The 144179-nt window shown below is 40.1% G+C and overlaps 1 protein-coding gene and 1 long non-coding RNA gene across 6 annotated transcripts; one reads left to right on the top strand and one right to left on the bottom strand.

The window, feature by feature from the left end:
• The first annotated feature begins 10708 nt into the window (after positions 1–10708).
• Positions 10709–25903, top strand: Cldn1 (claudin 1). Its single transcript, NM_016674.4, has 4 exons — positions 10709–11144; positions 19314–19478; positions 21621–21705; positions 23348–25903. Exons 1-4 carry the CDS (start codon positions 10922–10924, stop codon positions 23508–23510), a joined length of 636 nt encoding a protein of 211 aa, NP_057883.1. The 5' UTR covers positions 10709–10921; the 3' UTR covers positions 23511–25903.
• Positions 25904–43318: 17415 nt separating this feature from the next.
• Gm41436 lies at positions 43319–130630 on the bottom strand. Of its 5 annotated transcripts, none has more exons than XR_875990.1 (5): positions 130509–130630; positions 98900–99059; positions 66130–66238; positions 57686–57823; positions 43319–43352 (listed from the first exon to the last, which is right to left on the bottom strand). It is a non-coding gene; the product is annotated as a predicted gene, 41436 (long non-coding RNA). The 5 variants fall into 5 exon arrangements; XR_875989.1 differs by having other exon boundaries at positions 66137–66238; XR_001782013.1 differs by lacking the exon at positions 98900–99059.
• Positions 130631–144179: the final 13549 nt, after the last annotated feature.

The following is a 144179-nucleotide window of genomic DNA, read 5'->3' as shown; positions in this document are numbered from 1 at the left end:
TCTGGTTAGGGTTATATGCTACAGTAGTAACATGGTTATGTGACCGAGTCTATCAATCAAAATAGAGAACTGTCCTTACCATGCCATTTAGCAACCCAACCTCCCTTTCTATTACAGCCCATAAAAGGAAACCTCAATCAGTAGTCAGAGCCCTGGAGTACCCTCGCTCATGTGGTCTGATGCTCTCTTGCAGTGGAGTCTAATCTTTTCTATTGCTTAGCATAAAATACAGTTTCCTTTTTGCTGCTGCAAATCTGTGAGGTTTTATTTCCAATCATTGCAGAAGAGGTCAAGAACCTGAAAACACCCAGCCCTGACACCAACCACTAGTAACATTCATAATACTATTATATTTACTTTTAGTGGAGAAACAGAGGAGTTCAGAATATAAATAATGTACCAAGATTACACAGCTAGGAAGACTCAGATCCAAAACTGATACCTTCTTGACCATTTGGCATTCAGACTTCCAGAGCTTTATTATGAGCCAACTTAATGACCATTAGCAATAGGATGAATACCAGCCAATTGGTTTGTGTTCCAGTTTTTCTATTATTGTGATAAAACACCGACCAAAATCAACTTGGGGGTGGGTGATGCATTATTTGGCTTCGACTTAATGATCACTATCCATCATTGAAGGGAGTCAGCACAGGAACTCAAGACAAGAACCTGGAGGCAGAAAGTGAAGCAGAGACACTTGATGCTGGTAATAGGGTAGCTCCACAGGGCTCACTCAGCTTGCTCTTTTGTGTACAGCCTGGGACTACTGTCTAGGAACACCACTTCTCATGTAGACTCTGCCATTCTACATCAATCATTAATCAAGAAAATGTCGACAGGCCTTTGTGATGGAAGTATTTTCTCAATCTTTTCCCAGATGACTCTAGCTTGCGACAAGTTGACAGAAAACCAGCCAGGTCTGTTAGTTCCTGTATTATAAAAATAGCATAGCTAACTTCATAATGTAATAAGTAGTTAACTTATTCCTTAGAACCAAAGTTCTAAAGAATAGAACCAACACAACACCTTTCAAAATGATGAAAGGGACTGATGTTTCTGCTTCTAAAATTTCAAAATAGAATTATTTTTTTAAATTTGTATTAGATATTTTCTTCATTTATATTTCAAATGCTATCCCAAAAGTCCCTTATACCCTCCCCCTGCCCTGCTTCCCTACCCACCCACTCCCACTTCTTGCCCATGGTGTTCCCCTGTACTGGGACATATAAAGTTTGTAAGTCCAAGGGGCTTCTCTTCCCAATGATGGCCCACTAGGCCATCTTCTCCTACATATGCAGCTAGAGACATGAGCTCTGTGGGTACTGGTTAGTTCATATTGTTGGTCCACCTATAGGGTTGTAGACCCCTTCAGCTCCTTGGGTACTTTCTCTAGCTCCTCCATTGGGGGCCCTGTGTTCCATCCTATAGATGACTGTGAGCATCCACTTCTGTATTTGCCAGGCACTGGCATAGCCTCACAGGAGACAGCTATATCAGGGTCCTTTCAACAAAATCTTGCTGGCACATGCAATAGTGTCTGCGTTTCGTAGCTGATTATGGGATGGATCCCCAGGTGGGGCAGTCTCTGGATGGTCCATCCTTTATCTTAGTTCCAAACTTTGTCTCTGTAACTCCTTCCATGGGTATTTTGTTCCCTATTCTAGGGAGGAATGAATTATCCACATGTTGGTCTTCCTTCTTCTTGATTCTCTTGTGTTTTGTAAATTGTATTCAGGATAGAATTCTTAATATAGCAGGAATTCAGCTAGAATTCCATAAAGGCTGGCCATATACTATACTCTCAAATTGGAAAACATTTACAGTTTGGGCTCCTTGGTTTTTCATATAATCTTGCATGTGGTCATATGTAAGGTTAAATGAGAGAAAGGGTGGGTCTCTTTCTTATAGTAGTCCATTAGTCCTGAACTAGACAGCTACATATGTTCCTGCATGACAATTGTATAATCCCACCAGGCTTTTTCCACTCTTGGTCTTTGTTTTGTGTTCTGCTTGGATTACTCAGTCCTGGCCTGTCTTAGTCAGGGTTTCTATTCCTGCACAAACATCATGACCAAGAAACAAGTTGGGGAGGAAAGGGTTTATTTGGCTTACACTTCCATGCTGCTGTTCATCACCAAAGGAAGTCAGGACTGGAACTCAAACAGGTCAGGGAGCAGGAGCTGATGCAGAGGCCATGGAGAGATGTTCTTTACTGGCTTGCCTCCCCTGGCTTGTTCAGCCTGCTCTCTTATAGAATCCAAGACTACCAGCCCAGAGATGGCACCACCCACAAGGGGCCTTTCCCCCTTGATCACTAATTGAGAAAATGCCTTACAGTTGGATCTCTTGGAGGCATTTCCTCAACTGAAGCTCCTTTCTCTGTGATATCTCCAGCTGTGTCAAGTTGACACAAAACTAGCCAGTACATGGCCTCTTCCTGCATGTCTCGTCTGGACCTCACTAGCATCCTAACAGGGATGCTCTGCCCACTGCCCAACTTTTCTCCAGTACCCTCCCTAGGCCATTCCCCACCCTTCCAATCAATTAGGTTGAAATACAAATCTTATCAGATTGTGCTGTTACTACTGACTTCTTATGAATTACATTTTATTGCTTTGTGTGTGTGTTGTGTGTGTACATGTTCATGTATGTATATGCTGTGCATGTCTCCATGTACATGCTGTAATATGCATGGAGAGGCCAGAGTACAACTTGTGGAATTGATTTTTTTTCTTTCTACCATGTCTCATTCCACACTGTGAGTCCCAATGCCAGGTTGTCAGGGTGATGGGATGGAATTCTACCTGCTGAGCCACATCCCTGGCACAAGTGAAGACCTTCTGCTCATTTCCTATTGTCTTTAAGAAAAAAATCAGTCCTAAAGTCTTCACTCAAGCAGCTGCTTGCGCATATACATTGATAGGAATGGACTTTGAAATCTGTTGTTCCTCCCTGGTCCTCCACACCGTATCTTATTGTCCCTTCTGATACAATGCATCAGCTTCACGGCAATGGATAAAATGATGTAAATAGGAAGAAAATATTATACAATGTATCTTCCCACTAAAGTTCTAGTTCTATAAGAGAAAGCATAGCTGAGACTGATGATCACGTGGGAAAACTCTGCCTCTGCTTTGCAGAAACTCCAACATGTCACGGCTGAAGGGAATCCAAAGCCATGCTTTTCTTGTAATGCCCTGTCCAAGGGTTACATGTAATTCCCCCATGTTGCTGCACAAATTACCCAGAATGTTTTTTATATGATCATTTGTGGCTCAAAATCACCACCCAAAGTTATATAAAAGATCACTCACCTCCAGCCATTGCTGGCTGACTGGCACACATTCTGATCTCCAGCATCCTTGCCTTTGATAGTGTTCAGATCCTCTCACCAAGGGCTCCTACATGATTCCACAGACTTTCCATTAAGTAAACTTTTCCCTCTATCTCCTTCTACCCAGAAAATACTTTCTCTAAATATGTTTGTGTATGTGTATGTATGTGTATGTGTGTGTCTAACATATATTTATGGACTGGAGAGATTGCCCAATGGTTAAGAGCACTTGCTCTTCAAGAGAATCCAACTTCAATTTCCAGGCCCCATATGGTAACTTATAACAACCACCCATAACTCTAGTTCCGGGAGATCCAATGCTTTCTTCTGACTTCTTCAGGCATCAGATATTCCTCATGTCAAGTACTCAGACATACATGCAAGAAAAATACACTCCTATACAATGCATTAATAATTCTAAAAATAAAAATAAAAATTTACCAAGGCAGTTGTTGTGCATGTCTTTAATCTTAGTACTCTGGAGGCAGAGGCAGAAGCAGGTAGATCTCTGAGAGTTTTTGACCAGCCCTATTCAATAGGCACATTCAAATTCCTGTCTCAAAACAAAATCTGTTCAACTTCTCTTGAAACTTAGTTATCCCCACCTCTTTGGACCAGCTACTTGATACAGTCACTGTATCATATAATACCTATTCCTGCACTGGCACCAAATGTCCACAGGGCTAAGAGAAGTCATGAGACCGAGAGAGGCAGGAGGAGTAGACCTTGTGGGACAACAGGGAATAGGAGAGCACACATCTCAATCTGCACAGCACTATCATTATTAGCACTATTCTAGATGAACCACACTCTACATTTTAGCACATTCTTTAAGAAGACATACATGCCGGCAAATTTGATGTGTTCCTTACACCTTTGTAAGTCTGCAATATGAGTACATTTTCCCTTACAAGGAAGGCAGTTCAAACATCCTTAGCTCTACATGGAGGCTCACAGCATAAACATTACAGATCACTGTCCAAGGTACAGGACGCAGAATTGCAGAGTTACTTGAAGCAACATTACGCATCTTAGAGGATGCTGTGCACCATCGAGATTTAGTTTGACAGGTGAGGAAAGAAAGCCCAGAGAAGAAGTAACCTGTTTAATAGGCTCACCACAGGGAAAACGCCACTCTGCACCCCAGACTGTCTTATTGTATAGACAAAGATATTAAAATGAATGATTCTTAACACACTGTTGACCTGTGGGGTTTTGCCCCCACAAAATGCAGAACTTCTTTGAGGGGAGGATTTATTTTCTTTCACTGATGATTTTCTAGTGTTTTGGAATCCTCATAATCAGGACCTGCCTGCCATTCTTCCTCCTTGGGTCAGTCACACATTACCACAGCCACCCAAAACTTAAAACAGTCCTGTTCTCCATTCTGATGAGATTGCTTTATTGTTTAGGGACTCAGTTTGTAACTGTAGAATCGTCATGGTGGAACTGGAGGATAATCTTTTGCCTTAGGTGTTGTAGAATAAGTTGTTCACCAGGTCAGCTGAGTTAAGATGCGAATTCTGTCCTTTAACAGCTTATTTGACACAAAGTACTTTACCTACCTGGGTTACAGCTTCCATATTGGTAATGACAGTTCCCCCACTTGGTGGCTTATTTATCTAAGTAGAATTCTTAGAACTTAGCTGTTGCGTACACACTAAGTACGGTGATGGTTAACTTTTTTGTTTTCAAGTGGTCAGGCTGTGATGTTGTCTTGTTTGATGACTACTTGCCTAGCTAGATATGGCTGTCAAAGGTTTGTTTACATATGATTAACTTTTAAGTCAGTAGACTGAGTGAGGCTTGTCACTCTTGCTGATGTGGTGAGGTTCATCCAACCAGCAAAGGAGAAGAATTCTCTTCTGAACGGCAAGATCGATGCTCCACACCCCCCCCACTCCCCACACCCCCTGCTCTCTCTGGCTCTCTGTTGCTCTCTCTCCCTGTCTTGTGCTCCCCCCTCCCTCTCTGTCCTCAATATACACAAATACACTCTATCACCACTACCACATATCTGCACCCCAGAGGCTCGATTTTCTGAAGTACATGGACTAATATAGATGGTCTTGCATTATGAGATGTGAATGAAATAACATACCAGAGATAACTGTGACTCCATGATCAAATTAATTAGATGTTACTGGCACCTTCTGTGATTAAAAGAACATTTTTTAATGTTCTTTTAATCACAGGAGATTAAAGAACAAAGTAAGGTACAAAGATTGCAGACTTCTACCAACATGCTTCAAGCTATGTGTTTGTGATTGAAATAGATACTGCAACTGGAATCCCAAATTTCTCCTCTCTATCTTGTTGATGAGAGATATCCTAGTCAGGAGTAGAGGGGAAAGCCTAAAGGAAAGTTTATGTTGTGGATGATAGTACAGAGTATAGATATTTGATCATGAAGGGCACAAGTATTTTATTGTGCCCCTTTTAATGTTCTCACTGATTATATTCACATTTCCCAGCTCACAAGAAGAATGCTTCAGATTCTTATCCTAGTCATGTGAAGTACATGGCACTCAGAAAGAAAAAAAATATGCAGTGCCTAGAGGCGATTAGAAATTTCATTTAACACCATAGTTCCATCTGTTTGCCCTTTCTGTTTCTGGATATAGGCTGGTATCTTCCTGATAGAGAACTGCAAAATGTCTTTTATCTATCTATCACCTAGCTATCATCTGCTATCTACCTATCCATCATCAATCTATGTGATGCATGTGAATTAACATAGATGTATCTGAAAATCACCAAACCCAATGTTTTAATGTGTTCTACCATTATCTATATATCATCTATCTATGCATGATGTATATGAATTTGTGTAGATGCATCTGAGAATTACAAAACCCTATGTTTCTATCTATCTATCTATCTATCTATCTATCTATCTATCTATTTATCTATCTATCTATCTGCTATCTATCAATCTCACACCTATCTAGTGTGTAACATGTATATTTGTGTAGGTGCATTTGTGCCATGGTCAGCACATGGAGATCAGAGGAAAATTGGTTGAAGCAGTTTTCTTCTATCCTGTGGGTCTAGGGAGTTAAGCTCAGGCCATTAGACTTGACAACAAACACCCTTATGCTGAGCCATCCCACAGGCCTCAGACCTACATACTTTGCCATAAAAAAGACTGTGCCATTAAGTGGGATTTTAACAGACTCAAGGCAGGAAAGGGTTTTTCTGAACAACCATGAGGATCATTTGCAAATGACAGGGAGAGACAGTGTAGTGAGTCTGATCTTTGTAAGTAATAAGAACTGCCATTTTCTATTAGTTTATCATACACTAGGCAATTAACATGGGTTAGCCTTTTCAATACCCATTTCAACCTTAGACTTGGATTCATTTAAAAGAGGACAAGAGTGTTATGTTAATTTCTCAAGTTCCTCTACAAGTAAGTGTACCAGGGTTCACAAAGTTGGTGCTTTAAAAACATTTTTTGAAATTCAAATATAATTACCTCACTGTTCCTTTCCTCCCCAGCTCTCTTTCATATACCTCCTCTCCCTTGTTTTCTCTCAAATTCATAACTTCTAGCCTCTTTTTTATTGTTGTAAAACACACACACACAAACACACACCACACACAGAGACACTTTTAGTCCTTAATGTATAAAGATAACAATTACTGAAAAACTACAGCTGATCAGAAGTTAGAGATGAACTGCTGTGTGGTGGACAGCCCCAACTGTTTCATCTACAAAATAACTTCTGAACCTAAGACTCAGGGAACATCACAAATGATGTGGCAGAAAGACTGTAAGAGCCAGGGGATTGGGGTATCTGCTGGGTGTGAGATTACATCTCATAGAATTGCCGGGAATGCTCCAGTTGGGTATTCAATACCATATGATCAACCTTGTAATTCTATATACACAAGTAACAATATCCCAAACGGCTGATGCTTTTTAGCTACAACCCTTCACTACCATCTCAAAAGCGATTAGCAGTTTCAAAGGATGTTTTAAGATATCTTTAGGTGTGGAACAATGGTTTGTAGAATTGGGAACCTTCATATCCTAACACTAGAATTCATGCTATATTTTCACATTTGAATATCTGCTCCCTGACACAGCAGATTGTTCGGTGGTGTGTCTATCTGTTCTGTATTTCCTTCCCAAATCATTTTAAAGGGAGTCATAAGCCTGAACAGAGGCCATCCCTAAGTTAAAGGTTTGCATCCCAAAGCGTTTGTCCTTTCAGCAACCAGAGAACATCACAGTGCCCCTTGCCTTCCTTTGTCAACATTCTCTTCTGCATCATTGGTCTCTTGCTTCTGTGTGTCTGTATGTGTGTGTGCGTCTGTCAGTGTGTGTCTGTCTATGTGTGTGTGTGTGTCTACATGTGTGTGCCAGACTACGTGTGTGTGTGTGTATGTGTCTGTCTGTGTGCACCAGAGTGTATGTGGTATGTGTATCTGTCTGTATCTGTGTGTGTCTGTGTGTGTGTTTGTCTGTCTGTCTGTCTATGTGTGTGTCTGTGTCTGAGTGTGTCTATGTGTATGTGGTATATGTGTCTGTGTGTGGTATGTGTCTCTGTGTGTGTGTGTGTGTGTCTGTATGTGTGTTTGTCTGTCTGTCTGTCTATGTGTGTGTCTATGTGTATGTGGTATATGTGTCTGTGTGTGGTATGTGTCTCTGTGTGTGTGTGTGTGTGTCTGTATGTGTGTTTTCTGCTGGTCCTCAGGCTCACTGAGTCCAAGCATCAATCATGTAAGTATGTGCAGTAGCCATAGGACTCTTTGATGTTAGCTTATACACCGCTCCCCCACCAGCACCACCACCAATTCTCCAAGCTGAGACTCATGACATTCCAGAAAGAGCCTCCGTTGGGGAGCAACAGAGACTAGGAAGGGACTATCATGATGCAGTATATCTCTCACTGCCTGGACCAAGACAAACAAAATAGGAGGTAGAGAAAAAAAATCTACCCGTGCTCAGTGTGCTTGGGGCTTCTAGAGAAATATTATAGAGGTCAGGTTCAAGACCAGGACTCTAGAGCAGAGTTGCCATGGGGGGTGTCAACACTGTATGTTACCAAATGTGACCCTTAGGTAAGCAAAGTGACCTCTTACCTTATTCCCTCACATAGAAATATGGGAACACTGAAGAGACTGAGCTTAGCCCCTGACAAGGTTGTACTGCTCACAAGTGTCCTCTGTAGGCAGGTGATGACTGAGAAGTCAATCCCTACTTTTATTGATTGCAAAACTGAGGCAGAAAAAGGGAAGAATCTACATGCAGTCACATGGCAGATTTACTTTCTTAGACTGCACTAGGACTTTGACCGCACCACTGGCAGCCTTTTCTAGAACCTTCTGGCTCATGTTATTGCCTTTATTACTTATGCTTTAGATATGAAAAGCTGATGTTTGTGGGTTGTTTTTCTTCTCAAATTAATGGATTTAGACTGAACTATTATCTCATCTGTTGCTCCTCTGAGGCTAGGGACAGAAAACTAGACGGGATTAGGATGTCGAGGTGAGCACAGAGCAGCAGAGTGGGAAAGCTCACCGCAGCCGCCCAAACACAGTTGTGGGAAGCAAAATAGTCAGCCTTGCACAGATCTGGATTCAAAACAAAACAAAACAAATCAGAAGCCATGCCTCTAATCCCCTGCCAACTGCGGCTTCGTAGAAATGGGTCCTCAGGCACAACTACATAGATGAATTCAAATCTTATTTTTTGAAAGGGGCGCTGAAAAACTGCAGCAGAAATGGATACGATCATATGATCTCACATAGTGCACGTCTTGAGGGAATTCTGTGTTCTAAGCATGATTGACATTTCATCTGCCTGAACAGACACTAGATACCAGGGGAATATTCCTCTGAACTCACAGAGTAGTACTGCCTGCAGGCTGAGGGCGTGAGGGCACAAGTCAGCCAGGGCCTGGCCTACCTACAGATCTTATTTAGAGATCTTTTATGTTTGGAAAACAGCTGGGAGCAGGAGCAGGACAATGAATACTTGTTCAAATCTTGCTATCTCCTGTCTGAGTTCTGTTGTCATCACTACTCCCTAAGTCCCTGACTACAGCAGATCTGAGTCTTTATCCTTAAGCATTGACAAAGCTGGTCTGAGAACAGTGAGCATGGGAGTGAGGGCAGTAAGGCTTTGTTTGTCGTTCTATTTTGTTTTTCACATAACTTTCTTGTGGCAAGCTTGTACTTTCCTTAGCATGCATGGAAGCATCCCTTGTTTTCACTCATGTGTTTATTTCTGCCCTCAATTCTCCTGTTTTTACTAAATCCATAGAAGCCTCTCTTTCCACCGTACTCACACCACAGACAAAATAACAGCTGAGAAAACATTTTAATTATTCTCAACCACAATGTGGGCTTCTGTGTAGCAACAAGCAAGGAAGCTGTACAGACCCAGAGAGGACAGCAAGAGGCAGCCTAGGTCAAAGCCTGGGGAGATTACTGCCAGCTCCAAAGCCAGAGACTAAGTTCTACTAGGATGCATCCAAGTGTCTCTCTTTCTCCTGGAAGAGAATGTGGAGGAACTTGCTGAATTCCATCTGATAAGTCTTTGCTGGTCAGGCATCTCAGATAAGGAGTTACTATGCTAAGCAAATTGCTTTAAGGAAAAAGTGTATGTGTATGTGTATGTGTATGTGTATGTGTATGTGTATGTGTGTATATGTGTGTCTGTGTGTTTGTGCCCGTGCATGCATGCATTGGGTGTGTCAGATAGTGGACTGCATTTTCAAAAGGAAAATAAAAACCCAAAAGACAATATATATATATATGCAGTGGAAAGCACACAGATCTAAGAGTGTACTAGAAACCTGCCCTGAGGCACTCTCCGGTTAGCTCTTCTCTAATCTATAAAGTTTCAACATCTCTGAGACCCATGGGAGAAATGGGAGAAATCTAATGGAATGACCTTAAGGAACAGAAGGGAGCAGAGGGCCCCTAAAAGAGAAGGAACTATCAGACAAGAGGTGCCCAAGGGTGAAGGGAATATAGAAATATCGAGTTAGACACATTTCCTGAATAAAATACTGGGAATATACTAAAAAATGAAAATAGGTTTCTAGTTCCCCCCAGTTTTTCCATCTTTATGTGTTGTTTTTGCATTTACACAGATGAGGTAACTTTTATTATTAGTTAATTACGGAGTGAAATGAAGAAAATGCCTATCAAGTGCTAGGAGAGACACGAAGGGAAGAGGTTAGGGATGCCTGATTCTCTTCAGATGGTCCCCAGGTAGCCCACGGGGCATCATCATCCACCACGGAGCTGGCCTGCGAGGACCTTTGTGGGGATTCGGCCACGAAACCACCAGGGGGCGCTGCATGCCGGGAGGGGCGGAGCTGCTTTAAATCACAGCGCCGGGCGGTTCAGCGTCTCAGAGAACTCTGCCACTTCTCACTTCCAGACTCCACCACCGCCTACCCGGACCAGAAGCCAGGAGCCTCGCCCCGCAGCTGCACAGAGAGCAAGGGTATAGGCACTAACTTGTTTGCAGAGACCCCATCACCTTCGGGAGCTCAGGTGCGCACCTTGCAAACTCCACTTTCTGCATCTGCCACTGAGCCCGCGGGAGCCTCGGAAAGAGCCATGGCCAACGCGGGGCTGCAGCTGCTGGGTTTCATCCTGGCTTCTCTGGGATGGATCGGCTCCATCGTCAGCACTGCCCTGCCCCAGTGGAAGATTTACTCCTATGCTGGGGACAACATCGTGACCGCTCAGGCCATCTACGAGGGACTGTGGATGTCCTGCGTTTCGCAAAGCACCGGGCAGATACAGTGCAAAGTCTTCGACTCCTTGCTGAATCTGAACAGTGAGTGCACCCTCATCCTCCAACTCCCCACTCCCTATCCTTGGACTCTCCCCCACCCTCTCTACCCCCACTCCCCAGCCTTGGAGCCCTTGTCCTCTGTAGTAGCTTCATTCAGCCCAGAGGCTACCCTCGAAATTGGTCAAGGCTTTTCAGCATGTGCTCTGTCCTGATAAAGCAGAAAGAACCCAAGCCCTAGGTTAAAGCCCTAGATTTGCCTCTAACTCTCTACTTGGCACCTTCTGCCCTTTTAGGTGTGATTTTTTTTTTGTCTCAAATTCTAATCAAGGTGGGTGGAGATTGGGAGAATGAAGACCACTGTGGAACTTAGGTTCTTGGGCCTCTTCTGCACATTCATTCTAATAGGGTTTGAACAAGAAAACGGCACACTTTGGGTAGGTTTACAAGCGTTAACTAGATGATTCTGAAATATCAAATAAGAAACTTTCTGAGTTGTCTCATGGCATTTCCAACGCACAGCTAAGGTTTACTCTTTGGGTCTTTTGGTTTTCTACCTTGAAGAACCTCTTGAGATCCCCCCCCCCCCGCCCCCAAAGGATGGACTAGGATTTGCAGGAGAGTCAACTTGTGCGGTACAAGTTTAGAATAAGAAGGACTGGTGGCATCTGGGGAGTGGGTCACTGAAGAGAGCTCTTCTGAATAAACTCAGCAGCATGGCAGCAAGAGCGAAGGCACAGAAGGAGGCAGCCTGGTTGAGGTCACCATGTGGGAAGAAGTCTGTGAGGAAAAAGAAAGGCTATTCCCATGTTTTTCCTTCCGCAATGGAATCTCTATGTATTGATGCATTGGTCCTATATGTAAAGTGAGAAAGGCATGCATAGACAGGAGTATCTCTACTGATTCTGGGGAGACGGGTGATAAGATGTATTCGCCTTCACTTTTAGCTAAAACTTTTTTCAGGGCTTTGTCAGAAAGCCATTCAATTCCTACAGGGCATGTTCTCTTCCTGGAGAAATCACATTGGTTGTCCTGCCCTTTACCTCACAGGAGGAAGAGTTCCCTTAGCCTTTGCCTAAACAAAGCTACTCCACAGTCCCCTGGGAATGCTGCTGTGAACAGTGCTGGCATTGTCCCTGACCTATGAGAGTGGAGCTCTTCCTCCTTCCCAACAAAAGCACTTCACTTTACAGTTATGAGACCTGCCACAAATCAGCTTGACACTGTGAGAACCTGTAGAATGTACTCAGCTGGCATGGTTTTGTCTCCACATCTGGACTCCTCTATTAAAAGTAATCTATACATTTGGAAAGCATGTCCTATTTATTACCCTCCCCGGATACACTCAGACTGTTGACGATTGGGAACTAGTCCAGTGGAAAGAAAATGGTGCCAGGCATTTTCAGAACCATATTGTAGACCTGGCAGGTGAGATCTGCTACAGCAAGTCCAGAGAGGGCTTCCTATCAATTTTATTCCTCTAATCCAAATTCTTTATTTTATCAGGTCTAAGTTTCCCAAATGCCTGGATAGAATGATGGTCCATGCAGCAAATATTCAGATCGCTCCTACCCAGAATAATTCATTAAATGGTTGATTGTAATTTATTCCTTTTAAATATACTTATTATATTTCCTAAAACGGTGATAAACACATTGACTATCCTTCCATCACAAGGAGTGTTTAGAAGTGGCTTGTTTGTTGATTTGTTTTAGCGGAAAACAGCTTCCATCTTCTGTTCTGGTTAAAGCTACAGTTTATTCAAGATGGAGCCCAGCAGCCTCTCCACAAACCAATTCCCAGAAGCGTGAGCCTTGACTCACACTTCTCTCCCAGCTGAGCAGTGATTCAGTAGGTGCCTTTGGACCAGGCCCAGAAAACTTGTCTCTGTTTCTCCACCTGAGCCATGGTGTTCACGCCTACCTGATGTAGAGATCTGGTTGGTGATTCACTGGCTGGTTTTGGTATAGTACCATGACGCCTAGAGATGAAAAGGCTTATCTGTGTGTGTATGTGTGTGTGTCTCATGAAGTTTACCTCTCACAAGATGCTTTGAGGTAAGAGGCACAGCTATGGGTTTCCTAATATTGTACTCGTGAACTTTGCCCCAGAGCCCACTTCACCAAAGTATAAGATAGAAGAGTTTCAGTGTTTTGTAACCAGACCTCAAGGGCTACTTCTGTCATATCTGGTATCAGTTGTGAAAGGCACATGACCTTTACACAATATGTACAGTGAGTGCAGTATTATCACGTCCCACGAGAACCACTGGAAATAGCATAAAGAGGCCATACTGTACAGAGCTTTTGCCGAACAGTTTATAGAAATATAACAATAACTTCCTGGAAAAACAATAGCTACACTGTGAATTATAGCCCATAATAGCCCAGAACATTGCCAAGCCCCTGCTTGTGATCATTTAGAGTGACGATCCTTGCAGCTGAAATTTGGGCATACAAAGTACAGGAGTAAATACAGTTATGGTAGACATTTCTTTGTCTAATTCACACATCTCTCTTGGTTTTGATTCCATTCCCAGCATTGTGGAAAGCCAGCTGCCTGTTCCATGTACTTAGCTAATTGCTTCTTCTTGCTTCACTTTAATAACCAGCACGGTCCAAAGACAGGGCTTTCCTAGGAGGCTGCGTGTTGGGAGGTGTGAAGGCAGAGATGTAAGCATTTTTGTGGATTGCAGTTGTGAAGATTCGAGCAGCAGACAAATGGGAGGTTATGCTAGACTCTCTTTAAGTCTCATCTAGCCCTGAACTGCTGTAATTTGTGTATAAGCTACCCCAGCCTGTTGAACTTGCTCTGCATGAATTCACATGTGTGTAGGTGTGCTTAATGAGTATTGGTGGTTGTGAGGTTTCCCAGCACTCTTGCCATGATGTCAAGCTCAGCGGGGGAGCAAAATCCCTGACGGGGTATCTGTGCAGCACAGGCGGAGAGGTGGGTAACCACTCAGGCTTCTCCAGACTCCTTTCTGCTGCTAAATAGACAACATCCAGAAACGCCATGGGTGTGCAGAGTGGAACAAAAGTTAAACAAGAGCCAAAGTCTGAAATGAAAACGTGTGGAGTTCTTGTCCCAGTTTGTCCTGTCCAGGGAGAGCTACTTGCTCTCCATGGGATTCACAATTTGTAACGTAGGGCAGAGTAGGAGGAGTAGAGGGATGGATCAAAGGTCCACTGGCCTATTTAGCAAACCTGAGCTTGGCCCTATTCTTACTTGTTGGAATGCAGCAAAGGTCATTGGTAAGGCTTGTGACAACTTTGGTTGTCGCCAACTTCAGTGACTGAAGGAAAGAAGTTAAGTGGCATAATACAGGTTTTCTAGGTTACAGTGATGATCGTCACAGAAAAGGTTATTTGAGGTAGAGAATGAGTGGGAGAGTTTAAGGGGAGGAAAGGGAAGTGGAGAAAAGATGTAGTTAGAGTTTAATAAAAAAATAGTGTCACAGAAACGGTAATATACATTTAATAATGAAGCAACATAAAAATGAATAGTATGTTTTTTAAAAGAGATAGCAAAACATCTCAGGATACCCTGAGTAATGGTGATCCCTCATCCTCCAAGACATCGTGGACTGCTGACAGACCCATAGACACCGAGTCACACTTAGCCCACCAGCTCCAGCACCTGTAAAATAGAAATGCAACAATGAAGGCACCCGTGAAACTTTGCACACCGGCTAAAGAGATCGCCTTAATCATTGGAAATGGCACAGCGGTGCTCTCTAACAGTCTGAACAAGCTCATCTAGCTGTGGAAGAGAAAGGGCATTTCTGCTGTGGCCACACAACGGGCACTTATTTTGTCCCCGAGACCTTTTAGCACATATTATAATAAAGAAGAACTGTGTGAAGGCAGAAATACCATCAAAATCTGGCTTGTTCATGGTATATATGACATAGGGTAGGAATGGGAATGGCCTGTAGTCTGGGGCATGCACAGTGCCAGGAATTTTATGGCGATTCTCCTGTTTGGAGAACATGTCTTTAAAGTTTGGAGCGGGGGAAAAAAATCCCCTACCTGTCTATACTTGTCTTTGCAAACTTTGATTAAAATAACTGTAGTAGAAGGATACTGTCTAACTCATTTCTTGTCTTATAAGTAGAGATCTTTGTAAGTATTTTTTTAATTATACTTTCATGTTGAGAGTGATGAGAACTCCTTAGGGGGTCTTTAAGCTGCAGATTTTCACTCTGCCTGAGCTTTATTAAAAGGCTGCCTTCCTGTTTACTGCTGGATAACTTTCAGAAACAATAATGTAACTTCTGCAGTATTTGCTAACTCCTTTCTCCACACACAGCTTTGGTTATAATGTTATAAAACTAGCTAAAAATTTAAAGACATGAGAAAAAAATGTAAGTGTTTCTAGGGGTGGTGCAAGAGTAAATAGACATATCTCTGCTCCAAATATTATTTTGTAGCATTTATGCTTCACTATCAATTTCTGTGCTCTGCCTTCCTCATTCTGCTGAGAAAGAACGAAGAGAAAACCCATCACAAGAGTTCATTGAATACACAACGTTTAAAACTGCTATCAGGTTAAGGGAAAATTGCAGCCCCCCCCCACACTTTTGCATATATTTCTAGCATTATGTAACACATTTAAGGCCAGGTTTATGTAGCAAAACTTTAGCATCAGGAGCCTCTCAAAGGAGGTGTTTGTCTGATAAGTATTATTTCAAAGATGTAGCTAAAAATATAAATAAATAAATAAATAAATAAATAAACAAACAAACAAACAAACCTAGTTAAACACAAGTATGTGCTTTTCCTCTCACATTATTGCCAGTTTTGAGGAGCAAGCATCCCTCTGGTGCAGGCTCACCAAGAACACATTGAATGACACAGAGGCAGGGTCAGCGAGTATGAGCAGTGCTTCCGACTGATACCACTCCAGTGCAGCCATCCAGCAGCTCAGGAGTAGACAGTCCATGACTCTGACTCGAATTGCTTCCACAAGATCTTTATTGGAAAAAACGAAGCTGGTCCAGATGAAAGCTCTGGTTTAGAACTAATCTTTACCGTAAAAGCATCACAAAGAGTAGTTTCTTAGTCTGACTTATTATCCATCATTACATGTGCTCAGCTAGTAAGTTTTCTCACTGTTTCAATTGGCCACCATTGTCTATGGTGTACAGGAAAGCTTGCATTATTTTGTACACTCCCTGCACATGTCATTATGGTTAGCCATTGTCCAATGTCTCCACTTGATGCCAGTCTAATATAAAGCAGAAGCTAATTCATAAACAGTGGCTTCCAGGTGTAAATGGAAAATGTTGCTTGTCAAAACAACATTCTTATTCTGTACTGCCTTACCATGTTTTGAAATAGAAATAAGGCTCCGAGTCTCTATGATTTTGAGGTTACAAAGTATATTGTCCATTGACTTCAGGTCTGTGTGTTAGACAAATGACACTGTTCTATAAGGAAATGAAGCATTGTAGTGTTGTTAGCAAGCATGTGACAGAACATCTGTTATTTCTCCTTAACTTTGAAAAAGTAATAACTAAGAAAGGAAAGACATGAAACACAAATGCCTTATTCATAATTTAAAGTTGAAAATATTGTGAATATTTGGTGATTGTCAGTGAGTAGAGATGACACATCCATAGGCTATACCTGGGAGCTCCTTTTTAAACCTGATTTATGAGTCTGGTGTTCAGAAGATTCCTGAAGGATGCCCTGTGTACCATGTTCAGACTTGTGTGTGGTGCTAGTGGCCTATGTTTTGACTTCATGAGTGGATTGGAATGACTATTATATAAACTAAGTCTAAGGGAAACTGTATAACAAGAACAACATCCAGAGAGATCAAAGACACCAACAGACGTCATTCATAGAGAGCCGATGAATGAATTGTAATAAAATAAAGAGAAGGTGTCTAAGACAGAAGAGGCTATATATATGTTTGTTAAGGGCTACCATATCATTAATGCTTTCTAATTATATTGTGTTCTCCACTAACAGTAAACTCAGGTCACTCTGCCTCAGAATGCTCCAATGACTTCTCATTACACTTGGAGTAGACTATGAACTCCTGACCCTGCCTACAAAGCTATAATGTATGTGTGTGTGTGTGTGTGTGTGTGTGTGTGTGTGTATAGTGTGTATATGTATTGTAATGTGTATATGTATATTTATGTACATATGTATTCCTATGTATATATGTATATGGGAATCAGTATGGGTATGTGTGTGTGTATATCTATATATCTATATATCTATATCCATATATATGTATATGTATGCCTCCTGCCAACCTAAATTTACTTTATTTCACTTCCTACCATTTGTCATTTATCTATTAGGTAGCCAGTTGGCCCATTTTACTCGGGATCCACGACTTTCTTAGGATGCTAGACTTTTTACTTAAAATACGAAGCATCCTTAGCAAACAGGCAAGAATGAATGGTCACACTCTCCTCCAGGCACATAGATCTCATCATTGCCTGCAGCATCTTTCCAAAATGGTTTCTATCTAAGCAAAACATCAAATCTGTTTTGTAAGAACATAATTATTTAGTTGTTTATTTTCCTAAGAAATAACATGTACTGTTCAAAATACTGTTGATAACTCAGAAGGAAGTGTACACCTTAACTGGGAGTCCTTGGGACTTTCCTCTTTAAACCACAGCATGGTTGGTGACTCCAAGGAAAGTTTTCTAATGGTCACATGAGCAGCTTCCGTTCCTAGTAAAGCCATGGGCCATGGAACATGGCTCTGATCCAGTAGTTCCTTCCTTACCCTGGAACCTTGTAATGAGTGTGCAAGAGAGGTGTGTCTATATATTCTTGTTGCACACTTATAAACAAAAGAGTATGCCAAAAGAGAGAGTGTACCATTTTAGTATTTTGATGAAAGAGTAAAAATTGCTTCCAAATATCATGGAATGCTGTGAAAATACATTTGATACTGCTTAGAAAGACGTTGTGTGATTCTGTCATGGACTGTAATAACAAGGATAGAAATGGTTGTAAGTTAAAATGTAGTGGCATTCCAGAGAAGTTTGTTTTGAATTGAGATTGGTAACTTAACTTCTCAATTTTGAACATGTGAGACTAACCCTGTGTACCTACTAAATATTGAGAAGACCATCATCTAGTCACTCCTGAAGACCAGGAAGGAGCAAATTGTTCTAACTCCCTGCATAGAGATGGTCACCCTTATATTTTACAAAATACAAGCATGGTTCCAAATAGTAGGTAATTTTCTCAAGATCCTAATAGCTTGCAGTGTAAATGTTTCCATACAAAAAAAACGTCCACTTCACTTATTAAGAGTGTGGTATAGTGATGTTCAGTTGAAAGGGGAAATTAATTTATAATTTAAACATCTTCTAAGTAGGGTTCCAGCACACACACACACACACACACACACACACACACACACACACACACTATTCTTTTACCATAATGTTGGCTTTTATTCCTTAGGAAACACACTGTCACAGTCTCTCAAATCTCATCCTGTCTCTGGTGATAATTTAACACAACACAGATAAGAAAGAGGCTTTTAGAAAATTTGCAGAAACCTTAGAAATGCGAGCTGGGGTTATCCCTAACATTATGTAGTATGCTTTTGTGGTTTTAAAAACTGGTACTATCTCCTATGAATCTACTGCTATGTTCCAAGTTATCTTCTTAAATTTTTGCCTTAACTTAAAAATCTAGAAAGTTGTACCCTTCCCCTACTCAACCTCGTGTAACTAGGGATACAATATTACTTATCTAGCCGTGGTCACCCCTGAAAACCTCATTTGCTTGTCCATAGTCACTTGTTTCTGAAGCCTAGAGAATGTAGTCTAAAACTAGTGACTAGTACTAAATATGTATTTTAAGCCAGAGTTACAAATGATGACCATTAAGGATAATATGTGTGACTGTTAGTTCAGACTCTAACTACCCAATGGTAATGGTTACATATTCAGCTCAGTGAGACCTATTCAACTGATTCATTAATAACTTTCCAGTTGATTTTGGACTTCATAACTAAAGTAGCAGCCATCCTTGACTCTCGGTTTGCATCCTCCTAGCAACCGTCCCAGTGGCTACGGCAGAAATGTCACTAGAGTTCATTTTCCTTTGGGCACCTTGTTCACTTTTATCCCTTCCCCCCTAAATACAATAACGTATCTCATCTCCCACCACTGTGCTGTGACTGCTCCAGGCATGGTTTTGACATGTCCTGAATCTTTCCCACCAGGTACTTTGCAGGCAACCCGAGCCTTGATGGTAATTGGCATCCTGCTGGGGCTGATCGCAATCTTTGTGTCCACCATTGGCATGAAGTGCATGAGGTGCCTGGAAGATGATGAGGTGCAGAAGATGTGGATGGCTGTCATTGGGGGCATAATATTTTTAATTTCAGGTAAGAGAGGCTCCTCCTTCTCCCTTGTCTACTTTTCACAAAAGAGTGTGGTTTGAAATCAAGGTTTCTAACTTTTAGCTTCTTTGGTTTATATTCTATTCACTGAATCTGAAACTTTAAAAAAATATTCTACCATCTGAAGACATGAGCCTTATATTCAGTTGGCTTTCATCTTCTCACTAAGAACCAGTGGGAATTTGACCTCTGTACACTTCTGTCAAGTACAACCATGAAGGGCTCAAGTACCTACTAGTCTCTTGGCCCAGTCTATTCAGATTCAGAAGATATTTTGATACTTAGCCAAAGAGTCTGAACCAATTTGATGTGATTCAGAAAATGCTATTTGGGTGTGATGGTTCATGGCTGTGATCCTAGCATAAGAAAGATGAGTACAGGGAAACGTGGAGTTCAAGGCCAGCCTCAAGAAAATAAACATAATATGTGAATGGTATTGGATTGGGAAAGATGGGATTGGACCTAGTGGAGAAAACTGGAAGGAGGTAACGTTGTAGATAGGCAGAGCTAATTTCACAACAAACACTATGTACCCATGGACCAGAGAAAAGATAATTTAGTATGAGTACGCTTGGAATATTAACAAGGTAGGCTATAAAGTTAGCTGAGCTAAGGAAGAAAACAGAACAGAAAGAAAGGGATTTGAAAGCTTCTGACAACGTAGGCTGGGTGTTGCAGGGAAGAAACATTACAAGGATTGCATCAAAGGCTGTAGTGTCACGCCACACCCATCCTCACGACTCTCACAAGTGCTATAGGCATGTATCTGGGGTGGCTTCAGAAGTCTGCTTAACCAGTTCAAGAGCATATGTATGATCAGTTTGCATGGTCAACTAGAATGATTTTTTGGTACCGTCAAGTACTATAAAAGAAGTTATTTGTTTTGGATTTGTCAGTTTTCCGAACAGTTATTATATAAATTGTGGTATTTTGAAATATATATATATATATATATATATATATATATATATATATATATATATATATATATATATACAATAAATTAGAATATATACAATAAATTATATATATGTATACAATAAATTAGAATGATTAATATATGTTTTTGTCAGATACTCTTTTTGGGGAATAATACTTTATATCCACTCTCCAGCATTTTTTTCTTTATTTCTTTTCTTTTCACTTTTTTGGGGAGGGTAGTTTTAAGATAGGGTTTCTCTGTGTAGCCCAGGACATCCTAAAACTCATTCTGTATTCCAGGTTTGCTTCAAACTAGCAGAGATCTGCCTGTCTCTGCCCTCCAAGTGCTGGGATTAAAAATGTGTCCCACCATTCCCTGGGTGCTTTCTAGCATTATTAAGGACTCCCTGGCCACTATATTGCACAAGAAACCTCTTGATCTTATCTTGCTTTCTACTTGAAAGTTTGCATGTTTTGACAAACATCTCTAAGGATAAAAATAAGTGTTGTAATTTAGACATCAGAGAGATGTTGAATGAGTGATGATGACCAATTCATTTCCTTTCATTACTGAATACAAAAATACCATGTACAGTTGAGTTCCATTGCACAAATCAACCCAGAGTGTCACCTTACTCAGCAGATGATCCCATTGTTAGGGGTTGCCTTAGACCTTGGGGAGGAGGAATCAGAATGCTCTACTCCCTGTGCTACTTAGCTATCTCTGGTTTTGCTACTTGACAAGAAAGTAAAACTTGATTTTGGGTTTTTCAAGAAGAATGCAGGAAGACTTTTATCTTACATTTTGTAAGCAGTTCTCTGCTGATATGAACATTTTGTTTTTCAAAAGTAATTTCATACACTAAACTACAGTACTGCAAACCATTGACAGAGATTTTGAATAAGATGGATCTATCCGACCCTTTCCGAGTACCAGTATTTGTGCCAGTGGCCTTGGACTATAAATAAATAAGATGTCATAAACAGCATAATCTAGACCCAACTTCAATCTAATATCTTTGTAATTCCTTGCAGAACGGTTGGCATAAATCATATCTAAGTCAAATTGATTTCCATAATAATAAAATAAAATGTCAGCACTGTCGATGAGATTCAATTCTTATAGAATACAATTAGGTTTAATAGTCTGTGTTTTTGTGCTCAGTGTTCCATAGTGATTAATGACCTTGCTTTGAATTTCTGTAGGTCTGGCGACATTAGTGGCCACAGCATGGTATGGAAACAGAATTGTTCAAGAATTCTATGACCCCTTGACCCCCATCAATGCCAGGTAATTCTAGTCATGCATAAAATAGTTCATTCTCTGAGAAAACAACCCTTTTTGTGTTCCGCAGACTCCTGCCAGGGCCTTAGTTTCTCAGATTTGCTTTCAAGAATTGTATGGAAATTCATGTCACACTTGCAAATAATTTAAATGACCTGTGACTCATGTTAAAATGAATTGGATAATTGCTTTAACAGCCGGTACTGATGAAAAAAATGCACTTCAAAGGAGAAATGTTCTAAACTGGATTCTAGCCAACAATTTATCACATCTTCTTTTATTTATTCCCCCAATATGAACAAAAATGCTAATGTGTTGGACATCTTTTTCCTGGACTATATCCCGATGTTTCCATATCTGCTACTTGTGATTTTTCAGAAATAAAATACAGGTTCATGAGTTACTGAAAAAACTTTTACCTCCATAGTGGTTAACAAACAATGCTACATTCCCCATAATTTCCATATGAAACCATGATGTATCTAGGACATTTAAAAGTCACTTTATAATTTTGTCTTCCTGTCTTAAAAAAAACAAAAAACAAAACAAAACAAAACAATTCTCTTCCATTATAACCATAAAATGGACTTGACAAAGGTCACCTTTCTTAACAGTTCAAGTTTTACAAGTTCAGGACCTGAGTCTGGGCTCTCAGGTAACAATGCTCTTTGATCAGCAACAGGACTTACTGTCTCATCGTCTTCCCATCTTTAAAGTTTAATAACTACATTCAAAGCTAGAATGTTAAGACATAATTACTGTTTGTGAGTGCTAGGTAGAGTGAATGAAAAATCCCAGTGTTTGCAGAGATAAGTGTGTGCCTTCTTATACAGTCACCCACATACAGAACATAGGCTGCAGTGGTTGCTGGAGTCTCGCCCGTCCTGTGAGATGTATAATGTAGAGACAGAAACGGCTGGAGGTCCAGTGGGCCACATTTGCTGCAGAGTAATAACATTAGGAGTGCTTGAGCAAGCATTTTATAAATTGCCAGGCTCTGTGGCCTTGTCATCATAGAATGGCACATGGCCCTGAACACCCTCCAGGGAAGCAAGTGGGACAATCTGCTTCCAAGAGAGGAAACTATAGCTGAGAGGCAAAGCTGCCAGTTCAGAACTGCAGCAGCTGAACTTGAGTCTGGACTCAAGCCTTGGGACTTGTACAGCCAGCCGTTTTCTCTGTTTGAGGTCCATAGTCAACCACAGACTCCTCATCCCAGGAAGGTGGGAGTCAGCCATGTGATATGCAGATGTCTGTCTTCCAAATGATAGATATTTTATTTTAACTAGGTTCGTGGATGGGTAACCATTCTTGTTACAGAAATGATTACTATTTGATGGTAGCTGACTTTGTAAGTGGCAGCCTAGGACTCTGGCCTGGTCCTCATTTCTCAAGTGCCTACACATCTTTTCCAAGCCTCCTTTGCTTGGAAAGGTCTTTGGAAATATTTGTGTAATTAAACTGGTATATTGCATGTCCTATTACCAATGTGCTGTTACAAATTATCGATAATTACAATGTAAACATTATTTTATGTATGTGCTCACAAACATCTGTAGCTAATGAAGAATTGTGGGGATATATATATATAATTTTTTTTCTCTTGCCAATGGTCCTCATAGCAGCCTGTTGCTGTCTTTTCTTTCAGGTATGAATTTGGCCAGGCCCTCTTTACTGGCTGGGCCGCTGCCTCCCTCTGCCTTCTGGGAGGTGTCCTACTTTCCTGCTCCTGTCCCCGGAAAACAACCTCTTACCCAACACCACGGCCTTATCCCAAGCCAACACCTTCTAGTGGGAAAGACTATGTGTGACAGAGGCAAAGGAAGAGATCTTCCTGGAGCAAATACAAAATGGACATTGAACCTAGGATTGACATTAACGCCTTAGACTGTTGATGATGGTTATCGGAACTGTGGTAGAACAGAAGGAAGCATATTTTTATACATCCCCATGGCTATGCAGGCCTTGGCTGTACCTTACCATCTTCCCTGAGCACAGGAGGGAAGGCTTTTGCCTGTGAACTGCTGCTTCCCTCTGAGAAATCACACTCAAACGGGGATAAGGTGCTCCTTGCATGTGTATAGATATGTACAGATACATAGTTTCTATTAAAAATAGACAAGTTACAAATCCCTTATTCTCCTCATACTGTACCAGCACACTTTAAATGACTCTACAATATATACAATTATGTTTTGATTAAATAAGCCTTTTTGATGTATTATTCCTTTTTCTCTATGAACATATGTGATCAGTCAAATATCACCCCTTTGATCAGCATTTAGTAACTTTGCCATAAGACCAGACTTCCTTATGAACTCAGACTGTGTTCTTTTTAACCCCATGTGTCTTCTTTACATCAAAATATTTAATTTTTTTACTCTGAAACACACTTTTTCAGACTGTTACTCTGAGGTTTGATTCTAACTCCCAAATCTAATAATGAATTTGGAGCCCACATTTTGAAGCGTAAAACCAGTAAGAATCCCATAGTCCTCCTGTTTCTGAGCTGTGGTGACCAACATTCTAGTCAGATGATGTTTTCCCGATGACCTTTCTGGACGGTCTTTGCACTTTGGTCTGGAGCTGTCTTGTTTGCTTTAAAAATATTTGTTTCCCTGAGTGGCTGTGCTGCTAACCCTGTTGTTGAAACAGTTTTATTGCCTGCATTTTTTAGGTACTTATTTTCCATCCCAGATCCTGCAAACTGTGCTTCTCCTCTCCCCCCACCCCAGCTGTCTAGTTTCCCCACATATAATTATCTGACAGTTTAGCTCTTTTCAGATAGGTGTGGTCTGTTTATCTACACAAACTGCTAGACTTGCCAGAGTGGTAATCTAGTGACAAATATTCCCTAGGTAGCCGTGAACAATTTACAATCTTTATACCTCGTTTTCCCATCTGTCAAATTGAGATAATTATACTTAAGCAGCTGGTAGAGGTAATGTGAGTATTAATTAGTTGATATGACTCTCATTCTTTGAACATGAAATATGCCTAAGTAGTGTTTTTCCTTGCTCAATTAGCAGTTTTGAAGACACTGAATAAGATCTATGCACATGCCTTCAACTGTTCTGTATCTCTCTTTGTCATGAGTTGATTTCCTCCCATCCAGCTGTGCATGGCCTCTTGTTGGTGCTGTTTTGTTTTGACCAGTGCTCTTAATATACTCTCATCCATAGGAAAGGCCCTTCAGCAGAGCAAGGTTTTGTAATACAAAGGGTGTTGCCATTGACATTGGTAGACCTGGATTTGCATCTTGGTGCTATCACTTAATTAGTGAGCTTGGGCAAAGGCACTTGGTTGCCCTACATGTATTGCTACATCTAGACAACGGGTTCATTAACTCTTGTCCTGCCTATGTTGCATGAGTCAAGAGGGGGCACAGGCTAACATGGTTTTATATTGGAAAACATGTTACTCTACAAATTAATGGCTTTTGTGTTTATTTTTTCAAACAACTGGAAAGAGAAAAATGTTAAGTGAGTTTCATTCCTTAAGAACTCTCTCAAATGAGGAGTTCCTAAAGCTTACTAAGTTAAACTGATCTTAAGTCTTTAAGGCTTTTGGTTGGGAGTCAGTGTTTCAGCCTATGGTCCAAACTGGCCAAGAGCCCCTATGTCACTCAAAGATCCTTCTTCCTCAACCTCCCAACTGTTAAGATGAGAGGCATGAACCCTTCCTACTGTTACACCCTAGTTTCAGTTGTTTGGCCTGGAACTTCTGTTGCTAAGCAAATGTAATGGTGAAAGTCTATGTATACTCTAAAAGCAAATGAAGTGCTCTTTGTGAAGTGATACTTTCAAAATTAAATGGAAGCTGACAGTTATAGGAGAGGTTAAGAATTATAATTCATGGTAAAACCACATGGATGAAGTTATAGACAGAATGGAGTCTTATGTGAATTTGTACTATGTAAGTTTTACTATATTTGTGTGTGTAAAGTAATCATGCAAAGATGTTTTGCCACAGAATCTGTGCTTAATATGTAATGTAAATGCATAGAAATGATACTTGCCAAACTACACAAATCTATATATTCTAAAATAATCCCATAGAAATCTTACATCAGAACTTACCTAGTTTTGATATTTTTATACCCTACTACCAAAGCTGGAAAGAGATCAGTTGATATCTGGGGGCTGCAATGGGAATTTGTACAAAGCACTACTCTTTTTCAATAAATTGTTTTTTAATTAATAAAGAAGAGCTTCCTGGCCTGTTTTCTAATCATGGAGATCAAGGCTGTTAATGTGTGCAAGAGAGGAATACATGAGATAGGGTCCTGCTTAGAGGTTACTGGAGAAGTTGGGGTTCCCTCTTGGGGGGGTCTTAGTCTCATTAGTAAAATAATCTAGAAGGAGATCTGGAAGAGCATTTTGTTTGTTTGTTTGTGAGGAAAACAATTAGCCAGACAAACTGCAAATCTTTACAGTTGCCAGGAAGAGAGAGGAGGAGAAGAAGTACTAAGCCTTTAAGGAAGCAGACAGGCTAAGTCAATGATGGAGGTCAGCAAGCAGTCACATGACCGATTAGCAGCTACACTGCCAAAGAGGATGGGGGCTTCAGGGAAAGAGTGCCAAATCCCAGAGTGCCCTAGAATGAGTCAGAAAAGTGGGCAGACCACACCAGTGCTATATGCTGCAGGCCCCGCAAGCTCCTACGTAGGGAAGGTGTTGCTGAGGCTAAGTACACACGCTCATTGAAGGAATAATTATTCCTCCCATCTCCATTGCATGCCCTTAAGTGAATCATCTTCCCTGAGGGGTGGTCTCTAGGCAAGGTGACAGCTAGTCTCAATTGGATTAACTTTTAAGGGAGGAGACAATGGGATGTAATGTTCTAATCTTTGGAGCAGATCTGAATGCCATATCTCCACCCTGGCCCAGAAATAGATTCTGGTCTTTTGCACAGGGAGCAAGAACTTTCCCTTAATGGACCTCAAAAAAGTTATGATACCCAGCCTTAATGGCCTCTAAGACTATAGCTTGTTCTAAATCTCAAGATCCTAAAAGCATTTAGGTTTTGAATAGGTTAATTTTCAGTTCCAAAGCTGTTCACCAGGAGGAACTAGCATCTGGACTGTGGTTTCAGTCACACCCTCATGTGTAGCCTCCAGGAAGAAGAGCTCATTTCAGAGAGATAATAGGAGCACAGTGCAGAAACCAAAGCTATGTGCTAACTAACATCTGTGGCCTGCAGCCCACACATTTCCACCTTCTGAGCAAGGACAAGGAATGAACTGCTTCTTGCAGTGTCTTTGCCCTAAACTATATTCGCCCTGAGCTTCCTTTCATACATTTGTGTTGCTCCTCTCCCAAAGCTATATATAATTCCCAAATGGGGCTTCTCTCTAAGACGATGACATAAGTGCCTGGAGATTGTATTTAATTCCTTCTTATCATCCAAAGAAAGGCAAGAGATGATGAATGAAGAGTAAAAGACATAGTCTGGAAATTTATTTATTTATTTGATAGATATCATGAAAGCTACCTCTTAGGAATGCAAGTGATAAGACTGTTCCCTTGTTATCTTAAAGTATCTGCGAATGAGAAGAGCTTCGTGGCCTCTCCCTGGGTAATTTGTATATAAATATGATCATGGGTGTAAGCAGACATTTCAATCTACTGGGCAGTCTCTGATGGTCCATGATGGAGAATGGAAAAAAAAAAACTTTCTTTATCAGTTTAAATTCCCCTTAAACTGAGCAAAAGCGCCAATGTCTTGCTTGCACAGAATTTAAGTTCCAAAAGGTGAGGTCCAGGCTAATGGACTTTGAAGAAATGAAATACCAAGAACTTGAGGGAAAAACAAGTTGCAAATCACCCCTGTAGATTCTTACCTTCAGGAGCCCATCCACATCTGGGGGGCCTTTGGCTTGCACAACTAATCCTTTCCTTTCCTTCCCTTCCCATAATTAATTTAGCATTCCAGCATACTCCCACATCAGCGGGAAACTCCCATGTTGTTTGGCCTCGTGTTAGTATCCTATTATGATCTCACTATGGATTTCACCTCCGATTCTATTTGCATGTGAAAGATTTCTCCTTTCTCATCCTTCTCAACTTCATTTTCACATGACCATTTAAAAAATTGTCTTATTTAGATGATTAGAAACTCTGAAAGAAGGCATTCTGGGACTCTAGGGTTACATGGGAATAACATGGTGAGATCAAACCTCCATACTGTGGCAGTCTGCACATCTCACTTCCAATGACAGTTTCCCAAGGAAGCCAATATTGGCATTTCAGAAACTAAATATAGATCCAATTAATTAATATTTACTGGACCCCTACTATGGGGCTAGTTCCATTAAATACAGGAACCTAAAGAATGTCTTAAATAAATTAGACCTGGCCCTGAGCTTGAGTATCGTGAACTGTGCCTAGTGAGACATGGGTTACACAGGTAGCTCTCATCCCACTCCTGATAGCCACGTGAAGTGTGGAAGTTCCTCACCTAGTGCTCCATACAGTCCCACAGCAGCTCTTCTCAATAAAAGCAATTCAGAGTCTCCTGAGAGCTTTCAGGACTTTCTAACTTCCAACACTTGATTTGATTCTTCAAATCAGTAGCCCAGAAGCTCTCAGGAATGAGTCCTATTTGAACTGGCCTGGACATTCCGAGGTAACGGCTGCCATGTGACAAGTGACTGCTCAGAATCTTAAATCCAATCTAATCTAGTCTTCTGTGTAAACACACAGGTAGGGACTTAGTAGTTTGCATTGCTACCTTTCATTTGTTCTCTAAGGTCACCTTTTAATTTTCTGGTGTTGGGCTTTGCTTGTGTTTGATGTAGGAGATTAAAGGATTAAAGGCCCACAGGACCATTTGCTGTATTTCTTTGTACACAGCCTCCTTCCTTGCTGGTCTCCATTATTTTTAAATTTATACCCACAGTCACTCATACAAAGCAAATACAGTACCGAGGATCAACTTCCTATTTAACAACAATGTGTACTCGAGTATAAGTACATATGGATCCTGCATGATTCTTATGTAGTTTGTTCAAGGAAGCCCTTAAACACTAGCCTTGCTTCATTGTTTTAAGTGCGTAGCATTTTTACTGTTTTAATTTACATACTTCATCATTTCTGTGAATTATTGCCTTAATCTTCCCCACATATACACACAAACATATAAACTCATACATACACATACATATACACACACATACATAGAGACAGACACATACAGACAGACAGACACACATAGACACAGAACACACTCTCACTGGGAAAAAGTTAAAGTTTGAAAACTATCATTTCTTACACGATCTAACTTACAGTGTATACTACTCCAACAAATACAGGGATGAGGGGTGTCTCTGAGTTCAATCGTGTCCTTTTCTCTTGCCTTGGGATTATAGTGCCAGATGTTCACTATCACACAAGTCCACTGAGTCTGTGAGTTCAAAGGTTTTGTCTCTAAATCCAAAGAATTAAATAGTCAGACCATAGAGGCTGAGTGTCAGAAAGGATTACAGATTTGTAGGTGGCAACTTAAGAAAGGGTGAAAAGGCAGAGACCCTGTGTAATGGAGCAGTTCCTGGGAAATGGGATGCTGTTGAACTGGTAATCCGGGGGCAGAAACTAGGGTCAGGTATGGGGAAGTGGTCTTTCCAGTTGGACTCCCCATGAGGTTTCCAGTTAAGGCACCACATCCTCATGAGCAGCCTCCAGCCAGGGTGTTTACTTAGGAGATGTGATAAGAAGGAACCACGCACCAGGACCTTCTTCTGCCATCCCTGCTGCACTCGGAGTCCTGCCCTACCTGACTAGTTTCTGTCTCCTAGTCTCATCACAAGGAGCCCCCACCCCCTTCATGGTGTTTGTCAGTTATTTTTCCTGTTTTCATTATGAACTATAGTCTATACAACTGGCCTCAGACTAATGGAGCTCCATCTACCTCTGTCCCCAAAGTGCTGAGATTAAAGGCAGCATTCCCACCACCACACCTAACCAGGATTTTAAAATGTATGTATGTATGTATGTATGTATGTATGTATGTATGTATGAATGAATGTATATATGTATGTGCATATTTGGGAGTTTGTTTTATGGTTTATACATGAAAGTGAAAAGATACTATATTAGACAGGGTTCTCGAGAGTCACAGAATGGATGGAATGCCTCTATTCATTAACAGAATCTATTGGAATAACTTATTATCTGCAGTCTAACCAGCTCAACCGTTGGTAGCTGTGAATGGGAAGTTTAAGAATCTAATAGCTGCTTAGTCCCACGAGGCTAGGTGTTTCAGATTGGCTTCTCTGACACCTGTAATCCTGAAGAGCTACACTCCAACAGATGTGCTGGCGAGTAAGTGCAAGCAACTGAACAAACCTTTCCTTTTCCATTGTCCTTATATAGGCCTCTAGCAGAAGGTATGGCCCAGATTAAAGGTGTGTACCACAATGCCTGGACCTAAGTTTTCCTAAGACAAACAAGGAATTCCAGTCATTGACTCGTAGGAAACAACATTCTAAGTAAGTAAGTAAATAAATAAATAAATAAATAAATAAATAAATAGACAGACAGACAGACAGACAAATGAATGAATGAATTAAACAGAAAGTCTGTTAGGAAATGCTTGTCTTTCCCAGTAAGCTTAAAACACAATGTGGAGACACTCACACTTCTTAGCTTTATTTTATTCATCTTCTAATACATAGTATATCAAAAGCCTGGGGATCCAATACATGCACATCAGAGCTCCAAAATTATGAATATGGCCACTCTCATACTTTCACTGTTGTCTTAGTCAGGGTTCTCTAAGTCACAGAACTTATGGAGTGTCTCTTTATGTTAAGGGAATTTATTGTAATGACTTATAGTTGGCACTCAAACTAACCTAATGGACAGCTGTGAATGAGAAGTCCAAGGAGCTAGTAATTGCTCCAATTCATGAGGCTGGTTGTTTAAGCTCGAAACATGAAGAAATATGTTCCAGCAGATGTTCTGGCAAGTAAGTGCAAGCAGATGAAGAAAGGTGAATCTTTCTTCTTCCAATATCCTTATGTAGGCCTTCAGTAGAGATGTGGCTCAGATAAAAGGTATGCATCACCAAACCTGGGTCTACAAGTTGCTTTGTCTCAGGCTGACCTCGAACTCAGATATCTGCTTGCCTCAGCCTCCTGGAGTTGGCTATCTTGCTTGGGCCTAATATTTTCATGGCCACTGTCCCTCAAAATCTCCATATCAGAATCCAGATAAGAAACTTGTCTTCCAACTTCAAGATCTGGATCACAAGTGTGCCCTCCATTTCTTGATTGTAGTTCATGCTAGATGTAATCAAGGTGACAACCAGGAATAGCCATCACAACAGTATACAAATTCCAAGCATTTGATTTTCATATCCACTGAATGTGACATACCCACTGGCCCCAGTACCCAGGAATTGAGCAAGAAACTCCTTTGTAGTTCTCTGGTGGCCTGTGATGATCCGGTAAACGCTGTTAGGTGATATGCAGTAGTGTACAGAGACAATGACTGGCCCGTATTCATCAATATGCATGTATTTAAAAGACATATGACTTGCAAAAATTTTCCAAGACAAAGTAAACATGTAACAAATTTGGGGGAGAAACAACCCAAATCTTTATTTAAAAAGCTATTTTCTTTCCCTAGTAAAGCTGTATCTTACGTAAGACCGAGAGGATTAAATCTGGTCTTTTCTTTGGAGGAAGACACTTTTCTTTTTTTCTAAGCTTATTCATCTACAGTGAGGTAGCAGTTTAGATTTTAAAAGACTAACTAACCCTGGGTACTGCATCTCAATCTCCTTAGTCTCCTAGGATTCCTGGCTAGAAATCAATGTTGTTTCTTAAACGCATACGCAGAGTTCAGAGGATAACCCGAGTCCATGCTCCAGCTAAGCAGCAGACTGGAAAAGCTAGGGCTCAGGCTCACAAGATCCAAGCTCAGATTGGAGTCCAGCAAGAATTCTGTGAATATGGGCTTTTTCCTGGTCCCAGTCTTAGTATTGAAGAGGAATGAGTATATCAGGCAAGATTCTTAAAGCTTTATCTGGCAGGCACGAAAACTAAAGCACACTTAAGAGTGTTTAGAATTTAGTCCTGCACATAATTGAAAACCTCAGGTTTCTAATATATTGCATCATTTGCTCTCATCCTCAGACTCTTCAGTACTCCTTAGGAGAAAAGCACCAAGTGTATGCAGCAAAAGTCTGTATGAGAGTGACCTTAGATCTTATAACTGAAGCTCCATCATGCCTGTATGGGGTCTCCCAGGCTTTCTGTGTATTATGTATTAGAAGATGATTTAAAGAATCCAGGTTCTTCCTTACCTTCAGAGATGACCTCATTTGAGTCTGTTCCTATTTTTGCTTTGTTTTGTTTTGTTTTGAGTAGGCCTTTCCCTCTCCCTCTCCCTCTCCCTCTCCCTCTCCCTCTCCCTCTCCCTCTCCCTCTTTCTCTCTTCCATCTCTCCCTCTCTCCCTCTCTCCCTCTCCCCTTCTCCCTCCCTCCCTCTCCCTCTCCCCCTCTCCCTCCTCCCCCCTCCTCCCTCTCCCCTCCCCCTCCTCCCTCCCCCCTCCCCTTCCCTCTCCCTCTTTGATGACTTATTTATTTTATTTTTTGCTCATTTGTGTTCTTCTTACATGCATGTCTCTGGGATGGCATCAGATCCCCTGGAACTGGAAGTACAGATAGCTGTGAGCTGCCATATAGGTGCTAGGAATTGAACCCTGGTCCTTCAGAAAAAGAACCATGCTCTTAACTGCTCAGCCACTCTTCAGCCCCTGCCTTTCTCTTTTAATCCAGTAACTTCTAAGCAAAGAACGATTACTTTCTTAATAGCTATCTTAATAAGAGATCTAGAATGTGATTTCATTAGTTCAACCTGGTTATATGTTTATACTAACATAATCAATACTCATTAACTTATTACTAATCATTATTTTATATCTACTAAGTGACAAAATTTGTCTAGACATGTTACAATAAGAACTAAAATTAAAAAATTGAAGTCCCTTGTTTATAAAATCTTCATTCTCATGGGACAATCAGGCCTTGGGACAATCACATACTCTTGCATGTGACTAAAAAATACTCTTTTTTTATGCTTATCATATTACACAGATAAAGAAAGCAGGGGGATGGAGTAGAGTGTACCAAAGGCATATTTTGTATGATCAGCCTTTGCTGATACACAAAGTTTGGGATTCTCTTGGGAGGAACAAGGCAAATTTAGGAGACTTGCTTGCTTCTCAGGGTGGATAGCAGCTGTCATAGGAGACAGGAAGAGATGTACAACCCAAGAATAGGGAGGGAAATACCAACAGATCTTATTTTAACTCAGTTGGAAATACAGAGACTAGGTATCAGCAGGGTATTGAAAGGATCACCTAAGCTAAATCTACAAAGGTTGCCATTGTTGTCACATAGACAAAAGGCTGTGGGAGCTAAGACTGAAAGGGTAAGGTCCCCTGAGAATTGTTCTAATGGCCCAGGTGAGGCATGTCATGATTCCACAGAGCTGCCAAAGAGAAATGGTCAGATTCGAAAGATTCTGAAGACAGAGTCAACAGCATCTGCTGATGGGGTAAATGTCCTTCAGAAAGAAGAACAAAAGTCAGATGACTCTAATTGCAATGAAGTAAAGGGGTAAAACTGTGTGATGATTCACGAGGACACTGTTCCCCTACCTGGCACATGGTAAAGATTTCTGTAGTTCTGCTAGGAATAAGAGATAGACTAATGCTCTTGGCTCAGAGCTGAGGGTGGGTGGTAGAGGTACAATCCCAACCACACTCACAAAAGTGAAGTAGGTAGGGTATCTCAGACAAACCACAGGGTGCTGCTATTGAAAGAGGAAGCAGACACTAGACACACAAGATTGCAGAAGTGGTCTAGCAAAACCTTTCTGAAGCTTCCCTTCAGTTCTGTAAGTACTGGTCTTCAGAGATAACTGAAACAAGGAGTCTGCCAATGTAGCCAGGTAGTACACTTGTGGGGTGGGATTAGCAAGACCAAGGTCACCCTCAGCTACATGGCAAATTCAACCAAATCTGGATTTTATGAGACCTTTTCTTTAAAAAATAAACAAATAAAAAAAACCCTGTGCAAGTTATTCACTCAATGTTTTAACCATCGGGCCTAGAAAGTATTTAAATGTAGTTATCTCCAGGTATAAAAACAAGCCTGACTTTCAATCAAACACTTTTTTGGGATTACTGTCCCTAGTTACAGAATTGCTGTTAAATATTAACAAGAGTGTGGAGGGAGAGTCAGGGAATGAGTTGAGAGTCTTCAGTTATTTTTTGTCAGTGACCAAATATCTCTATCTCTCTCTCTCTCTCTCTCTCTCTCTCTCTCTCTCTCTCTCTCTCTCTCTCTCTCTCTCTCCCTCCCTCCCTCCCTCCCTCCCTCCCTCTCTCAGCTGGCCTGTGGCATTCCTTGTTTTGGAGTGTGCTCAGCAGCTTATTCTGTCTGGAATTTCCTTTCTTATATCAATCTCTGCATCTGCAAGCTTTGTAAGATGTGATTCTAGCACCAGAAGCTCTTTGTTTGTTTCCCTTAATATTCCATACATAGCAGAGATTCCTTAAGGGGATTCACATGTGCTTGTCAAGGATCCAGTTCTTTAAATCTACTTCCTTTATTACAGCATGTTCAATGTCAGCATACACCCAAGTAAATCCTTTTATTTGTCTAGTTCTTAAAAAATTAAAGGCATGATTTTTAAATTTTTAACGTTTTTATTAATTCTTTGAGAATTTCATACAATGTATTTTGGTCCCATTCATTCCCCATAACTCTTTCCAGATCTATACCAACCATCCCTACTTTGTGTCCTTCTAAATTCTTTTAAACAACAACTACTTTTCCCCTCATTTAATTGCATTCAATTGTTTTCTGCTATATACTCCTGGGGTGTTGGCCCTGACCATGTTGGACCAGGAGCCACATCTTTAAAGAAAATTGACTCATTTTTCTTCAAAACAAACCATCAACTGCCCAGAGTCCCTCTGTTAGGAGTTGGGGCCCATGATCCCCTCCCATTCCATGTTTATAGGCTTGATCTTCTGTAACTCTCATACAAACAACTTGTCCTAGATCTTCTTTCTATTGCTGTGCTGAAACACCATAACCAAAAGGAAGTCATACAGAAAAGGATACACTTGTACAACATCACTGAAGGAAGCCAGGATTGGAACTCTACTAAAACAGAAATCTGCTGCAGTCAGGAACTGGTGCAGAGACCATGGAGGAGTGATGCTTACTGGCTTACTCTTTATTCCTTGTTCATTCTGTTTTCTCATAGAATTCAAAACCACTAGCCCAGGGATGACACTACCCACTATGGGCTGGACACACCCCCATTGATCACTAAATAAGAAAATACCCTTGAGTCTTGCCTGTTGCCTGATATTATGGAGGCATTTTCTCAACTGAGGCTCCCTTCTCTCAGATGACTCTAGCTTGAGTCAAGTTGACATAAAGCTATCTAGCATGCAACCATGAATGCTGTAAGTCCATGAAAACAATCGGTGGCCCTGCCATGACCAGAAAGCACCATTTGGCTCCAGCCCTCCCTTACCTCTTTCTGATCTTTCTGCTGTCTCTTCTGTGACATTCCCTGAACCTCGAGGGCGATGGCATGATATTAACATTCCACTTCTGGCTGATTACTCTGCTGATACTTATTCTATGCACATTGATCAGTTGGGAATTTCTCCATCAACTCTTATCTAATCCAGAAGGAACCTTTTCCAATGGGATCTCAGAGCTGTGCTAATCTATGAGGGATACAAATTTAGAGGGCATATTGACACTATGTCCATTTAGGAGAATAATAGTGGTAGGTTCACTCTGGGCATTGTCAGCTCTCCAACCATGTGTTCCTGACCAGATTTACAGTGCCAGGCAAATGTTAAGAGGACCTAATATCTGATCAGAAAGCCATGAATTTTTCACAGTAACATCTGTGTTGCTATTGTAACCCATATCTTAAGTGGGTTTCAATAGCAATCTTAAGTTGTAACTTGGATGTGTAAGATTATTGATGACCATCGCTCTTACAACAGCTTACATAGCATCTTTCATTATTGTGAAAGATAGCCAGCAGCAAGTACAAACTTTATTCCTCCAACATCAAGAGGACACGTTTAGAAGAAAATGAACAAGGAGAAATTGGTAACCCAGGGAACTACTATTCACATCTGAGATTTAGTTTCTTTTAGAGTAAAATTGGTTTACAAAGTCAGTTTCCATGGAGCTATTTATAACCCTTTGCTTTGATTTGCTCTGATCTGCATCCTTGCCTAACTATTTCCATGCCCAATACTCTCCTGTCTACTTTCTTATCATCTGTATTCTTCTATGTGTTCTCCATTAAGGTCCACCTCAGTGGCTTCCAATGAACATCCAAGTTAAACACATAGATATACCAGTTAAACACTAGGATATACACATTTAAGAGAGAGTGTGTAAAGTTTGTCTCTATTCAGCTAGGTTATCTCACTCAGGTTGATCTTTCCAGTCATCTATTCATTTACAAATTTTATACTTTTTACACATGAATAAAATTTATTTTTATGTATATGTATGTAGTATGTATGTATGTATGTATGTATGTATGTATGTATGTATGTATTTAGGAATGCACCACATTTTCATTGTCCATTCACCAGTTGATCAACATCTAGGCTGATTTTATGTCCTAGCCATTGTGATTAGAACTGTTACAGAAATATATATATATATATATATATATATATATATATATATATATATATATATGATGTAGGATACAGTATCCTTTTAGTGTGTGCCCAGGAACAATGCAGATGATCATATGTTGCCTCATTTATAGCTTTCTAAAGAACTTCCAGACTTATTTTCAAAGTGGCTGCCCAAGCTTACACACCCATCATTGATAGATAGGTGTTCCTGTTTCTCCAGATCCTCATAAGCATTTGTTGATCTCATGATGATAGTCATTCTGACTTGGATGAAAAGAGATCTCAGTGTAATTCTAGTGTACACTTTCCTGATGGCTAATGAGGTTGGACATTTTAAAAAGTGTTCTTAGACGTTTGTAATTTTTGTTTAGTGAACTTTCTCTTCAGATATATAGACATTTTTAAAAATCTTTTATTAGTTCTTTGTGAGTTTCACATCATACACCCCAGTCCCACTCATCTCCCATACCCTCATATCCTTCCTTTACCCTTGCAACTCCCCCCCCCCCACATAAAAATCACACAAAGGAAATTTTAAAAAAACAGAAAACATCCCATCATAGAAACAATAGTATGCCACAGTGTGCCCTACAGTATATCCCTCTGTCCAGACATCTTCACTTGCAAATGTTCATTGCAATGAGCCATTGGCTTGGTTCAAGAACTCTGGCTTCTTTGACACCATCAATATTGGATCCTCATCAGGACTCTTCCCAGTTATCCTGTTGTTGTCGTGTGTCATGGAGATCCTGCAGCTTTGGATGAGCAGGACTGGCCCATTCGTATATCACAACCACTTGCAGATAATAGAGATTTTTTGGGTGGGCCATCTCAGAGCCCTATATCTCAGCGTAGGTGGTAGCAGAGCTGGTCAACCCACTCAATAAATTTCCCTTATCTGTACCACCAGGGTGACCTTTCCAACACTGCTCTGGGTAGGTTACTCAATATTTCCATCAGTTGGAGGCATCAACTCTCTTGCTCTCTTGTTCTTGGGGGGGGGGGGGTTATCTGCAACCATAACTCCAAAGCTAGCTCCACTGTACAACCCAGTCAAGCCATAGGGCCCACTCTCCCAAGTGCTGCAGCCTGCAAAGGGCTTGGTCCGCTCTCCAGCTCTCACTCCCTCAGGGCTTGCTCACCTGTGCTCTTACCATCAGGGTCCAGTGTGTTGTCCAGTCAAGATGTAGGGCCTGCTCTCCTGAGTGCTGTAGCCAGTGAGGGGCCAGGGCTAGCTATCCAGATGTCATGCCCTGGGGCCAGCTCACCTGACTACCGCAGATGGCAAGGCAAGGGCATCAACCCCATACCCATACCATCTCACAACATATGAGTCAGTCATTTTTTTAAAATTGAGCTGTTTTCTTGATTTTGTTTTTTAGTTGTCTGTATATTCAAGAAATGAACCTGTTAGGGGCATTGGCAAAGATGTTTTTCCCATTCCGTAGTCTGCCTCTTCACTCAGTTGTCCATTTTCCTTCACCTAACAGAGGCAGATTGTTAAGTTTATTTCCAGAGAAAACAGTCCTATTTGGAAAGCACTTACCTATGTGTCCCTGCTTATTCCTGCCTTCTTTTCTAGCCACTTCAGAGTTTGTGGTTTTTGACGGAGATCCTTGATTCATCTGCAGTTCATTTTTAATTCCAAATGGGAGATAGTGAATGTGATGGTTTGTATGCTCAGTCCAGGGAGTGGCACTATTAAAAGGTATGGCCCTGTTGGAGTCATTGTAGGTGGGGGATTTAGGATCCTCATCCTAGCAGCCCTCAGATGAAGATGCAAAACTCTCAGCTCTGCCTGTACAATGTCTGTCTGGATGCTGTCATGCTCCCACTTTGATGATACTAGACTGAACTTCTAAACCTGTCAGCCAGCCCAATTAAATGTTGTACTTATAAGACTTGCTTTGGTCATGGTATTTTTTACATCAGTAAAACCCTAATTAAGACAGTAATTCTAGTTTCATTCTTATACATGTAAAAACCTACTTATTTTATCATTTATTAAAGATGCCATCTTTTCTCCAGCATGTATTTTTGGCACTTTTTTTTTCAAAATGTAGGCAGCTGTAATTATGTGGATTTATACCTAGGTCTTATAGCCTATACATGTTCTTTTCTGTTAACGTTATAATGCTTTCATTACTATGTTTTTGTTATATAACTAGAGATTGAGTATGCTGATGCCGATAGCAGTGTTCTTGCTCAGGATTGCTTTGGCTGTCAGGGCCCTGTTGTCATTCCATACGAATTTGCAGGTTGTTTTCTTCTATTTCTGTGAATAATGGTATGAGGATTTTATTGATTTTGGAATGAATTTGTAAATTGCTTTTGGTGGGATGGTCATTTTCACAGTATATATTTTCAAGTATCTTGACTTATGGTCTTTCCCTATTTTACTGTCTTCCTTAACTTCTTTAGAATTTTAAAGTACAATTCTTGCCCTCCATTGCTAATATTTATTGAAAAGATTTTGTTTGTATCTGACTTTCCAGCTATTGTGTCCTTACTCTTATTTCTGTCTCAGTGTGTTTGTAATTTTTATACAGAAAGTTTACTGATTTTTAGGTTAATTTTGTATCTGCTTCTTTTGCTAAAAGTATTTACCAGTTTTAAGAGTTTTATGGTGGAATATTTTGGGTCTATAATAGGTAAAATTCCAACATTGGCAAACAGTAATACTTTGAATTCTTCTTATCCTACTTGGATTGCTTTTATTTCCTTCTCTTGTCTTATTGCTGAAGCTAAGGCTTTGAGCATCATATTTAACATAAGTGGTAAGAGTAGACAACCTTGTCATACAAGAAATTTCAATAGAATTTTCTCATTTTGTTTCCATTTAGCATAACGTTGGCTATGTTTGTGTACGTGTATCCTTTACTGTGTTGAAGTACATGTCCTCCATCTCTATTCTCTCTGGAGACTTTATCATGACTAGGCATTGAAGGGGGAAACACTGCATAGCTAGATATTGCTGCTCCTACATGGGTTAGTGAACAAAAATCTCATGTCAGATATGAGAAATCTCCCTAGTCTACTCTTTGTTACTAGTTGCAAAGACCTCAAAGACCCTTAAAAACAAAACAAATAAAACAGAACAAAACAAAAAGTAAAACAATAAAACAGTCCTTTGCCATTTGACTTAGTCAGGGTTTCTATTCCTGCACAAAACATCATGACCAAGAAGCAAGTTGGGGAAGACACCATTCTTCCTGGATACATACCAGAATTGGTCAGTAAGAATTTACTGCTGAAGAAATCACCCCTTGGTTGCAAGACATAGCGAGGTCAAGCTGAGAAAGACCTGGAAGCTTCCTCCTTGTCAGTTAGATTTTCTAGTGGCTGAAAGTCTTGTGCAGGTTGCTAAAGGAAAAATGGGAGTATCAAGGATTATGCATAACTGTGAACTCTACATATTATATTATCAACCTGTTAGGCAAAATGTGCCCACTGGGGCAATAGTGTTATGCCTGTAATAGAGGTAACCAACCACTCTCTGGTTGGACTTGAAGTGTGCTCCAAAACAAAAAAACTTACGTGGTATTGTAAATATGGTCAGAAACCTATGGCCAGGAAGGCCTTAGGCTCTCGTTGTTGCTTAATTAAATTTACATGGTACTGTAATCTGGGTATGACCCAGCCATTGAAATCATGATCTCATAGGAGCTCCTTTTTTTTTTTAGATTTAAAATGTATATATTTTTGTGAATAAATTATATATAAATACATATGCACATGTTTTATTTGAACTTAAACATGCACACATGGTTTTCTTTGATATTAATTATTTTTTATTTTTTATTTTATTGGGTATTTATTTCATTTACATTTCCAATGCTATCCCAAAAGTCCCCCACCCACTCCCACTTCTTGGCCCTGGCATTCCCCTGTACTGAGGCATATAAAGTTTGCAAGACCAATGGGCCTCTCTTTCCACTGATGGCCGACTAGGCCATCTTCTGATACATATACAGCTGAGGACACGAGCTCCGGGGGTACTGGTTAGTTCATACTAATTTTGCTTGCACTATGATTACCTAAGATTGGGCCTGTTAACTGTCAATTATGGAGCAGGGAGGGAATCATGGGACTCTATCTCTCCATATGGAACTATTGGCTACTGATGGATTCTAAGGATGGTGCAGTCATTGTCTTCTGTTGTGTACCCACTGATGAGCCCACTATACTCCAATGGATAGTTCCAACCTCATGAGCAAAGAGATAGCCCTGGATAAAAATGAAGCATGTCACAAAACAAAATAACTTGAATGTGGGAAAGAGATGGGAGAGATTAGAATGCATTCTATACACGTATAAAATTGCTAAAAAAATTAGTAAAAGTAGTTTAAAAAGTAAAATTACTTGTAAATAGGTAAGCAGTGAGAATGTATAAGGATAAAATCTATAAAATACTTATGCAAAACAGTTTTATCCTTTTATTTTTCTTTATTCATGGTTCAGATTATATTTTTCTTCTTTTACCCTTGGCTAGTTCAACCTAACTTAGATAGAATCTTACTGTGTCACCTAAGCTGTCTTCATACTAGCCACGATCTCATAACCGCCTGCTTCTATATCCAAAAGCTAGGTTTATAGACATGAGGCACCATTGGTGGCTACTAGAATTCTCTACTTTTTACATAATTCCTTCTTTGAAAAACTAGTGAATAGTCTTTTCATGTCTGAGCAGATTGAACCCAGCGTATTGTGCTTTCCTTTGCTTCTGAAGTTCAAGAATTTCAGGCAAGCTTGTGACCTGAGGAGTGTGATCAGTCATCTCACCAGGACAGTGGGAAGATGTGGGAAGGGAGGGACATGGAGAAGGTCTGTCTTCACCTCTCTGAGAAGCTGATGTAATGCAAAGATAACACATACCTTGTGTCAGGACAGAGGATGAAATTAAATGAGATCCACTATGACAACATTGGTTTAGATTAGAGTAAGGGAGGATGCTCCTAAATATGTGGGAGAGTCTATGAAACAGATCCATTATGTTTCTATTGAGCTCCTACAAGCCATGTTATCTATGTAACTGTCATTATTCCTGTCATTTGCATTCATTTACCTTTTTTAAACACTAGCATATTCATTTCTTCATACATCCATGATTTCTTTTATGTTAAAAAATTCAGAATCTTCTCTTCTAGCTATTTTGAAACATTTAGCACAATATTGACAACCCCCCACCCTCTGGTAATTAGCCAAGTTTCCTACCAGATTCCCTAATTTTATAGCCCATACATGACTGCAATGCTTTGTAGAAACATGGGTGACCTTGGAAGACACTTTATTGGGTAAAATAATCCAGATCCAGAAGGGAAACATTTTTCCAGAGACAGAGTTGATAATGTTTGGGGTCAAAAGGCCCACCTGGCAAGCAGTGAATGACATGTTTATGTGTTGGAGTTGCTCCAGTAAACTCTGGGCATACAAACAGCAAGGAGTCTTTACCAAAGGTCTGGTCCATTGGTAACTATTTAGGCCTCCATCTACTTAGATTCTCTGTAACTTATTCACAGTCTCAGTGTCAAGGCACGAAGCATACCACAGATGTTGAGGGAGAAGCTCAGCTTTCAGCCTGAGGCATGAGTTTGAATCCCTCTGAGCTCTGTTTCAAAAGAAACTTAGTCTGCAGAGGAAAGGTTAAGTCTTGCTGTGTGAAAAAGCTAAACCTCAGATGCTGTAGTGTACTACATCATGCTTGCTAGAGATGGTATCAACAAAGCAAAACCAAAACTAAACCAAACCAATGAATGAAAACTTCCAAGCATAGTCTATATGACAGAAGACTTTAGCTGTTGTTAACATTTAGCCCATCATCTTGTGCTTTCATATGCTTTCTGCTTTAAAACCTAAAACGTTACCTAGCATTTAACTGATGATACTAATATTATCACTTACTATTTTATTCTGGAAGGCAAACACTGAAGGATTACACTTCAAATTAGTGAGAGGACTCTACTCAAAGAACTGAATTTGAAAAATACAAACATTTGTTTCACACAAAAAATATAGCTACAAAATATAAACACTTATGTATTTGTGGTAATTTTGGTTTACAAAACCACTCATATATATTATACATCACTTAACATTGCTCAGAATTTGTGAGTTAAACTGTACACATATATCTTGGGCCCTGGGTCCCTCAGAGACCAGTCTGCGCCAGTGAAAGTGTGGACTGCAGAAGCGACACAGCTTCTGGGACAGGCAGAAGTAATACAGTTTCTGGGACAGACCCCTGTTTCGCGCTCCAGACATCTGGGCACCTTCCCCGCCAGAGGAGAGGTGTCCATTCGGAAGGGCTCTGATTGCCTGAGCAGGTGAGGGAGCCATCTTGTGCCAGGGGTCCCTCCGAGTCCTGTCTGCACAGGTGAGAGTGCAGACTGCAGAAGCCACACAGCTTCAGGGACAGGCAGAAGTGACACAGCTTCTGGGACAGACCCCATTTCAGGCTCTGGACATCAGGGCACCCTCCCCACCAGAGGAGAGGTGTCTGCCTGGTAGGGCTCTGACAGCCTGAGCAGGCGAGAGATCCATCTTGTGTCCCAAGTCCCTTGGAGACCAATCTACACAGGTTAGCTCACGGACTGTGGAAGCAACATATCTTCTGGGACAGGCCCTATTTCAGGCCCTCATCTTTAGCCAGGAGGCAGGTCTGAACACCAGACCTCTGTGCACCTTCCATGCAAGAGGAGAGCTTGCCTGCAGAGAGTACTCTGAACACTGAGACTCAGGAGAAAACTAGAATCACAGAACTACTGACAGAGGTTAACAGAATCACAGGAGGAACAAGCTCCAGCCAGAGACAACTATAACAACTAATGGCAGAGATTACCAAATGGTGAAAGGCAAACATAAGAATCTTACTAATAGAAACCAAGACCACTCACCATCATTGGAGCTCAGCACTCCCACCTCGGCCAATCCTGGATACCCCAACACACCTGAAAAGCAAGACTCAGATTTAAAAATCATATCTCATGATCCTGATAGAAGACTTTAAGAAGGGCATTAATAACTCACTTAAAGAAATACAGGAGAACACTGCTAAACAGATAGAAGTCCTTAAATAGGAAACACAAAAATCCCTTAAAGAATCACAGGAAAACACAGCCAAACAGGTGATGGAATTGAACAAAACCATCTAAGACCTAAAAAGTCAAGTAGAAACAAACAAACAAACAAACAAACAAACAACAACAACAACAACAACAACAAAAAGTGAGACAATTCTGGAGATAGAAACCCTAGGAAAGAAATCAGGAACCATAGATGCGAGCATCAACAACAGAATACAAGAGATGGAAGAGAGAATCTCAGGTACAGAAGATTCCATAGAGAACATGGGCACAACAATCAAAGAAAATACAAAATGCAAAAGATGCTAACTCAAAACATCCAGGAAATCCAGGACACAATGAGAAGACCAAACCTATGGATAATAGGAGTAGATGAGAATGAAGATTTTCAACTTAAAGGGCCAGCAAATATCTTCAACAAAATTATAGAAGAAAACTTCCCAAACCTAAAGAAAGAGATGCCCATGAACATACAAGAAGCCTATAGAACTCCAAATAGACTGGACTAGAAAAGAAATTCCTCCCAAAACATAATAATTAGAACAACAAATGCACTAAATAAAGATAGAATATTAAAAGCAGTAAAGGAAAAATGTCAAGTAACATATAAAGGCATGCCTATTAGAATTACACCAGACTTCTCACCAGAGATATGAAAGCCAGAAGATCCTAGACATATGTTATGCAGACCCTAAGAGAACACAAATGCCAGCCCAGGATACTATACCCAGCAAAACTCTCAATTACCATAGATGGAGAAACCAAAGTATTCCATGATAAAACCAAATTCACACAATATCTTACCACGAATCCAGCCCTTCAAAGGATAATAAAGGGAAAACACCAACACAAGGACTGAAACTACACCCTAGAAAAAGAAAGAAAGTAATCCTTCAACAAACCTAAAATAAGACAACCGCAGGAACAGAATCCCAACTTTAACAACAAAAATAACAGGAAGCAACAATTGCTTTTCTTTAATTTCTCTTAACATCAATGGACTCAATTCCCCAATAAAAAGAAAGACTAATAGACTGGCTACACAAACAGGACCCAACATTTTGCTGGTTACAGAAAACCTACCTCAGGAAAAATGATGGACACTATCTCAGAGTAAAAGGCTAGAAAACAATTTTCCAAGCAAATGGTCTAAAGAAACAAGCTGGAGTAGTCATTCTAATATCAAATAAAATTGACTTCTAACCCAAAGTTATCAAAAAAAAAAAAAAAAAAGACAAGGAGGGACACTTCATACTCATCAAAGGTAAATCTTCCAAGATTAACTCTCAATTCTGAATATCTATACTCCAAATACATGGGCAGTCACACTCATTTAAGAAACCTTAGTAAAGCTCAGAGCACACAATACACCTCACACAATAATAGTGGGAGACTTCAACACCACACTCTTACCAATGGACAGATACTGGAAACAGAAACTAAACAGAAACACATGGACACTAACAGAAGTTATGAAACAAGTGGATTTAATAGATATCTACAGAACATTGTATCCTAAAACAAAAGGATATACCTTCTTCTCAGAACAGCATGGTACATCGTCCAAAATTGATCATATAATTGGACACAAAACAGGCCTCTACAGATATAAAAATATTGAAATTATCCCATGCATCCTATCTGATCACCATGGACTAAGGCTGATCTTCAATAACAGTATAAATAATAGTCAACATTCACGTGGAAACTGAACAACACTCTACTCAATGATTCCTTGGTCAAGGATGAAATAAAGAAAGAAATTAAAGACTTTTTAGAATTTAATGAAAATGAAGCCACAATATACCCAAACTTATGGGACACAATGAAAAGAGTCCTAAGAGGAAAACTCATAGCCCTGAGTGATTCCAAAAAGAAACTAGAGAGAGCATACACTAGCAGCCTGACAGCACACCTAGAAGCTCTAGAACAAAAGGAAGCAAAATCACCCAAGAGGAGTAGATGGCAGGAAATAATCAAACTCAGGGCTAAAATCAACCAAGTGGAAACAAAAAGAACTATTCAAAGAATCAATCTAATCAGGAACTGGTTCTTTGAGAAAATCAACAAGATAGATAAACCCTTAGCCAGACTAACTAGAGGGCACAGGGAGAGTATCCTAATTAACAAAATCAGAAATGAAAAAGGAGATAAAACAACAGAACCTGAGGAAATCCAAAATATCATTAGATCCTATTCCAAAAGGCTATACTCAACAAAACTAGAAAACCTGGATGAAATGGACAACTTCCTAGACAGATACCAGGTACCAAAGTTAAATCAGGAACAGATTAATGATCTAAACAGCCCCATTTCCCCTAAAGAAATTGAAGCAGTCATCAATAATCTCCCAACCAAAAAAAAAAAAAAAAAAAAAAAGCCCAGGACCAGATGGGTTTAGTGCAGAGTTCTATCTGACCTTCAAAGAAGATCTAATTCCAACTCTTCTCAAACTATTCCACAAAATAGAAACAGAAGAATCTCTACCCAAATCATTTTATGAAGCCACAATTACTCTGATACCTAAACCAAACAAAGATCCAACAAAGAAAAAGAACCTCAAACCAATTTCCCTTATGAATATCGATGCAAAAATACTCAATAAAATCCTCACAAACCAAATCCAAGAACACATCAAAATGATCATCTATCATGACCAAGTAGGCTTCATCCCAGGGCTGCAGCAATGGTTTAATATATGGAAATCCATCAAGGTAATCCACTATATAAACAAACTCAAAGAGAAAAACCACATGATAATCTTATTAGACACTGAGAAAGCATTTGACAACATCCAACACCACTTCATGATAAAAGTCTTGGAAAGATCAGGAATTCAAGGTCCACACCTAAACATAATAAAAGCAATATACATCAAACTAGTAGAAAACATCAAACTAAATGGAGAGAAACTCGAAGCAATCCCAGTAAAATCAGGGACTAGACAAGGCTACCCACTTTCTCCTTACCTACTCAATATAGCCAGAGCTATTCGACAACAAAAGGAGATCAATGGGATACAAATTGGAAAGGAAGAAGTCAAAATATCACTATTTGCAGATGATATGATAGTATATATAAGTGACCCTAAAAAGTCCACCAAAGAACTTCTAAACCTGATAAACAGCTTCAGTGCAGTAGCTAGGTATAAAATTAACTCAAAGAAATCAATGGCCTTTCTCTACACAAAGGATAAACAGGCTAAGAAAGAAATTAGGAAAACAATACCCTTCACAATAGTCACAAATAATATAAAATACCTTGATGTGACTCTAAGGAAGTGAAAAATCTGTATGATAAGAACTTTAAATCTCTGAAGAAATTAAAGAAGATCTCAGAAGATGGGAAGATATCCAATGCTCATGGATTTGCAAGATTAATATAGTCAAAATGGCTATCTTGCTGAAAGCAATCTATAGATTCAATGCAATCCCCATTAAAATTCCAACTCAATTCTTCACTGAGCTAGAAACTTCAATTTGCAAACTCATCTGGAATAATAAAAAACCTAGGATAGCAAAAACTATTTTCAACAATAAAAGAACCTCTGGGGGAATCACCATACCTTAAGCTGTACTACAGAGCAATTGTGATAAAATCTGCATGGTATTGGTATGGCAACAGACAGTTAGACCAATGGAATAGAATTGAAGACCCAGAAATAAACCCACACACCTATGGTCACTTGATCTTTGACAAGGGAACTAAAACCATCCAGTGGAAAAATAACAGCATTTTCAACAAATGGTGCTGGCACAAGTGGTGGTTATCATGTAGAAGAATGCAAATTGATCCATTCTTATCTCCTTGTACAAAGCTAAAATCTAAGTGGCTCAAAGACCTCCACATAAAACCAGAGACACTAAAAGTTATAGAGGAGAAACTGGGGAAAAGCCTGATGATATGGGCATAGGGGAAACATTCCTAAACAGAACAGCAATTGTTTTGCTGCAAGATCAAGAATTGACAAATGGGACCTCATAGAATTGCAAAGCTTCTGTAAGGCAAAAGACACTGTCAATAAGACAAAAAGGCCACAAACAGATTGGGAAAAGATTTTTATCAATCCTGAATCTGATAGGGGATTAATATCCAATATATACAAAGGGCTCAAGAAGTTGGACTCCAGAAATTCAAATAAACCTATTAAAAATGGGGTACAGAGCTAAACAAAGAATTCTCAACTGAGGAATAACAAAGGGCTGAGAAGCACTTGAAAAAATGTTCAACATCCTTAATCATCAGGGAAATGCAAATCAAAACAACCTTGAGATTCCACCTCAGACCAGTCAGAATGGCTAAGATCAAAAATTCAAGTGACAGCAGATGCTGGAGAGGCTGTGGAGAAAGAGGAACACTCTTCCATTGCTGGTGGGATTGCAAGCTTGTACAACCACTCTGGAAGTCAGTCTGATGGTTCCTCAGAAAATTGGACATAGTACTACTGGAAGAACCAGCAATACCTCTCCTGGGCATATATCCAGAAGATGTTCCAACTGGTAATATGGACACATGCTCCACTATGGTCATAGCAGCCCTATTTATAATAGCCAGAAGCTGGAAAGAACCCAGATGCCCCTCAACAGAGGAATGGATACAGAAAATGTGGTACATTTACACAATGGAGTACTACTCAGCTATTAAAAACAATGAATTTATGAAATTCTTGGGCAAATGGATGCATCTGGAGGTTATCATCCTTAGTGAGGTAACCCAATCACAAAAGAAGTCATTAGATATGCACTCACTGATAAGTGGATATTAGCCCAGAAACTTAGAACACCCAAGATACAATTTTCAAAACTCAAGAAAATCAAGAAGGAAGACCAAAGTGTGAATACTTCATTCCTCCTTAGAATAGGGAACAAAATACCCATGAAAGGAGTTGCAGAGACATAGTTTGGATCAGCCACCAAACCCAGACACTATTGCATATGCCAGGAAGATTTTGCTGAAGGGACCCTGATATAGCTGTCTCATATGAGGCTATGCCAGTGCCTGGCAAATACAGAAGTGGATGCTCACAGTCATCTATAGGATGGAACACAGGACCTCCAATGGAGGAGCTAGAGAAAGTACCCAAGGAGCTGAAGGGGCCTGCAACCCTATAGGTGGAACAACAATATGAACTAACCAGTACTCCTTGAGTTCGTGTCTCTAGCTGCATATGTAGCAGAAGATGGCCTAGTTGGCCTTCATTGGGAAGAGATCCCCCCTCCCAGGTCTTGCAAACTTTATATGCCCCAGTACAGGGGAACGCCAGGGCCAAGAATTGGGAGTGGGTGGGTAGGGTAGCAGGGCAGGGGGGAGGGTATAGGGAATTTTCAAGATAACATTTGTAATGTAAATAAAGAAAATATCTAATAAAATAAAAATTTAAAAAAGAAAATATCCAAGAAAACAAAAGAAAAAAAACTGGACACATATTATTTCTGTTAGTGAGGTGAGTTGGTGTATTTAGTTTCATGGCTTGTGAGGCTGGCAGGGGCTGACTGGGGTAAACACCTATGTCACTATATTTGAAATGAAACATCCTAACTTTGCCTATGGCCAAAGGAAATGTAAAACTGAAAGCTTGCTGAATGTTTATTTTAAAAATAAATTTTATTACCTTTTCCATACTACATTGATGTGTGTGTGTGTGTATGTGTGTGTGTGTGTGACAGAGGGGGGAGGGAGTGAGGGAGTGAGGGAGAGAGAGAGAGATTTAAAGCAAGAATGATTATAAAATGAATGCCTATAAACTCAAGGACTTAGATAAGGATAAGGATGATCCATTCTTATGTGTACAAGATTTTTATACATCTTTATCTTTCAGAGGTGATTCTGATTTTTACAGATGAGATGCCACACTCAATATCGTATCACATTAGACAGAACTGAGTTTTACAACATCCATTGTCCTGCCTTTTCTTTTCAAAAGTTTCATTATTCCAATTTCTAACCATGTTACTTAGTGAACAATACAATCCATTGCTTCTTTTCTGAGTGCAGATTTATAAATTGTTATTATGTTCAATGTGTCCTTCTGGGACTTTCTTTTTCCCTCTCATCTCTGTCTCTAGAAGACATGCCTTATATATCTGTAATGATTTCACTTTCACCATAAGATATTCCATTGTATAAATCATCTCTTACTTAATAATCCTCTAGTGGATATCAAAAATGTTTCCAATTTTCTTGCCACTAAATTGTTTTTGGGGGAAAAAGAGCAATGTTTCAGATCTTAAGCACACTGGCTGATATTCCAGGCAATCCAGAATGGATTCCCAACACTCACATATTGGCTCACAACATCTGTAATTCCAGTCTAGAAGGTCTAACATTCACTTCTAGTCTCCTCTGACACTTCATACATGTGGTTATACATGTGGGCAAAACACCCCAATACGTAAACATTTAAAATATTTTGTTTGCCATTCCTATAAATGTTTTCTAGTTGGATATAAATGTTCTATGATAGATTTACCTATTATCACATTTTAATATGAATTGAGTCTTTACAGTATAATACTATCATGATTTGAAAATTTTTGAATTAATTGAGATACCAGTATTCATGTGTGTGTGTGTGTGTGTGTGTGTGTGTGTGTGTGTGTGTGTGCCCACACATGCTTAGGCATGTATGTAGGTGCATTGTTACAGGAAATATTAAAAAGAACAGCAAGTTTCTGCTCTATACCCAGCTACTCTCTGCCCCACTGACCTGCTCTCTCTATGGCTAGCCCCATGCAGCCACCAATCACAGTCTTCCCAGCTCAGGTTCACTTGCCTCGGGGCCACTTGTCTCTTCTCAACTATTTACCTCCAGTGGCTAGTTGTCACAAATCCCCTTAATCCAGTAAATTAAAACTCTAGAAGCTTATAATTAATCAGTCAGACTTGTACTTCAATAAGTTCTCAGTTCACAAGATGCCCACACAATAAATTCAGGGCCAGTTGATGATACAAGCCGCCCACCTAGATTAGACAAGTTATCCCAATTACTCTATCCCTATATATTATATATACCTGTGGCTATTTAAAGTCACGTGGAATCTGAATCGTCCTGTTCGTCCTCCATCTTGCTTCCTTCTCCTTTACCTGTCTCCACTGTCTCTATCTCTGCAACTCTTCGCTCTGCCTCCCAGTCTAATGACATTCTTCTTGCTGTAGTAATATTTAAAGTGATTGGACAGGGAAAATTCTGCTGCATTGCACATGCATGTATGTATGTGTGAATGCATGTGGAAGTCAACAATGTATATCTGGTGTCTTTCTAGATTGTTCTTAATTTAACTTTTGGATACAAGGTGTCTCACAGCCCTGGAGCTTTGCCAGTTCAACTAGCCTAGCTAACTGGCTGCCTGTAGAATCCTCTCTACTTTCCCTGCACTGGGATTATATGTGCACACCTATATACCCAGGTTTTTACATGGGTACAAGAGGTCAACCTAAGTCCTCATTCTTGTGTAGTGAGCACTTTACTAAAGGAGCTATCTTCCCAGGCCTGAGAGACTGTTATCCTTAGTTCATTTTCCCTACGAACATCATCTTATCAGATTTCTTAACTCGTATCAGTCTAGTGGAAAAATGATTCTGGTCAAAATTCACAATTATGTACATTTTTATTTTTATGAATAAGGTAGAGTGTATTTTCACATTTTAGTGTCCTTGTACCATGTATCCTTTGTCAAATGTCCAATTGCCATTGCTTTACCTGCTTAAGGTGTTACATGTTTTGGATTGCTTTCCTGAGGTACTATTTATCTTCTACATAGCCAGCATTTGCTTATCATAGCCTATGTGGTGATTTCCCTAAGAATTTCCAACAGTTTTTTTTTCTGTACCTATTTTATTTTCCATAAGCTGGAGCTCTCCTTTTGTTTGTGCATATATCTAATTTTCTTTTTAATAATTTTTATTCCCTTTTTACTGCGAAAAGTTCTCTACTCAAATCCAAGGAATCTATTCTTTCATGATCTGAAAATTTTAAGGGTTTGTTTTCTTATTTAAGTTCTTTATCCATATGTTGGTGAACCCAAATAACTCTACTCAAATTGTCCTGGTGGTGGTGGTGACAGCATTCCTTGCTACTCACCCCAATATTCTGGGTTCCCAAAAGAAAGACACACAGCCTTTATATTGTAACATGACTTAAACAGCTTAATAATAGGGTCACTTCCAACCCTCCATGTGGCTAACACTCTTCCCTCCGATATTCCTGAATTATTATACTAAAACCTATATTCCATCTTGACTGCTCTGGGCCCAGACTTGCAGCCCTCTCGGCATGAGTTCACCAGCACTTACATGATGGCTATGTTCTCTGTCCCACATCTCTCAGGCATGATATTTAAACCTTTCCCATATGGTGGTTCTGTCTCCTTCCTCCTCCCTCAGTCGCTTACCTGTATAACCCCAGATTCTCACCTCTTTCTCTCTGCCCAGCCATTGGCCACTGGCAACTTTATTTACCAATCAAAACCTACTGGGAGAAGGGTTCCTCTGCGTCTTACATGCAGATGTGTGGATTCTCAGGCAATTTTGGGGACCAAATTGACATAATACATGCAGCTTTAGACAAAATCCACAACACCCACTTAACATTGATTTTTGCATATGATCCATAGTAGAGTCCACTATTCTCCATAGATACTCAATTGGTCCATGGTTCACTTAGGGAGGTTGCCCATTTCCTAATTGACCTGAACACTGTATTGTATACAGCTCAATATGGGCTTGGGCTATTTAGATTTTCTGTTCTATTCCATTGTCTCATTCTACCCTCTGTGGAAGTCTGTGAGAAATTAGTGCTTTTTTAAAGGAATTTTTTATTCCTCTGTGCTTTCTCTCTGCTCCTTTTCTTCAATTGAATAAAGAAATACAGTTAGAGCTTGTTTGTTTGTTTGTTTGTTTGTTTGTTTTGCTTGTGAGCCTAAAGATCATATACGGGACAGACCTAGGCCTGCTACATATACGTAACAGATGTGCAACTTGTGCCTTGTGTGGAACCCCTAACAACTGGAGCAGGGGTTGTCTCTAACTTTGTTGCCTGCCTTTGGACCCTTTTCCCCTTACTGAACTGCCTGGTCTAGGCTCAATAGGAGAAGATAGACCTAGCCCTGCTGCAACTTGACGTGCCTTGCCTGATGATTGATATTGGAAGACTGTTCCATCTCTGAGGAGAAAAGGATGGAGGTGGGAAGAGGGGAGAGGAGGGGGAGGGACAGAGAGGAGAGGAGAGAGAAAAAGCTAGGATCTGGATGTAAAGTAAATAAATTACTTTTTAAAAAGACATAGAGCAAAGGTAGAGTAGACTTCTCTAAGTAGCTACAAGGATAAAAGCCATAAATCAAGCATGACAACGTGAAAAGATGGAAGATGTCCAACCTTTGATGTTATTATGCCATTCTGATCTCATCATCCCTGTATTCGCTAGGCTGGATGACCTGACAAGGTGGAAAGGCAGCCTCTATTTGGTTAGCTCTGCATGCTTTCATGTGAGATAGTCAGGACGTGAACAACTTACATTACTCTTTACCTGAGGATCTAGACAGAGTGCTCACAGCTTTATGGTGTGGTACTGCTGGTGTCAGCTGTAGCTTTCTGGTGGGAGTCAGACCTACTCAATAGCTAGAGTGCAAGCACCTGGCAATTTCAGCCGAATACATAACACTGTGGACATCCTATAAACTATAACTCCCTAGGTTGTCTCCAGGACTCACAGGGCTGATTACCAGTCCTTTCTTCCAAATCTCTTCTCACATGTCTGCCTAGCCCATGTTGGTTAGGCAGGGTCTGTGGTCCAAACCTGGACTTCAGCCAGTTTTAGTATGGGTTATAAACTAAGGATTCTCCTTACACTTTAAATCAGTGGTTCTCAACCTTCCTGAGTGCTGTGACCCTTTGTGTGACAGTTCCTTATGGTGTGGTGACCCCCAACCATTCCTTTTGTTGCTACTTCATGACTGCAATTTTGCTACCGTTATGAATCATAATGTAAATATTTTTCTATGTTTTCCAGTGGTCTTAGGTGACCCCTCTGACAGGGTTGTTTGACATCCCTCCAAAGGGTTGTGACCCACAGGTTGACAACCACTGCTTTAAATGGTTTTTAAATTAAACAAATAAACAAAAGAGCAATATGTGAGGCTTTGAAGACCTGCAGCATTATATTTTGTCTATTTATAGTAAACCAATCCTCCAACCAAACAAACAAACAAACAAAACCAGTGCTTGGGAAGGCTCTTACTCTGACTTCTGCTTTTTTCATACACATTCACACGAGTCTCTATCTATGCTTCCCCCAAATACCTTGATGGACCTATTTTGCTTCTGTCATATTAAATTATTAAAGCACAGTTTTAAAAGTTAGAGCTAGTCTAAAGCAAAGCAAGGTCCACATCTGGGGCAAGTCTATCTTAGACACATCAGTATAGTCAAGGAACTTCTTAGGAGAAAAATTGGCTAAAAAATTGGAAATAAAGAGAAGTTGAATTCAATAATGGGCCATAGAGTTGATATTTCTGCCCTATTGAGTTTTTAACCTAGTGACAGATGCTCACCAATTTAAATGTCTCAAGATCAGTCAGTGAAGACTTTCACTTTGATAAATTCTATGAGACTTATGTTTAATTTCTGTTTCCTCCTGAAAATTCTCTCTCTTTTAGCTCTCTGCACTCTTGTCTTACGCTTCACATTACTTCAATGTACAGTATAAATCACAAACTGAACATGCACAAAATTAATCTTCTGACTTTCTCTTCAAAACCCACTCCTCCACGGCACTCTACCACTGCAGCTGCTCTGTATCAATTGCATAAGTGCCAAGTTTGGAAGTCATTACTTTAAAATTTCATGACTCATATCCAGTAAATCAGCCATATCTCTTGGGCTTACTTTCAAATATTGTCAAGATTCTAACCACTTCTTCCTTCTATCTGTAACTGACCCAAGCCACATTCCCCATGGATATTTGTAACCACCTTCAGCCTGGACTCACTGAGGCTTCCTTGACTTGTATTATTTTCAACAGAACAAGAAAAATGGTGAATTTGATTATTTGATGTATGTTGGCTCTCATTTTTTTCTACACACAACCTAACACAAATTTGAATTCCATTTGAATTCAAATTTGAATGAAAGGTGAAGCCCTTAGAATGTCTCCCATATCCTCTAAGTCTTAATTGGGCTTCTTATTTTCACTTCACCTTCTCAGCATCCCTGGCTTAATCCAGTTGAGCTACCCTGACCACTACGTTCTCTAGAATATTCTATAGAATGATTCTACTCTACTTTCTGTTTAATTCATTCATTCATTTGTCTGTCTGTCTGTCTGTCTATTTATTTATTTATTTATTTATTTACTTACTTACTTACTTACTTACTTACTTATTTATTTACAAGACATGTTACTCTATGTAGCCCTGGAATTTGCTCTGCAGACTAGACTGGTCTCAAACTCAGACATTTGCCTGTCTTTGCCTCCTGACATTTGCCTGTCTTTGCCTCCTGAGTGCTGGGATCAAAGGTGTGCTCCACCACGCCTGACAGTTGTGTTCTTATTGAGTTTTTGAGATGCTTCAAAATTCTACTTAATTATTGTATGCATTGTGGCTTGCAGTTTATATTAAGTTGTTTAATACAACAGAAATTAATGTAGGTGAAGCCAAGGTCTGCCAGAACCAATAACTTGATATTTGAAGTAGATTTAGTGTTCAGGTTGTGGTGACACACATTCACAATCTCAGCACTTAGGAGTCAGAAGCTAGAGGATCAGTTTCCAGCTTCAGCTACTTAGAGCATTTGTGGCCACCCTGAGCTATACACGATAATGTCTCAGAAAACTTGTTATTTCTCCCTCAATGGAATTGTTTTAAAATTAATATATAAAAATAATGCTTATTGGATATGTCATTCGTTTGTATTAAACTAGTGCTGTAAATAATTGAGCATTTGAAAAATTTAGTTAATTAACTAAATCCTAAGTTGAAAATTATTATTAACACTGTCTTTTAATCCTCTGTTCTAAAGGGATAAAAATAAAGAGCAAATATATTTGAAAGTTAAGAATTGATTCAATTTGCATTTATATTGGAATCTTATGGTACACTTTATCACATTAAACATTAATTCATTATCCTTCTCTACAAGCCCACGTTGTGAATTAAGTGTACATTATAGTAAACTATATAAAGCAGGCGCTTAGCACTTGCCTAATGCTATCAACTTAGCCTACTTAATGTTTAAGCTGAATTGTCTCTTCTGACACAGTCATAACACCGACACTGGCCATGTACAATGATTAGACATGATGAAGATTTTGAACAGATTACAGGAGAGTCTCCAATTGGAGAAACTACTCTGGTTCTAAAACAGCCCGGGCATAATGAGGGAAATCCCAAAGCGAGCAACCCTCAGAGCAGGAGGCAGCATCGTATGTTTCTCCCTGCTCTTACTTGTCTCCATTGACGTGTACATACGTGTACCACGGGGGCTTAAGGAGCAGCTCCGCCTGTCGCCAGAAGTCCATGGTTGACACGTAGCTGCTCACCTTGTCTGTACACTCAACTGCTAATTGGAAGCCCAAGTGAAACTGTCCTTCCTCCTCTGGCCCTTCCTCCTCAGCGCCACCAAGACAAAACAAAGCCACCTGTCTGTCTCTTCTGAATGTAGCTGCATCCTTTCTTAGTTCTCCTGGACGAAGTTTCCACGATACCCTTGACTTCTAATATCCATTCGATACATCTGCGTTACGTAATGTGGTTAGCTTAAGTCTAAATTTCATTTACAAATTTCATTTTTTTTCCCACAGGAAACTCTGCCGTGTCGTCACTGAAGCCTTATATACCTTTTCACTGGACACTGGACATTGATTTCTTGAGAACACCAGGTTATTCTAAAAAATCAATTCGTATGCACCATTCTTCTACTCAAAACCTCCTGAGGATTTTACTCTAGGAATAAAGTTTAAATTCCTCATGTCGAACCTGGGTCTGCAGGGCTCCTATACATCTTATGGATCATTTTACCTTGCCGCCTACTTCTATAGCAGCTGGATTGAGCTTTTAGTGTTTCCTCACACTAAAGGAGATCACACTCCCACTGCAGGCCACATACACTCACTGCATGACCACATTGGGATCTACCAGCATACTATTAGCAGCCTCCACAGCCCCCAATACTGTACCAGCAGCCTCCACAGACCCCAATACTGCAACAGCAGCCTCTATTGATCTTATTTTCTGTGCTACATCTCTAGTCTTAACCTCATCTCACTTTAAGACAGTCAGTTGACCACCAAATATATACAAACCTTTCACTTCAACAATCCATTGCACCTTAGCTTTTTTTTTACCCATAATTCTTATCGCAAGCATACGTACTGACTTATGCTCACATAGTTTTGTATTTCTACAGAAATATGAAAGTTCTGCATGTTTTGTTCACTGCTCTACTTGCAGTTTCTAGAACTTTCCTGACTTAGGATAGGCATTTATTAAACAACTGAAACACGATTAAATCTTCCTCTCTCTCCTAAACGCTTGCAAAACGACTACCTCAGGTCCCCAGCAGCCAGAAATGTAACAATTACCTGGACCTGATTTCCCCACATTCTTATCTGACAGACAAATGTGCTGTGGTACAAATTTGTGATCATAGCTGTTAGCATGTCATCTAGGCTCCTCCCAACAGTCCTAGCAACAGCCAGGTGCAAGCCTGGCTTACCTCTCCCTCATTCCCCCCTTATTCTTGTTCACCACTCCACATGTTCCTGTCTCTCCTCTTCCCTTCTTTCTCTTTCCTCTCTCTTTCTGTACTTCTCTTTCTTCTTTCTTTCTCTTCTTGGCTGAGGATTCAGGGCTAGCCTGGACACATATTAAGATTATTTCTCTTATAAGAAAAATGGGAGACTGATAAGATTTCCCATTGATAAGGGTACCCACCAGCAAATTTAATGGCCTGAAATCAGGTCCCAAGAATCAGATAGTGAAAAGAGAGAGAGACACTACTCCTACTCTTTAACTTTCACATGCCAGCTGTGTCATCCATCAGTACAGAAACACCCCCTAAACACACACACACACACACACACACACACACACACACACACACACACACACACACACAGACACGAACAGGGACATGGACAGGAACACCAGGTCTGAGGCAGCAGGGAGCTGGAAAGCTATGCTTTTTGTTGTTATTATTTTTACCTGGAATTTCGCAGATGAAGTGGTCCTATAGTATGCGGTTTTTTTGGTGCTCAGCTGTGTCTCCTTGTCCTCCACTTCCTCTCCCTCAGGGTGTTCAGACACTGCTGCACATCTGGCTGGTCCAGCTGGGAGTGACTGCTGGGATGGGGGTGGGAGTGAGGTTTCTCTGATGATCATAGCATTACAGCTCTTTTAGACAAAGGCCTTCTCTGATGCTCTCCAGTGAAGCTCTCTGAGATAATCTTAGCATACGTCTTTATTCAGAGTGGGCTTGTGTGCTTACACTTTTATTGGAGGTGGACCAAGGGTTGTATAGTTTGGGGGAAGCAGGTGAGCAAAGGTCATTGGCTGAACGCTAAGGTACTGTGTTACTTCTTTAGGTTGACAAGACGAAACCCGCTTGGCAAAGGAAGGCTGCCATTTTGCAGCAAATTCAGCGCTTTCCAGTAATGTCAAGACTTCGATCTTAGCAGCAGGGTCTCCCCAGATGATACTAGCAGGGAGATTTCATAAATGAAACCAGTGAAGAAGAAAAAGTGGTGTTCTTTCCTGAAAATTCTCCTTCAGTGCCGTTAAGTGTGTTCTTGTTGTAATTTTCCAAGGGCTTGATTCTTTTTCCAAGCTCTTGTGGGGGGGAAAGGCCATTTACCCTTCAAGATATGTGACTCACAGAAATACAAGGTTGCAGACATACTGCAGGCTCCAGGTTTCAAAATTTCAAAGATCTTTCAACACATCCTGACATTTATTTCACTTATCCCTACAAGTCACCCTTGTCACATTTCCAGAAGCTCCTTCCAGATCCCCTGTCAGTCACAATACTGGACAAGGGTAAGAGCTGTCACAGACAGTGAAGTTCCCTGTCATGCTCTGCTCTCTCTGTGCTCAGTCCCTAAGCTTGCAAGAGTGTCAGGCTATCTGTCCTTATGACTCGACTCAGCTCACAGACCCAGCCCTGAAATGACTGCATCTCAGGTCTCCCTTTGTCAGCTTCTCACGCAACCTCAGTCCATGAGAGAGGCTTGTCCACACCAGCACACAGTAAAGGCAGCTACATATTAAGGACAGGAGCCATCTATATTGATCCATGTGGTCCTCACTCTCTCAGGTCAGTTCTAGAATCCATCATGACTGAGTTTCTTAACTCTTTTTTTTTTCCCAGACTGTTCACTATTGTTCATTTATGTCTTGTGCATTCTTCTTTTTTTTTTCTTTCCATTTTTTATTAGGTATTTAGCTCATTTACATTTCCAATGCTATACCAAAAGTCCCCCATACCCACCCACCCCCACTCCCCTAACCGCCTACTCCCCCTTTTTGGCCCTGGCGTTCCCCTGTTCTGAGACATATAAAGTTTGTGTGTCCAATGGGCCTCTCTTTCCAGTGATGGCCGACTAGGCCATCTTTTGATACATATGCAGCTAGAGTCAAGAGCTCCGGGGTACTGGTTAGTTCATAATGTTGTTCCACCTATAGGGTTGCAGATCCCTTTAGCTCCTTGGGTACTTTCTCTAGCTCCTCCATTGGGAGCCCTGTGATCCATCCATTAGCTGACTGTGGGCATCCACTTCTGTGTTTGCTAGGCCCCGGCATAGTCTCACAAGAGACAGCTACATCTGGGTCCTTTCGATAAAATCTTGCTAGTGTATGCAATGGTGTCAGCGTTTGGATGCTGATTATGGGGTGGATCCCTGGATAAGGCAGTCTCTACATGGTCCATCCTTTCATCTCAGCTCCAAACTTTGTCTCTGTAACTCCTTCCAAGGGTGTTTTGTTCCCACTTCTAAGGAGGGGCATAGTGTCCACACTTCAGTCTTCATTTTTCTTGAGTTTCATGTGTTTAGGAAATTGTATCTTATATCTTGGGTATCCTAGGTTTTGGGCTAATATCCACTTATCAGTGAGTACATATTGTGTGAGTTCCTTTGTGAATGTGTTTCCTCACTCAGGATGATGCCCTCCAGGTCCATCCATTTGGCTAGGAATTTCATAAATTCATTCTTTTTAATAGCTGAGTAGTACTCCATTGTGTAGATGTACCACATTTTCTGTATCCATTCCTCTGTTGAGGGGCATCTGGGTTCTTTCCAGGTTCTGGCTATTATAAATAAGGCTGCTATGAACATAGCGGAGCATGTGTCCTTCTTACCAGTTGGGGCATCTCCTGGATATATGCCCAGGAGAGGTATTGCTGGATCCTCCGGTAGTACTATGTCCAATTTTCTGAGGAACCGCCAGACTGATTTCCAGAGTGGTTGTACAAGCCTGCAATCCCACCAACAATGGAGGAGTGTTCCTCTTTCTCCACATCCTCGCCAGCATCTGCTGTCACCTGAATTTTTCATCTTAGCCATTCTGACTGGTGTGAGGTGGAATCTCAGGGTTGTTTTGATTTGCATTTCCCTGATGATTAAGGATGTTGAACATTTTTTCAGGTGCTTCTCTGCCATTCGGTATTCCTCAGGTGAGAATTCTTTGTTCAGTTCTGAGCCCCATTTTTTAATGGGGTTATTTGATTTTCTGAAGTCCACCTTCTTGAGTTCTTTATATATGTTGGATATTAGTCCCCTATCTGATTTAGGATAGGTAAAGATCCTTTCCCAATCTGTTGGTGGTCTCTTTGTCTTATTGACGGTGTCTTTTGCCTTGCAGAAACTTTGGAGTTTCATTAGGTCCCATTTGTCAATTCTCGATCTTACAGCACAAGCCATTGCTGTTCTGTTCAGGAATTTTTCCCCTGTGCCCATATCTTCAAGGCTTTTCCCCACTTTCTTCTCTATAAGTTTCAGTGTCTCTGGTTTTATGTGAAGTTCTTTGATCCATTTAGATTTGACCTTAGTACAAGGAGATAAGTATGGATCGATTCGCATTCTTCTACATGATAACAACCAGTTGTGCCAGCACCAATTGTTGAAAATGCTGTCTTTCTTCCACTGGATGGTTTTAGCTCCCTTGTTGAAGATCAAGTGACCATAGGTGTGTGGGTTCATTTCTGGGTCTTCAATTCTATTCCATTGGTCTACTTGTCTGTCTCTATACCAGTACCATGCAGTTTTTACCACAATTGCTCTGTAGTAAAGCTTTAGGTCAGGCATGGTGATTCCACCAGAGGTTCTTTTATCCTTGAGAAGAGTTTTTGCTATCCTAGGTTTTTTGTTATTCCAGATGAAATTGCAAATTGCTCCTTCTAATTCGTTGAAGAATTGAGTTGGAATTTTGATGGGGATTGCATTGAATCTGTAGATTGCTTTTGGCAAGATAGCCATTTTTACAATGTTGATCCTGCCAATCCATGAGCATGGGAGATCTTTCCATCTTCTGAGATCTTCTTTAATTTCTTTCTTCAGAGACTTGAAGTTTTTATCATACAGATCTTTCACTTCCTTAGTTAGAGTCACGCCGAGATATTTTATATTATTTGTGACTATTGAGAAGGGTGTTGTTTCCCTAATTTCTTTCTCAGCCTGTTTATTCTTTTTGTAGAGAAAGGCCATTGACTTGTTTGAGTTAATTTTATATCCAGCTACTTCACCGAAGCTGTTTATCAGGTTTAGGAGTTCTCTGGTGGAATTTTTAGGGTCACTTATATATACTATCATATCATCTGCAAAAAGTGATATTTTGACTTCCTCCTTTCCAATTTGTATCCCCTTGATCTCCTTTTGTTGTCGAATTGCTCTGGCTAATACTTCAAGTACTATGTTGAAAAGGTAGGGAGAAAGTGGGCAGCCTTGTCTAGTCCCTGATTTTAGTGGGATTGCTTCCAGCTTCTCTCCATTTACTTTGATGTTGACTACTGGTTTGCTGTAGATTGCTTTTATCATGTTTAGGTATGGGCCTTGAATTCCTGATCTTTCCAGAACTTTTATCATGAATGGGTGTTGGATCTTGTCAAATGCTTTTTCTGCATCTAACTAGATGATCATGTGGTTTTTGTCTTTGAGTTTGTTTATATAGTGGATTACATTGATGGATTTTCGTATATTAAACCATCCCTGCATCCCTGGAATAAAACCTACTTGGTCAGGATGGATGATTGCTTTAATGTGTTCTTGGATTCGGTTAGCGAGAATTTTATTGAGGATTTTTGCATCGATATTCATAAGAGAAATTGGTCTGAAGTTCTCTATCTTTGTTGGATCTTTCTGTGGTTTAGGTATCAGAGTAATAGTGGCTTCATAAAATGAGTTGGGTAGAGTACTTTCTACTTCTATCTTGTGAAAAAGTTTGTGCAGAACTGGAATTAGATCTTCTTTGAAGGTCTGATAGAACTCTGCACTAAGCCCGTCTGGTCCTGGGCTTTTTTTGGCTGGGAGACTATTTATAACTGCTTCTATATCTTTAGGGGATATGGGACTGTTTAGAAGGTCAACTTGATCCTGATTCAACTTTGGTACCTGGTATCTGTCCAGAAATTTGTCCATTTCGTCCAGGTTTTCCAGTTTTGTTGAGTATAGCCTTTTGTAGAAGGATCTGATGGTGTTTTGGATTTCTTCAGGATCTGTTGTTATGTCTCCCTTTTCAGTTCTGATTTTGTTAATTAGGATTTTGTCTCTGTGCCCTCTAGTGAGTCTAGCTAAGGGTTTATCTATCTTGTTGATTTTCTCAAAGAACCAACTCCTCATTTGGTTAATTCTTTGAATAGTTCTTCTTGTTTCCACTTGGTTGATTTCACCCCTGAGTTTGATTATTTCCTGCCGTCTACTCCTCTTGGGTGAATTTGCTTCCTTTTTTTCTAGAGCTTTTAGATGTGTTGTCAAGCTGCTAGTATGTGCTCTCTCCCGTTTCTTCATGGAGGCACTCAGAGCTATGAGTTTCCCTCTTAGAAATGCTTTCATTGTGTCTCAAAGGTTTGGGTACGTTGTGGCTTCATTTTCATTAAACTCTAAAAAGTCTTTAATTTCTTTCTTCATTCCTTCCTTGACCAAGGTATCATTGAGAAGAGTGTTGTTCAGTTTCCACGTGAGTGTTGGCTTTCTGTTATTTTTTTTGTTATTGAAGATCAGCCTTAGTGCATGGTGATCTGATAGGATACATGGGACAATTTCAATATTTTTGAATCTGTTGAGGCCTGTTTTGTGACCTATTATGTGGTCAATTTTGGAGAAGGTACCATGAGGTGCTGAGAAGAAGGTATATCCTTTTGTTTTAGGATAAAATGTTCTGTAGATATCTGTCAGATCCATTTGTTTCATCACTTCTGTTAGTTTCAGTGTGTCCCTGTTTAGTTTCTGTTTCCATGATCTGTCCATTGGTGAAAGTGGTGTGTTGAAGTCTCCCACTATTATTGTGTGAGGTGCAATGTGTGCTTTGAGCTTTACTAAAGTTTCTTTAATGAATGTGGCTGCCCTTGTATTTGGAGCATAGATATTCAGAATTGAGAGTTCCTCTTGGAGGATTTTACCTTTGATGAGAACGAAGTGCCCCTCCTTGTCTTTTTTGATGACTTTGGGTTGGAAGTCAATCTTATCAGATATTAGGATGGCTACTCCAGCTTGTTTCTTCATACCATTTGCTTGGAAAATTGTTTTCCAGCCTTTCACTCTGAGGTAGTGTCAGTCTTTTTCCCTGAGATGGGTTTCCTGTAAGCAGCAGAATGTTGGGTCCTGTTTGTGTAGCCAGTCTGTTAGTCTATGTCTTTTTATTGGGGAATTGAGTCCATTGATATTAAGAGATATTAAGGAAAAGTAATTGTTGCTTCCTGTTATTTTTGTTGTTAAAGTTGGCATTCTGTTCTTGTGGCTGTCTTCTTTTAGGTTTGTTGAGGGATTACCTTCCTGCTTTTTCTAGGGCATTGTTCCCGTTCTTGTATTGGTTTTTTTCTGTTATTAACCTTTGAAGGGCTGTATTCGTGGAGAGATAATGTGTGAATTTGGTTTTGTCGTGGAATACTTTGGTTTCTCCATCTATGGTAATTGAGAGTTTGGCTGGGTATAGTAGCCTGGGCTGGAATTTGTGTTCTCTTAGTGTCTGTATAACATCTGTCCAGGCTCTTCTGGCTTTCATAGTCTCTGGTGAAAAATCTGGTGTAATTCTGATAGGCTTGCCTTTGTATGTTACTTGACCTTTTTCCCTTACTGCTTTTAGTATTCTATCTTTATTTAGTGCATTTGTTGTTCTGATTATTATGTGTCGGGAGGAATTTCTTTTCTGGTCCAGTCTATTTGGAGTTCTGTAGGCTTCTTGTATGTTCATAGGTATCTCTTTCTTTATATTTGGGAAGTTTTCTTCAATAATTTTGTTGAAGATGTTTGCTGGTCCTTTGAGTTGAAAATCTTCATTCTCATCCACTCCTATTATCCGTAGGTTTGGTCTTCTCATTGTGTCCTGGATTTCCTGGATATTTTGAGTTAGGATCTTTTTGCATTTTCCATTTTCTTTGATTGTTGTGCCGATGTTCTCTATGGAATCTTCTGCACCTGAGATTCTCTCTTCCATCTCTTGCATTCTGTTGCTGATGCTCAAATCTATGGTTCCAGATTTCTTTCCTAGGGTTTCTATCTCCAGTGTTGCCTCACTTTGAGTTTTCTTTATTGTTTCTACTTCCCTGTTTAGGTCTAGTATGGTTTTGTTCATTTCCATCACCTGTTTGTATGTTTTTTCCTCTTTTTCTGTAAGGACTTCTACCTGTTTGATTGTGTTTTCCTGTTTTTCTTTAAGGACTTGTAACTCTTTAGCAGTGTTCTCTTGTATTTCTTTAAGTGATTTATTAAAGTCCTTCTTGATGTCCTCTACCATCATCATGAGATATGCTTTTAAATCTAGGTCTAGGTTTTCGGGTGTGTTGGGGTACCCTGGACTGGGCGAAGTGGGAGTGCTGGGTTCTGATGATGGTGAGTGGTCTTGGTTCCTGTTAGTAGGATTCCTACGTTTACCTTTCGCCATCTGGTAATCTCTGGAGTTAGTAGTTATAGTTGACTCTGTTTAGAGATTGTTCTTCTGGTGATTCTGTTACTGTCTCTCAGCAGACCTGGGAGACAGATTCTCTCCTCTGAGTTTCAGTGCTCAGAGCACTCTCTGCTGGCAAGCTCTCTTACAGGGAAGGTGCGCAGATATCTTGTTTTTGGACCTCCTCCTGGTCGAAGAAGAAGGCCCAAAACAGGGCCTCTCTCAGAAGCTGTGTTGCTTTGGCAGTTCCCAGAAGCTGTCAGCTTCTGTGGTGCAGACTCTCACCTGTGCAGACTAAATTCCTAAGTTCCAGGGAGTCCTGGAACCAAGATGGCGACCGCTGCTCCTGAGGCTGAGGCCGCCTCCCGAGCCAGGCGGACACCTGTCCTCTGGTCCAGATGGTGGCCAGCTGTCTGCGGCCCGCCAAGGGTGCTGCCTCAGCGGCTCTGTGCTTCCGCCCGTCCCAGAAGCTGTCCGGTTCTCTAGTGCACCCTCTAACCTGTTCAGACTAATTTCCTAGGTCCCTCGGAGTCCTGGAACCCAGATGGCAACCGCTGCTGCTGAGGCTGAGGCCGCCTCCCAAGCCAGGCGGACACCTGTCCTCTGGTCCGGATGGTGGCCGGCTGTCTGCGGCGCTGCGACGCTGGAAAAACCATGAGTTCTCTCTGAGTCTCACTTTTTTTTTCTTTTTTTCTTTTTTTTTTCTTTTTTTCTTTTTTTTTTTTTTTTTTTTTGCTTTAATAAGTACATAATGGTTGGTTGCTATTACTGTGAAATAAATAGCCATGATTTTCTGTCGTGGTGGCCACTAGGTAGTAGTTCTTAATGTCAGCACAAGGGAATAGAGACTATAGATTGAACTTCCAGTATTCTGGAGTGGAAATATATAGTTTATGATATTATTTTGTATTGTGTTCACTGAAAGCACCTAAGTAAAAGGAACTGTAAGTGTAGACAGGTCTGGTTTAAATGGAAATTGTATTGATCAAGTGGAATTTGTTAGAAAATATCACATTCTAGTAAAAGATAGTCAAGTACATTAATACATCTCAGTTAACAAGTGATATCACTTATAGGTCAAACATTTCTCTTCTGTTATGTAGGTACTTTGATAATTTCTATATACCTTACTGTTTTCTGCTGTTATTTTCATTGCGTATCACCCTGGGTAATGCTACGTCTCTTGGATACAATGAAAGTTCTGATAAGCAGACAAAATTGTCTTGTCCTTGTAGTAAAGAAATTATAAGTTGCTCTTTTCCTGGTCTGTAACACAATTACACGCATTTAGTGGTGGTAAGGCTAGGTGGCTGCACTCTGTCTTCTGGGGTCACACTAAGGCCTGCTCAGGGGTTGCTGACATCAACACTGTTCTCAGAACATTCCTATCTGCACGACTCACAGTGAGAACACAAATGCCTCAGAGGCGAGACTGCTGGTTCTGCATAGTGACGTCACAGTGTGCCTACCACCACACCAGCTTCGTTCGTTGTAGAAGGCCCTCGTGGGGCAGTAGGAAGCTATTAATGTTATTAGACATAAACTTGACTTCCTACCACATACTTGTTGCATTTCAAAATATGATGGCTGTCTTCCAGGAAGGTCTTGTGGAGTGTCTGAGTCACATGTGGAAACCACTACTGTATCCATGGAACACCGGTTTACCTAGAAAGAATAATCAGAAGCAAACCCAGCATTATTCTGACTGCTTTGTTAGATAAATGTTTTCTTGAGCACCTAAATGAAGAGAGGTTATCACCTCCAGGAAAACAGCCAAGAGACTTTGCAGCCCATAACAGCATTTATACTACACACACACACACACACACACACACACACACACACACACACACACTTCTCTGTATAATTTGGGAAATGTAGTTCCCTCAGCATAATCTTGACAGAGCCTTCTCTTTCTGATAAGACTGGTAATATTACCAAGGAGAATTTGTTAACATTATAGAACTAAAAGATCTATTATAGAGATTTATTCACCTCAGTGAGTCAATATTTTACAAATGGCCAATATATCATATACAGAAAATATCCACGCAAAACATAAAATTGAGTAATGAATTTTGTGTGAAAGAATACAAATAAAAAAGATATTGATATAGTCTAACAACTCATATTTCAGTTAATCTATATGAAATTGTCAGGTTATTGGTTTGCTGTCAAAGAATAGTGTCTACAATGTAATACAACAGTATCTAATATTAAGTGGCTATGAAATACTTTCCCTTTTGTTCAGGCACATTTGCCAGTGGATCTGTGTTGGGTTTCATATACTTCAAACAAAAAAGTCACATTGTAGCTAAATGACTTCTGGAACAACTGGAACCCAGATGTCTTCTAAAGAGATTTATAAACCTGGAAGACATGTTACTTGCCATGATTACATTTATTGCACAAAATAGATTTTAAAATATAATCATATTGTTTCTGTTAACATAAGAGTTTGGTACTGTTATTTCACATACATTAATAACTCCAATTTTCTCATTTTTACTTTAAAACACAGTATCAATACAAAAAGGGAATCTGTTATTTGCTTTAAAAAATACCCAAAAGGTAATAAAATTAAAGATATAAAAATTGTTGCCTACTCATTGAAGATGAAGGAAAGTACCCTTCTCACTGAGACTTTCTATCCCTGACAAGAGCAGTTCTTTTGGAAACATACACAAGTATATTCCTATGAAGTTGGAGACAATATGGAAAATGTGGAGGACAGCAGTGCCTCAGGGAGATATGTTAGATATGTGGCCATGTTCAGTCACAGAAGACAAATGTGGGGAAGGAGCTAAAAGCCCATAGCTGCGGAGCAAGTGCGCAAAGTGGTATGTGTGCATTGTCATGTGAGTCAGACCTTTCCAGGCGTATGGAAGCTGAACACATAGCAAAGCATCGAGACTCAGTGTGGGGGCCCGATGCCAAGTGAAATAAGCATGCCACACAGACAACCGCTCCGGTGCTCGCATCTGGTGAAGGACGTCTGGAGAGCATCCAGTCTGGGCTGTCATTCACAAAGCTTCTATAAACATTCCCGCAAGCATGCTTCCATTTCTCTGGAGAAAACGCCAGTCTAATGCTCGTTGTGACTGAACAACTGTGCATCTCATGAGCAATGTGTGTGAGCCACTTTCTCTGCACCGGCAACATTACCTGCCATCATCGTGTTTTATTTTATGAAATTAAAGGTGTAATTTTTTTCTTACCAACTTTTTGTTTGTTTGTTTGTTTGTTTAGCATACAAAGTAATGGACACTGTCCTGGCATCTTCATGTATATGCGTCCCAAGACTTTTCTCTTTAACCCCTTCCCTACTCCTTCTTCTCTCCCTCTGGTTCCTCCTATTCCTTCCAGGTAGCCAAACCCTCTGCATTTTTATCACATGATTTCACTACATTCCTTTATTGTTGTTTAATCTAAGCATCCTATTAGGCTTGTGGGTTCCTCATGTGGACTGACAACATCACCTTAGTGAATATGCTGCTCATCATCCAGTGTGACACTTGGACATTTACCAGCCTCCCTCAGGAACACGTGTCTTCACGTCTTTTGTGTATCTGCAAAGTGGATTGTGAACTTTGTTACTGGATTTAGAGGTTATTTACATGTTCTAAGCAGGAATCTTGAAATCATTTTAGCCAAATCCTTAGTCCTCATGCTGGAATGTAAGACAAATTAAGTTAGAGTGGCATGCAAATGCGGAGGAAACTTGGCCTTTGACTACGTTGGGTTTACAATTCACAAATATGACATATCTCTGTGTTTATTTTCATAGTCTTCTTCTCTCAGCACTGAGGAATTTTCAACACATAAATACACTACGTGTTCTGCTGGTTTCATTTCTGTATGGATATCTTTTCCTGCTGCCGGGATGAAACACTGAGGCAGAGCTACTTGAAAGGAAAAGTCCATTTCGGCTTGCAGTTCTAGCGACTTCTGGTACAGAAGCGAAGGCAGCAGGGGCTCGAAGCTGCTGATCACATTGTCTCCCATCAGACCTGAAGAACAGGAGGAGGACATGCTTGTTGGCAACTTGGTTCCTTTCTTCCATTTTCACTGTCCAGAGTTCCCTGCCCAGGGAACGGTCCTGCCCACAATTAAGATGAGTCTTTCCACAACAATTAAAGTAATCACACAGATCCCTAGAGGCATGACACAATCTTATCTCTTAGGTGCATCTAGTTTCTGTTAAGATTAACACTAACGCTCACAATATCTAAGTATACTATTCTTTTTTCTATTAATGTATTTATCTATTCACTTTACATCCGAATTCCAACCCCCTTCTATTCCCCCTCCATGTTCCACTCTGCTTCTCCTCTGAAATGAAGGCAGCCCCCGTGGGTATCACCTACCTGGTACATCAAGTCACTGCATCGGTAGGCACATCTTTTTACACTGAGGCCAGACAAGGTGAAGTTAATGTGTGATATATGTTTGTGTTCACATGTTTATTCTAAGAATCTAGAATTGCATTTCTGTATAGTTACCTTATAGACTATAATTTAACTGAGTTTACTTGTGAGTTTGAAGACAGATACTTTGTTCTGTGGAGACAATAAGCCACCTGCAAACAGGGAACGTTGAATACTTCCTGTGTCTTTCCCCGCCCCCCCCCCCAACTCTTGCATTGACTAGAATCCTAGCAATATATTACATAATCTGAAACCCCACCTTTCTGAATTTTAAAAAGAAAGTATTTATTTATTCATTATAAAGTATAATGTTACTGTAGATTTGTATTCATTCATCATTGATTTTGTGTGTGTGTGTGTGTGTGTGTGTGTGTGTGTGTGAGTATATGCATTTTTATACTGGGAATTGAATCCAGCATCACACACATAGTAGGCAAACAGTCTATCCCTGCTATCCCTGAGATATATGCCTGGTAAAGTGAACAAATTTTCCTCTATTATTTGTCTAAAATATTTTAAAATTATAGACAAGTACTAAATGTTGTTAAATGCCTTTGTATTAGGCTTTCTATTGCTGTGACTAAACACCAGGACCAGAGCCATTTGGAGAGGAAAGAGTTTATTTTGCTTTTACTTTCAGGTAACAATCCATCATCTTTGAGGGACGTGAGAGCAGCAACTCAGTCAGTACAGGAACCTGGAGGCAGGAGCTGATGCGGTGCTGATGTCAGAGTGCTGCTTACTGGCTTGCTCTCCCACAGATTGCTCAGTCGGTTTTCTGATAGCCCTCAAGACCACCAGCCCAGGGTGGCACTATCCACAATGATCTGTGCCCTCCCACTTCACTAATTAGGAAAGTGCCCTACAGGCTTGACCATAAGCCAGTCTCATGGAAGCATTTTCTGACTGGAGGTTCCTGCCCCTCAGATGACTACAGCATGTGTCAAGTTGTTATAAAACTAGCCAGCGCAAGCTTTACTTCATTAGTTGATATAATCTTTGTGCAAGTGAAAGAAATATGACTTGATTGTATCACATAACTATTTTTCAGTATTGCTGGTTTTGATTTAGCAATGCTGTGTTAAGGTTAATAATGTTTGTATTTGTGGCCATGAGATATTGTTGTGAGAGTGTGTCTTTTATGCTATGCCTAGTTTAGAAGTCAAATAGAGTGACTCCAGCTTAATTTACATGACATGTATTTTCCCTCCTTCTATCCTCAACTAAATACTTACTCTTAATGTGAGTGTTTTGCAGACAGCATGTAGTTGGGTCATTCTCGACACCCATTTCTTAATTCCCTTCCACCTCACATGAAAATTTCTACCATACTGGTTTTCCTGTGGGTTTTATAATTCTGAACAACAAACTTGGAATCACAGAAGCTGTGGGGTTTTACTGTTACTTCTTTGATTTGGCTGCCTGTCTTCAGCACTTATCCACACTGTGGCCAGGATCGTAAGTACATTCTTGTTTGTATGTAAATAATATTCCATCTACCACTATATCACCTTTTCCTTTTGACTGTCTGCCAGACACATTTTTAGTTATTTCGGTGCCTTTGTTCTCTTATTAGGATCTAGATGGTAATCTTACCCACTCTCCACCCAGATCTGAACAAATTAAATAAAAACCCCAGATCTCTGAAAGAAAAAAATGTTACCTTGTAATTTAAAATTTGATTGGGGAGAGGGGTGGGAAACCTAACAAGAACATCTGGAGCAACAAGAATAACCCATTCCTTGTGGAATTAGACGAATCTCTACATACTAGAAACATGGCAGGCATTCTCTGCTGCGGCATGGTCCACCACCGAGCTGATGGCTTAGAGGATGTTCCCTGCACCCAGAGCCTTTGGAAGGCCCCGAAAGAGGAGAGGACTCATCCCTCAGAGTCAGAAATGAAGCACGACTTCATGAGAGAAATGAGAAGATGTAAATTCTCCCCTCCAAGTTACAAAGAAATAGAAGTTTGTTTTTTCATGAAATAATGCAGAAAAGCAGGACAAAGGACAAACAGACTGCTGTCATGTGCTCCAGGGACTGTCCCCTCACAGTAATGCTTCATTCTATTGCTGTAGCTAGGATTTCCATTTGTGTGCTCCATTTCCTCAAAAAAGTAATTATACTATCACCATTTCCTCCCTCAACATTGTTATATAGCACTTCTTAATTAATAGTCTACTAAAAGGCTGAACTATGTCTTACTTAAGTATTCCCTTATTTTATACGTGTGTGTGATTTCATTGTATATTGCATGGTATACTACATTTCATATATTATATGTGACCATATATATTATGACCATGATCTTTCTCCTAGGTTAAACTGTTCTGGCAAATTTTCATAAATCAAAATATCAGGAAATATAGCTCAGTCATTCAGAGTGTTTACTTTACTTCCAGACAATCTGGCTTCTGTTGCCAGCACCCTTGTCAGGTGATTCATGTCTTCTGGCCTTCCTGGACACCAGGATGCATGTGGAACACACACACACACACACACACACACACACACACACACACACACATACATGCCTTCTGTTGGTGTACACTAACCAAGCTGGTTAATTGCATCTTCATGAAATCACTCCTTCACAGGTTTACTGTTAAGAAATTTTCTTTCTGGTCCTTTAGTCATCTGACTAAAAATTTGGGGGATTATATACTAGCATCTTTTAAGTTCCTTATAGATTTACAGACAGTTTTTCTGATTCCAGTTTGACATGTATCTCTAGAAATATTTTATTGGTCTCCAGGAATTGTATGCTATTTATAATATTTTAATGTAAATAATGAGTAAGTCTTTGTTTTGTTTCAAACACCTTTCCTCAATCCATGTAGATAATATCCACATTATATAATTTGTTCAATTTTTTTTACATACTTATGTGTGAAAAGTTATGGATGGGCACAATAGATTTTTTTCCCATGAACATAGATGTGTTTTTCATACGTGACACCAGTACATACCAGGATGGTGACTCTGCAGATCAATGTTGCCAGAGTTTTAATTATAAAACTAAATTGAAAAATGAGAGGATCTTATAACAACTTGAAATGTGATCTCACATATTACAGCCAGTGTAGGAAATAGTCTAAACAAAACATATGCCATGTGTATAACTGCATTCTTCTTATTCAGTCATGAACGTACTATATCATTACATAGTTAGAATATTAACAGAATTGCTCTACATATCTTTTAGTCACATTTTAGCATTTATGAAGGACCAGTTGTAGGTTCATATTGTATCAGGATATCAATGCTTCCTTGAAATTTTCTTGCCAAAAGTTGTTGAGGTCAGAGGTCAGATAAAGAGAATATTTAATGTTCTCTGTCTCCCTCTCTCTCTCTGTCTCTCCACTCCCCCTTTCTCTTTCTCTCTCTCTCCCCCCTCTCTCCCTCCCTCCCTCTCGCCCATGCTAGGCAAGCTTTCTGTTACTGATCTACAGGCACAATCCTTTCACAAAATTTGTGAGAGTTTCTTGTTAAGTTATTAAAGCTATCCTTGAACTACTCTGTATCTCAGGAAGGCCTGAAATTAGAAATTCCACCGCCTCAATCTCCTAAAGAGCTGTGCAACAGATCTGTGTACTAGATGTAACTTTGACTTTTGTTCTGATGTGCTACATTTAAAATGTTTAACAGGATATTTAGTTCACCCTTTCCAGAAAATTTCAAACTACACACACACACACACACACACACACACACACACACACACACATACATGCACACTCCCACACATATTTGGTGCCATACCTACCTGACATCCTATCCTTACCATTTTTCTTGTGAGTTGATTTGTGTAACAAGTAGAACAATTTTACTTTTTATCCCAATGAGATATGCAGGAGGTTCATTATTTCTCAAATCCTACTCCTTGGTTAAGTAATTTTCAGCGCTCTTTGCTAGCTAGTAAGAGCGAGCAATGTTGCCATGGTAGCAGCTAGCATCTAGACTTCCTCTTTTGCTGATGTGTAACATCCAGCTAATTGCTGGGCATCATTTCTTGTTCATTGAATGCTGAAGGAACAATTTGGTTAAACACTCAGAAATTATTGTGAAAAGCAGAGCTCTGCAAAAAGCACAAAAAATAGCTGGATTGCTGCTGCCCTTAATACTTACATTTCCTTTATTCTGAAATCTAATATGTCATCAAGACCCCATGATGCTTTTCCCCTAAGTGTGTCTCCAAGAGTTCTCACTGACTGCTTTTGTCTAAGTCACTGAATTATGTCAATTACATCCAAAATGCACATTCCTGTCACTCTGAGCAGTAGTCCTCAAAGGCCCCTCATTATATCTGTATGTCATTTATGTTATTGACAGATTGACCCCACAGATTATAATCATCAGTTTGTTAGGGTTTTTTTTGTTTGTTTGTTTGTTTTGTTTTGTTTTGTTTTATGCTCTGACACAATGCTTCAGAAAACAACATAAAGAATTTCCAAAAAAGATCAGTTTTAGCTCTTAGATTCTGAAGGTCCAATCTATGTCACTTCTTTCCACATATAGAATGTTAGATCCATGAGACTATCAGGCAGGGGAGTTTTTAGTTATGTAAACCCACAGTAAAGAAGAAGACAGAGAAGGGAGTGGGAGATGGGCTAACTTGGGGAAAGGAACCCATGTCTACTGCCTTACCTATTTCCACTAGTTAGGCTGTACCTTCTAATGTTTCCAAACCAGAAAAAAGAAAAAAGAAAAAAAAATAGCAGCACCCACTGGTGACTGAGATTTTAACACATGGATGCTTCATAGTAAATAACTGTTGATTGTGCCTCACTGTCTTCCTTCTGGCTCTGCCAATGAGTGAATGGAGACAGAGATCATAAGGTGGCATGAAGTGAGAAATCAAATACTTGTGTCTCCCTCCTGATCCTGGTTCTGGCTCTGTGTTGTTCCCACTACATTCATGGTTCAGCTTTTGCTGGATTTTCTTCACCTTGATGGTTTATCACCTTCTCTCTTCTGGCCCTCTGCTGCTCAGACTCCAGCTTTTGCTAACTTTAGTTCACCTCACTGCCAGTTCAGTATGGACCGACCCTATCACCTTGATAAGCAATTCATCCAGTCAACTTTAATTTCCTGATTTATTTACTCTACAGACTCACTTATTCCCTGTATATTGCCAACATTTTTTTCTTTCAAAATGGAAATTTGGTTAAGTATCATCATCTTTAAAACATTTGATACCCTGATCTTTCTCTTAAGAAGAAGATAAATTTGTCAACATTTGTGAGCATGGTCTACTACATCCTGTATGTTCTAATGCAGCCATCTTTCCAGTCCCGTGCAACCATGTCTTGATGCATTGACTCTCTTTTAGTTTCTTGGATGTTTCACAATCACTCCTTATTAGCTTTTTATCCATCACTTTTCTGTGTTTAGAAACTGCTCCTGTTGGATATTAATTTAATTTCCTTCAAATTTCTTACTTTCTGAAGAGATTTTCTGTCTTAGTTAAGCTTTCCATTACAATGAAGAGAAACTATGACCACAGCAATCTTATGAAGGAAAACATTTAATTAGGGCTGGCCAACAGTTTCAGAGGTTTAGTACATTATTGTCATGGCAGAAAACATAGTGGCACACAGGCAGAGAGGGTACAGGAGAGGTAGCTGGGAATTCTACATCTGGATTAGCAGGAAGCAAGAAGAGAGAGTAACACTGGGCCTGGTTTGAACATTTCACACCCAAACCCCACCTCCAGTGATACACTTCCTCCAACAAGACCACACCTACACCAAGAAGACCATACCTTCTAATGAGCCTGCGGGGGTGATTTTTAATCAAGCCACCACAGTCTCCATTTATTATGGACCATCAAACTATCTTGGGCTTCTCTTTAGAGCCCTTATCAAAGTAAAATTATATTTACCTCTGTGAGTTTGTGTATATCTCTGTCCCATCCCTATAAAATTAATATGTAGTGTTTCCTTGAGTTTCTGAGTAAGTGACATTCTACTATTTGGTCAAATTAATAAATTAGTAAAGAGTACTGGTTGAGGCAAAAGAAGAAAGAAATAGGGGAAACAAGTAAACAACGCAGGAAGGAAGAAAATTTGTCAACACAGTTATTTTTTATATTTTGGACTTTCTTTGTCAAAACCATGCGTATTTGTGCTGTCTTATTGTCAGACCACTGAAGAAGGTCTTGGTTGAATTCAGCAGATCTAGAGGGATGTTCTGATATCTACATACTTGCAATAAGAGTAGGTGCTGCTATAAGACATCATACAGTCATCTGTGAGCTCAGAACCAGCTCTTTGACAAACTGAGCATTGTCCTAATTATAAAACATTTGATTAAATAAAAATACTTTAGATTAAGGGATAATTCCTCCTTTAACAAACACATAAGGAAAAAAATATAAGCCTATATGAACAGAGCAGCTTGTCTAAGTTGAGCTTTGTATATTATGAGTATCACACAGAAGAAGGAAGGTCAAGGGGTTTGGTAAATTCTTTTGTAAAGAGTTCTTGATCAGGATTCACAACTTATGTCTGAGTATTGAAGGCACAATGTGTCCACCCAAATTTTATATGTTGTAATCTGATTCACAATTGTGATATTTGGATATAGATCCTTTGGAAATTAACTAGGTCATAGGTGTGGGCCCCTCACAAATTGAATTAGAGGCCTTGTGTAAGAGACTATGAAGTGATCTTTTTCCTATGGGTTTATGGCAAGGAGACAGCCCTTATGAAGTAGAAAGACGTAGTTATTACACACTGCAACTACCAGAGGCTTAGCTTTAGCCACCTAGACCTTAGAATCATGGGAAATAAGTTTATGTTGTTTATAAACCACTCTGTTTATAGTGCAGTAGCCTGAACATTCACAGACATTGGCAATGAGATTTTAAGTTTAGACCTGGCATCCTGTAGGGCTCCTCTGCCAGTGTATTTGATTAGATCTATAAACAGCCTAAATCTGGACTACACTCAAAAATCAGCTTTGAAATGTCAGAGGAAAAATGGAGCAAGTATAACAAGGAATTTTATGGCCCACACAGCTCTTCAACCAGGGTTTAAGCTACCTGTTTTGACCAGGGCCACATTCCCTGGTACAAAACGATACAAATCCATGCTGAAATTTGTTTGTTACTATGAGGGTACTAAGACCCTGACATTTAAGACATTACCATGTCACAAGGCTATGTCCTTTTTATGATCAGTGCCTTCATAATAGGAGTGAGTTAGCCAATGCAGGGCCTTCTCTTGATAAAGGAGCATTTGACTCAATTTTCCTCTATTTTTCCATTCATTCTTTCTCACCCTCCTTCTCCCTCCTTACTCCCACCTGCTTCCTTTCTCTCTTCCTCTCTATCTCCATGCCTCTTCTCTCTCTCTCTTCTTTCTTTCTTTCTTTCTTTCTTTCTTTCTTTCTTTCTTTCTTTCTTTCTTTCTTTCTTTCTTTCTTTCCTTTCTTCCTCCCTTTCTCCCTCTTCATCTCTCTCATTCTTTCTTCCCCATTTTCTCTTTGTACAACTCTCTCTTTGCTCCTCTCTCCCAGGGTGATATCATCTATGGTATTATAATACCACAAAAAGGTACCCAAACAAGGTAGGCTCCCAATCTTGAACTTAACACCGCCCAGAATCATTGCTAAACTCTTGCTCACCATTTCCCAATTCTGCAGCATGTTGTTTCAGCAGGAGAAAACAAACCTAGCTGTTTGTTGTCAAGGATTAGTTGATGAGTGTTTTCTGAAATATTTCTAGTCTTAACTAGAAAGAAGAGTGCCTCTGAAGCTGAAAACAACAAAACCAACCAAAGAGTGATTGAATGATTTACTCCCATACAGACCACTAATAACTGTTTACTGTCTGGATGCTCTTTGGCCATTCGGGGATGTTTGAGAACCTCAGTGTTGAGATAGACACACTGTATAAGGTTAGATGAAGCAATACCCAGATGGTGTTCAGATGAATCCCTGCTCCGTGGAGGGTCCTTTCTGTTCTGTTCAGATGACTGATTGCTGAGCATAGAGAGTTCTCATGTGCCTCCCCTGTAATTGTTAGGTTTCTCTGCAGTGCCCAGGGTACAATTCTATAGCTTAGCATGGTCTCAGCAATGCCAGTGGCCCCAAGCCCCTGTTCAGTCTAAACCCTCTGGATCACTGTGCAATTTCAGAATACACTTGCTTTCTTATTTATGTCACAGGAGAATCATGCTTTGGGTCTGGCTAAGTCTCCTTTCCTTACAGACTTAATTTGCTGTAAGCTTATTGCAATTAAATTGGATAGAAGCAAGAGAGTTTTGAGTATATTCAATTAGATTTGACATGGTGTTGACAATTTGATGCTTAGGAAGGGAACGGCTTTTCTCCAGTTGAGCTCTGAAAGTACTGTCAGTCATCTTCTTTTCAGTGGGAATATTTCAGAGAAAGAAATAAGTTTTTCCAAAGAGTGGTTTTCTTACAAATTTTCTGGGTTAATCTTATCTCTTGCTACTTTCCTGGAAACACACACATAGGAGCCAGGTTGGAGCACAGACTCTAAGAGCTGGATTTGAGATCAGGCCTCTGCACTCACAGCAGTGTGTGATTAAGAATTTTGCCTCCATCCCTTATGTCCAAAGCAAGAAACAAAACAATACTGCAATACCTGACTGACATTTTACATCTGTTAACTTTATCTTCTCATAATATTTATTCTTATAATTCTACTTATTTGCATGGCCTTTGTTAAGAAAATACCTTACCCATAGCAAACCAATTTCTCCCTCAAATTCAAATCATTGAGTCAAAATTGTACTTTCTGTCATAATTCTCTTACTACCCTTTCATGTTTATATAATAAAGGCCATAATCATAGAATATAATAAAGTCAAAAACTGCAATTGCTATTTACAAATATAGAAACTAAATTTTCAGGAAAGCTTGAACTTCAAAGTTTTTAGCCACCAAAATTCAAGTTTCCTCCAAACCCAAATGACAGTAGAACTGCCCTCTGGCTCAGCCTGGACCTGGACTCCAAGAAACTCTTTTGGTTATTTTAACTACAGCATGGTTTGCATTCTGTTTTGTTCTTTTGAGATTTTGCCTCTCCACTCTCCCATATCTGCCTTCCTTCATTAGCCCTGTTCTTCATTTTCTTGTTCCCTATTTCCAGTTCTAAACATTTTGACTTAATTCAATTATAGATGGTAAGTTTCCATAAGACACCTATATATAATGATGCAGATAATTAAGGGATATGCTTACAAATAGCAATCTTAGAAAACTTCACAAATTTGATGTCCCCCTGTTGTTTTGGATGTTCTGTCTTGTTTTAAGTCAAAAGAAAGGCAAGAAATTTGTTATTAGTTGGGCCTGAAGGAAACCAAAGCAAGTTCTTGTCAGCAGAGGGGATTTAGAGAAGAATTTATGGAAGGGCTTCAAAAGGTGATGATTTCCTCAGGGAGGTGAGAAAGCAGCATGGGGAGAGACAGCTCAGGAATGTGTCAGGGAGCACCGACTGGACTGATGGACATTTGAGTTCTCTTGAGAGGAAGTAATGGCTTGGAATGTGAACGGGGTTGGAACTGTCATGTGGAGTGACTGGAGCAATGTACTTAGAATTTGATTGGCAATAAGGACATCTGGAAGTGAGAAAAGCTGCACAGATTGATCTGTTTTTATAGGCTGCCACTGATTTTTCAGCTTCAAACTCTAGATGACAGGCTTGAAATATGACATCCATAATATGAGCATCAATATGAGACATTTGTCTCTGCTCAAAAGGCAAATGCAGGGGTTAATGCTGACAACATGTAATTTTGAAATTTTATACTTTAAAGTGTATGTGTGTGTGTATGTGCATGCATGTGCATGCTGATATACTGATTTATGTACCCCTGAGGGTTCACGCATGTGGAGAGTAGAGGTCAACTTTGGATGTCTTCCTGAATGGATGTCCATTTTATTTTCTGATGAGGTGTCTTACTGGATTTGGAGCTCAATAATTTAGCTAAATGGGTCAATCAACCCCAGAGAGCTATTTGTCTCTACCTTCTAAGAGGTAGTTGTATGGATGGCCCTACAAAGTCTAGCCGGAGGTTCCAATTCACGTTCTCAGGCTGGTGCAGCAAGCTCTGACCTGCACACTCAACTTTTATACTTTGAGCTCTTTGTGTGTGTGTGCGCACATGTGTACGTGTGTGTGTGTGTGTGTGTGTGTGTGTGTGTGTGCACGCGCATGATCAAATGTGTGCATGTGCATATGTGTGTGTCGGTGTATGTGATGATTGCTGTCTCACAAGCTGTAAGTCATGATGGTAGAACAGATAAACCACATTGTCTTGCATACTATAAACCGAGAAAAGAGCAAGTGTTTTAGATTCATACAAACAATGGAGAACTGAGGAGCCTTTTCATATTTATGGAACATCAAAAGAAGAGACTATGCTGTGTATGGTGTGGGGGCCATTTGAAAGTTATACAATATGTTTTACCAGCAGCTGAGAATCCTGTGAAGTGTCTCAGGACTGCTCTCCTGGTACAGTAAATACCTGCATGGAAAAGTAGATCACTGGTAAACAACTTGCTTTGCAAAAGCAAATCCAGCATTTGCTAGGTTGCATTGTGTAAGCCTGACTATTGTAGAAATCCCTGTGACCTGTGTGCACTCCCTCTAACCATTAAACAAAATTTGTGCACTTTCTTCTTTCTTTTATTTTTCATTGGTTCCTTTAACGATTAACCTTTTCTGGGAATTACTATTTGACTATTTTTTTATTTGATTGATTTTGATCATTTCTGCATCCTTTGATCATGTATTAACAATTTCATTGATATCTATCATCATTACTTCTCTATTGTTGTAATAAGATGCTATAGCCAAGACAACTTGTAGATGACAGAATTTATATGGGGTTTAGAATTTCAGAGGTTTAGAGTCTATGAACATCATGCCAGGGAGCATGGCAGCAGGCAGGCAGGTGTGGTGCTGGAGCAGTTAGCTGCGGGCGTATGTCTTGATCCACAAGCATGAGGCAAAGAGAACTAACTGGGAAAGGTGTAGGTTTTTCAGAGCCGACACTGTGACACACCTCCTCCAGCAAGGCCAATCCTCCTAATTCTTCCCAGGTATTTGGACAAGCTGGGGACCAAACATTTAAAGATAGGGGGACATTTTCCTTCAGGCCACCACATGATATATATTCTTTCTTCTATGCTGCTCTGTTTGCTATTTTCATTCTCTTTCTTATTAGCATTGAAGGAAATTAATTTCTTTGCAAAATTGTGATACTTATATCATGATACTGTGCTCTTGCTCACGACACCCAGCTGGTCTCCATTTCCCTTTCCCTGCTGATCGGCTTCCTCTTTTAGCTCTGTGGTAGAGTATTATAATTAGCACATGGAAAGCCACTCAGCACAAAAAAAAAATACAGATAGATAGATAGAAAGATAAATATAGATAGATAGATAGATAGATAGATAGATAGATAGATAGATAGATAGATAGATAGATGATAGATAATCTTTCCTATTGCCTTAACCCATTAATGTTTTCAGCCTCACTCTTTTATTTGTGCATGAATTTAAGGATAAGTTTACCTTGAAGTAAAAATTTACCTTCACCCTGTAAGTTCAGAAATGAACTTCGTTACATGCACTCCAATGTCCATATTTTCATTAAAAATAGATGATTCAGAAGCTTGTGTTTTAAATTTAAAAATATGAAACTATTTTCTTCTAATGTGTTAATTATTGGTTTATATATTGATTACAATTTGGTCAACAAACACACACTGTAACCATTCTCCTAAAATTTGTCCAGATGGTCTTAAAGACATAGAATACTATCAACTACTTATACATTTGTTAAATAACTTAATTTATGTAATTTAAGATAGTATGAATAATCTAGTCTGTGTTTTTTTTATTACAAATTTGGAATTGTCATGTTTTTTGAGGGTCATGGATTCTTTAATTCTTTAAAGTGAGTGTTAATAGCTAAGAAAAAGTCTCTTCCCCATAAGGTCTGCTTGTCTGAGATAATCAAAGTGATTGGTTTTCTGTAGACAATATTCACATGCTATATCTTTTTCTACTCATCTTTTATGATTTTCTGCATCTTTACATTTTAAAACATATCGAAGATAGCTGGTGAAGAGCATCCCTTATCCTCCTTAACATCACTTTTCTTTGGTCAGAATAATTAACTCTCAGGAGGCTTACCAGTGAGTTTACATGACTGCCTTACAATTATTCCAGGCTGTCTTTAACTCTATTGCTATTATCTCACCCGGTTTAAATTTACTTTACTTTTTTTAATTGCCATTAAGTCTCTTTTTTACTGTTTATCTTTTTTACTTTCTTATTCCCTGCCTATATGAACTTGAAAATTATATAGCCTTTTATTCTTCTTTGAAAGATTTTAATATTCTTCTAGAAATTAAAACACAATTTCTTGATTTACTAAGTATATTATCTCCTTTTTCAGAATAGAAATGGAAACTGGAAAGAGTTTATGAAGAAAGTGAAAAGCACTCTTGAGAACCAGAGTGGACAAAGAGCTGGGAAAGGCATCCACGCCACACTTTAATTTCCTTTTTAATTTTTTCTCTTGGACAAAGGTCAGAGAGTTTAACTCCATCGACAGTCTTTCTAATTGAGATTTCATTTTTGTGGTATACATAAATATTATATACATTGCAAATTCAGCCAGATACTGCTAGCTACATTATTTATGAATATTTATACACATTTTAATACTTCTTGCAATTCTAATTACTTCTTTTAGGGATTGAAGAAAGAATAACTCAGCAGTTTTCCATATCTGGAAACAGAGGGGAGCATGCACAGGGGTAAAGGCAGCTACATCCACCTTTTCTTCTTGAGACTTCGGTTTTAGTGATGAGATGCTGTGCTCCAGCAAAACCAGTCATGGGAGCTGTCAGCTGGCTGTGTGTCAGAACCTCACTTGTCATCTATAACCACCCCTCAAGTGTTACTCAAAGGGCAAGCAACCTTCTACCTTGTAGAAGAGTCAGCTTCGACTTTGAGTTCTGGTCCTGTCTTCCAAGCTCAAGCAGAGGGATACAGGATAGGCTCACACGTGGGGGCTCAGACAAGCTTGACCCAGGGCTGCCGTTGTCTCCTGCTCCATATCAGAGTTCTTGGAAAGGTGTTCCCCAGACACTAGTGCTATCCATAGCCTATGGGAACATGATGAAAATAGAGAGATATTGGGAGCTTGCAGCTCACCGGACCAGCCTTGGCTTGGAAAAGGATTATGACGAAAGGGTATCTGGGAGCAAACCACTTAAAGTCAAATCGTGCATCCAAGCAAGCAGCCTCTGTAATTCTTTCTGTTCAAGACAGCTTTCCAGCCTGCTTTCTCTCTGTTCTGATTTATTTCTCTCTGATCTGCGTTCTCTGGAGATTTCCAGATGGGTCTCTCTAGGTTCTGCTGCGACAGTTCTCCAAGCAGTTCTTTCTTGCTATTCTAAAAAAATTCTCTGGAGGGCTCATCTCTTGCAGATCATAAACCCAGACTTTTATTTTACATATACACCCAGTCAATTACTCCAGGATTCCTTTACACTATCCTTTTATGGAAATCAGCATCCCTTGCTCCCAGCCCTTTAATTCTTAGGAGACAACAAGCATACATTTTCTTTTAACATTGCAAAAGAATCCAGAGATTCGTTTGCTTCTGTTAAACACAGGTAATAAACTAGCTTTGTGGGGACCCCCCCCCAACTCCATCCTGAAATTACCATTTCTACCACACCTGAGCCTAACTTGCTCTGTTGAAGGCCAACTCTGAATTCAGGAATCTGCCTGTCTTTGTATCTTACTGATAATCTGGCTCATAGTATAGCTGCCTCTGTTCCTTTAGATCTGTAAAGCCCCTTATACAATTCATGCCACATCCTTATATTTTTGCATAGTTAAGAAGCTATATATTTTTGAACTCAAGGTTTTAGAGTCGTTTTCCACACCCTTAAAAGCTGTCCTGAAGGTCTCAGCTTTTACCATTTTGCTAAGATATTAGCCACACCTTTGTCTCCTAGATTCCTTCTGTCTATGATTATCATGGAATCATAAATGTTAACAGGGAAGACATTCATTAAAGGAGGAATGTAAAATATGTACACAATTATACAAACAAACCTTATGACCAGAGCAGCCACCAACACTTGTGGAAACCCAGGCAAGATGGCCCTGTCCCAGGGGCAGGAATCATGTCATTCTGTCCTTACCAGGTCCATGCTGGTCCTGGAAGTGCAGCCAGAGGAAAGAATCAACACTGGATTGCTTGGCCCTGGTCATCAGTACATCCTGGATCGGACCTCCAGTCAGAAGGATCAGCCATGCCAGCATGACCCATCCAGCACGCTAACTTCCTCAAGAGAATCCTTTGGGTCTCTCACTAATTTTTTCTTTCTTTTGTTGGTTATTTTATTTATTTATGTACATTTCAAATGTTATTCTCCTTCCCAGTATCCCCTCCTCAAACCACTATCCCACTCCCTTTCGTCCGTGCTTCTATGAGGGTGCTCCCTCACCCACCCACATACTCCTGACTCACTGTCCTAGCATTGCCCTACACTGGGGTATCAAGCCTCCACAGGATCAAGGAGTTCCCTTCCCACTGATGCCAGATAAGGCCACCCTATGCTACATATGCAGCTGGAGCCATGGGTCCCTCCATGTGTACTCTTTGGTTGGTGGTTTAGTCCCTGGGAGCTTTGGGGAGTCTGGTTGGTTGATATTGTCATCGTTTCTATCTTTTTTAAGTGTTGTCATATTGACATTTATATCCATAAAACTTATATATCTTTCTGGTAGGTTAAAAATTTCCTAAAGAATTATTTTGATTCTATAAAGTCTCTATTGTATGTGCGTTGTGCAGTGTTGAGATTGGATGCAGAGCCTTGGCCTGGAATGACATGGCAGTCAAGGCTCTGCATTAAGCTTCACCTCATCTAGACTGTGTGAAACCTCTCAGTCTTAAACTATGTTATATTGCTGGGAACTCAGCCTTATGTGTGCATGTGTGTGCTTGTCATTGAAATGACAAGCTTTGTGTGACCTCACTACAAGCTGGACTCATGAAGAGCTAAATTTATGTTACTATCTCTTCTCTTAGAATCAAATTCACTTATTTAACTACTGTAAAAACACATGTTAGTTTTTTTATTGGATTTTTAAATTTTTCATTTCAAGTGTTATCCCCTTTCCTGGTTTCATTCCCCCAGAAACCCTCACCCCATCTCCCCTCCCCCTGCTTCTATGAGGGTGTTCCCCACGCCGCCCACCCACCCACTCCCACCTCACTGCCCTGGCATCTCCCTACACTGAGACATAGGCCTTCACAGGACCAAGGGCCTCTCCTCCCACTGATGCCCGACAAGGCCATCCTCTGCTACATATGCAGCTGGAGCCATGTGTCCCTCCATGTGTACACTTTGGTTGGTGGTTTAGTCCCTGGGAGCTCTGGGGGATCTGGCTAGTTGATATTGTTTTGTTTGTTCTGTTGTTTTTTTTTTTTTTTTTAACTATGAGGTTGCAAATCCCTTCAGCTCCTTCAATCCTTTCTCTAACTCCTCCATTGGGGACCCCATGCTCAGTCCAATAGTTGGCTGTGAGCATCCACCTCTGTATTTGTCAGGCTCTGGCAGAACCTCTCAGGAGACAGCTATATCAGGTTCCTGTCAGCAAACACTTCTTAGTATCCACAATAGTGTCTGGGTTTGATGGATCCCCAGGTGGGGCAGTCTCTGGATGGCCTCTCCTTCAGCATCTACTCCACACTTTGTATTTCCTCCTGTGAGAATTTTGTTCCCCATTCTGAGAAGGACTGAAGTATTCACACTTTGGCCTTCCTTCTTCTTGCAAAGCTTCATGTGGTCAGTGAATTGTATCTTGGGTATTCTGAGCTGTGGGGCTAATTTGCACTTATCAGTGAGTGCATACCTTGTGTGTTCTTTTGTGACTGAGTTACCTCACTCAGGATGATATTTTCTAGTTCCATCCATTTGCCTAAGAATTTCATGAAGTTATTGGTTTTTAATAGCTTAGTAGCAATCCATTGTGTAAATGTACCATATTTTCTGTATCCATTCCTTTCTTTAAGGTTCTTCTAAGCCCATGTGTTAAGGGTCTTGTCTCTAAACTGGTTCTTTGAAGAGATGATGGCACTTTTGAGAGATAGAGCTGAATAAAAAGCCTTCATGTAATCTATGTCATGATCTTAAAGAAGACTGTGGGACCCTGGGCCATAAATTGAGTTTAGATCCATCATGTATTACCACCACAGTGTAACTCCATGGGTCCAAAGCAACAGGGCCAGCTGAATATGAACACTGTGAGCAAACACCTCTCTCCTATAAGCTGGTTATCTTATGTATTTGTTATAGGAGAAATCTAAGATATGATCTCTGTACAATGTTCTATTTCCAATGAGCTATCAGACATGAGTATATGGTCTATACCATACCTGCCTCTTTCAATGGAAACAGCTATTTTATTCAGTATATAAGTATGCCTGTATATAGAGTAAACTTGGATAGGCACTTTTTAATAATGTATTTGTCTAAACGGCATATAACAAGATGTCTGACAAATGTATGTAATCAGTAAACTGTGTTGACATTCCCTTGTATTAGGTTGTGTATTCCTCTTGATATCCTGCACAGTGTGAGAAGATATTCAGTCATACAGAGGATAATCTGCTGCCCACATACATTGTGATCTGCAGAGGCTCACAGCTCTTTCTGTATGATGAGGCTTGCAATGCACAGCTTTATCTATAGTGTTACATTTCAGTTCTACTTTACCATTTGCAATCATGTATTCCTTCCCATTTGATATAGTGAATAATGATAAAAGAATATAGTCTGCTTATTCAAATTTTAAGTGTTATTAGAACATATTCATTATACATTAACAATTGATTTTATTATGACATTTTCTTATGTGTAGATGATGTATTTTTATCGCATCTAGTTGTGTTCTAGACATTTTTCCTGAAAGTTCTTCTAGGAAATGCCTATTAGATATTATAAAAATATGAAAACGATATTTCAGATATGCCATTTAGTTTTAATACATTAAGAAAACTATCCTAAATTTATATTTTTTACTTTCTAAAAAAAAGAAACGTCAAATGTTTATTTTTAATAGTCAAGCAGTATAAAAATGAATTCTGTGATTAGAAGTAAAAACTGTTCAAAAAGATAAAATTCTCAAACTGTAACAAATGAAATAACAACTCAAATTCTCTCAAAATAACTTTAAGCAGCCATGAAAATTATATTAAAATAGTGGGGCAGATTCTGGGCCTATTGTTATAATTTAAGCATCAATAATGCTTTCAATCATTCAATGACTTAGTACCCGGTCGATTCACTTATCTTTATTACAGTGGATCTTTATCTTAAGTGGCATTCAAAAATAAAGAACATTTCTTTTAGTGCTGAGACCCAAACCTGGGAGCCCTTATTTCCTAGGGAAGAATTAAATCACCAATCCCACAAAGTCTTACTACATTAAAAAAAAATTTATTCTGAGTCTCAAATCATAAATTCCTGGTGTTTTCTATAAATACAACACAACCTTAAAAGGGTTCAAATGGCACCATAAGTCAAAGAAAATATATAGAGAGTGATGGAAGAAGTTTACATCCAGAAGAGAAATGGGGAAATCTACTCTGAAGTTATTCAGGTCTAGATTTAAACCTTAATTCTCTCTCAGGAAGCTGTGTGACTTTGGGCAAGTATTACTTACCGAAGTTTGTTTCTACTGTAAGGAAGGCACAGATGTTGTGAGTAAAAGCACTGCCACATCTCCTATTTATGGATGTTAGCTTTGAATCTTCAGATACATGTGTTCACTTTGTAATATGCAAAGAGGTCAAGAAATTAGAGTGTCTGAGCAAAGGGACTTCCCAGGCAGGACAAACAACACACTGATAAAGGGTTAGAAAGACTAAGAGAACAGGCGGAGTTAAACTGGGGTGACAAAGCAGAGGTTAGCGTAGTAGTTAGAAGATAGTACAGGGAGTGATAAATAACACTAAAGACCTTTTGAAAAAGATATATGGAACATTTCTACTGTTGGAACTAAGGGAGAGAGAGAGAATTATCCTATAGGATGGTAACAGTATCCTTATTAGTTAACAAAAGTCCAGGGGTAAGAATGGATTACTTTGAACAGGGTGTTGACCATCCAGGTTTTACAGACACTCAAACATTACAAGCTACTGTCATTGCTATTGTTTACCCTCCAGTACTTGACTGTAAGTCCCTATTTTTGAAGACACCACATACTTAAGACATAGACCATGATGAGATCAAAATAGGATGGGTCGGGAAACCTCACCCATAGTACATAGTAGAAGGCACTATGTAAGTCACTAGAGGAGAATAGTAACCATCAGCTACACTCATGTGTTAACCCTCCAAGCAACAATAATGACCAGCCTGACAAGACATGCTCTCTAGTGCTGTAGTGGCATGTACTTCAAAGGAGTAGCCAATCACTTTCCAGTTAAATTTAAGACCTTCTAAACAATATAAAACTCACACTAGGCAGCATTTTTAGGCCAAGAGCTTGTAGCTAGACAGGTCATATCCCATAAAATAAAATGTACCATAATGATTCTGCTAAATGGGCATAATATTACATTGATTTCTAATGATTTATTGCTTTATCCATAGATCAATGCATCTCTCAACCCTCCACTAATAAGCTTCTATTTGAAGTAGATGGCAACACAGTGACTCACAGCTGATGAAAGTGCAGAGAATAAAAGGCTTCTCAATGCTCACACCAGAATAGATCACCCCTTCTTTGGAAATCATTGTAGAAAGTGGGATAAAAGGACTATGAGAGCTAGAGTTTGTGTATGACTACAAGGAGACTGTGCCTTCTGGAGACAGATGGTAAGCTGTAAATATGATCTCACAGTAGTTGAACCATTACAGATAAAACCTGTGCAAAACCCAAGCCAGACCAAATTCCAGTCTAGTCTGGACATTAAACTTGAAATCCCACCGCTAGCTGCAAAGCTATTGGCAATTGTTAGTTGTTGGGAGAATGAGAGAGAGAGAGATTTTTCTAAAGATTTTTGTTTCTGCTAATCAGACAGAAGCTCCATTGATATTTAGATATACATATTGGTCTTGATTGATTTTGAAAACATACATTTTTTAATGGAATGGGTAGGGAAGGGAAAGATAGATTGTAAGGAGTAGAGGGTGGGGTGAATTAAAAAATAGCATGTTGTATAAAACTATCAGAGAAATAATAAAATATTAGACAATGAACTGTGGTACAATCACACAATGACAAACCTAACAGCACAAAAACAAACTTGAAAAGAGAGGTGAAGTTTGGAGGAAAATGTGTTGAAGCTATGGCAGTGGTCCTCAAACTTCCTAATGCTATGCTCCTTTAATATAGTTCCTCATGTTTTGGTGGTGACCCTCAGCCATAATATTATTTTCATTGCTACTTCATAACTGTGATTTTCTTACTGTTATGAATCTGGTATGCAGGATATCTGATATATTCCCCATGGAGGGTCATGACCCACAAGTTGAGAACCAGTGGTTAGGGGGTTCTTAGAAGAAAAGAGGGTGGGTATGACCAAGACCTATTGTATATAGGCATGAAATTTACAAAGGAGTATTTTTTTAATGAGAAAGATACACTGCCAAAACTACATGAATAGATATGGCTAAATATTGCATGAAAGAAACAGCACAAAAAGATCAAAACACTGGAGAGACAGCTCATGCTGGTAAGGATATGGAGCAAGGGGAACACTCCTCCATTGTTGGTGGGAGAGCAAACTTGTACAACCACTCTGGAAATCAATTTGGTGGTTTCTCAGAAAATTAGGAGTAGTTAAACCTCAAGACCTAGCTATGTAACTCCTAGCCATATGAGCAAAAGATGATACTATACAAGGACACTTGCTTAACTGTGTTCATAGCAGCTTTATTTGTAATAGCCAGAAAATGGCAACAACCCAGATTCCTCTCAACCAAAGAATCGATAAAGAAAATGTGGTTCATTTACAACATGGAGTATTGATCAGCTATAAGAACAATGACATCATGAAATTTTCAGGCAAATGCATGGAACTAGAAAAGATCATCCTGAGTGAGGTAACCCAGACCCAGAAAGACAAATATGGTATGTACACACTTATAAGTGGATATTAGCCAGAAAGTGTAGGATTACCATGCTACAATCCACGGACCCAAAGAAGCTAAGTAACAAGTCAGGCCCAAGGGAGGATGCTTGAATCTCACTCAGAGGGGAAATGCAATAAACATTGGAGGAGGATAGAAGAAAGAAATTAGGTAGGATAGGGGGTGAGAGTGGAAAAGGAGAAATCAAATGTGGGAAGGACAGGGGAAGAGAGAACTGAAATCAGTAGGGGAGTGTCTCTGGGACAAGCTAGAAGCCAAGGACAGTGGAAACTCCCGGGAATCTATGAGGGTGATCCTAGCTAAGACTCCAGCAATAAGGGATCTAGAACCTGAGATGATCACGTCCTATAACAAGGCAAGACTTCCAGTGAAGGTAAGGAAATACCAAATGAGTCACAAAACCTTTGACCCACAATTTATCATTCTTATGGATGTGCAGAGACAAAGATGGAGCAGAAATTGAGGGAATGGCCAACCAATGACTGGCCCAACTTGAGCCCCATACCATGAGAGAGAGCCCACACCTGATACATTAATGATATTCTACTATACTTCCAGACAGAAGCCTAGCATAACCGTCATCTGAGAGACTTTATCCAGCAACTAATGGAAACAGAGGCAGAGACACACAGTCAAATATTGGGCAGAACTCAGGGAATCTTTTGGGGGAGGGGGAGGGAGGAGTGAAAAGGCCAAAGAAGTCAGGAACAATGCAAGAAAACCTACATAATCAGCTATCCTAGGCCCCTATACTGTTGCTATGAGCTATTGGGTCTGGTCTGTGTCTCTAAATTCATCTTTCTGTGTTGATATTTCCCCTGAAATCTTGATTGGTTTTTTGTGAGTACAATATAGTCACTGTTTTCTATTTTTTTCAACTTTCTTTCTTGTGGTAACAACAAGAGCGGTGACTTCCCAATTTTTACAGTGTTCTATGTGGAACCAGAAGTACACTGAATCTCTCATGGTGACAAACATTTTTTAATGTGGATTGATACAAGAAAGAAAAGAACATGTTATTTCTTGTTAAAGCTGGTGGCATCTCTGCGCATGAGGCAGAAGAGACCCAAGGCCCAGAAGTCTGGGACATACTAGTGTTGTGTCAAGAGATACTTCCAAACTGTCTCACACATCAGGACACTGGCATGTGCTAATAAGCAGAATTTATGAATATTAATTAATAAGTACAGAAGTCTTGTAGGGGGCTGTATAACTCAAAAGCTCAGTGATATTTTGCAGTGTTAAATATGTATACCTGAATTCTCAAAGGAAATTACAACCCTGGACACAGCAAGTGATTATTCAGAAGCTTATAAATCTGAAACTTAAAAAGGAAACTTATAAATCCTCACTAACAATAGTAACAGCACATCTAATTAATGTGTTTGCTCATTCCTTAGCACAAGATTTTATGCAGCTGCCTGGAATTTGGCAGAAAGCATGCATGATCATGCCAAGAACACAGGAGAAGTAGACCTTAACCCAGCTCACTCCAATTTTAACTGTTCAACACAACTTTCTGAGCGTTAAGAGGCAGAGACAGGAGGTGAGGGAAGTGATTGATGAACGGATACTCTGTCATAACAAACACTCAACTATATTGATATGATTCAGATGTTACTTTCTGTGAATTTTGGTGATGAGTGAAGAAACAGACTAGCTAGTATAAAAGGGAGAAAAGTATTATTGCCTTCCTCCATTGCTGAGCTCCTGGTGGGACACCCATATTAGAAGACTGCTTAAGAGAGAAAAGCATCCATCACTTAACACGAGTTCTATGTGACATGAGGGTCTATGAGTCAAAGAGACAGGAAAGTTTGCCATGATTAGGGGTGAGCCCCAGAACACGTAGGCAACCAATAGCTTTGAGCATATGTGGAGTGCATGTTCACCCTGAGGCTGAAGACAGAACCCATACCCAGGTTTGTTCCAAGACTTGAAGTTTGTCCTAAAAGAGAACATAAAGGTTCGTCCACTGGCAGTCCAGAGACACACATGTGATAGTCACCCAGGTCATATGCGTTCACAGGAAACAAGGACTTCATATGCTCTTCTATTCTAAAGATGGACACTCTCTCGGAGAGCTCAGTTCTACTTCTTCATAGTGTTACCATGTGTTCCTGAGTTTTAGAAAACTTATGACAACCAAATGTATTTTATACTTCTCTTTCTTATTAATTAATTAACTAATTAATTAATTAATTAATTAACTTACTTTGAATCTTTATCATAGCTTCCCAGTGCTCCTCTCCTCCCAGTCCTTTCTTCTCACCTCCTCTCCCTCCATCATTTTCTTTTCAGAGTAGAGGAAGCTTCCCACAGATATCAACCAGCTTTGGCATATCAAGTTGCAGTATGACTGGGTGCATCTTTTACTGAGGCTGAAGGCAGTTATAGGAAAGGGATCCAAAGGCAGGCAACAGACTCAGAGACAGCCTTTACTCCAGGTGCTAGGCATCCCACATGAAGACCAAGCTTTACATCTGTTACAAATGTGTAGAAGGCCTAGGCTCATCCCATGTATACTCTGGTGGGTGATTCAGTCTCTGAGCCCCCAATGTATAGGAACCCTTAAATGTGGAGGGAAGGCATAAGCTTCAGGTGGGTGGTAAGAAAATCAGGAGTCCAAGGCTAGCCTGAATTACATAATGAATCTGAGGCCACCCTGAACTTCAGGAGACTATTCCTGCCCCCACCCCAAAGGAAAGAAACAAACAAAAGTGCCCCAAGGACAAGGAAGGATGCTCTTGATGTGTGTCATGATTGCCTATCACTGAGAAGAGAGGTAGTGAGCTTGAAAATGAGCAATGAAACATTCTAAATGAGAAAACAATGCAACACATGGAACAGCATCAGCTCCAGGTTGTCTGAGAGCTGTGGGACACTTGCAAACCCTAGTTGGAGTACGGGAAGGAAAGGGAGAGCAGTGGAATTCATGATCTAATTGGCTAGAGAAATTCTTCTACATGGGGGAAGTATGGCAGAATTTACTTTGTAGCACACAGGAAACCTCATAAATAAGTTTATAGTGAAACACAAGGTGAATTAGAAGATTATAAATGGGATCAGAAGACTTGACAATATTTCTTCAATTTTGACATGTTCCTCTGTCATTGGGGCAGTAGAGGCTCACATCCTGAGATTTCAGTTGTTTATTGAGTTTGGGCCACAGATTTGCAGTGTCTGGGCCAGTATCCTGCCTGTGCAGCATCCCCCTCTGCTCTCACTGGCTTTTGCCCACAATGTTCTCCAGCAACAGAGTCATTGCTAAGGTGAAGCATGAAGAAGGCTCCCCAAATACTGCTTCTGAGTGTTTATCAATCTTTAATATTCTATATTGGTTCATAACTCATTCCTGAGTCATATAGTCCAGAACAAAACAAGCCCACATTTTTCACTATAGTTTTATCCTAGATAAAATTTTTATGTATCTAAATTTCCATTCTGTTCTTCAAGGACCACTGACTAAGCATCTTTACCCTTGTTGAAGAAGTTATCAAAACTAATGCTTTTTAGCAGTGTGTCTGAGAGCAGATTTTAGGTACATGAGACTCACAGCACAGTGTTAGAAACTAAGGGAAAAAAATTATGTGAGCATACCTCTCAACTAACATGTGGATGATTTCAAACAGGCACTGAATGATATCAAGACAAGTATATTAAAAAGAAAAAGAGTAGACTTGGCCAGTATGACTCTTGGACAAGAACCTTATACTTGAAACACACACACATACATACATATGTGTATATATATATATATATATATATCTCCAAGTAAAGGAAGAAAAGCTAAAAGTATGTGATATACTAATGTCATAAATTTACCAGAAAACAATGTGAAGTATAAAGCATGTGAAGTAAGTTTTAAATAATAAGAGAAGGATATAAGAGCTATAGGAACAAACGAGAATCTTGAATGGCACAATGGAGAAATGTAAAAGAGGCATAAGAAAAGAAAGACTGGACCTAAAGTCCTTAGGATTCAGACCTACCAAGAGGGAATATAATGGGATATGTGGAAAAGACTCCACATTGACCCAGAATATCTGAAAAAATCCTCTATGTCTCATTTCTCCATACAGGCTGAGTATCAGTGTACAGTATCTTCAAGTAGATATTAAATTGGTAAAACATCAGTATAGCATAACGGCTGTGAGCATATAGCCATCTGGAGTCAGATTTCATGGGCTCTGATTAGTTGTATTTCTTGAGGCAAATAACTGAACTTTTTTTTTATCTCAGTGTCCTCGAATGTAAAATGGAACTTGTAGCAATGTGTGTTTTGGGGCTGCTGTGAAGGTTTGCAAAATGAACATAAAAACTTTTGCTTAGTCTTAAAAAAGATCATGCCAATGTTCTCTTGTTGAGCATAGAGCACCTTGATCAATAGTAAATATGGCATTTAATAAATGCAAAGCTTGTGTCTTTCAAATATAACACTTCCAAACCAGCATATTTGGGTGAGTGCTAGTGCCTTCAGCTCCTGTCTACCTTTTTCTTTTCTTACAGCATGCTTGTCTTTGCAGACACAATACCACAGCTTGAAACAATTCAGCAGCAAGGTCAGAAAGGTGTTCCTGTGGAATGGACCAGGAATCTCTGCCAAACAACCAATCATGAGCCCTTGCCCAGCTGCTCTTGCAGAAAACTGTATCAACAAAGACAGCAGTGGTCCCCAGCATACTATATGGCAGCAGGGCTCTCTCCCACAGTCTGTGTTCCCGTAGATCTGGAAGAGGGTCTGGCCCTTTGCATTTACTTGACAAGTCTTTCTGCACACTGGCTTTGATATAGAGCCATATGAACATATGCAGTGTAAAAAGAATGCAGATTTTAGTATTAGGATCTGGAGTTCTTCTCCTGAGCCTTCTATTTCTTAGTTCTCCTGGCCTATTCTAATAGTGGCCATTCAGATCTCACAGTTAAGATAGCAGGGTATGTCTGAAGATTTAAAAGTCAGCTTTTGGCATTGTTATTTGAGTATTGTTTAGGGGCTTGATATTAGAAATACCGAAGCAAGGAGACAGGAAAATTGCTCTGTAGGTCAAGGCACTTGCAGCCAACACAAATGACTTCAGTATCATCCCCAGAACTCACATAGTAGAAGAAAGCAGCCAGTTACTACTTCATGTTGGCCTCTAGCATACCCATAACCATACATACAATAAATAAGTAAATTTAATAACACTGAAAAAGGAAATTTCATAATGTAAATAACAGAAAATGTGGGGCAGTGAGCTGTGCACAGGCAGCCTGGTCACTGGTTGAGCCCAAGGGACAGCAGGTGTTCAGCCACGTCCCTTGGAACCCTGGCTCCTGTCTCAGCTACAGCCTCCCACAGCAACAACCCCATCCCCCAGCCCCAAGAGAGGTGTGTGGCCATCAGTCATGTAGGGCAAATCCTCAAGTTCCTAGAATTCTCTCTGGACTCCACCCCCACAGTTACCTGGCAACAGCCAGGTTGGCCGGCCCACTATAAAAGGGGGTGCTTGCCCCCTTCTCCCTCTCTTGCTCTTACTCTCTTACTCTTGCCTCTCGCTCCCTTGCTCCCCCTCTCTCCGCATTCTTTTTTTTTTTTTGCCCCACTTTAGATCTTTTTATTTCTTTTTATTTATTTATTTATTTTATTAGGTATTTTCCTCGTTTACATTTTCAATGCTATCCCAAAAGTCTGCCATACCCACCCCCCCATCCCCTACTCACCCACTCCCCCTTTTTGGCCCTGGGGTTCCCCTATACTGGGGCATATAAAGTTTGCAAGTCCAATGGGCCTCTCTTTGCAGTGATGGCCGACTAGGCCATCTTTTGATACATATGCAGCTAGAGTCAAGAGCTCCGGGGTACTGGTTAGTTCATATTGTTGTTCCACCTATAGGGTTGCAGTTCCCTTTAGCTCCTTGGGTAATTTCTCTAGCTCCTCCATTGGGGGCCCTGTGATCCATCCAACTCTCCACTTGGCCATGGCCAGTCTCTATTTCCCTATCCTCTCACTCTTTCTGCCTTCCTACAATAAATGCCTTAAAACCATGGATTGTCTCTTCTCATCAGACTCCCACAGGAGGCCTCTCTGTGTTCCCAGCCACCTCTGCCAGCCAATCCAAGGACTCTCCTCCCCTCGGAACCAAGCCAGAGCTCTCTCCTTCTGATCCTTTCCCTTCTGCCCAGGGCCAAAGTCCACCCGCGGGCCCCCACTCCATTCTCAGCTCTTCGATGACATTCAGCGGTATCTGTGGTGTCCAAGAGCTAGAATCTGCTGTCCCTGGGCTCTGTACAGGCCTGAGGACCCCAAGCAAACTCTAACAGGTCTGCAGGGAATTCAGACTGTCCTTCCCCACCCCAGGAGTGGAGTTCTGCGGCTTCTTACAGCCTGACGCCTTCCCTGCGGCAGTGTGGGGTGAGCAGTCAGACTTCCCATGTCCTGCCTCATCCAGAGGTCCGAGTCCTGGGCCTTAACCCATGGGGTTTCATTCGGAAGAAACTTTCAACCCAACTGTGAGGGAACATACTCATAATATGGGCATTTGGGAGACAGAGGCAAGATATCTGTAAGCTTAAAATTAGCCTATCTGATATATACATATCACAAAAATGAATGAAGTTTCAACCTGAATTAAGAGGCCTTATTAACTATCTGGATGAAATTTCTGCTACTTATGTTGATTCACTTAGAAAGAAACTCAGATAAAACAAGGGGCTTTCCAAGAATCTGTAGGTGGAGCAGGCAGAGGGGAATTGGATGTGAGGCATCTCTGAAAAGAACAAAGACATCTAAAGTTGAAGCAGAACTCAGAGCTACCATGAAAAGTGTGAAGGACTCTTTTAAGGTTCTGACAATGGATGGTACCTCCTTTTAGCGCAGACTGAAACCAAATACCAACTCAAGTAAAAAAAAAAAAAATCGATGACTTGGTAAGAGGAGGAAAAGAATATTGCAAAACAGAAAACCAAATCCATTGGGAAAGGAAATTCTCCAAACACATACAGAAAACTCCAGTCAGCCAGATGGGTCAGCAACACTGGTGACCAAGTGCTGGTTGAATGGCTTCCCTACAAACATTTAGAAGCAGTTTCCTAAGAGCAGATTTCTATATGCTGTTTTGTAGTGAGGCTTGATGTTCATATTAGAAGCACTAATGTGTGCGCACTTAGGAAAGGTAGCTTGAAGGACTGCAGGTGACCTTGTAGTACTGCCAGTCTGGGATGACTCCTCTGGCTCAAGGGGAAAGCTTGGCTTTTACAGGGCTTGATGCTCCTCTGGGCTCTGCCTACCAGGTTTCATGGTCCTTTTATTTAAAAGATGCCTGCTCGCCACACCTAAAGCACACACTCCTCTACTGGACGGTTCCCAGCTGGACACCAATCCTCTTCTGGCAGTACATTTGGATTCAGGAGGAATTTACTAATCTACACTATTTTACCCAACTGCCGGCTCTGTGGTGGGCTCAGTGGGGCACCCAATGGCACCATGTGCCACTAAGGATACAGGATCAAGTGAGACATGTTGCCTGCCCTGTGGGAAAAGGGAAGCAGCAATTACCTAATGAGCTGTACAAGTACAAAGTATGGAGCAAACACTGAAGGTGGAGTCTGGTTACCTAAGCATGTCTCAATGCAAATGATACTTTCTTGGGAGGGACACCCAGTTCAGCCTCCTGCTCCTCATCCTGCTCCTTTTGTAATGAGCTTTAAATATAATTGGTTTGTGTGTGTGGCTATTGTTCTATACAGAAAGAAAGACCTCACTTTAGAACTTCATTCCTGATTCTCTAGACTTCGCATTTACTGTCCCGTATGATCCATGACACCTGGAGTGATATCTCTGCAAGAGCCAATGCTCATAGTCACCAGAAAGGTCAGGAATTTTGCTTAACAAACCATTAGGTCCATGATTTTGGTTTTGGTTTCTTACTGAACTGAGGTGTTGCTTAAAAAATTACAGGCTTTAAAAATACAGTTTTAGCCGGGCATGGTGGCACACGCCTTTAATCCCAGCACTCGGGAGGCAGAGGCAGGTGGATCTCTTGAGTTCGAGGCCAGCCTGGTCTACAAAGTGAGTTCCCGGACAGCCAGGGCTATACAGAGAAACCCTGTCTCGAAAAACCAAAAACAAAAAAACAAAAACAAACAAACAAACAAAACTACAGTTTTACCTTAATGTTTGTCTTAGCAAGTATCCCAGGTTTATTTGGGAGAATTTTTTTGTCTCTGTTTGCTTAAGGATATTCTTAGATGTCATGTCTCATAACTTTCTAATGTCTGACCAGAAAAGAACCTTAAAAATGGATGGACCTGGGCCTTCTGTCTTGTTTTTGAGTCAAGCCCTTACTTTTTCATGTCGGCAACAAGAACCATCTAATAGTGGGTGGCGCATTCATGCCTGGCCCATGCTTTGGGCTTTCAGAACAAAGACTTCCATTATCTCTAGAGCATTACACCATCTCCAAATTGCTTTCACTTGTGTTTCCTCTTTTGATTCCATGTGGTGGTGTCACTATATTATGAAAACAGCCACCCAGATGGCTGGGTTATATTCACCACCTCCTAACACGGTGACAGTCAAATCTTTTCAATACTCTTGCGTGACTGTCTGAAGAAGAATTTACGGGTCCTCAAATTATGAAACTACGGGTTCCTAAGAGGCATGATGGCACATGCCTACTACTTCAGCACTTCGGATGCTAAACTTGAGTATAAACTCAAAGCTAGCTTAGGCTGCACAGGGACATCTTGACTTAAAATAGTAAAACAAGGTAGTAGGGAGGTGGTTCAACTTTTAAAGTGTCGGTCCTACATGCCTCAGAGCCTGAGTTCAGATCTCAAGCCCCCATCTAAAATCTGAGTGCAGAGAACAGCATTTATAAGAATGAAGTGGCAAGTAGATGTCTGTAACACATTGGCTATCCAGCTTGGCCAAATCGAACAGCTCTAGGTTAGTGAGAAACCCTGACTCCAAAAGCAAGATGGGGGAGTGAAGTCTGATGTTGAGCTCTGGCTTTGTTTGACATGCATATCTGCACACACATGTGTGCAGGCCAGCACACACACACACACATACACACACACACACACACACACAGAGCAATATGAACATAAATGTATACCATGCCAAAACTGGAGGAGTAGTTAAGAAACAGCAAATTTCAGATTTCTAAAGGACAACAAGTATATAATATCCGAATGTTTGTGCTGTTTATTCTCCACCGTGGGGAAAACAAATATAGCAATAACAGCCCAGATATCTCCGATCTAGAGCACAAGAATTTCTGAAGATGAGGCATAGGTGTCTCCAGCTGGTATAGCTTTCAAGTGGAATACCATGGGTTAGAAGCATGACACTATGGCATGACAGTAGGGGAAAGCTTTGGCTTGGTTTCATTCTCCTAGGGTAGCATGAACTAAAGTTAATGATCTGTAAATTTACGGCTTCAATGGAGTATACTTAGACTCTAGAGTGAGCAGCTTGGAGTAGGATTTGTATAGAACTGGAATACAGATCATTTTTGTCACGCCATATTTTTTTTTAATGTTAGGAACAATGATGACAGGGGAAAAACATCTTAGAACTTAGGTTTGGAGAAGTAGCTCAGCCGTAAAGCACTCTCCCTTCCCCCTTGTTTGACCATTCACAGTACAGCAATGAAGTAAGACAAAACCTCCAAACTCCACATCTTGTAGAGGTGTTGAATAGATTTATAAATAGGGCCTCTTCCCCTCTTCCAAAGTCCCTACCTTCAGGGTATGATTGTCTTCTTTAATATTCTCAGTAGGGTATGGAGCTGAATCATTCAGGAGTGCCCACTGAGGAAAGATTTGCCAGAATGGAAATCGTGATTTCTGATCCACAATGGAAGGGATGCCGAGAAGAGATCACAGGTTTTCAAAAATTCTCCTGAAGTATACAAAAAAAAAAAAAAAGTGTCACCTATGGAAATAGGCACAGAACCTTTTGGCTTCCTCCATCAGCCACATATCAGCCATGCAGAGAGTGATCATGAATTTGCATTGCCTTGCCTTGCCTAACGTGGAGTCTGAGTCCTGCCCTTGTAGCTGCTTTGTTGGACATGCGTCTTTATAATCCTTCAAAGCTTGATGTAGTGAAATACACCCAATCAGTCTCTGTCCTTACACTGGTTTCAAGCGTGTATCTGTAATTTGGATATGCATTTGAATCTCAGTTTTCAAAACTGTGACCACAGGGATTGAATCATCTTCTATTTCTACAAGAGTCTTATAAAATAGTGTTAGTATATTTCATTCCTTTATAGTTTTTTTGATTTATCAAATTAGTGTGTGGGTGATTAATTGTGAGGACTGGCCTATGTAGAAAGTGTTCTTTTTCATGGTAAGGAAAACAGGGTCTAAGAAATAATGATAATTGCAAAAATCAAAGGCAGAGCTAATGGCCAACTCAGAACTGTGGTCTACTTCACACAAAGGCTTTCCTCTTCAGGAAAAATCTCTGTGTAAAAAAAAAAAGATAGATGGAAAGTTGCAATTGAGGGGTTTGTTTTGTTTTGTTTTCTTTTTGTTTTTGTTTAATTGTTTTTGTTTTGTTCTTCATGTTGATCTAGCTTCCCTCCTTCTAAGATGTCTAGGTCTGTTCCAAGCCCCTCCACAGAAGCAAACTAAAAGTGTAGCTGACTCTAAAAGCTGTGGGAATTTCTAAGTACAAAACCTGCTCGAAGGGTTTGATGTTGTTTGTATATCTTTTCTTTGTGGGTGGTCTGCTGTGGATCCCAAGACCTCCACCACTGTAGAGGTGTAACCCTGGGCTGATGGCTCACTGGGGAATTAAAAGCTGTTATTTGGCCTTCCAAAACAACAGCTGAGCTAGCCAAGCCCATGTCAACACACACACACACACACACACACACACACACACACACACACACACCACATACCACCTGCAGAGAGATTAGCCTTCAGACTTAACTCCACCCACTTAATCTCTTCATCTAAAAAATGTTTCTCTTGCTTTTCCAGAAGGCCTATCCCCATTCCAAGATCCTGATGTGCAGATCTCAAGATCCTTGAAACGGGCTGGCAAAAAGGACTCCCCAGTCTAATGACCTCATTGCTCAAACAGAAGCTGGAGCATGGGATCAGGGGATTTGTATTTCTTAATTCATGCCTTTTATCCTGAAAATGCATCAACCCAATGCCTTGATACACCTTGTTTTCATGAACAATAAACTTTCCTTTCCCCCCATAACAATAAGGTCCTGCCTGACCACTTGGTGTGTACCAGGTGTGCTCAACAAATCAGATTGGCATCTCCCCAGTCTTTGAATTCTTCCTTTGATATTTCAGCTTAGAATCTATGCTGCTCTTTGGGGGAAAAAAAAAACGCTACTGGCAGTAAGTGTAGAACTGAGTACGTCACTCATTCTCTTTGTAAATCGTATTTCAGAGTCTCTGGGGGACAAGTCAGGTTGTGGTGGAGGTGAACACATTTCAAGCACAAGGTGTCTAAGAAAAGACAGACTAGAGGAACATCAGACTGACACATTTAAAACAAAATTGAAATGAAGAAAAATCAGCTTTCTTTTCCCTTCCTTTGTTTGCCCTTGTGAACTTTTGTTCCATCATGACTGTTCTTTCTTTGGATTCTGGCATCTGCTGTTCAAAACACCCCCTCATGCTCAGACATGTTTATGAACTTTTCTCAGCAAGTTTTGACATTACCTCTCTGGGACACTCTCTCTCAGAAGCTTTGCTTTGTGGCCAAACTTTAAGGAATTCACAACCACTGTTCTAGGCGGTGGGACCTCCCTCCGTTCTAGCAATGTTTGGGGCCAATGTGGTCAACCTTGGCTTTTAAAAACCAGTAGGACTAAGCAGAATCTTAAACCTTGCCTGGAGCTGATTCCTAGATTTCTTCCCACGAAAATTGTAGGTTAGAGCTGACACAAGCTCATCCTGGAGTTTACAACTCTATCTGGAAACATCAAGAAGACAGGCAAGGTCCATGATAGTCAGAGGAAAAAGAATTGGAAATGATTATAGTAAAGAGGAATAGGAGGAAGTGCTTGGAAAGAAAATGGTGCAGACTACGCTGTACAAAAATAACAAAACCTACCCCTGTAGAACAGCTACAAGGTCTTAGGCAATCTTTAAATGATTAAACTGTAATTTTATCTTCATCTCATCCTATGAAGATGATATTGAGGCTAGCAATGTATTACTCCAAAATTGAAGAGCAGAAGTTGAAACCCCAGCAACCTCCTTTAGAAACAGAATGGTTGCAAATGTAACTAGTTAGGATGAAGGCAGAGTAGAATAGGTTAGATCTAGTCAATAGGACCAAAGTCCTTATGTATTTGGATACTGAGAAATACACAGGTTGAAGGAAGATTATTTATAAAGTAACAGAAGGCTGACTTCTACAAAAAAAGGAAAGAGACCTTCAGCTGTAATACATTTTTCTTTCATAGGCTTATAGGAAGTGACCCTGCAAACAGCTTTGAGACAGTAAATTTCTATTTCTTTAGCTGCCAAGATTTTATGTCTTTGGTTCTGTGATCATAGAAAATTAGGGAAGAAAGTCTCAGAGATGTTATTAGCTTTATTTATGTCCAGGAAGGTCATAGTTGAATGCAGTGTAACTGCCTGATGCAAAGTCTCAGTAAAGCATGGGCTAGAATTTAGCACGATCGCTTTCAAAAGAACATATGGTTTTCAAGTGTTTTGTCTGGAGACTCCTTATTCACAATGTAACAGAGTCCAATATGTAAGATTGACTGTTCTATTGAAGGCAGGTGGAGATTTTGGTCTTAATTCTCCTGTCTCAGCCCCTCAATACACTCTCATGATTCTCTGTGATATCTTCACTGTCCTGTAAAACTCTGTTGGCAAAACACAACATCCAAAGGGAAAATTAGTGACAACTATCACAGTACCTGATAGTATCTATGAAGATAACACAAGAATACAAGTAATGGTTACCATTAAATGTCATGAAATTCACAGGATAAGAGCAGAAATCAAAGGGTGACTTGCTGGGCCAAGATTCAGACAGTAAAGTGCATGACACACATCATTAGTGTCTGAGCTGGAATCTCCAACACTCACATAAAACCCATGTATTGTACACATCTACAACCTTAGCACTAGTGGGGAGGAGGAAGCATCAGAGACAAGAAGATTCCCAGAGCTTGGTAGCAACATAGTCTAGCTGAATCAGTGAAGTATGGGCTCAGTGATGAGCAGAGTCTCAAAAAGGAAGGTAGAGAAGGGATGAAGGAGTACAACTAAAGTCAACCTCTGACCTCCACAAGCACATACGTATGCAGCACCTCCATGCAGATGAGTGCATATACACAAAATGCACACACACACAGACACACATACACACACACTCACATACACACACACACTCACACACACACTCACACACATACACACATAAACACACTCACACACACTCACACACATACACACATAAACACACTCACACACACTCACACACACACACTCACACACATAAACACATAAACACACACTCACACACACTCACACACACTCACATATACACATACTCACACACTCACACACACTCACACACATACACACATACACACACTCACACACACACTCAGACACATACACACACACTCACACACACATTTTAAAAAGGAAGAATGGTAAAATTTTTTCAAAATGTTTTCAAAATGTCTTCTCTATTGTCTGACAAATAATTGTGGGAGGAGCACTGAATGATGGAAAATGTGGAACCCAGCAACCATGGGATTGATGTAGATCCTTCTTTCCTCTTTGATGTTCCGATGTCTTAATATGCCCTGAACACCTTATCATTCAAGTGGGATAAAGAAATGGAACCTCAGATGTAAAAAGAACTTGAAAATTCATTGGACAATATGCCACACCAGAATAAGGATTTTATTTTTCTTCTAAACTATCTTGCATTTCAGACTGTAAAGACCATTGTTAAAATAGGCTGGGTAGTAAGAGAAGCATGCTAAAGTGAAAGCTCCTGAGTCCCCAGCCAAACCTGTAAGAGCCAGGCTGACTCCATATCTGGGAGTATCAACATACCATGAAATTATGAAATGTGATCATTGACTAGGCCATTCTGTTTAAGCCTTTACCTCTGCATTCAGCATTCTCTTAGAGATGGCCTAGTCGGTCATCACTGCAAAGAGAGGCCCATTGGACTTGCAAACTTTATATGCCCCAGTACAGGGGAACACCAGGGCCAAAAAGGGGGAGTGGGTGGGTAGGGGATTGGGGGGTGGGGTGGGTATGGGGGACCTTTGGGATAGCATTGAAAATGTAAACGAGGAAAATACCTAATAATAAAAAAAAAGAAAAAAAAAAAAAAGAAGAAGTCCATGACCTCTCTGTGTCCCTGAAATGTTATAACAACTCTGAACTGAATGGAGCATCCCAGCCCACCCTGCTGATGTAATCAGACAAGGCTTACCTTGCACAGCAAGAGCCTCTGATTAGAATTCATTTCAGCATATGCAGGGGGGCCCTAGGGAGTCGGTAATGTACATGGTAATGTACATAAGGCCTGTGCTCAGGCATAAGCCACATAAGCCTGAAGAATAAGAATGAACAAGTCATGACTTACTTTTGACATGCTAGTTCTACTGGAAACTCTAGCAGACTCTTTTGTTTATAATCTGGAGTTCAATGAATACTCTGCTGTTATCAGTGAAAGAGCCTATTTTATGTTTACCAAGGTTTCGCATAATTCCATAGGTAGAGCCATGCAGACCATCTGGTCCCACTAGCATCTCATTTTGTAGACAGATGAAACAAGAACAAGAAAGGGACATTGTCCTGTCAGAGTTCACTTCAAAGGTTATGCAAGACAGAGCACTATTAGAGCTCACACAGATAGCCATCCAGTACTATACTGTTATTGATGGTCAAAAGAAGGGGCATTTCAGCATTACAGAAATACTGGTGAGGTTGAACAAAGGGGTCCAAGTATCACCAACATATTTTAGGTGATTTTTGATAATAAACGCACATGATGTGCCTGACTCTATTTTGGGCATAGGCATTATTCAAAGATACTTGAGAAACAGTTTTTAGAATATATATGTCAGATTGATGCATATGCTAATAGTCAATTATCTTTTATATGTAAAACTTGATGACTTACATTATAATTTCCAAACTAAAATAAAGAAGATGGGGTGCTCAGGGCTAGAGAAATGGCTTGGTAGTTAACAGCACTTGCTTTCTTCCAAAGGACTGAGGTTCAATTCCCAGCACCCACATAGCCCCCTCACAACTATCTATAACTCAAGCTCTATGGGATTTGGCATCCTCATACCAACATACATGCAGACAAAACACCAATCTATATAAAATAAAAATAAAAAAATCATGGGACTGAAGAAATGGCTTAGTGGTTAAGAGCACATGGCTTTTCCAGAGGACCATGGTTTGATACCCAATATCCACATGGTGGTTCACAACTATCTGCAACTCCAGTTGCAGGGGATCCAACTTCACAGGTGTATACAAAGTAAACAAATGTGCAGGTAAAACATGCATACACATTTTTAAAATAAAATAGATGGGTACATCTAAATTATTTGTAAGTGTTCCTATTGGAATTTTTAAATGGATTTTTATGTCACCATTGAAAACACTTTTGAAAATACAAAAACAAAGTTTCAGATTTTTAAAATTTATTTCAGCAAATTCAGAAGTGATGTAAATCATCACAGTTGCAAGCTGTGTCGCTAGGCAGACACTGAGCTCACCTGAATTCCCTCTGCTATAAAGTAGGATCGTAGTACCTGTCTTGTAGGCCTGTTTTCTAAGTAAATTTGCATATTGAAACCAGTCAGAGACTAATTCTTAATCTCACCATCCACATTTTACAACACAGAAGGTAGATTTTTAATCTGGTACAAGAATTTCTGATTTCTGGTTAAATTCTCTGTCCAGAGAGTCTTCTATTTGGACCTTTAACTCTGTGTCACTCAGTGCTTCAGAATTCTCAATATTTTATTCAATATCTTCTCTTAGATAATTTCTATTCAGTTTGTGATATCTATTTCTTTTCAATTTTATTTTATTTTAATTGGCTATATTTCAAAATTAACTAACATTTTCAAACATCTAAATTATTGTATTTGAGTATTCCTGTCTTCTGTTGTTTAGTTTTAAATTGATACTCTGAGCCTTTGCTTTTGAGAGGGAACTGCATAGACTTTCATAGTACATTAATATCTAACACGGTCTTCAATACAATCCTGGGAGATCCTCACAGTCCACATTTTGTGAATGTGAATCTTAGTGGCTTATTCAACCTACTCCTTGCCAAACATCTTCAGCAACCTTCCTGTAGCAGAGGCCACAGACCCTAGCTGCCACAGAGGTCTTACATGGTTGTTGCATCATTTTCCTCCAAAAACATGGCAGAAAAGCTTCTTCCTCCTTTTCTGTGTTTCCTTTTTCTCTTAGGACCCAGAAGTCCCATCTGTATGTTCTACTCAGCAATTAGCCCTGGGCCTTCTTTATTGACAAATCAAGAGCCAATTAGGGAACTAAATATTAGCATCAGAAGTTACATTGTGTCAGAAGTATGTGATGTTTTTAGCAATAAAGTTTTTGTTTCAAATTCTGAGAGGCTACCAAAGGCAATGGCAATAGACTATATTGTTCGGGGAGTTTCTTGGACTTTACTGACTAACAGCTTGTAGGGAGGTTTCACATGCTTGGTAACAGGAATTTTATTAGACAGTCTATGGTCCTTGGGAAGAGAGAAAGAAGTATTACTGCTTTGTACGGTACACACACACACACACACACACACACACACACACACAAACACACACAGTAGAGCTGACCCTGGTAGCAGTGATGCAGGTGAGCTGGCCCCAAGGCCAAGAGTGTGGGAGAGCTGGTCCTGCCACTTATTTGCCTGTGTGGTGCTGTTGGTAAGAGATGTCTTCATCCCTCATCACCTTCAGCAGGTGGGAGAGATAGACCCTGGGGCCATGAGAGTAGGAGAGCACTCCAGAGAGCTAGAGAACAAGCAAGCCCTGAACCCTTCCTGGGCAGCACAGTAGAGCTGGCCCCTGGCTCTGGGTGTTGTGGGTGGGCCAAGCCTCAGATAGAGAGCTGCCCCTGGTGGCATGGGTACAGGAGAGCTGGCAGGCTGAGGAACTCAGCTACCACCTAGGCCTAGATCCAGGGTTTTGCATTGGCCCACCCCAACATCTACTCCATCAGTGAATTTTTGGAGTATGTGAATGGGGCCAATCCTATAGATCCAAAGCTGCAGGAACTCCATGGCACAGGACAACAGAATATTTGAGAGGAGTCCAGGTGAGAATTGTTTATTGATAGTGTAGCAGAAGTCAGAGGCCTCAAACCAGACCCAATGACTCCATGCCAAGGACATTTGCAAGCCCTAAGCCACAATGTTCTACCAAGGCACTGCTATAACCTAACTCAGTCACTAGGAGCTCTTGCAACTCTCTTACAGTGCTAGCCGAAACAGTTTTGTATCTCGGTTTTATCCCGTATAGACTCTTTGTCCTCTGTAGAGCAGTCAGCATGAGCTTAAAGAACATCATCATACACAGTTCTTAGAATCAGCATTCAGCTTGCTTTTATTGCTAGTGTCCTGGGAAGGCCAGACTTGCCTTCTCTTGGCCTCTTAAATGCACCAAGCTCATTCTCTGCTAAGCCTGCTGTTGCTACTGCTGGATTATGCTACTTCTCTAAATTGCTAAGCAACAATAAGCCTAAAAGGAAAGCTCTGCCAAAGTTGGTGATTGAATCTCTGTCGCTGAACTTGTTCCCTCATTGATAATACAGAGACAAAGAATAGTGACACTCCATAATGATGTTGCAGTAATGATGTTGCAGCTGCAAGGCTCAAGGGTTAACCTGACTGGGGTATCAAAGGAGTGAAGAAATTACAAACACATGGACACAGAGACACAGAACAGCTTGGATTAGGTGGACTGAGCTCTCTGTGGAGAAGAGACAGCATGTGCATTATTTACAGTTGAGCAGGGAGGAAGGGCTTGTGATATACTAATAAACAAAGAGGTAGGCTCTTTATACAGCTGAGTGAGGAGGCAGGTTTGAGTAATTTGGGCAGAAACAGTCATGGTGAAGCAGTTTTCAGGATGTAAACATCTAACAGCAGGGGATGGTGGTAAAAAGCTATGGTAGATATTTTCTGTACACACTATCAACATTTGTACTCAAAACAGAGACCCTGGGGAGAAGCCGTTGTCATTCCCATGGGTCTGGGGCACTGGATCTTTAATGTGACTTTTGTTCATGTCAACAATAATACAAGTGTATTCAGGACTTCACTCCCTCCTACACAGTAAGGCTTACACTCACTAATAAAAAATAGACCAACTGTAGGGAAAAACTGGATGGTAGGGTGCCTGCCAAGACTGGGTTTAATCCCCAGAAACAGGTCAATACCTCCCCCCTCACACACACACACACACACACACACACACACACACAGAGAGAGAGAGAGAGAGAGAGAGAGAGAGAGAGAGTTATACTACATAGTAAACATCTCTACAAAACTCTGTCGCTTAGTACACTAAAATATTGCCTTCCTAAAGAGATTTTCAGTGGCAATTGCAAAAACTCTTCTGTCTTTTTCGCCTTTCTTTCTTTCTTTCTTTCTTTCTTTCTTTCTTTCTTTCTTTCTTTCTTTCTTTCTGTCTTTCTTTCTTTCTTTCGTTCTTTCTTTCTTTCTTTCTTTCTTTCTTTCCTTCTTCCTTTTAAATGGGAGGTCAGCATAGTTGACATGCTTTTGAATTATTTCTTTGCATGTTTATAGACTGTCTCTCCTCTGTAGAATGTCAGCTCTAAGGAAACTAGGCTTGTATTTTGATCATCAGTAGGGAACACTGAACATGAAATGCTCCATATTGCTATAAAAGTAGAAAGGATACACACAAGGAGAGGAGACATCTTAAGGAACAGGGACCAATAAAAGAAAACGTAATTCAATGGATGCGACATGGGAAGACAGGGAAGAGAGGCCAAACAATGAGAAAAGTAAGTAGCCGGATTGGGGAGGGGAGGAAAAAGGGTTGGGGAGGGCAGGTGGAGGGGACAGGATGGGGGAGGGCAGGTGGAGGGGACAGGATGGGGGAGGGCAGGTGGAGGGGACAGGATGAGGGAGGGCAGGTGGAGGGGACAGGATGGGGGAGGGCAGGTGGAGGGGACAGGATGGGGGAGGGCAGGTGGAGGGGACAGGATGAGGGAGGGCAAGTGGAGGAAACAGGAGGGGATAAAGTATGAATAAGAAGGAATGATGCTATGTATGTATGCAGATGCCAGAATAAAAACCCATCAGTTTTTATGTTAACTTAAAAAAATGAATTTAAGCAAAGTTCCTGACTCATGATGAAAACTCAGCAAATATTTATTTTGTACGAATACAGTGCTGGTGCTCAGTGGGAATTTGCTCAAATGAATGGTATTAACATATTTTACAGAGTCTTACCCACTTCCAGAAGCAGCTTAGACCCTGAGAACTCAGGACAGCCTGTACTTTGTCCCTTGATACAGTACAATGGTATTATTTGGGTTTTATCCTTCTTTACGTAGTCTAGTCTGGCATAAAAAAGAAAAACACATTACGTTTTACACATTTTAGACACAATTGCCCTGAATGTTTCCTGCTTTGAAGGATTCTACATAAAAATGTTCTCAGGCTTTTCTTATTTTTGGTTTGAAGACTGCGGTCCCCTAAAGTCTTCAAAATATAATGGTAATGTGGCATTATTTGCAAAGAACAGGGAGTTCCATGGCATAATTGCTATGTCTAAGAGGTGATTCAAATCTTATTTGGTGGCAGTTCTTTGTCTTTAGAATTGCTAGCTCCTGAACCAGCTCCTAACACAGTTGTAAGGAGCAGAGTCTCCTTTGGACTACGGAGGAGGAACCTGGTTGAACACATTTGAGAGGAAAGGCAAATAGGACTACCAGAGGGTACTCCCTAGACGCCATCAAGATCAGACTCAGGATGATCATAATCACTGCAAGAACATCCTTGACCAGCTCGCTCTTCCTTTAAGTCAAAGGTCCCCAACCTTCCTTATGCTGTGACCCTTGAAGACAGTTCCTCTGGTGGTGACTCCCAACCATAAAATCATTTGGTTGCGATTTTTGTGTAACTGTAATTTTGCTACTGTTATGAATCATGATGCAAATATTGGCTTTTCCTGATGGTCTTAGGAGACTTGGTAAAAGGGTTGCTTGACCCACTCCCCAAGGGGGACCTGACTCACAGGCTGAGAACCATTACTGCTTTAAGTACATTCTATTTTCCTTTTTATTATTGAATATTATTATAAAGATTGTTTAAAGATTTATTTATTTTATGTTTATGAGTACACTGTCACTCTCTTCAGACACACCAGAAGAGGGCGACAAATCCCATTACAGATGGTTGTGATACACCACATGGTTGCTGGCAATTGAACTCAGGACCTCTGGAAGAGCAGCCAGTGCTGGTAACTGCTGAGAAATCTCTCCATCCCCTATTATGAAGATTTTTTTTCAATTTTGTATTAGATATTTTCTTCGTTTACATTTCAAATGCTATCCAGAAAGTCTTGTATATCCTCCCCCGCCCCCCCCCCGCCCTGCTTCCCTACCTACCCACTCCCATTTCTTGGCCCCGGTGTTACCCTGTACTGGGGCATATAAAGTTTGAAAGACCAAGGGGCCTCTCTTCCCAATGATGGCCAACTAGGCCATCTTCTGCTACATATGCAGCTAGAGACACGAGCTCTGGGGGTACTGGTTAGTTCATATTGTTGTTCCACCTATAGGGTTGCAGATCCCTTCAGCTCCATAAGTACTTTCTCTAGCTCCTCCATTGGGGGCCCTGTGTTCCATCCAATAGATGACTGTGAACATTCACTTCTGTATTTGCCAGGCACTGGCCTAACCTCACACAAGACAGCTATATCAGGGTATTTTCAGCAAAATCTTGCTGGCATATGCAATAGTGTCTATGTCTGGTGGCTGTTTATGGGATGGATCCCTGGGTGGGGTACTCTCTGGATGGTCTATTCTTTCGTCTTAGCTCCTACCTTTGTCTCTGTAACTCCTTCCATGGGTATTTTGTTCCCTATTCTAAGGAGGAATCAAGTATCCACATGTTGGTCTTCATTCTTCTTGATTTTCTTGTGTTTTGCAAATTGTATCTTGGGTATTCTAAGTTTCTGGGTTAATATCCACTTATCAGTGAGTGCATATCAAGTGACTTCTTTTGTGATTGGGTTACCTCACTCAGGATGATATCCCCCATATACATCCATTTGCCCAAGAATTTCATAAATTCTTTGCTTTTAATAACTGTGTAGTACTTCATTGTGTAAATGTACCACATTTTCTGTATCCATTCCTCTGTTGAGGGACATCTGTGTTCTTTTCAGCTCTGGCTATTATAAATAAGGCTGCTATGAACAACAGATTGGGAAAGGATTTTTACCAATCCTAAATCTGATAGGGGACTAATATCCAATATATACAAAGAGCTCAAGAAGCTGGACTCCAGAAATTCAAATAACCCCATTAAAAATGGGGTACAAAGCTAAACAAAGAATTCTCAACTGAGGAATACCAAAGGGCTGAGAAGCACTTGAAAAAATGTTCAACATCCTTAATCATCAGGGAAATGCAAATCAACACAACCCTGAGATTCCACCTCAAACCAGTCAGAATGGATAAGATCAAAAATTCAGGTGACAGCAGATGCTGGCAAGGATGTGGAGAAAGGGGAACACTCCTCCATTGCTATTGAGATTGCAAGCTTGTATAACCACTCTGGAAATCAGTCTGGCAATTCCTCAGAAAATTGGACATAATACTACAAGAAGATCCAGTAATACCTCTCCTGGGCATATACCCAGAAGATGTTTCAAATGGTATTATGAAGATTTTTAAACAATGAAAACAGAGACAAAAACAGTGTAGCAAAAAGCCACTACCACATCTAGATAGAACCCTCATTAATATTTTGCTATATTTTCTAAACCTGTTTTTGACTTGAATAATTTAAAATAAATTTCAGACAGAAGGGGACTAATCCCCTCTATATCTTTCTAAAAACGGGGTCTAATTCCTTATACAACTCCAGGGCCATCACCACTCCTTACATATTAAAAATAGCTTCTGGGTACCAACTTATTCACAGGCCATACTCAAATCCCACCCGTACTGGCTAGTTTTGTGTCAACTTGACACAGCTGGGGTTATCACAGAGAAAGGAGCTTCAGTTGAGGAAATGCCTCCATGAGATCCAACTCTAAGGCATTTTCTCAATTAGTGATCAAGGGGGAAAGGGCCCTTGTGGGTGGGACCATCTCTGGGCTGGTAGTCTTGGGTTCTATAAGAGAGCAGGCTGAGCAAGCCAGGGGAGGCAAGCCAGTAAAGAACATCCCTCCATGGCCTCTGCATCAGCTCCTGCTTTCTGACCTGCTTGAGTTCCAGTCCTGACTTCCTTGGTGATGAACAGCAGTATGGAAGTGTAAGCCGGATAAACCCTTTCCTCCCCAACTTGCTTCTTGGTCATGATGTTTGTGCAGGAATAGAAACCCTGACTAAGACAAATTGGTACCAGCAGAGTGGGGTATTCCTGTGACAACCTGACCATGTTTTGGGGAGGTCTGTGGAAGGACTTTGGAACTTTGGTCTTGAAGATCCATTCGTTGTTAAGAGCTCTGTGGGATGTTGTGTGGGAGCTTGGAAGATAATGTTGAGAACAGTGCAGAAGATGGAGGCCTGGCTTGTGAAATTTCAGAGGGAAAATTAAAGACTCTTTTCAGGGCCATTGCTGTTTTGATTGTGAAGATTCTGTAGTTCTGGTTAGCTGGGGCTGAAGAATCAGCTGTGATTAACAAGATACCAGAACTACTAAAGCAAAAACTTTGCATTACTGGGACTATTGATGCTGGTTAGCTGGAGCTAAGAAATTAGTTTTGATTAAGAAGAGACCAGCATCATTGAGGTGACATCTTCTGGGAAGTGTTTTCTGAGAGCACAGTGGCTGTGTTCCAGATATAGCCAAAGTTGTGCCTTGTGCTGTGGCTGGACTTGGTAATGTGTAAGGGTCACCCAGGTGGTACTGGTTTTGAAGGCATGAAGGAGTTGAGCAGAGCAGCTGAGGCTTGGTACTGTGAGAGGCCATGGAAGCCCATTGGTGAAAGTCCAGCCTCAGTTGCAATTGATGGCCCAGGACTGAAGGGGTCATGCAGTGTTTTGGAGATGCCAGTACCATGAGATGACCACCAAGAGCAGCAGCAGCAGTGGAGTACAGGCATCTGGAGCCTAGAGGATGACGTGTGTGCTACAAAGGGCATGGCTGGAGAAGTGACCCAAGCCCTTGGAGGAGCCCAGAAGATCGTAAGTTGGATCCCAGACATTGGACGGTTGGAGATTGACTTTTGCTTTTGATTGTGGCTGTGCCCTGATATTTTCCCTCTTGAAGGAAGAAACTGTTTTAGTGGAGCCCACAGTTAAGAGACTTTTAACTGTAAAAAGACTTTGGATTTTAAAAGAGATGGATATTTTAAAGAGATTGAAATTTTAAGAATATGTAAAGACTGTGGGACTTTTAAAGTTATTTAGATCTTGGGGATGAATAAGAATGTAAGGGTTGAGGCTTACTAGTGATGTGTTTGTGTGTCAAGTTGACAAGGGGTCAATTGTACTGGCTAGTTTTGTGTCAACTTGACACAGCTGGGGTTATCACAGAGAAAGGAGCTTCAGTTGAGGAAATGCCTCCATGAGATCCAACTCTAAGGCATTTTCTCAATTAGTGATCAAGGGGGGAAGGCCCCTTGTGGGTGGGACCATCTCTGGGCTGGTAGTCTTGGGTTCTATAAGAGAGCAGGCTGAGCAAGCCAGGGGAGGCAAGCCAGTAAAGAACATCCCTCCATGGCCTCTGCATCAGCTCCTGCTTTCTGACCTGCTTGAGTTCCAGTCCTGACTTCCTTGGTGATGAACAGCAGTATGGAAGTGTAAGCCGAATAAACCCTTTCCTCCCCAACTTGCTTCTTGGTCATGATGTTTGTGCAGGAATAGAAACCCTGACTAAGACACCACCTGTTGCTGGAAGGATGTTATTTGTAGTTGTTTTATACAACTGGGATATCTAATTGAAGGTCACTTATTGTCTCTCATTCATGCCTTTTAAATTTAAGCAAAAATACCCCTTTTCTCAGTGTCTTGCCATCATCTCTGTGTTATTTTGGTGTGTTTTGTTTGTTTTCATAACAGTGATTCATTCAAGAGACAGACCAGTTGTAGTATTAAGTGTCTGCCCTTTGGCTTAGTCAAAACTTTTCCCTGTGGATGTTTAATTTTGTTCAGAAGCCTTCCACACTGCTTATAAATTAACCTTATATCTAAAGGCTTGATTAGCTTACCATCAAAGGGCTTCTATATTTGAAAACCAAAGTTTGCAGCTATTTCTTTTTTTTATAATTAGTGCAAAAAAGCTCTATAAAAGTAGTTGAAGCTTCAGTGAGGTTCAAAAGACAGCAATGAAAAATGAGGAAAGGCTAGTCGGTGGAGCAGAAAAGCAGGACTATCTCGACTACACTATGTCCCCTGCACCCTGGCACATGACATTTGGACATGCCTTGTGAACTACAGTTTGGTCTGGATTTGGCCTTGGGCTTGAGAACTACAGTTTGATAGGGATCCCAGTACGGATTTAAGAAACACAGAAAGTATGAAACATAAGCCAGATTATTAATTTTGTGATTTATAATGAGAAAAAATAACTACTAAAGCAATTGGAATGTTGCCATTGAAAAGACTAGTGTTCATCCTCCACAGGCCTGTGTTTTCCAAGACTGTTGGTGTGTAAGACTCATCTGAGACTCACAAAAATACCACCCGTAGAGATTCCAGTTTAATTGTTCTTGGGTGGGGACTGGGGATCGGTATTTTTGAAAGCTCCCCAGGTGGTTCAACTATGCTACCAGGGCAGTGCAACATTGCTGTAGGTCGTTCTAAAGCAGAAGGCGATTTCTCATCAGAAATTTGTTTTATAAAAATGAGACTGGAACTTGGGGTGTACAAATAAAGTAAGTTTGAAAAGTTAGTGCCCATCATGATACCAGACATATGGGTCTGACATGAGGGGTGGTGAGGTGTGTTTACTTTAAAAAATTGTTTTAGTGAATCATTGAATTCCTGGTTTTCTCTTAGGGCTCATTTCCTCGTCTCTCTGAAATTCTGATTAAACTGCTCTTGGCAAAATTCTGATTAAATTGCTCTGGGCTGGACCTTTAGATAGTGCTTTGACATTGAATAAACAATGTTCTGACCCTACTAAGCAATGGGTCGCATGTTCAGGGAGCATCCGCTCCTCTGAGAAGTTCTGGCTGGGAAACAGGAAAGACCAGTGTTCTGAAACCTCAGGTGCCTCAGAAGTGGCTGCAAGGCTTGTTAAAAGATTGCTAAATCTTGTCCTATAAAAGATTTTCATTCCCTAGATTTGGGGAGGAGCCCTTCAACAAGAGGCAAATCAGCTTCTCAGGGGACATTCGGAAGTATCTCAAGACATTTTCCACCATCAAACTGGAGAATGGGGTCAGTTCCCATGTTCAGTGGTAAGAGGCCCTGAATGTCACTAACAATCCACACTTGTTAGTGCTAATGCTATCAGATTTAACAGGAGAGTATATAGTGTGTTATGTTATATATATGGTATTCAGCTATATTTGATTTTCAGATAAACCATGAAAAATACTACTTTTCTCTTTTCTCTTTTAATTCTGTTCCAGAGACTTCATGGGACAAATTTATATTAAAAAGTTACCTGCCAGACAGGATGTGCTTGAGTCACAGAGAAGATCCCCAGCTCTTCTGAGACCCAAGGTTCAAATGCTAGCCTTGTAAACCAATTAAATAAGTACATGTTTTCCAAGAAACAAAATATCTTCTGTCTGAATTTCAAATTTTGATTGACACCCTGTATTATTTTCCCATCCTCTCTGACAAGCTTTACATGATAAAAACATTTGTGTGAGTATCATAGCATTTAGGTTAAAAAATTCCAATCTAAGGTGATGATGGTGCCATTGATTTAACATCTACACTCTAAGTGCCATCTCACAAAGTAGTGGCTGGAGCTTGGATGCTAAATGTGATGCCTGGGATTGCTCTAACCTGAGAAATGATAGAAGAACGAGATTTTAGGAAACCCAAGGTGTTCCGCAGGGCAAACAAGATAGTTTCAGTGAGTATTCTGAAGGCTGAGCAAACAGTATATATGTAGAACTGGACCAACAAGGAAACATAGCACTGGGAATACAGCTAGCTCAGTGGTCAAGTGCTTGCCTAGTATGAACATGGTCTTAGCTTCAGTCATCAGTACTAGTAAAAGAAAAAAGAAAATGTATCAAACCAAGGTGTTTGGCAGTCTAGAGCAATTTTCTGATCAAGGCCCTTGGATGGAGACTATGGTCACCCCAAAATCAGATAAGATTCTCAGTTGGTTTAATTAAAAATGGCTTTTATTTATTCTTAGAAAGATTACACACTTTCAAATATATTATTTTTATTAGTTCTCTGAGACATTAATATACACATGTAAAGTGAGGTATTTTGCTTTTAAAAGCATATTTTATTAAACATTCGAGGCTATCATGCATTCATATAATGTATTTTGATCATATTCGCCTTACTCCGCCCTGTAACTCCTCCTAGATCTACTTTCACCTTTCCAGCCCTCCTAACTTCCTGTGTTCTAGTTTTTAAATTTGTTTTAAAAATTATAACTTAGCCTGACAGTGCTGGCACACACCTTTAATCCGACCTTTTGGGAGATAAAGGCAAGTGGATCTCCGAGTTCAAGGCCAGCCTGGTCTGCAGAGTGAGTGCCAGAACAGCCACAGGTATACAGAGAAACCATGTCTGGACAAGCAAACAACAAAACCAAGAACAACAAAAAAGTTATATCTTTTATTTTTAAGAATATAATATCAGGTCACAAACAAGACCCCAAAATGACCTTGCTGGTGATAACATTTAAAATGATAACCTCTCTTTTCATTAATTACTGTTATCCATGCATATATGTGCATAAATATGTATTCCTAAATATAACATGCTCAGTCTGAACAATGATTTTTCCTTTGTTTTAATTTCACGTGTATAAGTGTTTCACCTGCATCTTTGTCTGTGTATCACATGTTTGCAGAGCCTGTAGAGGCCAGAAGAAGATGTTCAGTCCTCTGAGACTGGAGTTACAGATCACTGTGAACCACCATTTGGGCCCTGAGAATTGAGCACAGGTATTCTGGAAGAGCAGTCAGGGCTCTGAACCCCTGAGTCTGCACTCTAATCTCCATACAATATGTTTTAATTGTATGCTTGTCTTACTCCTCCCTAAGTTCATCCCAGGTCCACCTCTAGAATCTCTTCCTACCTTCTTGTGTTCCTCCCTTTTATTCTTAAAGTCATGGGTGTAGGACTAGCCACTAGAGGACAGCCAACCTGTCAGAGGCCACACTGTTAAAGAAAAGTGAATATCTCTCCCTGTGAAGCATCACTGTCACTAAGTTCTTCAGCTAGACAGGGGGTCTCATGTGTCCCTTCCCATGTCCAGGCTGAAACGTTGGCTGGTTTGGTCTCATGCTGGTCTTGAGCAGACAGCCAGAGCTACTATGAGTTCTTCCATGCAGCAATCATGGCATGTGCAAAAGATACTGTTTTCCTCTCATTCTCCACGACTTCTGGTTTTGTCAGACTTTTTGCTCCCCTTTCCACCCATGGTCTCTAAGCTTTAAGGGTAGGAAGTGGGGTAGTCCTCCTGTTTGAGGCTAAGCACACCATCGACATATTTTCTCTGCACTATGACCAGTTATGAATTTCTGTATTAGCCGCAATGGCAATGGCTTGTATTATTTTGCAGAGCCTCAGGACACCTCTGATCATTAACCTATATGTAGGATAACTCTAATAAAACTCTTTTATATGAATATCTCTCTCTCTCTCACACACACACACACACAGAGAGAGAGAGAGAGAGAGAGAGAGAGAGAGAGCGCTTATAACCTAGTAGGTTTCCATGTGGCCTTTATAAATATCCTTAGTATTAGTTATCCTTACTTCCCCTCCTCCACCATATCCTCCCATGGTTCTCCTCATCTAAACCTTCCTCACCATTATTTCCCTTTTCCAGTTCAAATTGTGTATTTTTAAGGAAGATATAGATAAAAGAGAAGAAACTAAAGAGAAAATAAACCACTAAAATTTTATATGTTATTTAAAGGCATAAATGTGCTGAGAACCACGATGAATTCTTAGAAATTAATATCAGGACAGATTCATGTATCTTTTCACTCTCATCAGGGAAATTTTTTCTGTGCAAATGATGGATATTAACACAAATGGTCAAGGTGCAGTGAATCTGAGACTTCAGAATGCTCTCTGCAGACTAAGGCATCTTTATCATATCCCTTCCTCCCAAGGTTCAGTGATCATTAAGGAAGAAGGAACGAGAAAAATTATAAGAGACAGAGGCCATAAATGGCTACAAGGAAACAGTGTATTCTAGGCTTCACAAGGCAGTTACATATGTCTACTCTCAGAAGTTGTGATAGAATTCACAAAATCTCCACAGGCTCAAGCAAAACAAAATTTCAGCATGGAGAGAGAGGTAGGCATGTGGTCCCAGTCTGAGCTCAGGCTTTGCTGGCAATTACCAGGCAAAATAAATACTAGGAGAGAGTCAGTTTTCTTTAAGAGTGTGCCTTTGGTAGGTTGACTGTGCTCTAGTAGAAGGCCACATGTTCAAGACTATATAGACAAAAAAAAAAAAATAGAGTTCACAGAGCTGGCTGAATAGGAAAGTCTGCACAAATCTGGGAGGGATTGGAGAGAGGATGAAGATGATCAAATTATATGCTATAAAAACTTTCAAAGACCTGAACAAAATCCATGTATTAAGAATTGTCTGAAAATTAAAGTGGGACACTTTCCAGATTCTGGTGAAAAAAAAAAAAAGTTATAGAAAGTATCCTGTAAGAGTAGCTGAAAGCCAGCTAGTTTCTAAGATTCACATAAAACCTATACCAGTTCGAACTGACAGTCACTACAGAGAGGAGGGCAATGTTCAGAAATAATTGAAGAAAAATTATTTCTAAAAATGGAAAACAAGGGGGGCTGGAGTGATGGCTCAGTGCCTAAGATCACTGGCTGCTCTTCCAGATGATCTGGGTTCAATTTCCAGCACCTACATGGCAGCTCACACCTGTCTATAACTCTAATTCCAGAGGATCTGACAATCTCATGCAGACATACATTCAGTCAAAATACCAAATGCACATGAAATAAAAATGAAAGGAAGAAAGAAAGAAGAGAAAAGAATAGAGAGAAAATGGAGAAAGAAAATATTCCAGTTGAAATCCTCACCTGAGGTTTTTACATAGAACTGTCAAAGCACTCAAAGACAGACAAGCTCCTCCAGCTTCCCGAGAAAACAGAGAACTTCACAGCATAATTAAAGATGAAGATGCTGTTGGCTTCCTTGACAGCAACATTAGAACAATAGAGAAACATCTCTATTTTCCCAATCCCAAACCTGAAAACCAGACAAGCTAGACATTCTATAGTGAAAATGTTTTCCGAGATACAAAGGTTTAAATTGGTTTCTTACTGCATCACAGACAGGAGTGTATATCAAAAAGTGGAAGGCTGAAGACAGGAAAACATGAGATGTCACCAGAGAAGAAAACTGTGGAGATCCTGAGAATGGCAGTTAAAAGGGATGTCTAGGTGGAAAACAGCTTATGTGATATGTACAGATGCTTACTCTAAAACTTCAGGAGTCCTGATCAAAGACATGAAAGATGTACCCTCCCTAGTATATTTGACAAGAAAAAGTAAAGTACTCACTATTTAAAAGGTGTTAACTCAGTGACAGGTATATTAAACATAAATATCATATCCCTTAAGGAAAGAAGACAAAGTATTAGGTCCAAGGAAAACTACAAAGGAAAAAGAAATCCTTATATATACTAATGCACATAGTTAATGTAAGAGTGTGAAAGCTGACAGTAAGTAGAATGATGCAGAGTGTGGAAGGAGTGTGTGTGTGTGTGTGTGTGTGTGTGTGTGTGTGTGCGTGGTGAATCAGTAAAGACTATCCCAATCCTCATCTTCCTTAGGTCCATAGTCACCAAATCTCTATGCTAATGGGATATTCCTATAGTGCTGCTTTATGTATCTTGAGGAGGAATAGGAAGAAAACATGATGAATCAGCTCAGAGTTTCAAATTATTGCCCCATCTTAATTAACAGTGTGTAATGGAAGGGAGGAAAGATGGACCAGTGTTTCCTAATGGGCCTTAGCTTACTACTGGAAGCTCCAAATTAGGTTCAGCCACAGCCTAACAATAGCTACAATAGTTAGAAACAAAAATGAAAGTTTTAAAGAAATAAAACAAATTTGAACTCAAAGTTAATGGGTGCCCTTCCGCTTGACTCGAGACTCGAGCTCCGGGCTACCTTGCCAGCAGAGTCTTGCCCAACACCCGCAAGGGTCCACACAGGACTCCCCACGGGACCCTAAGACCTCTGGTGAGTGGAACACAGCGCCTGCCCCAATCCAATCTCGCGGAACTTGAGACTGCGGTACATAGGGAAGCAGGCTACCCGGGCCTGATCTGGGGCACAAGTCCCTTCCGCTCGACTCGAGACTCGAGCCCCGGGCTACCTTGACAGCAGAGTCTTGCCCAACACCCACAAGGGCCCACACGGGACTCCCCACGGGACCCTAAGACCTCTGGTGAGTGGAACACAGCGCCTACCCCAATCCAATCGCGTGGAACTTGAGACTGCGGTACATAGGGAAGCAGGCTACCCGGGCTTGATCTGGGGCACAAACCCCTTCCACTCCACTCGAGCCCCGGCTACCTTGCCAGCTGAGTCGCCTGACACCCGCAAGGGCCCACACAGGATTCCACACGTGATCCTAAGACCTCTAGTGAGTGGAACACAACTTCTGCCAGGAGTCTGGTTCGAACACCAGATATCTGGGTACCTGCCTTGCAAGAAGAGAGCTTGCCTGCAGAGAATACTCTGCCCACTGAAACTAAGGAGAGTGCTACCCTCCAGGTCTGCTCATAGAGGCTAACAGAGTCACCTGAAGAACAAGCTCTTAACAGTGACAACTAAAACAGCTAGCTTCAGAGATTACCAGATGGCGAAAGGCAAACGTAAGAATCCTACTAACAGAAATCAAGACCACTCACCATCATCAGAACGCAGCACTCCCACCCCACCTAGTCCTGGGCACCCCAACACAACCGAAAATCTAGACCCAGATTTAAAAACATTTCTCATGATGATGATAGAGGACATCAAGAAGGACTTTCATAAGTCACTTAAAGATTTACAGGAGAGCACTGCTAAAGAGTTACAGGCTCTTAAAGAAAAGCAGGAAAACACAGCCAAACAGGTGATGGAAATGAACAAAACCATACTAGAACTAAAAGGGGAAGTAGACACAATAAAGAAAACCCAAAGCGAGGCAACGCTGGAGATAGAAACCCTAGGAAAGAGATCTGGAACCATAGATGCGAGCATCAGCAACAGAATACAAGAAATGGAAGAGAGAATCTCAGGTGCAGAAGATTCCATAGAGAACATCGACACAACAGTCAAAGAAAATACAAAATGCAAAAGGATCCTAACTCAAAACATCCAGGTAATCCAGGACACAATGAGAAGACCAAACCTACGGATAATAGGAATTGATGAGAATGAAGATTTTCAACTTAAAGGGCCAGCTAATATCTTCAACAAAATAATAGAAGAAAACTTCCCAAACATAAAAAAAGAGATGCCCATGATCATACAAGAAGCATACAGAACTCCAAATAGACTGGACCAGAAAAGAAATTCCTCCCGACACATAATAATCAGAACAACAAATGCACTAAATAAAGATAGAATATTAAAAGCAGTAAGGGAGAAAGGTCAAGTAACATATAAAGGAAGGCCTATCAGAATTACACCAGACTTTTCACCAGAGACTATGAAAGCCAGAAGAGCCTGGACAGATGTTATACAGACACTAAGAGAACACAAATGCCAGCCCAGGCTACTATACCCGGCCAAACTCTCAATTACCATAGATGGAGAAACCAAAGTATTCCACGAAAAAACCAAGTTCACACAATATCTTTCCACTAATCCAGCCCTTCAAAGGATAATAACAGAAAAGAAGCAATACAAGGACGGAAATCACGCCCTAGAACAACCAAGAAAGTAATCATTCAACAAACCAAAAAGAAGACAGCCACAAGAACAGAATGCCAACTCTAACAACAAAAATAAAAGGGAGCAACAATTACTTTTCCTTAATATCTCTTAATATCAATGGACTCAATTCCCCAATAAAAAGACATAGACTAACAGACTGGCTACACAAACAGGACCCAACATTCTGCTGCTTACAGGAAACCCATCTCAGGGAAAAAGACAGACACTACCTCAGAGTGAAAGGCTGGAAAACAATTTTCCAAGCAAATGGACTGAAGAAACAAGCTGGAGTAGCCATTTTAATATCGGATAAAATCGACTTCCAAACCAAAGTTATCAAAAAAGACAAGGAGGGACACTTCATACTCATCAAAGGTAAAATCCTCCAAGAGGAACTCTCAATTCTGAATATCTACGCACCAAATGCAAGGGCAGCCACATTCATTAGAGACACTTTAGTAAAGCTCAAAGCATACATTGCACCTCACACAATAATAGTGGGAGACTTCAACACACCACTTTCTTCAAAGGACAGATCGTGGAAACAGAAACTAAACAGGGACACAGTGAAACTAACAGAAGTTATGAAACAAATGGACCTGACAGATATCTACAGAACATTTTATCCTAAAACAAAAGGATATACCTTCTTCTCAGCACCTCACGGGACCTTCTCCAAAATTGACCATATAATTGGTCACAAAACAGGCCTCAATAGATACAAAAATATTGAAATTGTCCCATGTATCCTATCAGACCACCATGGCCTAAGACTGATCTTCAATAACAACATAAATAATGGAAAGCCAACATTCACGTGGAAACTGAATAACACTCTTCTCAATGATACCTTGGTCAAGGAAGGAATAAAGAAAGAAATTAAAGACTTTTTAGAGTTTAATGAAAATGAAGCCACAACGTACCCAAACCTATGGGACACAATGAAAGCATTTCTAAGAGGGAAACTCATAGCGCTGAGTGCCTCCAAGAAGAAACGGGAGACAGCACATACTAGCAGCTTGACAACACATCTAAAAGCCCTAGAAAAAAAGGAAGCAAATTCACCCAAGAGGAGTAGACGGCAGGAAATAATCAAACTCAGGGGTGAAATCAACCAAGTGGAAACAAGAAGAACTATTCAAAGAATTAACCAAACGAGGAGTTGGTTCTTTGAGAAAATCAACAAGATAGATAAACCCTTAGCTAGACTCACTAAAGGGCACAGGGACAAAATCCTAATTAACAAAATCAGAAATGAAAAGGGAGACATAACAACAGATCCTGAAGAAATCCAAAACACCATCAGATCCTTCTACAAAAGGCTATACTCAACAAAACTGGAAAACCTGGACGAAATGGACAAATTTCTGGACAGATACCAGGTACCAAAGTTGAATCAGGATCAAGTTGACCATCTAAACAGTCCCATATCACCTAAAGAAATAGAAGCAGTTATTAATAGTCTCCCAACCAAAAAAAGCCCAGGACCAGATGGGTTTAGTGCAGAGTTCTATCAGACCTTCAAAGAAGATCTAATTCCAATTCTGCACAAACTATTTCACAAAATAGAAGTAGAAGGTACTCTACCCAACTCATTTTATGAAGCCACTATTACTCTGATACCTAAACCACAGAAAGATCCAACAAAGATAGAGAACTTCAGACCAATTTCTCTTATGAATATCGATGCAAAAATCCTCAATAAAATTCTCGCTAACCGAATCCAAGAACACATTAAAGCAATCATCCATCCTGACCAAGTAGGTTTTATTCCAGGGATGCAGGGATGGTTTAATATACGAAAATCCATCAATGTAATCCATTATATAAACAAACTCAAAGACAAAAACCACATGATCATCTCGTTAGATGCAGAAAAAGCATTTGACAAGATCCAACACCCATTCATGATAAAAGTTTTGGAAAGATCAGGAATTCAAGGCCCATACCTAAACATGATAAAAGCAATCTACAGCAAACCAGTAGCCAACATCAAAGTAAATGGAGAGAAGCTGGAAGCAATCCCACTAAAATCAGGGACTAGACAAGGCTGCCCACTTTCTCCCTACCTTTTCAACATAGTACTTGAAGTATTAGCCAGAGCAATTCGACAACAAAAGGAGATCAAGGGGATACAAATTGGAAAAGAAGAAGTCAAAATATCACTTTTTGCAGATGATATGATAGTATATATAAGTGACCCTAAAAATTCTACCAGAGAACTCCTAAACCTGATAAACAGCTTCGGTGAAGTAGCTGGATATAAAATAAACTCAAACAAGTCAATGGCCTTTCTCTATACAAAGAATAAACAGGCTGAGAAAGAAATTAGGGAAACAACACCCTTCTCAATAGTCACAAATAATATAAAATATCTTGGCGTGACTCTAACTAAGGAGGTGAAAGATCTGTATGATAAAAACTTCAAATCTCTGAAGAAAGAAATTAAAGAAGATCTCAGAAGATGGAAAGATCTCCCATGCTCATGGATTGGCAGGATCAACATTGTAAAAATGGCTATCTTGCCAAAAGCAATCTACAGATTCAATGCAATCCCCATCAAAATTCCAACTCAATTCTTCAACGAATTGGAAGGAGCAATTTGCAAATTTGTCTGGAATAACAAAAAACCTAGGATAGCAAAAAGTCTTCTCAAGGATAAAAGAACTTCTGGCGGAATCACCATGCCAGACCTAAAGCTTTACTACAGAGCAATTGTGATAAAAACTGCATGGTACTGGTATAGAGACAGACAAGTAGACCAATGGAATAGAATTGAAGATCCAGAAATGAACCCACACACCTATGGTCACTTGATCTTCGACACGGGAGCTAAAACCATCCAGTGGAAGAAAGACAGCATTTTCAACAATTGGTGCTGGCACAACTGGTTGTTATCGTGTAGAAGAATGCGAATCGATCCATACTTATCTCCTTGTACTAAGGTCAAATCTAAGTGGATCAAGGAACTTCACATAAAACCAGAGACACTGAAACTTATAGAGGAGAAAGTGGGGAAAAGCCTTGAAGATATGGGCACAGGGGAAAAATTCCTGAACAGAACAGCAATGGCTTGTGCTGTAAGATCGAGAATCGACAAATGGGACCTAATGAAACTCCAAAGTTTCTGCAAGGCAAAAGACACCGTCAATAAGACAAAAAGACCACCAACAGATTGGGAAAGGATCTTTACCTATCCTAAATCAGATAGGGGACTAATATCCAACATATATAAAGAACTCAAGAAGGTGGACTTCAGAAAATCAAATAACCCCATTAAAAAATGGGGCTCAGAACTGAACAAAGAATTCTCACCTGAGGAATACCGAATGGCAGAGAAGCACTTGAAAAAATGTTCAACATCCTTAATCATCAGGGAAATGCAAATCAAAACAACCCTGAGATTCCACCTCACACCAGTCAGAATGGCTAAGATCAAAAATTCAGGTGACAGCAGATGCTGGCGAGGATGTGGAGAAAGAGGAACACTCCTCCATTGTTGGTGGGAGTGCAGGCTTGTACAACCACTCTGGAAATCAGTCTGGCGGTTCCTCAGAAAACTGGACATAGTACTACCGGAGGATCCAGCAATACCTCTCCTGGGCATATATCCAGAAGATGCCCCAACAGGTAAGAAGGACACATGCTCCACTATGTTCATAGCAGCCTTATTTATAATAGCCAGAAGCTGGAAAGAACCTAGATGCCCCTCAACAGAGGAATGGATACAGAAAATGTGGTACATCTACACAATGGAGTACTACTCAGCTATTAAAGAGAATGAATTTATGAAATTCCTAGCCAAATGGATGGACCTGGAGGGCATCATCCTGAGTGAGGTAACACATTCACAAAGAAACTCACACAATATGTATTCACTGATAAGTGGATATTAGCCCCAAACCTAGGATACCCAAGATATAAGATATAATTTGCTAAACACATGAAACTCAAGGAGAATGAAGACTGAAGTGTGGACACTATGCCCCTCCTTAGATTTGGGAACAAAACACCCATGGAAGGAGTTACAGAGACGGAGTTTGGAGCTGAGATGAAAGGATGGACCATGTAGAGACTGCCATAGCCAGGGATCCACCCCATAATCAGCATACAAACGCTGACACCATTGCATACACTAGCAAGATTTTATTGAAAGGACGCAGATGTAGCTGTCTCTTGTGAGACTATGCCGGGGCCCAGCAAACACAGAAGTGGATGCTCACAATCAGCTAATGGATGGATCATAGGGCTCCCAATGGAGGAGCTAGAGAAAGTAGCCAAGGAGCTAAAGGGATCTGCAACCCTATAGGTGGAACAACATTATGAGCTAACCAGTACCCCGGAGCTCTTGACTCTAGCTGCATATATATCAAAAGATGGCCTAGTCGGCCATCACTGGAAAGAGAGGCCCATTGGACTTGCAAACTTTATATGCCCCAGTACAGGGGAATACCAGAGCCAAAAAGGGGGAGTGGGTGGGCAGGGGAGTGGGGGTGGGTGGATATGGGGGACTTTTGGTATAGCATTGGAAATGTAAATGAGTTAAATACCTAATAAAAAATGGAAAAAAAAAAGTTAATGGGTACATTGACCAGTGGTAACCTTACTAGGACTATATGTCATTTATTAACTGAACATTCCAATATCATTAAAGATGTCATAAAGGAAGACTTCACTATTCTTAAAGAATAGTCATATTCTAGTTGATTCCTTCATTGTAACACATTTCCAAATAAGACCAGTTAATAGGATGTGTGGATCATCCTATCCACTCTTGGTTTAACCAATTCTCACACAATTACCAAGGGACTTTAGGAAATGCTTTTGTGATAATAATGTCATAATGATCAACTCTAAGATTCTCTCTCTCCCTCTCCATTTTTCTTTTTTTAGTGTACAGAATATAATAATATGTTTTTCAGTCTATGGCAACTTATGGTTGATTTGAAAGCATAAATATATGTTAAAATCATAACACAAGATTTTTAGCTTATGTTTGAATTATGATTGAAGCAAAAATGGCTATAGATGATCAAAAATATGCCACCCCAAAATGTAAAAATGGGGCAATAGAATACTTTACCTCAAAATAAGTTTCCTTGGCATAAGGAATATTTATAGTTGATTATTTTAAAAGAATTTAGTTACATAATAACTTTGAAAACTGCAGTGGATTTAACAGATTGGTTGAATATGCATCTTCCTTTATCAGTGCTCCATTCTCCAGGAAGAGAAGATGGCTCCAAGTCATGGTTGTCAGTGAAAAAGACACTATGCCCAGTCTACAAGAAGCATCTTTTGAGGGCCAGTGAGATGTCTATTCCAGTGGAGGCAGGTGGTGTCAAACATGAACATCTTAGGTATATCACATAGACTCAAATGGTGGAGAAAGAGAACTGACTTCTCCAAGTTGTCCTCTGATCACCACAAGTCTACAACAAATAAATATAAGCAACGCATTTCTCTTTACTTTTCCTGGATGCTTCTCTTTTAACTGTTCATTCTTTATGAAACTGGAGACTGGAGCTAAGCCATATAATTTACTTATTTCATTGGGTATCTCCCATGTATACATGAGATATCTCCATTATTTGGGTTCTATACATATTTTTCTTATCAGACAGCCACTTCAAACAAGAGCCATTAATACAAACAGAAAGACACTTTCCCTTTTTTACAAGATCTAATAAGATTTAAAAAGCAATCAGCTGAAAGAATAGTAATTCTCCTTTAGAACAATTGATGTATAAATTTCTTTCCAGTGTTTTCAGCAAATATTGCCAGATGAGTGGAATGCATCTTGGCTTCTGAGGTAATAAGAGTAAGGAGCCATTGTGTTTAGAAAGAAAATTAAATACTGAGCCTACAGAAAATGAGTATATTTTGCAGTCTTTCTTCCATGACTGAGCAGAGGTGCTATTAACTCTGAGCCAGTCTTTATGATGTTTCCTTTTATTCAGTGATAGAGATGAAGTACACTAAACATTTTCTCTGCATATGCAATGTGTAAAACTGTAGATTGCTAATCTAGGTATCCTGACAACTTTCTTTGGTCTCAAAAATTTCTTCAACTATGACAACGACTATCATGTAAGTGTCTGCTTCCTGATGCTAGAGATGTATTTCTATGTTGCTTCACAGTCACAGCACACAGATCCTTTAAGATAGAATTCGGGGTGTTACCAAAACTTTGAGAATCAATTTTTGCAAGCAGCTTAACACACAGTGTGCTCTAGAATAGTTTATTTTTCGTTATGAATATTCTGTCTCTGTGAAAATGGCTTGCATCAAGGAGTGTTAAACTGCTTCTTAGGGAAGTTTTCTCTACACTAACCCCTCACAGGCCAGCTTTGCCCCATAAAGGATCCTACTCCGAAGCAAGGAGAAATCATGGTGCTCAGAACGAGTCCTTAACACAAATACTCAAGGAAGGTACCTAGGAGCTACTGTTGATTCCAAAGCTGGGGCAATGCAATGCATACGAGACTGGGGTAGATGAGCCTGCATGAAGTTGGCATGACATAGTGAGGGATGAAGGCAGAGAAAGAGGAAGGAGGGAACAAAGCTGAGGCATGCTACCTGCTACAAACCTGAAGAGGATTCTAATAGACAAATACGAGACAAATTTGACCACCAAAATAATTAAATATAATAACAAATAATAAAACATTCCAATTACATTTATTTATTGTATACATTTTATTATTAAAAACCTTGGAAATAAGTAAAAGCATAACATAGTCTAATTAGTCAGACCAAGGGTCTATACAACTTGATGAACTTGTATCCAGGTAGAACTGGCATCCAAAATGGAAGTGGTACAGTTTCACATTAGCTTTGACACTTTCAAAATTAAATATGTCTTATGTTCTTATCCATGACCAAACTAAGAATAATGCATGGAATAATTAGCTCTACGAAGTCAGTTGGTTTTATATCATCTTTTATGACTCATATCCATTGCCTGAATTCAGTCCTGCTCCTTCCTTTATATTTAGCCTTTTGTGGTTTTCTTTTTCTCATAACTGTACTATACTCAGATATAGCTTTCTCTACATATGTTGTTGGATAGATTCCACGTAACAGAGACAACATGCAGCTCATTTCTTTCTGAGATTGTGTGATGATTCATATTATACATTCTAACTCTATCCATTTTCTTGAGAAATTTTAAACTTCACTTCTCTTAAGAGATGAGTAATATTATAGTATATGTATATGTATGCTAGATATTTATTATGTGTTCATTTGTTGATGAACAACATGGTTGATTCCTGCATGTATGAAATATAAGAATTTATAAAAGATAAACAAGAGATTTCTAGTCATAAAGAATACATATATATTAAATCACATATATTTACTATAGTAATTTCTGTAAAATGTTTATCTTATGATTTGCATGAAGAGGTTCAGTCTTTCTTTACCAAATCATTCACATTGTTTCTCTTATTTTATTATACACACACTGTTGTTATGGCCATAAAGAGTAATAAGACATATTCAGAGACTTGAAGCCAACTAAAATTCTGTGAATGGCAATCGTCATGATTAAGAAAAGGTTTGTAATTTATTTCTTTTTTCTTATTATTAAAAAAATTATTTATTGTTAAAAACTTTATGTCTTATTATTAAAACATAAATGAGTTTAAATAGATGTGAAATCATGTTCTCTTCTATCATTAATCCTAGATATATACCTTGTAGTTGGTGACAATTTACTTTATTAAAGTATGATGTTAATCTCACAGTGCATTGATAGAATAATATATTAACTAAAACAGCAAGTGTAAATTGTTGTGAACAAAGAGTCCTGTTTCTGAATTATGTTTTTGTCATTCTGTGTTTTGGACATCTGTGCGAGTTTACGAATGAATTACTGAACTACACTGACTTTGGGAGGTAACAAAAGGAGGGACATATAGTTTGACCTTGCTCAGGTACTGCCCTGTCTTCTACGCATGCACAACCATTCAACCCTCCACACCTCACTGGCTCCAGAGATGAAGCACTGGAGAAAGAGGAAGGCAAAGGAAACTGAAGACTGCCCAAGATCATTGACCAAGGGCAGAGACTGAGAATCAGAAACACTTCTGCCTACACTTGACTCCCCCATGTGGTCAAAAATAGTTTTAAGCTTCTGTAGATGGAATGGCCCCCCCTTCCCCCCCAACTCTCATGATAGCCTATATCCGTACCTGACAATCAATTGTTAAAATAATCTATCAGTTTGTGTTTTCTGTCTTTCAAGCTTATCCAGTTACTAAAGAAACTAATGTGCCATCTGGACACAAATAGATCAAGTCTAATTTTTCTTTTTCCTTCTTTTTTTTTTTAAGTATGGCTGCCCTTCAAATATTTGTTAATATTAAAAAAAAAAAAAACCCACGAAGCCCCCAGAAACCCAAAACATTCATTCTTGGTAACATATCTGCAGAGAAACACATAAGTAATGTCTTTGCTGTCTTGGATTTTGGTATGCTTTTGTTTGGTGATTTTACATTTTTGTATTTAAGATCATGCTTCGTGTATAACCTAGCGGACCACAAACTCACAGTGATCCTCCTGTATCTGCCTCCTGAGTTCTCAAGAGTACTTTCACACCCAGCCTTGGAGTTACAAATTAAGAGAACTTCTCTCTGAACAGGACTAATGTGTGAAATTTTCTTTTGTGAATCATTCAACTCTGTAGCGCTTAAATTTTTCTTCCTGTTAGGGCCATTATACTTTCATCATTTCAAAACCTACTTTTTACTTTTCTTTTTCTTTGTGAGACCTCCATGTTGGCACCACTAAAATCCTTCTCAGAATCTTTGTAGGTTAGTTACCTGCTTTTTGAGTCATCCATCTTGAAATTGTCTTCGTCATGAAATAATTACTAGTTTTAGAAAAGTTGTTTGAGATCGTTTCATCTACTCAGCATGAGAATATAAATATAATTATGCAGAAAGTCAGTGGGATTTATAAAAGTACTGATACTTTTAAGTTTCATTTCTACATCACATGTGGCACAAATACTAATTTTTTAACATTTTTTTAAAGCCCTAAAGTCTCATGCACTTACCTCTGCTGTAGTCAAGCAAGGCGTTGGGTTTTAGGGTAAGAGATGATGCATGGGACTTCTTGTGAAATGAGAAGCTGTTTTCACGAAGGCTGGAGAACAAGTCTTACCAGTTTGTCTACAGCCCTGGGCAGCAGGAGCAACCTCAAAGGACCACAGTGTTCGAGGGTATAATCAGGCCTTACCCACTCACTGAACACAAGAGCAAGACCTGACATTTCCCAATGTGTGAGGGAGATCTCTGTTCCAACCACGAGTTATTACTGCACCCACGTTTCAGGGCAAGCAAATCATTAGTATTATGGGAGCTTGTAAACTCATACAAACAACTAAATCATAATCTTTCAAACTACATGCATAAAAGCCCAATAAGAGGCGCTAAAGATGATGCAGTTGACAAAGCAGGCAGAACACATAATAAATACTGGGGAAGAGTCCAGAAATGAATTATGGGAAATGACACCTGGGACTCAGAAGGGCAACGCTGTTAAAGGTTATTCCGGAATGGAAGTGTTCTAGACGTGTGGATGTATGGGCAAAAGTAGATGGACAAGGCAATTGTGCAGAGGTCCAACACACACTACGAGGGAGCTCCAGATATATCAGTGGACAGAAAAGCTCTGTGGGGAACAGAAAGCCATTTCCTATTGGCCTTTACTCCCTGAACATCCACTTTTGATTTGTTCTCATTTTCGAGTAACTCCAAGTATATTTTCTTGCTGACGTTTGCTCAGGTTTCTGGCTTTATGTGCTTAGGCTATGTTGTATTCTGTGCTGCAACAAAAAGAGGGCCTGATGAAAGGTAAGAGACTGTAGGGCAGGTGTCTCCACCTAGAGCTCCAGCTGAGGACTTCAGGAACTTAATGAAAGCCAGGAAGCAGCAGATCACAGAAGCACTGTCTTCAGCATTTCCTGGACTTTTCACTCCTGCTTTTTGAATCCCACCATATTTTACTTATATAATTTTTACATGCATGTATTTTGCACATATGTATATTTTTACATATATTTTTACATATTTATACACTTTACATGTATTACTTTACATGCATGTAACTTTTGCATATGTGTAATTTACAGGAATTATTTTACATGTATGATAATACATATACGGTGGATCTCATAGAGGAGGCTCATTGATGAGGACACATTCTAACCTACAGCCTGTTTACTGCTACCTCAAGCATCTTTTCTGTGATGAGCTTGGGAATATTGAGGAAGGAATGCTGGAGAGCTTCTACCTACATCTTTCAACCACTTCTAGTAAGCAAGTGAATCAGGCCCTCACTTGATGATGCATGCGGTCACCTGAGGCACCTTAGGGAAGGCCAGTCAGCCACCAAGGTTGGGCAATTTGAGGAGTGGCAACCTATAATAGTAGCATTCTGATGATGGGGTCAACCAGAAATGAATTCCCAGAAGGCTGATGTCATTTAAAACGTCAACTGTCCAAGTATGAAAAAAAAAAAAATAAATAAAAAAGGAAAACGAAAAAGAAAGAAAAGAAAGATGTGAGAACCGACCTGCTCTTCTTGGCACAGAATCAGAGTTTCTATGTGCCACAAAGGGAAGTGGTGTTTCCCCAGCTCCTGAGAAGTTCCCTCTGTCTGGAGGCAGGGCTGTTGGAATAGAATGCCTTTGCCCCTGACTTTTAAAGTTACAAAGAATTGCCAGGTCTAGTTCCAAAGTAGGTCTTCATAAATGATAGACAAGAGACCTGGATGGATCAGAAAATGGCTCTCACACAGGAATTAGACAACCCAAAGTCAAATTCCTCAGCCAGTATTTCAGTCTGACTTAATTTCTAATATCTTCAAATTTCTCTGGAGAGAGGCTTTGCGGCTGAGAAATGATAAGCAATCCTCTTTGCAACAGAACAGAAATTTTGTAGGAGTCAAATAGAACTATGTACTCACCAGCTAGTCTCAAACAATCCATATAGCTAACAAAGACAATTGTCAAAATGTAAGTCCTGATTTGGTTCATCTGGGGTAGGGCCTGGGACCCTGCATTTCCGTTAGGTCCTCCAAACGTTTCATGAGACTGGTCTATGGGGCAGTTTGAATAGTTTTGTGTTAGTGTTCAAAGTATCATATATTAGCTAGTTTTCCATTTCTTGTAAGCTCCCCACTTCATAATTCTAATTCCAAGTCTGCACATTAATTAACATATTCAGTAATAATACAAATGTGCACCCAGAATAGAGAGCCCCACTTATAACTACGCCAACTGCTTAAAAGCTGTTTTTGCATAAAAGCTGAATGGGGGGAATTATTTCTTTATTTTAGAATTTGCATAAAATACACAATTGTCTCTGTGTAAAGAACTAAAGGACAGTAATGAAACAAAAAGTGTTTGAAACAGAGTAGCTTGCAAAAGCATAAGAGGTGGTGGAGTATTTTATAAAACTCAAGCCTTAGAAGTTATCCTATATTATTTATATGCTCTTCATTTTACTACTTTATACATGTGCACAGTATTTCACATCTATTTTTATTATTTCTAGGCCACATTCACATATGAAAACTAATTTATTCTTTAGAAAACTTCATACTGAGTATTACTTGTCCTGTTATATAAGTGACATTAGAACCTGACTGTTTGAAGTGAGTTGCTCAAAGTCACACCGATGCAGCACCAAGATGAAATGTTCTGAAGCCTGGACCAATGATCTCTCATCTCTCTCATCCGCTGTGCTTACACTCCAGAAGTTTCACTTAGGTTTACTGAACCCTAGTTATGAATAAAGGGCCCCAGGAACAGAGTGTAAGAGGTGATGCACATCACAGATCCAGCTGCTGCCAGAGAAATGGAGAGACACAGCCCTTAGATGTCTGTCCCTCCAATCAGATGAAAAGATACTCCAACCCTGATGACTCATTTGCTTGTTTCACCTCCAGCCAAGAATACAATGTTCTATTCCTTCTGGAATGTTCAGAGATGAGAGCACCTGGGGAGTGGAGGACAACTTGACTGCTAAAATTATCCAACATGGGGGCCTGCTTTTCTGCTTGCATCTCCTTCTTACTTACTTTGTGCTGCTTGTGTGCACTCCCACTCATGAGCTCAATCTCACTCCTTGTTCATATGTCACTCAAATATGTGCACAGTCTACAAAAATTAACATCAGAGGTGTTTGCTTGCCTCTTATTCAGTCTGTTTTGATAGCTCTGCAAATGGCACGCTGCTCCTTTTACATTCTAGGCAAGTTCCCTGCCATTAAGCTACATGCCCAGCCCTTGGATTTTGACCTCCTTACATAGCTCAAAGACTGGCCTTTAATCCACTGTGGATTCTTCTCTTAACTCCCAGGGCTTGGTATTATTCAACTAGAACTGAAATGAAGGATTGTCTGTGGGCAGACACAAAAGGGCTTCATTTGAATCGAATGACTGGGAATGGGTATAATGGACATAGAGTGAACATAATATTCAAATTGGTGTGCTGTGACTATCAGATCAAATTTCACTTTAGCCATGTGATCCTGAAAGTTCACTAAACTGTTACTCTCTCACCTGAAAAACAAATATTTTGCCCAACTCATAGTACTGCTTTGAAAAGTGAATGAAATGGCATAGTAAAAGTGCTTTCAGGCTCAGGAGAACTGTGCCAGTGTCTTTGTCTTTATTTCACAAATAATTAACTTTAAGTTGGAAGAAGCTACTGGAAATCCAAGGCATGGCTTATGATTACTCTGCATTTTCTGACTTACTAATATGGACTTGGCAACAGCATTATTAAAAACACCATGGAAAAAATGTGAGAAAAATAAGAGATTTATGATGCCATCTAAGTTGATATAATCCAGACAATAAAAGTATTCACTAAGAGCTGTCAACACCATAGCTTCATGAATTCCAGATGCCAAGAGCTAAGTTTGAGCTTGGGAAAGTTCATTGTGAATGGTGAGTGTTTCTGCAGCAGTATTAAATGAAGTAGCTCAACTATCCAAACTTCGAAGGGGAAGAAAATGATTCACTCTCTAGAATGAGGATCTGGACACAGACATACCTACCAGGGCCCCTGGAAGTTAGTCTAAAACCCCAACCTGCCCTTCCCTTCCTACTAATCACATTCTGTTGGTGTGAGTACAAAGAATGCTTCCTGATTCTGGCCTTGGGGCATTCTGCGGTTTTTCTCTTTGTTCACCTAACCCCTGTCACATGGGCAACTGCAACAGCCAAGTGATTAAGAACATCTAGTAAGATTTGGGGAGCTACAGTAACCTCCATTATCTGCAATTTTCCACTTATATCTTGTAAGAGTATGGTGCTTATACCCAAGTTATAGAAGCAAAGGCTCCACTATGTAAGTCTATTATTTAATAAAGGATCTTTGGAGGGTCAGAGAGGCACAGACTCTGGATATCTTTGGTATTGTATCCCAATTACTATTAGAAAACCTTATTTCTTTCTTGAAGTCTCTCTCACATTTTTCAAAATATTTTACTTTAATTTCATGGTCTATTTAAAAATGTCTTAAACCATTTAGATCTAGCCTCAAAACAGTTTCAGGAAAATGAAAATACTATAGTCCAGAATTACAATGAAAAGAAAAGATTGTACATTTACAGCCATGAATACATGTGGGTGTTTATATGAATAAAGGCATAAAATGAGATGAAATGATTTATGGAGTTTTGACACATGATGCTTACTTGTTTTTGAGGCAGGGTCTTGCTGTGCACACAAGGCTCCATTGGAACTCCTGGAGATCCTTTTGAGTGCTGGGCTTGAAGATCTGTACCATCACTGAAATTGAAGACAAGTGCACCATGCTTGAAAATTCACACGATATCTAACAATATGTCTTCCACATTTTTTAATTTGTAAAACTTTTTCTTTTACCTAAGACAATCCATGAATTTACAATAGTGTTTTTTTTTTCTAAAACACTGTTTTTTCTAAAATACATGAAACCTAGTGTGTGTGGCCCTGAAAGGCAGTCTGTTTAGGTTAAATGAGGCTTGATCTGGAGACCCAGTAGGAAACTGTACAGTAGAAATGGAACAGTGAGCCACGTTTCGATGGACAGGTGCCTGGCACCAAGAGACCCCAACTCCATAATTTTGTGACTATAAGTCACACAATGTTTCAAGCTTCTGGCATTCTGGCTAGACTCCTCCCCAACAGTTACCTGACTATAGCCAAGTATGCTCCTCCCAACAGTTATCTAGCAACAGCAAGTTAGCCCAGACCACTATAAAAGGGGCTGCTTGCCCCCCCCCCCATTTAAGCTTTCACCTTACTCTGAACTCTAGCCCTCCTTGCCCCTTCTCTCCACATGGCCATGGCTGGCCTCTCTCTTTCTTTCTACCTTCTCTCTTTCTCTCTGCCTTTCTAAAATAAACCTCTAAAACCATAGACTATCTCTGCTCATCAAGGCCTGCCATACTTGAAGGATGGGATAGGCTTTCCCCTAAAGAGCCACGTCTAACCTCCCACCAGAAGGCCTTCCTGCACTCTAGCCATGGACTAGACAAAGGACTCTCACCTGCATGGGAACTACCCAGCACCCCCTCTCTCCCTGCCCTGTCCTCTCTTCAGCCCCGAGGCTGGCCAGGGCACCACCCAGAGCTCCCATTTTGTTCTCAGCGCTTCCATGGTGTCCAACTGTGTCTGGGATGCCCAAGACTGAGAACCTGTTATCCCTGGCCTCCGTGAGGCCCAGAGACCTCAGGCTGCCCCTTGGCCAACCTCTGGTGGGCTGGGTTCAGTGGCTTCCCACAGAAGTCATCTTCATAAGAAAAAACAAAGAGAGAGTGAGAAAAATTTCTCAAGAAAGGAGCCACCATTTTAGCTGCTGTCATTGTTGTCTTTTGGTGGCCATGCACGTCTCTGCCCTGCCCATCTTTAATGTGCTGATACACTACACAGCCCTGGCTGTCTGAGCCATGGTTCATAGCAAACTATGTGTAGACATGGATGTTTCACTAAGTTGGTCTTTATTAGAAAACTAATGGACAACACAAATCAAATCCAACTGTGTACTCACTAGTGATTGGAATCAGCACAGAATTTTCAATTTGTTCCAGGAACCCCTTTCCTTAGGGAAGAAAGAACTTTCTTACCTCAATTACACTGTCATCTTCTGAAAACCAGAGTAGCCCATCTTATCATCCCCCAGAAGTCATCCTAGCTGTGGGTGAAGGGTAATATGAGGAGGCTCTGTTTTTTGTTTGTTTGTTTGTTTTAATTGCTCAGTTGCTAGAGCAATAAGTGTACTTGAGAATCAGTCTAAACTACAGTGTGGTCCTCGACCTATCACTTATCATCCATGCATTAGGAATAAGAGAGTTAACAGTTCTCTGCTTCAAAGACATGTGGAAAAGGGGGAAACCACAACTTCCTTCAGTAATGTTCATGAGACAAATGAAGTAACATAGGTGAACTATACATTGCTCACTCTGACAAAGACTCTGTCAAGGGTTAGTGCATGTGAGTATTTGAAATGCAGTTATTAAACTGCATTCTGGGAGTATTATCTTATTTAGTTTTAATTAAGCTGCATTCATCTCTATGCAAAAAGTGAAGGGCTGCCTAGCCCATGTTTCCTGACTTGAGTTGGTCCCTTTGGTAAAATCTTTGTATCAGAAACCCAATTGCCATTCTGTTACTGCTTGCTTGTCCTGAGGAGTAAATGTGAAAGCAGAACTATACTCTGTTTAATTTTCCAGGGCTAAAAACAAAAATGCACCTTTCTAGGGACTGCTCTTTGGTGACACATGCAAGCATATTTTACCACCAACAGACACTGAGCACTTCTCAGCTCAGGACAGTAAAATCCCTTCAAATAATATGACAATGTTTTTCAGAATATAAGTAACAGTGACATGAATACGCATTTTACCTTTTTATGGCTTAGATTTAAATGCATCCACAGTGAAATTTAAATTTTATTTTATATATGTTTAAATCATCCCTCAACTATTGTAAGAGTGCAATAGTTTCTGCTAGATTCATTTACTAATTCTTTTCTTGTTTTGGTAAGTTTTTTTTTGTTTTTGGATTGCTTTTATTGAAATAGATATTTTTCATATAGTAATATATCCTGATTATGGATTCTTCTCCCTCTGAAGCTCCAGTTTCTTCCCACCTTCCCTCCCATTCAGATCCACTGTTTCTGGTCCATATTGGAGAATAAACAGGCTTCTAAAAGACAATCATTAAATAAGATAGAACAACTAACACACCAAAACAGGACACAAAAAAAAGGAAAGAGGCCAAGAAAAGACACACAAACCAAAATACAACAACAGATATCCCACTTGTTTGTACACTCAGAATCCCCTTATAAAACCAAACTATAAGCTATCATATATATGTAAAGGACTTATAAAGTGAAAAAAGAAAACATATATATTATAAAGGAGAGTGTAGCCCGCCAGCACTGGGGTAGCTAGGGCGCAGAGTCGGCTGACACCCGCAAGCTACCCACAAGACCTGCCACGGGATCTTAAGACCTCTGGTGAGTGAAACACACCTGCTGCTCCAATCCAATCGCATGAGACCTGAGACTGCAATAATTAGGGAAGCAGAAAACCTGGCCTGATCAGGGCACAAGTCCCTTCCGGTCCACGCCAGCACAGGGGTACCTTGGGCGTGGAGTCTGAAGACACCCATAAGGTATACACAGGACCCTCCACGGGATCTTAAGACCTCTGTGAGTGGATCACAACTTCTGCCAGGAGGCAGGTTCAAACACCAGATATCTGGGCACCTTCCCTTCAAGAGGAGAGCCTACCTGTAGAGAGAACTCTGAACACTGAAACTCGGGAAAGAGCTAGTCTCCAGGTCTGCTGATAGAGGCTAACATAAACACCCAAGGAACAAGATCTAACCAGAGATAACTACAACAACTAACTCCAGAGATTACCAGATGACAAAAGGCAAACATAAGAATCTTACTAACAGAAACCAAGACCACTCACCATCAGCAGAATGCAGCACTCCCACCCCACCCAGTCCTAGGCACCCCAACACACCTGAAAAACTAGACCCAGATTTAAAAGCATATTTCATGATGATGGTAGAGGACATCAAGAAGGACTTTAATAACTCACTTAAAGAAATACAGGAGAACACTGCTAAAGAGGTAGAAGACCTTAAAGAGGAAGCACAAAAATCCCTTAAAGTATTGCAAGAAAACACAACCAAACAGGTGATGGAATTGAATAAAACCATCCAAGACCTAAAAAGGGAAGTAGACACAATAAAGAAAACCCAAAGTGAGGCAATGCTGGAGATAGAACACCTAGGAAAGAAATCTGAAACCATAGATACAAACATCAGCAACAGAATACAAGAGATGGAAGAGAGAATCTCAGGTGCAGAAGATCCCATAGAGAACATTGGTACAACAATCAAAGAAAATACAAAATGCGAAAAGATTCTAACTCAAAACATCCAGGAAATCCAGGGCACAATAGGAAGACCAAACCTACAGAAAATAGGAGTAGATGAGAATGAAGATTTTCAACTTAAAAGACCAGCAAATATCTTCAACAAAATTATAGAAGAAAACTTCCCAAACCTAAAGAAAGAGATGCCCATGAACATACAAGAAGCCTACAGAACTCCAAATAGACTGGACCAGAAAGGAAATTCCTACCAACACATAATAATCAGAACAACAAATGCACTAAAGATAGAATATTAAAAGCAGTAAGGGAAAAAGGTCAAGTAACATAAAGGCAGGCCTATCAGAATTACACCAGACTTTTCACCAGAGACTATGAAAGCCAGAAGAGCCTGGACAGATGTTATACAGACACTAAGAGAACACAAATGCCAGCCCAGGCTACTATACCCAGTCCAGCAATACCTCTTCTGGGCATATATCCAGAAAATGTTCGAACCGGTAAGGACACACGCTCTACTATGTTCATAGCAGCCTTATGTATAATAGCCAGGAGCTGGAAAGAACCCAGATGCCCCTCAACAGAGGAATGGATACAGAAAATGTGGTACATTTACACAATGGAGTACTACTCAGCTATTAAAAAGAATGAATTTATGAAATTCCTAGGCAAATGGATGGACCTGGAGGGCATCATCCTGAGTGAAGTAACCCAATCATAAAGGAACTCAAACAATATGTACTCACTGATAAGTGGATATTAGCCCAGAAACTTAGGATACCGAAGACATAAGATACAATTTGCTAAATGCATGAAACTCAAGAAGAACAAAGACCAAAGTGTGGACACTTTGCCCCTTCTTAGAATTGGGAACAAAACACCCATGGAAGGAGTTACAGAGACAAAGTTTTGAGCTGTGACGAAAGGATGGACCATCTAGAGACTGCCATATGCAGGGATCCATCCCATAATCAGCCTCCAAACGCTGACACCATTGCAGACACAAGATTTTGCTGAAAGGACCCAGATATAGCTGTCTCTTGTGAGACTATGCCAGGGCCTAGCAAACACAGAAGTGGATGCTCACAGTCAGCTATTGGATGGATCACAGGGCCCCCAATGGAGGAGTTAGAGAAAGTACCCAAGGAGCTAAAGGGGTCTACAACCCTATAGGTGGAACAACATTATGAACTAACCAGTACCCCGGAGCCCTTGACTCTAGCTGCATATGTATCAAAAGATGGCCTAGTCGGCCATCACTGGAAAGAGGCCCATTGGACTTGCAAACTTTATATGCCCCAGTACAGGGGAACACCAGAGCCAAAAAGTGGGAGTGGGTGGGTAGGGGGGTGGGGGTGTGGCAGAGTATGGGGGACTTTTGGGATAGCATTGGAAATGTAAATGAGGAAAATACCTAATAAAAAATATAAGTTAAAAAAAAAAGATGAGAGATGTCCAGGTGGTGCTCTGACTCCCCTTTTCTATGATTTTATTTAGATCACCTTCATATATTTTAGGAAGTTTCTGTTATATTAGAACTATCCTTTAATTTTTGCTGTCTCTCCTTGTATTTCCTCCCTCATAACGCTCTTCTCCCCCACCCCTTTTGTTCCTCCTATTCCAATCCATCCATAATTATCTATTCTGTTTTTCTTTCCCAGGGAGATTTACCTACCTCTCTTAATTACTTATTTTATACTTAACCTTGTGGCTCTACAGATGGTAGTTTGGTCATCATTGACTTAACAACTAATATCCACAAATTAACAAATACCAAATTTGTCTGGTTCTGGGTTACCACAATAAAGATAATTTTTTAGTCTTATTCATTTACCTATGAGCCCCAAAATTTCATTTTTAACAGCTGACTAATATTCTATTGTATAAATGTACCATGCTTCATTATCCATTAATCTGTGGAGCAAAAACCAGATTGTTTGTAATTTCTAGCTATTGTAAAAACAGCAGCAATGCACAGAGTGAAGCAAGCTCTCTGCAGTTGGATGAAGCATCCTTTGGGTATATGCTCAAGAGTCATATAGGGGGATCTTGGGTTAGATCATCTCCCATCTTTCTGGGAAACCACCATTTTGATTCCCACCGTGGCTGTACAAGTTTGTACTAACAATGTAGTAGTGTTCCCCTTGCTCTATCTCTTTACCAGCGTGAGCTGTCAGTTATGTTGATTATCTAAGCCATTATTACAGGTGTAAGATAGAAAATCTCAAGTCTTGATTTCTGTTTCTCTGATGGCTATGGATATTGAACATTTCTTTAAGTGTATCTCAGTCATTTGAGATTCCCCCTAAAGAAATGTTCAACATCCATAGTCATCAGGGAAATGCAATTCAAAACAACCCTGAGATTCTACCTCACATCAGTGAGAATGGCTAAGATCAAAAACTTGGTGACAGCAGATGCTGGTGAGAACTTAGAGAAAGACTCTTCCTTTGTTGGTGGGATTGCAAGCTGGTAATCAGTCTGGCAGTTCCTCAGAAAATTGGACATAATATTACCTAGGACCTAGTTATACCACTCCTTGGCATATATCCAAAAGATGCTCCAACATATAACAAGGACACACGCTCCACTATGTTCATAGCAGCCTCATTTATAATAACCAGAAGCTGGAAAGATCCCAGATATCCCTCAACAGTGGAATGGATACAGAAGATGTTGTATATTTATACAATGAATTAAAAACAATGAATTTATGAAATTCTTAGACAAATTGATGGATCTGGAGGATAGTATCCTAAGTGAGGTAACCCGGTCACAAAAAAACACACATGGTATGTTGTTGATAAGTGGATATTAGCCCAAAAGCTTGCAACACCCAAGATACAATTCACAGACCACATGAAGCTCAAGATGAAGGAAGACCAAAGTGTGGGTCCTTTGGTTCTTCTAAGAAGGGGTAACAAAATACTCACGGGAGAAAATAAGGAGGCAAAGTGTGGAGCAAAGACTATAGGAAAGGCCATCCAGAGACTTCCCCACCTGGGGATCCATCCCATATACAGTCATCAAACGCAGACACTATTGTGCATGCCAAGAAGTGCATGCTGGCAGGAGTCTGATATAGCTGTCTCCAGAGAGGCTCTGCCAGAGCCTGACATATACAGAGGTGGATGCTCGCAGCCAACCACTGAAGTGATCACACAGTCCACAATGGAGGAGTTAGATAAAGAACCAAAGGAACTGATGGGGTTTGCCACCCATAGAAAGAACAACAATAACAACCAACCAGAGCTCCCAGGGTCTAAACCATCAACCAAGGAGTACACATGGAGAAACCCATGGCTGCAGCCATATATGTAGCAGAGGATGGCCATATTGGGCATCAATGGGAGAAGAGACCCTTGGTCCTGTGAAGGCTCAATGCCCCAGTGTAGGGGAACACTGGGGAAGGGAGGTGGGAATGGGTGGGTGGATGGAGATATACCTCATAGAAACAGGAGGAGGGGGAATGGGATATGGGGTTTCTGGAGGAGAATTGGGAAAGGGGATAACATTTGAATGTAAGTAAATATAGTATCCAATAATAATAAAAAAAAGAGATTCCCCTATTACAAACTGTATTTGGATATGTTTCCCATTTCTTAATTTGATTATTTAGGAGGTTGATGTCTTAGTTTCTTGATTTTCTTTTTTTCATTTTGGATATTAGTTCTTTATCAGATGTAGAGTTTGTAACAAGCCTTTTGCATTCTGTAGTCTAACACTTCATCTGATTGATGGTGTCCTTTGTCTTAAAGAAGCTTGTCTGTTTAATGAGGTTCCATCGTTGATCTTAGTGCCTGCGGTAACAGGTACTCTGTTCAGAAAGTCTTCTGCAGTGCCAATGAGTTCAAAAATAATCACTAGTTGCTCTTCTGTTAGGTTCTAGTTTTATATTGAAGCCTTTGATACATCTGTATTTGAGTTTTATACAGGGTAATAATTGTAGATCTATTTGGATTCTTCTACAAGGAGCTGTCCATATTGAACAGCACCATTTGTTGAACATGCCGTCTTTTCACCGATGTTTACGTATGGCTTCTTTATTAAAAATCAGGTGTCCATAGATGTATGGATTTATGTATGGGTCTTCAATTTGATTCCTTTGGTCAATGTGTCTCTTTCTCTTCCAATAGCACGATGTTTTTATTACTACAGCTTTCTAGTACAACTTGAAATTAGAGATACCTCCTCCAGCAGTTCTTTGATTATTTAGGATTTTCTTAGCTATCCCTGTGTTTTTGTGTTTCCATATGAAGCTGAGTAATCTCCTGTCAAGATCTGTGGTAAATTGTGTTGGAATTTTGATAGAAATCTTCATTGATTCTGTAAATTGCTTTTGTTAGGCTGTCCGTTTTTACTATGTTAATCCTTCTTATCCATGAGTACAGGAGATCTTTCCATTTTCTATTATATCAGTTCAAGACCTGGAACTGGAAGTAGAATATGTGTGTGTGTGTGTGTGTGTGTGTGTGTGTGTTCATTTATTTAGTTATTTATTTATAAGTTCTGTTCCTCTAGAGATCCCAGGCTTGTGCAATAAGAATCCCCTTCTTTAAGTTAGAGAATTTGTTTTTTTAATGATTCTACTGAAAATATTTTCTGTGCCTTTTTCCTATGCTTTTAATTTTCCCTTATACCTGTTCTCACATTTGGTCTTTTCTTAGCATTCCAGATTTTCTGGAGGTTTTGTGCCAAGATTATTTTAGATTTAACATTTTCTTTGACTGAGATAATTATTCCTTCTATTGTACCTTCAATGCCTGAGCTTCTGTTCCATCTGCTGTGCTCTGTTAGTGAAGCTTACCTCCGGAGGTTCCTCTTTGAGTTCCAAAATTATTCATTACCATCTTTCCCCCAGTTGGGGTTTTCCATATTGACTTTATTTTTATTTCCAGGTCTTGAATTAATTCATTAATTTCCTTCTATTATTTGGGTTTCAATATTTTTCTTTAAGGGTTTATTTGTTTTCTCTTTAATATTTTATCTATCATATATTCATAAAGACTATTTTAAGGCCCTTGCCTTGTGCTTTAGCTGTATTGTAGTACTCAAGGCCTACAATGATATAGATGTGGGGCTCTAGTGAAGACATATTGTCCTGGCTGTAATTTATTGTGTTTATGCTGGTATCTAGGCATCTAGGTTTTGTGATTATCTTAAGTCTAGGTGCAGGAAGTCTGGTCTCATCTTTGTTAGGTGGGTGTTTTGTTCTTGGGTTCTTTTGCCCTCTCTGGTTCTCAGAAGGCTGTGGTGACTTTGTGTTGCCTGACAGAAAATTCTTTTCAGATTTTGATAGGTGTGGGTGCTGGCAG

The sequence above is a fragment of the Mus musculus genome, chromosome 16 (assembly GCF_000001635.26).
Source record: "Mus musculus strain C57BL/6J chromosome 16, GRCm38.p6 C57BL/6J".
Classification (NCBI taxonomy): Eukaryota; Metazoa; Chordata; class Mammalia; order Rodentia; family Muridae; genus Mus; species Mus musculus.
Note: the sequence above shows the minus strand (reverse complement) of the source record. Positions and strands in the feature narration are given on the sequence as shown.

What these genes read in the sequence shown, in the direction of transcription:
- Cldn1 (NM_016674.4), top strand. Translation starts at nt 10,922, where the DNA reads ATGGCCAACGCGGGGCTGCAGCTGCTGGGTTTCATCCTGGCTTCTCTG. An exon ending in CTCCTTGCTGAATCTGAACA is followed by an intron (nt 11,145 to 19,313) that starts GTGAGTGCACCC and finishes CTTTCCCACCAG; the next exon opens with GTACTTTGCAGGCAACCCGA. An exon ending in CATAATATTTTTAATTTCAG is followed by an intron (nt 19,479 to 21,620) that starts GTAAGAGAGGCT and finishes GAATTTCTGTAG; the next exon opens with GTCTGGCGACATTAGTGGCC.